The sequence below is a fragment of the Ranitomeya variabilis genome, chromosome 2 (genome assembly GCF_051348905.1).
Source record: "Ranitomeya variabilis isolate aRanVar5 chromosome 2, aRanVar5.hap1, whole genome shotgun sequence".
NCBI lineage: Eukaryota > Metazoa > Chordata > Amphibia > Anura > Dendrobatidae > Ranitomeya > Ranitomeya variabilis.
The window spans coordinates 304,153,355-304,297,533 of NC_135233.1; the positions used below are offsets into that span (position 1 = coordinate 304,153,355).

Consider the following 144,179-nt stretch of genomic DNA (forward strand, 5'->3'; position numbering starts at 1 on the left):
ATTAGCGACGCATTGCCACATGACGCAACCGTCATGCGACGGTTGCGTCGTGTTGCGTCGGACCGTCGGCACAAAAAAAGTTGCATGTAACGTTTTTTGGTGCGTTGTGTCCAGCAACTCCGCCCCCTCCTCCCCGGAGCTCACAATGGGGCAGCGGATGCGTTGAAAAACTGCATCCGCTGCCTCCGTTGTGCGGCGCTTTCACAGTATGCGTCGGTACATCGCCACGTCGCATTGCGACGTGCGTCGTACGACGCTAGTGTGAAAGAGGCCTTAAGTGGAGCGCATCTCTAAATCAAGAGTCCACTGAAGTGGAGAAATTGCTGACGCTAAAGAATATTTCCATTTTGTGGGGGGGAAAAAAACAAACAAACACCCATCATAATGAGACGTTATCCAACATTGTAAGTATACTGTATAACACACCTTATGGTCTTCTATTCTTGCATGTTGCGTATTATGTGAATTAGCCAAAATTCTTTGGTGAGGTTTTGATGCGGAGTATTTTCACTATGCATTGCGATCCCTAATATACTGCAACCCCACCTCCCCCTAAAATCCTCTATAGTCAGAATCATGGCCCCACAGACTCCCTACATACAGTACAGCTCCCTCCATAGCACTTACCTCTTGCCATGCGGGTTGTCTTCCATCCAGTCCAGTTGCTTGAAGATCCTCTCCGGTGGGTACGGGCTGTGGCAGACGCCCTGCGAGACGTAATTCTGCAGACACAACCGTGTCTGCTATTCTGTGCCGCAGCCAGGACAGCACCAGGCATATTTAAAGACACAATGCCGGCTTAACCGATAGCTGCCCTTCTGCAACCTGGCCCAGGCTACTCCTGGGGCTGTGGGACGCAAAATATTGAGTTTGGACGCACGTATTTGAGGCCCCTGGTCTACAGGAAGACCAAACGTTCCACGTTTTTCATAATTAACAAAGAAATGCTAACGAGCAGGTATAGCTCACGTAGCCACGTATACTAGCTGTCCCAAGCCCACACCAGGTAAGCCAGAATGGCAAATGAAAATGCTATATTTCACTGCATTTTTGTAATACAATTTAAAAAAAAAAAAATCCTAATAGATCAGTGATTGCGGAACATCATTGTTCCTGTGCTTTCAAGCACCAGTACATTCAGTCTTGTGAGATCATGGAAATGTAAAATCATATGGATACGTCAGTCATGTTTGCGGTGTATAAAATGGTAAAAATATGCTTGGAAACACGGCGGTCACATTATTCCCACTAGGGTGCTCCTATGGGAAAATAGAACAAATCAGAATTACCGTATTTTTCGGATTATAAGACGCACCGGACCATAAGACGCACCCCAAATTTGGGGTTTAAATTGCAGAAAAAAATATATTTTTTACAAGATGGGGATCCGTCTTATTGTCCGAATTTACAGTATCTTACCTGTTGGCTGGCGGTGGCAGAGCAGGGTCACAGGAGGCATAGTGTTGGCAGAGGTGCGGTGATGCGGTGGGCGATATGGCGTGCACCTGAGCAGGGTCCCTTCCTGTTTAGGTGGGCAACACCATGGTCTGGTGTCCATGGGGGGTTGTAGCAGTGCTGTGGCGGCAGCAGAGGTGTGGGGATGATGAGGCGCAGTGAGCGATATGGTGTGAGCAGGGTCCCTTCCAAAAGGTGAGGTGACGCAGCGGCCCGGTATCCAAGGTAAGCAGCAGAGCCAGGTGAATCATGGCTTTATCGGTGGCGGCGGCCATCTACCTGAAGCCGAGTTTGCAGATTTAGATCTCCACTTCAGGAAAATGGCCGCCGCGATCTCCATCTGCGCACGCGCGGCCTCAGGAAGATGGCCGCCGCCACCGATAAAGCCATGATTCACCCAGCTCTGCTGCTTACCTTGGATACTGGGCTGCTGCGTCACCTCACCTGTGGAAGGGACCCCGCTCACGCCATACCGCTCACTGCGCCTCATCATCCCCGCACCTCTGCCGCCGCCACACCACTGCCGGTAAGCCTGCATTCCAACTATAAGTTGCACCCCCCATTTTCCTCACATTTTTTGGGGGGAAAAAGTGCGTCTAAGGCTAAGTTCACACTGCGTTAGTGCAGTACGTTCAACATATCCGTTAAACGGACTGCACTAACGCAAGTGCCGGCGCTTGCACAGCGCTAGCGCAGATGGAGCTCCTGCTAGCTCCATCTGCGCTAGCAGTGACGGACCCGGAAACGCTGCTGCCCGCGTCTCGGGTCCGTCACTCAAATGACGGCACATCGCTAGCGATGCGTTCGCCATTGAAAGTAATGGCGGCGTTAACGGACTACGTTACACTGCGTTATGCCGCGGTGTAACGTAGTCCGTTAAACGGGTTCACACAACGCAGTGTGAACCTAGCCTTATAGTGCAAAAAATATGGTATGTCCTGCCACAGTCTTTCCTTGCATACAATAATTAGCCATCCTACTTTCAACTGAATAAAAAGAAGAGTGAGGGGTAAAAAAAGATAAATAAAAAATCTCATCCAGAGATCAAAAGTCAAGTGTCCGACCCAGGAGATTGATCTAGTCCTGATTCTTTCTGAATTTCACTGGTTCTCCTTCACAGGATCTCTCACCGACTCAATTCTGTATTCCTTTTCTATTGTACTGTTTTGACTTATGTCTTTATTTCTTCTTTTTGTCACTTTTGGAAAGCACTGTACCTTTTCTATTTTAAATCTAAAATTTAATAGGTTTGTTCATTGCTGTTGTAAACGTACCCACCACCCAGAAGTGGGAAAGTATAGGTGAGCTGTGTTACCCTGTGAGTGCCAGAAACATACCCAACACCCAGAAGAGGCAAAGTATAGGTGAGCTGCGTTACCCTGTGAGTGCCAGAAACATACCCAACACCCAGAAGAGGGAAAGTATAGATGAGCTGTGTTACCCTGTGAGTGCCAGAAACGTACCCACCACCCAGAAGAGGGAATGCATAGGTGAGCTGTGTTACCCTGTGAGTGCCAGAAACGTACCCACCACCCAGAAGAGGGAATGTATAGGTGAGCTGTGTTACCCTGTGAGTGCCAGAAACGTACCCACCACCCAGAAGAGGGAATGTATAGGTGAGCTGTGTTACCCTGTGAGTGCCAGAAGCGTACCCACCACCCAGAAAAGGGAAAGTATAGACGGGCTGCGTTACCCTGTGAGTGCCAGAAACGTACCAACCACCCAGAAGAGGGAGAGTATAGGTGAGCTGTTACCCTGTGAGTGCCAGAGTGCTAGCAGTGTACCAGCAGAAGACCTATCTGTTCGCTCCAGTGTTTGCTGGGTGATCCGGAGGTCACTTGACAATGTAAATATATGAGAGACACAACGAGGCCAGAACAAGGCTCCCACAGACTTATACCAAGAGCTTGTGACAGTTTCCTCTGACTTCTGGTCAGTCGGAAGTTGTGGTCACAAGATGGCGGCGTGGGACTGGATCGAGGCCAGAAAGAGCTGAATACTGAAGCTGGTAAGCATTTGACTAGGGGCAAAGACCTTACATTAGTGGCACCACTCCAGCGCAAAACTAAAATCCGCTGGAACGGTGCTTTAAACATTAGTTTACCAGACTAGAGAAAATAATCTAAAATTGCAAAAACACACCTTATGTTACAGGGATATTCCAATTCCAGTCACGCATGGCCGAGTTATGACTATGAGCATGGTGCCGGCCCCAGGAGGTGCAACTACAGAAAACCACCAAGCATGCTGCGCTATGCTTTGTCCATAACGCCCACAGATGCCTGGGACTGCATAAAAACCTGGGGGAGAGTGCGTAGATGTAAAGCATGTCAGCAACTACCCAATAAACGAGCAAAATGATGCTCATTCATTGGGTATTTTCATTCTTTATATGGAAACAAAAACAGGATTTTTGGTTGCTTACCGTAAAATCTGTTTCTCGGAGCCTTCACTGGGGAACACAGGAAACCATAACCATGGGTGTATGCTGCTGCTGCCACTAAGAGGCTGACACTATGCAGAAAAAAAGGTTAGCTCCTCCACAGTGTACATCCCACCAACATGAACTAGGACGTTCAGTTAATGAGAAAGCAGTAGGAGAAGCAACATGTAAAGGAGAGAGAATACACACAAAAACACAAACTCAAACTGTAACAAAATACAATAAACCGAGCTGTTCAACTTGGGAGGGTGCTGTGTCCCCCAATGAGGGCTCCGAGAAACAGATTTTACGGTAAGCAACCAAAAATCCTGTTTTCTCCATCGCTTTATTGGGGGACAAAGGAAACCTTGGGACGTCCCAATGCATTAGCCAAGGGGGGGAGTCAACTCCAATCAGTTCGGAGAACTCACCACCGTCGCCTGCAAGGTCTATCTACCTAAGCCAGCATCCGCCGAAGCCAGGCATAGACTCTGAAAAATTTTGTGAACATGTGGAGAACCACCGGGAGGCGACCACTGCCTGGGTAGAGCATGCCTTACACCCAGAAGAAGGAACTCTTGCTCTGACCTGGTAAACCTACAATTGCCGACTGGATACAGCGAGCATTCGCTGACCTGGAGGCCGGAGGGCCTCCATACGCTGAGCCCGTGATCCGAGAAGGGGGAGGGGCAGCCTTAGTTGGATAAACGCACGCCACCCTGGCCAGGTAGCCTGATGAAGGAGCGCTACAAAGGATGAGTCCGAGCCGGACGAAAGAAAGGGAATCAAGAATGATGGACAGAGCCAAGGAGAACCTTGGTGAGGTAAGGGAAGAGCACTGAACCTGTGATCCACAGAATGTGCAAAACTGCTGCCACAGACTCTGTGAGACTCTGGGAATGGTTGAGAGCCCAAACGGCAAAGCTATAAAATTAAAATGGACCCGCCCCTCACAAAAAGGCAGGAATCTCCAATGCCCTGAAGAGATCAGGACCCGGATAAAGGCTTCCATGGGACAAAGGTAAACTCGTGCGGTTCACAGGAAGCAATTACTGAACAAAGATTTCATCCAGAAAAGACAAAAATGGACTCCTCTGTTCAGCCATCTTAGATCCCCGACGAGCCACATTGAGGAAAAACCACCGGGAGAACGACGAGGTTTAGCCTGAGGAAGGAGAGAGCTCGTCCCTCCGGTAAGCTCCTTAATAATTTGGTCCAACTTGGAGCCAAACAGACTGGAATCCTGGGAAGGAAGTTGGTGAGGGACTTCTTTGAGGATCAGTTTGCCTGCTACACCTTAAGCCAAATGGTCCTTCGAATAGTCGCGATATTGCTGGATGTCCAGTGAGGCGGATACCATGTACTTCCCTGCAAGAATAAAATGGTCCGTGAGGACGGCCAATTCCTCCGGTAGGCCTCCAGAAAGAATGTCCTGATGGAGCAGCTTAGCCCATGCATCTATAAACTTTGCTACCCAGGTGGAGACAAAGGCAGGGCACAATGTAGCGGCAGATGCTTCAAAGGTTGACCTTGCCAAGGACTCTATTAGTCCGCCGTTGGTATCCATGAGGGATGCTCCCTCTAGGAGAGGAAGGACCGTCTTGATGGAAAGTCTGGAAACCGGAGGGTCTATAGTCAGAGAGATGGTCCAGGAGAGAAGGGATATAAGACACCGAGACGCTACCCTCTTTGGAAGCGGCTGGACTAGGGATTCCGAGAAAATGACAAGGAAAGACTTGAGGGTAGGTTACTGTGAACCTGCTAGAGAGTAAAACGCTGAAGGCATACTGAAGGGGACCTCGGGTGGTACCCTGGATCTCAACACAGCCATGTAGACTAAATTCATCAACAAAACGGCTCAAAAAAGGAGAACCGTATGAAGAGACAACCTCTTGCCCATCTAAGCAGGTAGAACGTAGACTAATGGACGACCCCGCAGACTCGGATCAATCAGGAAGCTAAACTCAAGGGTACAGGGATGAGGATGGCTATAAGGGACTACGGAAAAAGTTGTCTAGATGGGCATTGGAAGGCATAATAGCATATAAGCAGCCAAAGGAGGAGAGTCCATGAAAAAAACCTGGAATATGTCAACTCCATGGAAAGTTGGCCCTAGGAAGGAGTACATAGACCCCAGAAGAAAACTTGACTGATGAAAGGAAAGGAAGATCCTTCCTTATAACGACATGGGCGACCTTATCCACCCTAAACCCTGGAAAGGTGAGAGGATTGTAGTGTGTGGATCTAGTTACCCAAGTATAAGACACCACACGACCAAAGAGAACAGTGAAAAAGCATACGAATCCTGCTGAAGGAAGGAACGTGTTATCACAAAACTCCTCATTGGATCCAGGCCTGGAGCAGCCTTCTATGCTGGTCGATGCTTGCGCAGAGTAAGATCCAATTCCTGTCCAAGGTGGGAGAACTTGTTCCTGCTACGGTCGGAAATAAAAACCCTCGGAGCTAATCGAGGAGTTATCCGGTGTCTGTAAGAAACAAGAGGTAAGTATTGAAAAAAAATAGAGAGCTCTGGCATTGAGATAGCTCCAAGGCCCCTAGAATACTGCAGTGAAAAGTCATGGGAGTCAAGGTATACATATGGGCTCTGCCTCCGTAAGACAGCCAGAATGTATAAACTGCAATTGGTAAATCATTTATGATGGGGTAGCGCACTGAACAGTGCAGATAGAATGAGGACAGCACTGTAAACTGACCTACCGGATAGTTAAGAGGTAGGCCCGAATAATCAGATTGTGTGGAAAAGCCCCTGGGGAGCCACACACAATTAGGGCCCAGTGCATGGCCGAAGAAAAAGCTGCGACCATCCAGTACCTAACACCAGCATGTCTGACCTACCTGAAAGCGGAATGGCCACTTATGCTGCCGCTGAGATCCACCCTGTGGTACGTGGTAGATTTTCTGTTTAGCTGTTAATAGACCACAGATGTTATTGACCATGAAACATGCAGCAGAAGGTGCGCCTCTGACTCACCTGAAAGCGGACTGTAACCGCTGCGGCCGTCAACCAGAAGTGATGAATACCGGGCACCTCTCTCTGAGTGGTGAATAGAAGGAAGCCTAGGCAGATGCTGCAAAAGACCCTGAAGCACGTGATAGAGAGCGCTTCTGACTCACCTGACTCTGGGACAGGAAAGCAGGACCAAGGCAGCAATCAACCTCAGGCACGTCTGAACCACTGGAAAGATGGCAGGTACCGACTATATGTGTCTGGTAGATGAAGCATCTAAAACCTGAATAGCAGATAGAGTACTGCTGCAATCGAACGCGAGGAACGTGAAGGAGAGTGTGTCTGACTCACCTGAATACAGTACCGAACACCAGTACCACTGCAGCAGTCAATCTAAGACACGTCTGATCCACTGAAAATACGACAGCTTCAAAATACTCTACTGTGCCTGGTAGGTGGTGCATGTGAAACCTGGATGGCGGATACAGCACTGCTGCGATCGTCTCTTAGTATCCTGCGACTGAATCAGCATGGAGAGAAGCCTGGAGAAGGGTATCGGAGAGAGCAGATTCTGTGTTGTGGTCTAAGTCTGGATACCTGACGGCTAGGGTTGAGCGAAACGGATCGGTCAATTTCATAAGTCGCCGACTTTCGGCAAAGTCGGGTTTCGTGAAACCCGAGCCGATCCCAGTGTGGGATCGGCCATGCGGTCGGCGATCTTCGCGCCAAAGTCGCGTTTCTTATGACGCTTTAACCGCCATTTTTTCAGCCAATGAACGAGTGTGGGCAGCGTGATGACATAGGTCTCGTCTTGCTTTCTGCGGCGTCACAGGGGGTGGGGGTATAAACGCCATCTTACCGTTTTGGATGTAGCGATTTACACAGTCCGAGGAATGTAGCAATTTACAGAGAGAGAGAGAAAAAAAAATCCCCATTGACTTGCATTGGGTTTCGTGTTTCGGTCGGCCCCCCGACTTTTCACAATAATCAGCCAACTTCACACGATCCGACTTTTGAGAAAGTCGGGTTTCACGAAACCCGACTCGAAAGTAAAAGTCGCTCAACCCTACTGACGGCATTAGGCAGAATAACAGTATCGTGTGTAGTAAGCCACACCACGAAGTCTGTCCTAACCCGTCATCTCTCCTGAAGGTAGAACAGTAGGCCTGGAATCAGAGGGAGACTAAACTCTACTCTCTGTTATGCACCTGGGTTCAGAGCCTTGGGCCTGCTATTTGTGGTCTGCTTCTTTGTCCACTGAGCCACAGCAGACCTTGCTGGAGAATACAGACTTGAGGGTACGTGTCCATGGTCAGGATGGCCGGCGGTGTCGCCGCAGCGGCAAAGCCGCTCGGCGCTAAGCCCCGCCCCCTTTCTGGGACGCGATGATCCCGGATGTGTACAGTACACATCCGGGATCATCGCACCCCTCGCCATAGGGCCCTGTGATATTACCTGCGGCGACGCAGCATCGCCGCAGGTAGCACGGACATGCTGCGATCTGAAAAGACGCGCAGCATGTCCGGAGTCGCAGGCCCGCCGCGTGCGGGTTTCCACGAATAGTGGACACGGGATTTCAAAAAATCATCATCTGGACGCTGCGTGTTTGACGCTGCAGCATCAAACACGCAGCGTTTACTTACCGTGGACACTCACCCTTAGGGTATGTGTCCATGGTCAGGTGTACGGACATGCTGCGATCTGAAAAGACGCGCAGCATGTCCGGAGTCGCAGGGAAGACTGATGCGGGTTTCCACGCATAGTGGAGACGGGATTTCCTAAAATCCCCTCCACTATGCTGGAACATCTGGACGCTGCGTGTTTGACGCTGCAGCTCTGCGCAGCGTCAAACACGCAGCGTTTACTGACCGTGGAAACTCACCCTTACCCAGCTGGAGGTTGGTCCCAACACTACAGTAATGAAGGGGATGGAGCAGCTCCCCTCTCTGCTTAGCGCAGAGTAATGCTAATAACAGGAGAGGGGCTGCAGGGGGAGCGCCTGTGAGAAGGAGATATAGAAGTGTATGATGTGCCAGAGCGCTAGAATCTTTATGTTTAGAGTAATGGCCGAGCCTTGCTCTGCTGAAATCAAGGCACAGATCTGTAATGCTGTGTGTCCATGTTCAGGATGGCCGGCGGTATCGCCGGAGCGGCGAAGCCGCTCGGCGCTAAGCCCCGCCCCCTTCTGGGACGCGATGATGCCGGATGTGTTAACTGTACACATCCGGGATCATCGCCCCCCTCCCATAGGGCCCTGTGTTATGCCTTGCGGGGACGCTGCGTCCCCGCAAGGTGTACGGACATGCTGTGATCTGAAAAGACGCGCAGCATGTCCGGAGTCGCAGGCCCGCCGCGTGCGGGTTTCCACGCATAGTGGACACGGGATTTCAAAAAATCCCCTCCACTATGCTGGAACATCTGGACGCTGCGTGTTTGACGCTGCAGCTCTGCGCAGCGTCAAACAAGCAGCGTTTACTGACCGTGGACACACACCCTAAGGGTATGTTTCCACGTTCAGGAAACGCTGCGTTTTTGACGCTGCGTTTTTCTGCTGCGTCAAAAACGCAGCGTCCAGATGTTACAGCATAGTGGATGGGATTTTATGAAATCCAGACTCCACCATGCGTTTAAAAACGCATGCGTTTTTGCCGCGAAAACGCATGCGTTGTGCGTTTTTTCAAAACGCTGCATGTTGCTACTATGAGCAAAACACGCAGGTACACCACAGGTGACCTGCCAGTGACCTCAGGTGCAGTTTTGGTCAGGATTTTACTTGCATAAATTCCTGACCAAATCCTGATGCAATCCTGAACGTGGAGACTTACCCTAAGGGTATGTGTCCACGTTCAGGATTGCTTCAGGCTTTGGTCAGGATTTTAGGCAGGTAAAATCCTGACCAAAACTACACCTGAGGTCACTGGCAGGTCACCTGCGGTGTGCCTGTGTGTTTTGCTCATTGTAGCAACATGCTGCGGAAAAACGCAGCGTCAAAAACGCAGCGTTTCCTGAACGTGGTAACATACCTTAATAGGAGAAAACACAACAGCAGTGTGAAATCTCTGATTACACCAGTCACAGTACTGCTCTAGAGCATTTATTACACCAGTCACTGCACTGCTCTAGAGTAGATAGTACACCAGTCACTGCACTGCTCTAAAGCATTTATTACACCAGTCACTGCACTGCTCTAGAGCAGATATTACACCAGTCACTGCACTGCTCTAGAGTAGATAGTACACCAGTCACTGCACTGCTCTAGAGCATTTATTACACCAGGCACTGCCCTGCTCTAGAGCATTTATTACACCAGTCACTGCACTGCTCTAGAGTAGATATTACACCAGTCACTGCACTGCTCTAGAGCATTTATTACACCAGTCACTGCACTGCTCTAGAGCATTTATTACACCAGTCACTGCACTGCTCTATAGCATTTATTACACCAGTCACTGCACTGCTCTAGAGCATTTATTAACAGTCACTGCGCTGCTCAAGTAGATATTACACCAGTCACTGCACTAGAGCAGATATTACACCAGTCACTGCACTGCTCTAGAGCATTTATTACAATTGTCACTGCACTGCTCTAGAGCATTTATTACACCAGTCACTGCACTGCTCTAGAGCAGATATTACACCAGTCACTGCACTGCTCTAGAGCAGATATTACACCAGTCACTGCACTGCTCTAGAGCAGATATTACACCAGTCACTGCACTGCTCTAGAGCAGATATTACACCAATCACAGCACATTTATTACACCAGTCACTGCAGTAATCTAGAGCATTTATTACACCAGTCACTGCACTGCTCTAGAGTAGATATTACACCAGTCACTGCACTGCTCTAGAGCATTTATTACACCAGTCACTGCACTGCTCTAAAGCATTTATTACACCAGTCACTGCACCGCTCTAGAGTAGATAGTACACCAGTCACTGCACTGCTCTAGAGCATTTATTACCAATCACTGCACTGCTCTAGAGCATTTATTACACCAGTCACTGCCCTGCTCTAGAGCATTTATTACACCAGTCACTGCACTGCTCTAGAGTAGATATTACACCAGTCACTGCACTGCTCTAGAGAATTTATTACACCAGTCACTACACTGCTCTAGAGGAGATAATACACCAGTCACTGCACTGCTCTAGAGCATTTATTGCCAATCACTGCACTGCTCTAGAGCAATTATTACACCAGTCACTGCCCTGCTCTAGAGCATTTATTACACCAGTCACTGCACTGCTCTAGAGTAGATAGTACACCAGTCACTGCACTGCTCTAGAGCATTTATTACACCAGTCACTGCCCTGCTCTAGAGCATTTATTACACCAGTCACTGCACTGCTCTAGAGTAGATATTACACCAGTCACTGCACTGCTCTAGAGCATTTCTTACCAGTCACTGCGCTGCTCTAGAGTAGATATTACACCAGTCACTGCACTGCTCTAGAGCAGATATTACACCTGTCACTGCACTGCTCTAGAGCATTTATTACACCAGTCACTGCACTGCTCTAGATCAGATATTACTCCAGTCACTGCACTGCTCTAGAGCAGATATTACACCAGTCACTGCACTGCTCTAGAGCAGATATTACACCAGTCACAGCACATTTATTACACCAGTCACTGCAGTGCTCTAGAGCATATATTACACCAGTCACTGCACTGCTCTAGAGCATCTATTACACCAGTCACTGCACTGCTCTAGAGCATTTATTACACCAGTCACTGCACTGCTCTAGAGCATTTATTACCAGTCACTGCGCTGCTCTAGAGCATTTATTACACCAGTCACTGCACTGCTCTAGAGCATTTATTACACCAGTCACTGCACTGCTCTAGAGTAGATAGTACACCAGTCACTGCACTGCTCTAGAGCATTTATTACCAGTCACTGCGCTGCTCTAGAGCATTTATTACACCAGTCACTGCACTACTCTAGAGTAGATATTACACCAGTCACTGCCCTGCTCTAGAGCATTTATTACACCAGTCACTGCACTGCTCTAAAGCATTTATTACACCAGTCACTGCACTGCTCTAGAGTAGATAGTACACCAGTCACTGCACTAGAGCAGATATTACACCAGTCACTGCACTGCTTTAGAGCATTTATTACACCAGTCACTGCACTGCTCTAGAGCATTTACTACACCAGTCACTGCACTGCTCTAGAGCATTTATTATACCAGTCACTGCACTGCTCTAGAGCAGATATTACACCAGTCACTGCACTGCTCTAGAGCATTTATTACACCAGTCACTGTACTGCTCTAGAGCAGATATTACACCAGTCACATCACATTTATTACACCAGTCACTGCACTGCTCTAGAGCATTTATTACACCAGTCACTACACTGCTCTAGAGTAGATATTACACCAGTCACTGCACTGCTCTAGAGCATTTATTACACCAGTCACTGCACTGCTCTAAAGCATTTATTACACCAGTCACTGCACTACTCTAGAGCATTTATTACACCAGTCACTGCACTGCTCTAGAGTAGATAGTACACCAGTCACTGCACTAGAGCAGATATTACACCAGTCACTGCACTGCTCTAGAGCATTTATTACATCTGTCACTGCACTGCTCTAGAGCATTTATTACACCAGTCACTGCACTGCTCTAGAGCATTTATTACACCTGTCACTGCACTGCTCTAGAGCATTTATTACACCAGTTACTGCACTACTCTAAAGCATTTATTACACCAGTCACTGCACTGCTCTAGAGCATTTATTACCCCAGTCACTGCACTGCTCTAGAGTATATATTACACCAGTCACTGCACTGCTCTAGAGCATTTATTACACCAGTCACAGCACTGCTCTAAAGCATTTATTACACCAGTCACTGCACTGCTCTAGAGCATTTATTACACCAGTCACTACACTGCTCTAGAGTAGACAGTACACCAGTCACTGCACTGCTCTAGAGCATTTATTACCAGTCACTGCGCTGCTCTAGAGTAGATACTACACCAGTCACTGCACTAGAGCAGATATTACACCAGTCACTGCACTGTCTAGAGCATTTATTACACCAGTCACTGCACTGCTCTAGAGCATATATTACACTCACTGCACTGCTCTAGAGCAGATATTACACCAGTCACTGCACTGCTCTAGAGCAGATATTACACCAGTCACAGCACATTTATTACACCAGTCACTGCAGTACTCTAGAGCATTTATTACACCAGTCACTGCACTGCTCTAGAGCATTTTTTACACCAGTCACTGCACTGCTCTAAAGCATTTATTACACCAGTCACTGCACTGCTCTAGAGCATTTATTACACCAGTCACTGCACTGCTCTAGAGTAGATAGTACACCAGTCACTGCACTGCTCTAGAGCATTTATTACCAGTCACTGCACTGCTCTAGAGCATTTATTACACCAGTCACTGCACTGCTCTAGAGCAGATATTACACCAGTCACTGCACTGCTCTAGAGCATTTATTACACCAGTCACTGCCCTGCTCTAGAGCATTTATTACACCAGTCACTGCACTACTCTAGAGTAGATATTACACCAGTCACTGCACTGCTCTAGAGCATTTATTACACCAGTCACTACACTGCTCTAAAGCATTTATTACACCAGTCAATGCACTGCTCTAGAGCATTTATTACACCAGTCACTGCACTGCTCTAGAGTAGATAGTACACCAGTCACTGCACTGCTCTAGAGCATTTATTACCAGTCACTGCGATGCTCTAGAGTAGATATTACACCAGTCACTGCACTAGAGCAGATATTACACCAGTCACTGCACTGCTCTAGAGCATTTATTACACCTGTCACTGCACTGCTCTAGAGCATTTATTACACCAGTCACTGCACTGCTCTAGAGCAGATATTACTCCAGTCACTACACTGCTCTAGAGCAGATATTACACCAGTCACTGCACTGCTCTAGAGCAGATATTACACCAGTCACAGCACATTTATTACACCAGTCACTGCAGTGCTCTAGAGCATTTATTACACCAGTCACTGCACTGCTCTAGAGTAGATATTACACCAGTCACTGCACTGCTCTAGAGCAGATATTACACCAGTCACTGCACTGCTCTAGAGCATTTATTACACCAGTCACTGCACTGCTCTAGAGTAGATAGTACACCAGTCACTGCACTGCTCTAGAGCATTTATTACCAGTCACTGCGCTACTCTAGAGCATTTATTACACCAGTCACTGCACTGCTCTAGAGCATTTATTACACCAGTCACTGCACTGCTCTAGAGTAGATAGTACACCAGTCACTGCACTGCTCTAGAGCATTTATTACCAGTCACTGCGCTGCTCTAGAGCATTTATTACACCAGTCACTGCACTACTCTAGAGTAGATATTACACCAGTCACTGCACTGCTCTAGAGCATTTATTACACCAGTCACTGCACTGCTCTAGAGCATCTATTACACCAGTCACTGCACTGCTCTAGAGCATTTATTACACCAGTCACTGCACTGCTCTAGAGCATTTATTACCAGTCACTGCGCTGCTCTAGAGCATTTATTACACCAGTCACTGCACTGCTCTAGAGCATTTATTACACCAGTCACTGCACTACTCTAGAGTAGATATTACACCAGGCACTGCCCTGCTCTAGAGCATTTATTACACCAGTCACTGCACTGCTCTAAAGCATTTATTACACCAGTCACTGCACTGCTCTAGAGTAGATAGTACACCAGTCACTGCACTAGAGCAGATATTACACCAGTCACTGCACTGCTTTAGAGCATTTATTACACCAGTCACTGCACTGCTCTAGAGCATTTACTACACCAGTCACTGCACTGCTCTAGAGCATTTATTACACCAGTCACTGCACTGCTCTAGAGCAGATATTACACCAGTCACTGCACTGCTCTAGAGCATTTATTACACCAGTCACTGTACTGCTCTAGAGCAGATATTACACCAGTCACATCACATTTATTACACCAGTCACTGCACTGCTCTAGAGCATTTATTACACCAGTCACTACACTGCTCTAGAGTAGATATTACACCAGTCACTGCACTGCTCTAGAGCATTTATTACACCAGTCACTGCACTGCTCTAAAGCATTTATTACACCAGTCACTGCACTACTCTAGAGCATTTATTACACCAGTCACTGCACTGCTCTAGAGTAGATAGTACACCAGTCACTGCACTAGAGCAGATATTACACCAGTCACTGCACTGCTCTAGAGCATTTATTACATCTGTCACTGCACTGCTCTAGAGCATTTATTACACCAGTCACTGCACTGCTCTAGAGCATTTATTACACCTGTCACTGCACTGCTCTAGAGCATTTATTACACCAGTTACTGCACTACTCTAAAGCATTTATTACACCAGTCACTGCACTGCTCTAGAGCATTTATTACACCAGTCACTGCACTGCTCTAGAGTATATATTACACCAGTCACTGCACTGCTCTAGAGCATTTATTACACCAGTCACAGCACTGCTCTAAAGCATTTATTACACCAGTCACTGCACTGCTCTAGAGCATTTATTACACCAGTCACTACACTGCTCTAGAGTAGACAGTACACCAGTCACTGCACTGCTCTAGAGCATTTACCAGTCACTGCGCTGCTCTAGAGTAGATACTACACCAGTCACTGCACTAGAGCAGATATTACACCAGTCACTGCACTGTCTAGAGCATTTATTACACCAGTCACTGCACTGCTCTAGAGCATATATTACACCAGTCACTGCACTGCTCTAGAGCAGATATTACACCAGTCACTGCACTGCTCTAGAGCAGATATTACACCAGTCACAGCACATTTATTACACCAGTCACTGCAGTACTCTAGAGCATTTATTACACCAGTCACTGCACTGCTCTAGAGCATTTTTTACACCAGTCACTGCACTGCTCTAAAGCATTTATTACACCAGTCACTGCACTGCTCTAGAGCATTTATTACACCAGTCACTGCACTGCTCTAGAGTAGATAGTACACCAGTCACTGCACTGCTCTAGAGAATTTATTACCAGTCACTGCACTGCTCTAGAGCATTTATTACACCAGTCACTGCACTGCTCTAGAGCAGATATTACACCAGTCACTGCACTGCTCTAGAGCATTTATTACACCAGTCACTGCCCTGCTCTAGAGCATTTATTACACCAGTCACTGCACTACTCTAGAGTAGATATTACACCAGTCACTGCACTGCTCTAGAGCATTTATTACACCAGTCACTACACTGCTTTAAAGCATTTATTACACCAGTCAATGCACTGCTCTAGAGCATTTATTACACCAGTCACTGCACTGCTCTAGAGTAGATAGTACACCAGTCACTGCACTGCTCTAGAGCATTTATTACCAGTCACTGCGATGCTCTAGAGTAGATATTACACCAGTCACTGCACTAGAGCAGATATTACACCAGTCACTGCACTGCTCTAGAGCATTTATTACACCTGTCACTGCACTGCTCTAGAGCATTTATTACACCAGTCACTGCACTGCTCTAGAGCAGATATTACTCCAGTCACTGCACTGCTCTAGAGCAGATATTACACCAGTCACTGCACTGCTCTAGAGCAGATATTACACCAGTCACAGCACATTTATTACACCAGTCACTGCAGTGCTCTAGAGCATTTATTACACCAGTCACTGCACTGCTCTAGAGTAGATATTACACCAGTCACTGCACTGCTCTAGAGCAGATATTACACCAGTCACTGCACTGCTCTAGAGCATTTATTACACCAGTCACTGCACTGCTCTAGAGTAGATAGTACACCAGTCACTGCACTGCTCTAGAGCATTTATTACCAGTCACTGCGCTACTCTAGAGCATTTATTACACCAGTCACTGCACTGCTCTAGAGCATTTATTACACCAGTCACTGCACTGCTCTAGAGTAGATAGTACACCAGTCACTGCACTGCTCTAGAGCATTTATTACCAGTCACTGCGCTGCTCTAGAGCATTTATTACACCAGTCACTGCACTACTCTAGAGTAGATATTACACCAGTCACTGCACTGCTCTAGAGCATTTATTACACCAGTCACTGCACTGCTCTAGAGCAGATATTACACCAGTCACTGCACTGCTCTAGAGCATTTATTACACCAGTCACTGCACTGCTCTAGAGCAGATATTACACCAGTCACAGCACATTTATTACACCAGTCACTGCACTGCTCTAGAGCATTTATTACACCAGTCACTACACTGCTCTAGAGTAGATATTACACCAGTCACTGCACTGCTCTAGAGCATTTATTACACCAGTCACTGCACTGCTCTAAAGCATTTATTACACCAGTCACTGCACTGCTCTAGAGCATTTATTACACCAGTCACTGCACTGCTCTAGAGTAGGTAGTACACCAGTCACTGTACTAGAGCAGATATTACACCAGTCACTGCACTGCTCTAGAGCATTTATTACACCTGTCACTGCACTGCTCTAGAGCATTTATTACACCAGTCACTGCACTGCTCTAGAGCATTTATTACACCTGTCACTGCACTGCTCTAGAGCATTTATTACACCAGTTACTGCACTGCACTAGAGCAGATATTACACCAGTCACTGCACTGCTCTAGAGCATTTATTACACCAGTCACTGCACTGCTCTAGAGCATTTATTACACCTGTCACTGCACTGCTCTAGAGCATTTATTACACCTGTCACTGCACTGCTCTAGAGCATTGATTACACCAGTCACTGCACTGCTCTAGAGCAGATATTACTCCAGTCACTGCACTGCTCTAGAGCAGATATTACACCAGTCACTGCACTGCTCTAGAGCAGATATTACACCAGTCACAGCACATTTATTACACCAGTCACTGCAGTGCTCTAGAGCATGTATTACACCAATCACTGCACTGCTCTAGAGTAGATATTACACCAGTCACTGCACTGCTCTAGAGCAGATATTACACCAGTCACTGCACTGCTCTAGAGCATTTATTACACCAGTCACTGCACTGCTCTAGAGTAGATAGTACACCAGTCACTGCACTGCTCTAGAGCATTTTTTACCAGTCACTGCGCTGCTCTAGAGCATTTATTACACCAGTCACTGCACTGCTCTAGAGTAGATATTACACCAGTCACTGCACTGCTCTAGAGTAGATAGTACACCAGTCACTGCACTGCTCTAGAGCATTTATTACCAGTCACTGCGCTGCTCTAGAGCATTTATTACACCAGTCACTGCACTTCTCTAGAGTAGATATTACACCAGTCACTGCCCTGCTCTAGAGCATTTATTACCAGTCACTGCACTGCTCTAAAGCATTTATTACACCAGTCACTGCACTGCTCTAGAGCATTTATTACACCAGTCACTGCACTGCTCTAGAGTAGATAGTACACCAGTCACTGCACTAGAGCAGATATTACACCAGTCACTGCACTGCTCTAGAGCATTTATTACACCAGTCACTGCACTGCTCTAGAGCATTTATGACACCAGTCACTGCTCTGCTCTAGAGCATTTATTACACCTGTCACTGCACTGCTCTAGAGCATTTAGTACACCAGTCACTGCACTGCTCTAGAGTAGATATTACACCAGTCACTGCACTGCTCTAGAGCAGATATTACACCAGTCACTGCACTGCTCTAGAGCATTTATTACACCAGTCACTGCACTGCTCTAGAGTAGATAGTACACCAGTCACTGCACTGCTCTAGAGCATTTATTACCAGTCACTGCGCTGCTATAGAGCATTTATTACACCAGTCACTGCACTGCTCTAGAGCATTTATTACACCAGTCACTGCACTGCTCTAGAGTAGATAGTACACCAGTCACTGCACTGCTCTAGAGCATTTATTACCAGTCACTGCGCTGCTCTAGAGCATTTATTACACCAGTCACTGCACTACTCTAGAGTAGATATTACACCAGTCGCTGCCCTGCTCTAGAGCATTTATTACCAGTCACTGCACTGCTCTAAAGCATTTATTACACCAGTCACTGCACTGCTCTAGAGCATATATTACACCAGTCACTGCACTGCTCTAGAGTAGATAGTACACCAGTCACTGCACTAGAGCAGATATTACACCAGTCACTGCACTGCTCTAGAGCATTTATTACACCAGTCACTGCACTGCTCTAGAGCAGATATTACACCAGTCACTGCACTGCTCTAGAGCATTTATTACACCAGTCACTGCACTGCTCTAGAGCAGATATTACACCAGTCACAGCACATTTATTACACCAGTCACTGCATTGCTCTAGAGCATTTATTACACCAGTCACTACACTGCTCTAGAGTAGATATTACACCAGTCACTGCACTGCTCTAGAGCATTTATTACACCAGTCACTGCACTGCTCTAAAGCATTTATTACACCAGTCACTGCACTGCTCTAGAGCATTTATTACACCAGTCACTGCACTGCTCTAGAGTAGATATTACACCAGTCACTGCCCTGCTCTAGAGCATTTATTACACCAGTCACTGCACTGCTCTAAAGCATTTATTACACCAGTCACTGCACTGCTCTAGAGCATTTATTACACCAGTCACTGCACTGCTCTAGGGTAGGTAGTACACCAGTCACTGTACTAGAGCAGATATTACACCAGTCACTGCACTGCTTTAGAGCATTTATTACACCTGTCACTGCACTGCTCTAGAGCATTTATTACACCAGTCACTGCACTGCTCTAGAGCATTTATTACACCTGTCACTGCACTGCTCTAGAGCATTTATTACACCAGTTACTGCACTGCACTAGAGCAGATATTACACCAGTCACTGCACTGCTCTAGAGCATTTATTACACCAGTCACTGCACTGCTCTAGAGCATTTATTACACCTGTCACTGCACTGCTCTAGAGCATTTATTACACCAGTTACTGCACTGCACTAGAGCAGATATTACACCAGTCACTGCACTGCTCTAGAGCATTTATTACACCAGTCACTGCACTGCACTAGAGCAGATATTACACCAGTCACTACACTGCTCTAGAGAATTTATTACACCAGTCACTGCACTGCTCTAGAGTAGATATTACACCAGTCACTGCACTGCTCTAGAGTAGATAGTACACCAGTCACTGCACTGCTCTAGAGCATTTATTACCAGTCACTGCGCTGCTCTAGAGCATTTATTACACCAGTCACTGCACTGCTCTAGAGCATTTATTACACCAGTCACTGCACTGCTCTAGAGTAGATAGTACACCAGTCACTGCACTGCTCTAGAGCATTTATTACCAGTCACTGCGCTGCTCTAGAGCATTTATTACACCAGTCACTGCACTGCTCTAGAGTAGATAGTACACCAGTCACTGCACTACTCTAGAGCATTTATTACCAGTCACTGCGCTGCTCTAGAGCAGATATTACACCAGTCACTGCACTGCTCTAGAGCATTTATTACACCAGTCACTGCACTGCTCTAGAGTAGATAGTACACCAGTCACTGCACTGCTCTAGAGCATTTATTACCAGTCACTGCGCTGCTCTAGAGCATTTATTACACCAGTCACTGCACTGCTCTAGAGTAGATATTACACCAGTCACTGCCCTGCTCTAGAGCATTTATTACCAGTCACTGCACTGCTCTAAAGCATTTATTACACCAGTCACTGCACTGCTCTAGAGCATTTATTACACCAGTCACTGCACTGCTCTAGAGTAGATAGTACACCAGTCACTGCACTAGAGCAGATATTACACCAGTCACTGCACTGCTCTAGAGCATTTATTACACCAGTCACTGCACTGCTCTAGAGCATTTAGTACACCAGTCACTGCACTGCTCTAGAGCATTTATTACACCTGTCACTGCACTGCTCTAGAGCATTTATTACACCAGTCACTGCACTGCTCTAGAGCAGATATTACACCAGTCACTGCACTGCTCTAGAGCATTTATTACACCAGTCACTGCACTGCTCTAGAGCAGATATTACACCAGTCACAGCACATTTATTACACCAGTCACTGCACTGCTCTAGAGCATTTATTACACCAGTCACTACACTGCTCTAGAGTAGATATTACACCAGTCAGTGCACTGCTCTAGAGCATTTATTACACCAGTCACTGCACTGCTCTAAAGCATTTATTACACCAGTCACTGCACTGCTCTAGAGCATTTATTACACCAGTCACTGCACTGCTCTAGAGTAGATATTACACCAGTCACTGCCCTGCTCTAGAGCATTTATTACACCAGTCACTGCACTGCTCTAAAGCATTTATTACACCAGTCACTGCACTGCTCTAGAGCATTTATTACACCAGTCACTGCACTGCTCTAGAGCATTTATTACACCAGTTACTGCACTGCACTAGAGCAGATATTACACCAGTCACTGCACTGCTCTAGAGCATTTATTACACCAGTCACTGCACTGCACTAGAGCAGATATTACACCAGTCACTGCACTGCTCTAGAGCATTTATTACACCTGTCACTGCACTGCTCTAGAGCATTTATTACACCAGTCACTTCACTGCTCTAGAGCAGATATTACACCAGTCACTGCACTGCTCTAGAGCAGATATTACACCAGTCACTGCACTGCTCTAGAACATTTATTACACCAGTCACTGCCCTGCTCTAGAGCAGATATTACACCAGTCACTGCACTGCTCTAGAGCATTTATTACACCAGTCACTGCACTGCTCTAGAGCATTTATTACACCAGTCACTGCACTGCTCTAGAGCATTTATTACACCAGTCACTACACTGCTCTAGAGCATTTATTACACCAGTCACTGCACTGCTCTAGAGCATTTATTACACCAGTCACTACACTGCTCTAGAGCATTTATTACACCAGTCACTGCACTGCTCTAGAGTAGATATTACACCAGTCACTGCACTGCTCTAGAGCATTTATTACACCAGTCACTGCACTGCTCTAGAGTAGATATTACACCTGTCACTGCACTGCTCTAGAGCATTTATTACACCAGTCACTGCACTGCTCTAGAGCAGATATTACACCAGTCACTGCACTGCACTAGAGCAGATATTACACCAGTCACTGCACTGCTCTAGAGCAGATATTACACCAGTCACTGCACTGCTCTAGAGCATTTATTACACCAGTCACTGCACTGCTCTAGAGTAGATATTACACCAGTCACTGCACTGCTCTAGAGCATTTATTACACCAGTCACTGCACTGCTCTAGAGTAGATATTACACCTGTCACTGCACTGCTCTAGAGCATTTATTACACCAGTCACTGCACTGCTCTAGAGCAGATATTACACCAGTCACTGCACTGCACTAGAGCAGATATTACACCAGTCACTGCACTGCTCTAGAGCAGATATTACACCAGTCACTGCACTGCTCTAGAGCATTTATTACACCAGCACTGTTGGGAATGATGGTTTCTCTCACCAATCATTGAGCATAGTGCTGTCCCTCTGAGCTTTATTTCGCTGTGCCTGGGTTGTGCACTGGCGGGTGCCAGAGGGTTAGGGAAAGGAGAAGATACAGAGGTAATTCTGCAGTGCAGCTACTCGCAGTAGTCATCCTGTTTTCAGCTTCTAGGCTGTAGGACTGCTGGGAAGAGGAAGGTCCCACAGGAAAGGCACTATTCTGTCTCAAGAGGCGGAAAATAGCGGCCGTGAGAGGATACCCTGGTTCCGGAGGTTTCTAGCAGACCCAATAACTGATGCCAGCAGGTTAGGGGACAGAGAGAATGTAGATGGGAGTGTCAGTCTGCAAGGCAGGGCTACTCACAGCCAGATGCCTGTCCCGTAGGCTGCTCCCAGCTGTGCGATGAAGAGGAGATGCAGGTCCCACAGGAACAAGGGCACCCTCCGGATCCACACAAGCAATGCGGTAAAAAGGGGGCTCCGCAGAGAAAAAAAAAAAAACAACTTGCGCTGCAGCAGGGTGAGCGAACGCTGGGAGAAAAGCCCGCTCTCTGGGGCCGAGCTAACCGCTGGGTTGGAGCAATCGCTGGAGGAAGGGAGTAGACGGGCGGGAAGAAGCCCACTCGAAATGCAGGGAAAGGAGGCAGAGCCACCAGCAATACTAGGCCCGAAGAGAAGCCGTGGCCTAGATTAGAGCCGGTGGCTGCCAGGCCAAGGGGGGCAGCGCGGAGGTCCAAGAAAGGGTGCGGCAAAGGGGGTCCTGCACCCCCAATCTGAAGGGGACCCCAAGAGAAACTAGGCTCAGATGCAGAGAGCGCTGCAGAGGCCCTAAAGGAGCGCAAATAGAAGGTAGCCCAGCGTACCCAATCTAATATCAGCCATCCCAGATCATCCTCTTAATCCCCAGTGATATTCTTTCTGTCCTCCTCATTATCCTCTGGCAGGGACCTGGGGGAGAGAGGGGGAAAAAAAAAAGTACCTCTTCTCCAGAAAACGTCAGACGTCCGAGAGAGCTGTCTTGCAGGACGTCCTCACCTCCACAAACAGACAGGCTCTGGTGGGAGACGGGGGCCAGCACTGGATCACCTAAACACGCTTCTGTGTTAGGAGTTTGGGACCTGCCGACTAGACGTATGAGGATACAGGATGGTAGTATACGCCGTACTCAGTCTATGTATGGGACTACAGTTGTGACTAAATCACACTGTGTCCCTCGGAGTAACAGGAAAAAATCCATCTGAAAAGAAAACGACGCACACTGAGGTAGATATGGGTCTAATGAAAGACTCGTGTCCACCTCCTACTGACACTAAGCTAAACTGAATATCCTAGTTCCTGTCGTGGGGTGTACACGGTGGAGGAGGAGCTAACCTTTTTTCCTGCATAGTGTCAGCCTACTAGTGGCAGCAGCAGCATACACCCATGGTTTCCTGTGTCCCCCAATGAAGCAATAGAGAAAAAAACAAAAAAACGGTAATTAGACCTACCGGTAATTGTATTTCCAGGAATCCATCCATTCCTGACAGCACCATTGGAGGACGTCCTTCTTACCCTCAGTGGGACAGGAGCAACAAGCGGTTAAAAGGACCCTACCCACTCCACCCACCAGTGATTTTCTAAGTACCACATCTGGATGGATGCAAAAAAAGAGAGTTTATTAACAGTCATATAACAATGTTACATCACATTAGTCAATAGTACAAACTTGCAGTGGGAGGGAACTAGTAATGCTGTCAGGATGGATTCCTGGAAATACAATTACCGGTAGGTCTAATTACCGTTTTCCAGTTCACCACCTGACAGCACCATTGGAGAAATACCAAAGGATGTTAAACTAGGGTGGGACTACTGCATGTAATACTTTTCTACCAAAAGATAACTGATCTGATGAGACATCTAATTTATAGTGTCTAGCAAAGGTAGAAAGACTGGTCCAAGTCGCCGCCCTACAAATCTGCTCTGCTGAGGCTACCCCCTTCTCTGCCCATGATGTAGCAATAGCTCGAGTTGAATGGGCTCTAAGAATATCCGGGGGATCTTTCCCTTGGTCTGTATACGCTAGGTTTATCATGGTTTTGATCCATCTAGCAATGGTTGATTTTGCTGCCTTACAACCTCTATTTGGACCCCCGTACTGTATGAACAAGTTAGTGTCCCCTCTCCAACCTTCTGTCACCCCCAAGTATTTTAGAACAGTCTCCCTAACGTCAAGGTTATGGTAGACCCCTTCCTTTGTGTTTCTAGGGTGTTGGCAGAATGAGGGAAGGATTATCTCCTGATTTATATTTGTTGAGGACACTACCTTGGGGAGGAAGGCTGGGTTAAAGGTACCGTCACACTCAGCGACGCTGCAGCGATATAGACAACGAGCCGATCGCTGCAGCGTCGCTGTTTAGGTCGCTGTAGAGACGTCAAACACAGCAGCTCCAGAACGATGCAGGAGCGATCCAGTGACGTAACGGTGACTCATCGTTCTCACAGGTCGTTAGCTCCATGTAAAACATTGCTGACATCGTTGCTTTTGCTGTCAAACACGACGATACACGCCAACCTGATGACCAAATAAAGTTCTGGACTTCTAGCTCCGACCAGCGATATCACAGCGGGATCCAGATCGCTGCTGCGTGTCAAACACAACGAGATCGCTATCCAGGACGCTGCAACGTCACGGATCGTTGTCGTTCTCGTTGTAAAGTTGCTGAGTGTGTAGGTATCTTAAGTCTTAAGGTACCGTCACATTAAGCGACGCTGCAGCGATAGCGACAGCGATGCCGATCGCTGCAGCGTCGCTGTTTGGTCGCTGGAGAGCTGTCACACAGACCGCTCTCCAGCGACCAACGAAGCCGAGGTCCCCGGGTAACCAGGGTAAGCATCGGGTTGCTAAGCGCAAGAGCCGCGCTTAGTAACCCGATGTTTACCCTGGTTACCAGCGTAAAAGTTAAAAAAACAAACAGCACATACTCACCAGCGCGTCCCCCAGCCTCTGCTTCCTGACACTGACTGAGCTCCGGCCCTAACAGCACAGCGGTGACGTCACCGCTGTGCTTTCACTTTCAGTTTAGGGCCGGCGCTCAGTCAGTGTCAGGAAGCAGAGGCTGGGGGACGCGCTGGTGAGTATGTGCTGTTTGTTTTTTTAACTTTTACGCTGGTAACCAGGGTAAACATCGGGTTACTAAGCGCGGCCCTGCGCTTAGTAACCCGATGTTTACCCTGGTTACCAGTGTAAAATATCGCTGGTATCCTTGCTTTTGCTGTCAAACACGGCGATACACGGCGACCTAGCGACCAAATAAAGTGCAGACCTTCTAGCAGCGACCAGCAATTTCACAGCGGGATCCAGATCGCTGCTGCGTGTCAAATACAGCGATATCGCTATCCAGGTCGCTGCAACGTCACGGATCGCTGGCGATATCGCCTAGTGTGACGGTACCTTTAAGACTATCCTGTCGTCAAAGATCTGAAGATATGGGTCCTGAGTGGAAAGAGCCTGCATCTCCCCCAATCTTTTAGCTGACGTGATGGCAATCAGGAAGGCAGTTTTAAAGGAGAGATTGGCTATGCCCATATCTTCTGACAAGTATGGGGTTTTACACAGGGCATTAAGGACCAGGTTTAGGTCCCAAGGAGGAGTTGATTTTCTCACAAGTGGTCTCATTCTCTGCGTGGCCCTGGAAAATCTTGCTATCCAAGGATGGGAGGCTAGTGACGTATCAAAAAAGACACTAAGCGCTGCAATCTGTACTTTTAAAGTACTAGGCCCGAAGTCGAGGAGTCTGGGAATGTCAGGTTTTGAAGTATCCACAGGAACCTCTCCAAGAAAGGAACAATACCGCTTCCAGATTTTGTTATAAATCGCTGAAGTCACCGGCTTTCTGCTTGCCTGGAGTGTGGTAATGACCTCTTCTGACAGGCCTCTGGATCTTAGGGTTCGCCGTTCAGGATCCAAGCAGATAGGTATAGAGAGTCTGGGTCTTTGTGGAACACTGGCCCCTGTAGTAGAAGGTCCCGCCTGTTCGGTAGGAAGATTGGTCTCTCTGCTGACATTCTGGATAGCAGAGAGAACCAGCTCCTTATTGGCCAAAAAGGAATCACCAGGATTACGGTTGCTCTCTCGTCTCGTATCTTCCTGAGTGTCTTCGGTATCAGAGGAAGAGGCGGAAATGCATACAGGAGACCTTCTCCCCATTACTGAGACAAGGTGTCTACTCCTGTGGCTCCATCTAGAGGATTGAGAGAGAAAAATGCTCTGGTCTTTGCATTCGACCTGGTGGCAAAAAGATCCACCTGAGGTGTTCTCCACTTTTGGCACAGACTGCTGAATATTTCTGGGTTCAGTCATACCTCCCAACTTTTGAAGATGGGCAACGCGCGCCGCGGCAAATTTTAGGCCACGCCTCTGATCACACCCATTCATAATTAGCCACACCCATATCCACGTCCCAACCACACCCATTTAGCACTGCTGATCACACTGTTTCATATACAATAATTATAAACAAAAAAATATGGCCACACAGTGCTCCATACTCTATAATGGCCACACATGATGCTCCATACTGTATAATGGCCACACATGATGCTCCATACTGTATAATGACCGCACATGATGCTCCATACTGTATACTGGCTGCACATGATGCTCCATACTGTATAATGACCGCACATGATGCTCCATACTGTATATTGGCTGCACATGATGCTCCATACTGTATACTGGCTGCACATGATGCTCCATACTGTATAATGACCGCACATGATGCTCCATAACGTATAATGACCGCACATGATGCTCCATACCGTATAATGACCGCACATGATGCTCCATACTGTATACTAGCTGCACAGGATGCTCCATACTGTATAATGACCACACATGATGCTCCATACTGTATATTGGCTGCACATGATGCTCCATACTGTATACTGGCTGCACATGATGCTCCATACTGTATAATGACCGCACATGATGCTCCATACCGTATAATGACCGCACATGATGCTCCATACCGTATAATGACCGCACATGATGCTCCATACCGTATAATGACCGCACATGATGCTCCATACCGTATAATGACCGCACATGATGCTCCATACCGTATAATGACCGCACATGATGCTCCATACCGTATAATGACCGCACATGATGCTCCATACTGTATACTAGCTGCACATGATGCTCCATACCGTATAATGACCGCACATGATGCTCCGTACTGTATAATGGCCACACATGACGCTTCATACTGTAAAATGGCCACATATGATGCTCCATACTGTAAAATGACCACACATGATGCTCCATACTGTATATTGGCTGCACATGATGCTCCATACTGTATACTGGCTGCACATGATGCTTCATACTGTATAATGACCGCACATGATGCTCCATACCGTATAATGACCGCACATGATGCTCCATACCGTATAATGACCACACATGATGCTCCATACTGTATAGTAGCTGCACATGATGCTCCATACCGTATAATTACTGCACATGATGCTCCATACCGTATAATGACCGCACATGATGCTCCATACTGTATAATGGCCCCACATGATGCTCCATACTGTATAATGGCCCCACATGATGCTCCATACTGTATAATGACCACACAGTGCTCCATACTGTATAATGACCGCACATGATGCTCCATACTGTATATTGGCCACACATGATACTTCGTACCATATAATGGCCACACATAGCTACTCCTACACACGCGGCTGTGCTCCGTACACTTTGCACATGGCTCCGCTCCGTACACACGCGCTCCGCTCCATACACCTCGTACACACGCGGCTCCGCTCGATACACCTCATACACAGGCGGCCCTGCTCCATACACCTCGTACACACGCGGCTCCGCTCCATACACCTCGTACACACACAGCTCCGCTCCATACACCTCGTACACACACGGCTCTGCTACATCCACACTGTACACCTCCTGACCCCATACAAGGCATTACTTACCTCCTGCAGGACCATGTGGCAAGGTGGCAGCAACCAGCACAGCCAAGTCCTGCAATCCACGGAGGTCCCGATCTGCCGATCATGTGACCCCTGACTCCTCCCCTCCTGTGACCTCATCACAGGTCCTGTGCGCAGACAGCAGCCAGCCATACAGAATGGTAAGGGCCCGGGGCATGGCTTAACTTAACTATTCAAGGGGGCGTGTCGGTCCTGCTGTCTGCGCCACGAGATTAGAGCGTCCAGTGCGGGAGTGCGGGGCAAAGGCTGAAAACCGGGACAATCCCGCACAATGAGGGACGGTTGGGAGCTATGGTTCAGTTCCCATTCTCCGGGATGTACAGGTGTTCTGCTCAAGAAGTCTGCTACTTGATTCTTGGCGCCTTCCAGGTGAACTGCCGAGATGGATTTTACAGATTTCTCCGCCCATCTGAAAATTTGGTCTGCTAGGTGTTGCAGTGGTGGATGTTTCGGACCTCCTTGGTGTCTTAGAAATGCCACTGCTGTGACATTGTCGGACAGTATTCCTAGGTGTCTGTCCCTGATCTGTGACTGGGCCTGGTATAACACCTTCCAGATCGCATACAGCTCCCTGAAGTTTGACGACCTTGCAGCAATCTGAGGAGTCCATTCTCCCTGGTAGTATGTCTTTTCTATATGTCCGCCCCATCCGAATTGACTGGTGTCTGTGGTAATTGTAACACAGGGCTCGAGGATCCATGGAACTCCCTCTTTTAGGTTCTTCGGTGTGGTCCACCAGGGTAGGGATTTCTTTACTGACGGAGAAACAATCATCTTCCTGTCCAGGGAGCCCTGTTTCCTGTTCCAAGATTTCAAAACCCCTCTCTGCAATCCCCGCGAGTGGAATTGGCTCCATTTCACACAGGGTATGCATGCCGTCAAAGCCCAGAATCCTCATTGCCTCTCTTATGGAGGGGGTACTCCTTCTGAATTGGTGTATGTGCCTGATCAAGGCCTCCTGTTTGTCTTCTGGTAAAAAGGATGTTCTGACGTTGGAGTCTAATATGACCCCCAAAAATTTCATTCTGGAATTTGGGACCAGGCATGATTTCTTCCAATTCACAATCCACCCCAAGTCATTTAGAATGGAAAGTGTGAAGCTGCAGTCTATCTCGAGAAGTTTCTCTGATCTCGCCATTATCAGGAAGTCGTCCAGATATGGCACTATGGCAACATTCTGGTTCCTTAGATAGGCTACAACTTCCGACATTAGTTTGGTGAATATTCTGGGCGCCGAAGAAAGCCCAAAGGGGAGACATCTGAACTGGAAGTGATACATTATTCCTTTGTTCGTTAGGGCGAATCTCAGAAACTTTTGGTAGGAAGTGTGTATTGGGACATGGTAGTATGCATTGCTTAGATCTAAGGTGCACATCATCATGTCTTTGTCTATGAGAGGCGTTGTGGACTTTAGAGATTCCATCCTGAATCTTTTGTACCGAACCCACCTATTTAGGGGTTTTAAATTTATGATCGTTCGGGAGTCTCCCGAAGGTTTTTTTTTATTGAAAACAAGTGAGAGTAATGGCCCTTGCCTCTTTCTGAGATGGATACTGGGATGATTGTGTCTAACGCTATCAACTCCTGGATGTTTGTCCACATAGAGGAGTCTGAGAGCGGACAGGGTCGGGTTACAACAAATCTTTCTGGGGGACTGTTGGAGAACTCTAGCTTGTACCCCTGAGCAGTTACCTGCAGAATCCAAGGATTTTGGGATATTTTCTGCCAACCCCATAGAAATTTTTGTAACCGACCACCCACCTTGATGTCATTTATTCAGCTTTCCTGCACCTGCACTTGGGAAGATGGAGTCTCTACCCTTTCCACCCTTGGGATGAGACCACCTCCCAGTCTTCCCTTTCCCCCTGTAGTCTGACTTCTGACCAGGTCGGGATCTACGAAAGGGCTGGAATTTTTTAGTATTCTCCTCAGGGAACCCTTTCTTTTTATCTGAGGCTTTTTCTAAAATATCATCTAGAATAGGCCCAAATACTTTATTCCCTGAGAATGGGATTCCACACAATTTATTTTTTGATTGGATATCCCCTGACCAAGTCTTTAGCCAGATAGCTCTTCTGGCTGCGTTGGACAAGGACTCACTTCTGGCGGCGAAGCGCACGGATTCTGCTGAAGAGTCTGCCATAAAGCCTGTTGCGAGTTTAAGTAACGGTAGAGATTTGAGAATAACATCTCTGGAAGTCTTAGCTTTGAGATGTTCCTCCAAATCATCTATCCATAGATGCATTGACCGGGCTACCGATGTTGCAGCTATATTGGCCCGTATTATTGCTGCCGAGGATTTCCAAGTTCTCCTGAGCAGTCCATCTGCTTGCGATCCATTGGATCCTTTAAAGCGGAGGAATCCTCAAACGGAATTGAGGTTTTCTTCGCCACCTTTGCTAATGGAACATCAATCTTGGGAACTTCATCCCACACTTTAATGTTCTCCGCTTCCTGCCATTCTTCTAGAATCATGGAACGGATGTGGTTGTTGACTGGAAAAACCTTTGTGACTTGGGCATGTAACCCGCCAAACATTTCATCCTGGATCGAGGTCTCCTCCGGCGTGTCTTGTAACTGCATGGTGTTACGCACTGCATGAAGAAGCTCATATGTATCTGCCGCAGAGAAGAGATATCTCTTCCCTTTGCCCAATGATCCGTCTCTTTCTCCCTGGTCTGAATCTTCTGAAATCACTCCTTCGGAAGAGGGACTAGACTCTCTTGGCCTTTTCCGTGATGTTTGCGGTTCCGACTGACTTGTCTGGGGAAGATTCAAGCTTGAGATGGATGCCTGAACCTCCTGACGAATCATTGTGCTCTTACTGGTTAATAATGCAGTCTGTTCATCACCCACAATCTTAGATGTGCACGACTTGCATAGTGGCTTCCGCCAATTTTCCGGAAATTTAGCAGCACATATCGGGCATTTACTTTTCCCTGATTTTTCCCTTTCGGGTGCGGGGATGGGAGGCTCTGCCTAGGATAGATAGAGATACATAGATATACTCCGTAGGTAGGGAAGTAGGGGGAGGGGTGAGCATTGCGGTCGGTGTTGTGAATTCTGCTCTTGGGCTCCCTCCGGTGGTTGTTGGTGGTAGTGCAGTTGTCTCTGGGTTGTAATCCAGGGCAGGTGTTTCTGCTGATTGCAGCTCTACTGGGTATTTAGGTGTGCAGGATCCATGAGTCCCTGCCAGTTGTCCATTCTTCTTGGAGGGATTGCATCTCTGTCTGGCTCCTCATGCCCTGCTGTCAATTCAGCTAAGATAAGTGTCTGTTTTTTTGTCTCTGTAGCACACATGCAGTGTGCTTTACAATTCAGTGCAATTCATTGTGTTTTTGTCCAGCTTAGACTTTGTTTGGATTTTTCAGTCATGCTGGATTCTCTGGAGATGCAGATATACATTCTATGTCTTTAGTTAGATGTAGAATACTTGTATTTTCTGCTGTGGATATGTTTAGGGTTTTAATACTGACCGCTTAGAATTCTGTCCTATCCTTTTCTATTTAGCTAGAAGTGCCTCTTTTGCTAGATCCTGTTTTCTGCCTGCGTGTGTCTTTCCTCTTATACTCACGGTCAATATTTGTGGGGGGCTGCCTATCATTTGGGGTTCTGCTCTGAGGCAAGATAGAATTCCCATTTCCATCTATAGGGGTATTTAGTCCTCCGGCTGTGTTGAGGTGTCTAGGACGTATTAGGTACACCCCACGGCTACTTCTAGTTGCGGTGTCAGTTTAGGGTTTGCGGTCAGTACAGGTACCACTTACTCCAGAGAAAGTCTCATGCTACTCCAGGGTCACCGGATCATAACAGTACAACTGGCCAACAATGAGTTAAATGCATCTCAGAAGAAGGGAAGAAAGGTGTTGAGCCATTTTTTTCTGTAGCCTGTTTTGTCTTTCCTTCCCTCTTTTCCTCTGGGTGACTGAGGAGTTTTGTGCTAGCATGGATGTTCAGGGATTAGCTTCTTGTGTAGACCAGCTTGCTGCTAGGGTACAGGGTATTTCTGATTATATTGTTCAGACTCCGGTTTTGGAGCCTAGGATTCCTACTCCTGATTTGTTTTTTGGGGACAGGTCCAAATTTTTGAGTTTTAAAAACAACTGTAAACTGTTTTTTGCTCTGAAACCTCGTTCCTCTGGTGATCCCATTCAGCAGGTTAAAATTGTCATCTCCCTGCTGCGTGGCGATCCTCGGGATTGGGCATTTTCCCTGGAATCTGGGAATCCGGCCTTGCTTAATGTAGACGCCTTTTTTCAGGCTCTAGGGTTATTATATGATGAACCAAATTCTGTGGATCATGTGGAGAAGACCTTGTTGGCCCTGTTTCAGGGTCAAGAAGCAGCAGAATTGTATTGTCAGAAATTTAGAAAATGGTCTGTGCTGACTAAATGGAATGAGGATGCTTTGGCGGCAATTTTCAGAAAGGGTCTTTCTGAATCTGTTAAAGATGTTATGGTGGGGTTTCCCACGCCTGTTGGTCTGAGTGATTCTATGTCTCTGGCCATTCAGATTGATCGGCGCTTGCGGGAGCGCAGAACTATGCGCACTGTGGCGTTGTCCTCAGAGCAGATACCTGAGCCTATGCAGTGTGATAGGATTCTGTCTAGAGCGGAACAACAAGGATTCAGAAGTCAGAATAGGTTGTGTTTTTACTGTGGCGATGCTTCTCATTTCAGTCTGCCCTAAGTGTACAAAGAGAATCGCTAGTTCAGTTACCATCAGTACTGTACAACCTAAATTTCTGTTATCTGTTACCTTGATCTGCTCATTGTCGTCATTTTCTGTCATGGCGTTTGTGGATTTAGGCGCAGCTTTGAACTTAATGGACTTTGAATTTGCCAGGCGTTGTGGTTTTCCCTTGCAGTCTTTGCAGACCCCTATTCCTTTAAGGGGCATTGATGCTACACCTTTGGCTAAAAATAAACCCCAGTTTTGGACACAGGTGACCATGTGCATGGCGCCAGCCCATCAGGAAGATTGTCGTTTTCTGGTGTTGCATAATTTGCATGATGCTATTGTGCTGGGTTTTCCATGGTTGCAGGTACATAATCCGGTGTTGGATTGGAAATCTATGTCTGTGACTAGTTGGGGTTGTCAGGGGGTTCATAATGACGTTCCTTTGATGTCAATCTCCTCTTCCTCCTCTTCTGAAATTCCAGAGTTTTTGTCTGATTTTCAGGATGTATTCGATGAGCCCAAGTCCACTTCCCTTCCACCGCATAGGGACTGTGATTGTGCTATTGACCTGATTCCAGGCTGTAAGTTTCCTAAGGGCCGACTTTTCAACCTGTCTGTGCCTGAACATACCGCCATGCGGAGTTATGTTAAGGAGTCTTTGGAGAAAGGGCATATTCGGCCATCTTCTTCACCGTTGGGAGCGGGATTTTTTTTTGTTGTTAAGAAGGATGGCTCCTTGAGACCCTGTATTGATTATCGCCTCTTGAATAAGATCACGGTCAAGTATCAATACCCTTTGCCTTTGCTTTCCGATTTGTTTGCTAGGATTAAGGGGGCTAGTTGGTTTACTAAGATTGACCTTCGAGGGGCATATAATCTTGTTCGTATTAAGCAGGGTGATGGAAAACTGCGTTTAATACGCCCGAAGGCCATTTTGAATACCTTGTGATGCCATTCGGGCTCTCTAATGCTCCATCTGTTTTTCAATCCTTCATGCATGATATCTTCCGGAATTATCTTGATAAATTCATGATTGTATATTTGGATAACATTTTGATTTTTTCCGATGATTGGGAGTCTCATGTGAAACAGGTCAGGATGGTATTTCAGATCCTTCGTGATAATGCTTTGTTTGTGAAAGGGTCTAAGTGTCTCTTTGGAGTGCAGAAGGTTTCTTTTTTGGGCTTCATTTTTTCTCCCTCATCTAGAGATGGATCCGGTTAAGGTTCAGGCCATTCATGATTGGATTCAGCCCACATCCGTGAAGAGCCTTCAGAAATTTTTGGGCTTTCCTAATTTTTATCGCCGTTTCATTGCTAACTTCTCCAGTGTGGTTAAACCCCTGACCGATTTGACGAAGAAAGGCGCTGATGTGACGAATTGGTCCTCTGCGGCTGTCTCTGCCTTTCAGGAGCTTAAACGCCAATTTACTTCTGCCCCGGTGTTGCGTCAGCCGGATGTTTCTCTTCCATTTCAGGTTGAGGTTGACGCTTCTGAGATTGGGGCAGGGGCCGTTTTGTCTCAGAGGAATTCTGATGGTTCCTTGATGAAACCATGTGCCTTCTTTTCCCGTAAGTTTTCGCCTGCTGAACGCAATTATGATGTCGGCAATCGGGAGTTGTTGGCTATGAAGTGGGCGTTTGAGGAATGGCGACATTGGCTTGAGGGAGCCAAGCACCGTATTGTGGTCTTGACCGATCATAAAAATCTGATTTACCTCGAGTCTGCCAAACGGCTGAATCCTAGACAGGCTCGATGGTCCCTGTTTTTCTCCCGTTTTGATTTCGTGGTCTCGTATCTTCCGGGTTCTAAGAATATTAAGGCTGATGCCCTCTCTAGGAGTTTTTTGCCTGATTCTCCTGAGGTCCTTGAACCGGTCGGCATTCTGAAGGAAGGGGTGGTCCTTTCTGCCATTTCCCCTGATTTACGATGGGTTCTTCAGGAATTTCAGGCTGACAAACCTGACCGCTGTCCAGTGGGGAAACTGTTTGTTCCTGATAGATGGACTAGTAGAGTGATTTCTGAGGTTCATTGTTCTGTGTTGGCTGGCCATCCTGGTATTTTTGGTACCAGAGATTTGGTTGGTAGGTCCTTTTAGTGGCCTTCTTTGTCGCGTGATGTGCGTTCTTTTGTGCAGTCCTGTGGGACTTGTGCGCGGGCCAAGCCTTGTTGTTCCCGTGCTAGTGGGTTGCTTTTGCCTTTGCCGGTCCCTGAGAGGCCCTGGACGCATATTTCTATGGATTTTATTTCAGATCTTCCAGTTTCCCAGAGGATGTCGGTTATCTGGGTGGTTTGTGACCGGTTCTCTAAGATGGTTCATTTGGTGCCTTTGCCTAAATTGCCTTCCTCTTCTGATTTGGTTCCGTTGTTTTTTCAGCATGTGGTTCGTTTGCATGGTATTCCGGAGAATATTGTGTCCGACAGAGGTTCCCAGTTTGTTTCTAGGTTTTGGCGGGCCTTTTGTGCTAGGCTGGGCATTGATTTGTCTTTTTCTTCCGCATTTCATCCTCAGACAAATGGCCAGACCGAGCGAACTAATCAGACTTTGGAAACTTATTTGAGATGCTTTGTGTCTGCTGATCAGGATGATTGGGTGGCTTTTTTGCCATTGGCCGAGTTTGCCCTTAATAATCGGGCTAGTTCGGCTACCTTGGTTTCGCCCTTCTTTTGTAATATTGGTTTTCATCCTCGTTTTTCTTCAGGGCAGGTTGAGCCTTCTGATTGTCCTGGTGTGGATTCTGTGGTTGACAGGTTGCAGCAGATTTGGGCTCATGTGGTGGACAATTTGGTGTTGTCTCAGGAGGAGGCTCAGCGTTTTGCTAACAGTCGTCGGTGTGTTGCTTCCCAGCTTCGGGTTGGGGATTTGGTCTGGTTGTCTTCCCGTCATGTTCCTATGAAGGTTTCTTCCCCTAAGTTTAAGCCTCGGTTTATTGGTCCTTATAGGATTTCTGAAATTATCAATCCGGTGTCTTTTCGTTTGGCCCTTCCGGCCTCTTTTGCCATCCATAATGTTTTCCATAGATCTTTATTGCGGAAATATGTGGTGCCCGTTGTTCCCTCTGTTGATCCTCCTGCCCCTGTGTTGGTTGATGGGGAGTTGGAGTATGTGGTTGAGAAGATTTTGGATTCTCGTTTTTCGAGGCGGAAGCTTCAGTACCTTGTCAAATGGAAGGGTTATGGCCAGGAGGATAATTCTTGGGTTTTTGCCTCTGATGTCCATGCTGCTGATTTGGTCCGTGCCTTTCATCTGGCTCGTCCTGATCGGCCTGGGGGCTCTGGTGAGGGTTCGGTGACCCCTCTTCAAGGGGGGGGGTACTGTTGTGAATTCTGCTCTTGGGCTCCCTCCGGTGGTTGTTGGTGGTAGTGCAGTTGTCTCTGGGTTGTAATCCAGGGCAGGTGTGTCTGCTGATTGCAGCTCTACTGGGTATTTAGGTGTGCAGGATCCATGAGTCCCTGCCAGTTGTCCATTGTTCTTGGAGGGATTGCATCTCTGTCTGGCTCCTCATGCCCTGCTGTCAATTCAGCTAAGATAAGTGTCTGTTTTTTTTGTCTCTGTAGCACACATGCAGTGTGCTTTACAATTCAGTGCAATTCATTGTGTTTTTGTCCAGCTTAGACTTTGTTTGGACTTTTCAGTCATGCTGGATTCTCTGGAGATGCAGATATACATTCTATGTCTTTAGTTAGATGTAGAATACTTGTATTTTCAGCTGTGGATATTTTTAGGGTTTTAATACTGACCGCTTAGAATTCTGTCCTATCCTTTTCTATTTAGCTAGAAGTGCCTCTTTTGCTAAATCCTGTTTTCTGCCTGCGTGTGTCTTTCCTCTTATACTCACGGTCAATATTTGTGGGGGGCTGCCTATCCTTTGGGGTTCTGCTCTGAGGCAAGATAGAATTCCCATTTCCATCTATAGGGGTATTTAGTCCTCTGGCTGTGTCGAGGTGTCTAGGACGTGTTAGGTACACCCCACGGCTACTTCTAGTTGGGGTGTCAGTTTAGGGTTTGCGGTCAGTACAGGTACCACTTACTCCAGAGAAAGTCTCATGCTACTCCAGGGTCACCGGATCATAACAGGTCTGGCTTAGTACAGCCCACTCACGTGCCCCTGAAGTTGGCCAGTCCCCTCAGGTCTGGCTGTTTCCTCCATAGTGAGGACAATTCTAGCCGTATAGCCGAGTGCTCCGTCAGGATGGCCGGTGGCATAAAGACCCCCTTACGACGTTTATATAGGATTTACCTGGTTGATCTTGCCCTCCTTACTGCCGCTGCGGTTGACCGTGCTGTAATGCCTCACCCGAGGCCGGCGCTGCTGCCGGCGCCATGCTCCCACGCTGGCCGCGACCGGAACTGACGCGGCCGGAAGTGACGCGGCCACTGGATCCGGAAGTGGCTGCTTGGAAGCGGTCCCTGGAGAAAGCTGCGGCCGCATGCTGGAACCGGCCGCTTGCTGGGAGCGGCCGCCGCACTCACCCCCCGGCAGAACAGGCACCCGGACCAAGAGCCCCCTGAGCGGAGGAGACGGACCCGACCCCAGGAGCAGCGCTGCACTGGGGAGGCTGAGGGACCCCCCATAGCAGGTATCAGCGGCAGATGTCTTGCGGCAGGGAAGGGAAAGGCTGGGCCCCCCGATCCCCACCATCTGCACAGCACCGTCGGAGGAAAAGCTTGCCATTCCTATCCGCAGTGGGACAGGAAAAACACTGGTGGGTGGAGTGGGGAGGGTCCTTTTAACCGCTTGTTGTTCCTGTCCCACTGAGGGTAAGAAGGATGTCCTCCAATGGTGCGGTCAGGTGGTGAACTGAAAAAAAAAAAAAAAATGTTCTCGGCAGCACATTACGTGGTGTAAACTGGAGTTGTGCTGCCGATAACAATAGAGTATGGGGACAGATTGATCTATTAGTGATCGTTCCGTCCCCATCATTCTTGGTCAGTCAGTAAACCAGCAATGATTGACTTAAATACAGTTCATTGTTGCTTATTTTGCAGTTTGAAGTCAGCTCATGTAGATGCATCAAAAATGTTTGTGTGATGGTGCAAAATGTTAGTATTTGGGGCACCCACTCTTAATTTTTGACCAAGGCTACTTTGTTTAAAGTCCACTATGGTGTCCATGAGATGGAAATTCCACTAACCCATGCTGTTATACCCCTAACCTTACAATTACAATACTAAAAATTAAAACACCGTGGAATTATGGAAATCACAGGATTGAGGGACAAAATCTCAATTTATTGAGGATCAAGTGTGAGTGCAATTTATTGAAATCTCCGCGCTTGCATGCTTTGGCTGCCATCAATGAGGTTATTAATGGTTGCCTGAGGAATGTTCTGCCATGCTGAATGCACTTGGGTACAGAATTCATCAAGATCTTCTGCTGGCAGCTCCCTCTGCAATTGCCGTCCAATGGCATCCTAGATGAGGACGATAGGAGACAAAGCAGACCATAGTAACACTTTTAGACCATGCAGGCAACATATAGCCCAATATTGTTGTGTGGGAAAAAACAACTCATAGGACTCTCTGGAGAAATGGCCGTACCACCACCAAATTAATGCAACCTGGAATGGAGACTGGAGTCCATCTACCATACATCACACCACCCCACACCATAATCCCAGGAGAAGGACTCGTGTGACATTCCCTTGTGAAAGTCTCTCCATGGCATTGCCCATGAGGTTTTGTCAGACAGTGAAGTGATCAGCGATGAACAAACGATTTCGCGCATGTGTTGAGGCTGCCTAACAGCCACAAATCATGCAGCCGCAGGGACTCTAACATAATATACGAGCACCCCCAAATTCTCGGATAACACCTGAGCAGGATCGGATAAGACGTTATCCGAGAACTTTCACTCATCACCAGTAGTGATCCATTCTGTCCAGCAAGTGAAATTTGATGTGCCATACCAAGTCTAAAACATCCAACAGTGTCTTGAACGTAATGATAGCTGGATATTGTTCAGGATACGATGTGGCCAATGCCATGGAGAAAGGCGTTTACATGGGTAAGTGAAAGTGTCCAAGGAGCAATTTTTTCATGACAACAAGCCCTGGCCAAACATGTTGCTCGAGCTGCTATGAGAAGCCTGCGTGGCCTAAATGCACTACCATGGCCTGCAGCATCTCAAGGCTTGTCTCCCATTGAGCACATCGTAAACACCATTGGTTGGCATCTGCAAAAGGATCTGCCAGCAGAGGATCTTGATTTGCCCAACTGCGCCCAGTGTGGCAGAACTTTCCTCATACTCATTAATAACCGCATTGCTAGCAAACAAAGTTGTATAAAGGCAGGGATTTCTGAACACAGAGCTCCATACTCAATATATTGAGACCTATAAATGATTGAAAATTTTCATTCTATCGATCCTGTGATTTCAATAATTCCACAACTTTGTTTTCTTGTTGTTTCAAGTTCAAATGTTGAGTGTATATTGATATTTCAGATATATAAGCATCTATTCCATCATAGAAATGACCGCTAGCCAGGATGAAAGGTATAGATCTTTTATTTTGAGCAGATTGTACGGGGGGAGCCAATGTAGTTTACGTAAACAGTGAATACATTTAACATGTGATTAATAGCACGGACCCCACACACGACATCTACAGGGAAATATATATACATCTAGGAGCAAAGTAATGTACACCGCACACGAGGGGCCTAGCACACACTGCAACATGTTCGGTCCAGACAAGACGGAAATTGGGGAGAGTGTGTGCACCCTTTCACTACTGACAGACTGCAATGCACCAAGGCTGTCAAGTGAAGATCTTGATAACTGTTTGGGCAAGAACTGTAGGATTTAAGGGTAAAAGTGCTTGCGGTGCCAACTTTTATTCCCAAGGACATGACCCCAACCGCTCTCACTCAAGATGGTTTCCAATTCCATTTTACTCAATGGTTACACGTTACTCAGCGCATCCACACCAGGGAGGACTTTACCTACAAGAAGCAGAACAGAAAACCAGTCAGCTCGCACCTTTACCAACAGGGAATATACAGCATTACATGCCACAAATTAGATATTAGTGAAACTCAAAAAAATAAATAAATTAAAAAAAAAAAAAAAACACTTTTAGGCAGATTGACCTGAATATGATTCGGTCCAAATAAAATCTGCTCCAAATTTTATTTATTTTTTTAAATCCTCTGAGGTCTCTCCAGACCCCAAAGCTTCATAAATATTTAGGAAAGGAGTATGATCTTCAGGAGCAAACGATGCCTCGATACACCCCACGAGATCTGACCAGCGTCGTAGGATCCAGACTGAAGACCGTTTCAAAGACAGTGGAAGACGTAGTTGGTGGTGGCAGCGAGTGACAAGCAAGTTTAATCTACTGACAACTTTCAAGCCCTTTTCAGCCTGATAAAGAAACCAGCTGGATGGCGGCCACTTTGCAAAATCTGTGTACATCCAATCTTGGAAGATCTGGTTTCATGAGAATTAGATTCTTTAAGAATCAGTTTGCTGATCTCTAGTGCCAATGCAATACCTGGCGAGGCCGAGCCCACTGCAGAGGGTACAGCTCATCACTTATTCACTGGCAAATGATATTCTTATCCCCTCATAGGAGCATAGCAAGAACACATTCACATGGGGACACTGCTCACTGCCTTACCTTCCAGCAGCTCCAGACTGGCGCCTCCTCCAGTGCTCACGTGGCTCACTTTGTCTTCAGTGTCCCATTTTGCACAACAGGTTGCTGTGTCTCCTCCACCTGTGGGCAGAGGAAAAACATTAAGTACCAGAAGGTGGAGAAGGCGGCAGGGGCTGCACGGCCATATCACGACACAGCCGTCACTATGTGCCGCGGGTACATCACAAGTGAATGGGGAGGCGACATGCTAGGGCTTTGTGTAGCCCCAGCGTAAATTCATTAGGAACTGCCTTTATGTAGTAGAAAGGTATGCTACATCTAGTGCACCCCAGAAACATAAGAAAATAAAAGAAAATGTGTGTGTACAATAAATGTTATACATTATCCTGACTAAAAATGTGTTATATTGTAGGTAATGTAAAATTATATATTTTATTTTTAATTAACACACAGCCACCGACTTCCGAACAGAAATGCCTGGCCAGTTGAAGACAGTTAGCATTGTTTATTCAGTCTTAGTGCTGTCTCCCATCATCCCTGCCTTGCACTTGTCAGGTTAACGGAGGTGAAGATTAAAAAGAAATATGGTGTTTTCCCTTGTCCTTTAGTGGTCCTGTCAGGTTGACTGAAGAAACACAAGTTCAAGATGCCTGCCAGGACTCTGGTCTGACATGAAGTCTGTCTCCAGCAAACTTAACTTACTGCATGTCCTCGGACATCTAAAACTATTTCCACACTGAAATAGGTGGTGGCAGCCATCTTAAAAATATGGACAAAATGTACTAAAGCATAATTTGATGCTAAATAAAAACGGTATTTAGGAAACTGAAATATTTAAATGTATGTTATTACATTTCTCACAGAACCCCTTTAAGAGTTTCTCAAGATTTACAATTAGCGATTGTTAATCCTTCGGAAAGGGGATTGATATTAGATTGGTGGGCGTCCGTCTCTTGGCACTCCCACCGGATAGCTGGTTGTCCCACTATGTCCTGCGTACTCCTTACCTTGCGCAAGGACAAACCATCACTATTGTAGCTTTCAATAAAAAAACCATTATAATAAAAATAAAATAAATTTATAGGGAAAGCCTATAACAGCCATCTCACCGATGATGGTTATACAGCCCTTTCCTGTAACTTCCACCACTTTATCCATAACGGCTTTAGTTCCTTTAGCAAACTTGTCCCACTCGAACACACCGACGGGGCCGTTCCACACAATCTGCTTGGCTCTTCCCACAGCTTCCACAAACTGCTTCATACTTTCTGGACCACAGTCAAGACCCTGTAAACCGAGAGAATTTACAAAATCTGCACTACATGACAGTCACCAAAAATGATTAGGACCCCCTCTGTAAACAGTGCACTAATATTTGGGGTTATTGTAGAACTAGTGCTAAACATCTGTAACGTATCACCAATAGTCTGCTGGGGGCCATAATATACCTCCTGCTGTATACAGAGGCAAGCACTCTTCTTCAGACTCCATACATTTCATAGTGTGCACTTTATGGCAATGTTCTCCCATAGACTTATTGCTTCTGGAGAGGGAAACTCAGAGGCACCGTCTCATTACATGGATCCTGCGCAAAGCCAAGTGTCAGGTCTGTGCAGATGCTATTGCTGCATACTGGTCCCAGATCACAAGCTCGTTTTACAAAGTTTCCCATATGCAAGAGCAGGGTTTACAATAGGGACTATGGCATGTAAGGAATGGGACAACGGGAGATCTCTCCCTCTATCAGGACATTGGCTCCCCGCAGCGTGAACGCAGGATGCCAATGGCTGCTCTGGCAATTAGAGGCCCAACAATGGCCTGCCATAGATCACACCCCGCTAGGCCAGCCAGAGGCACAAGCCATTAGACTTTTTTTTGGCCTTCTTAGTTAGCACCTAATGCAACATCACATACATGACTGCGGGGTAACAGCATGGAGAGGGCTCAGAAGCTGATCTCTCTCTGCACGCAGCAGATACACGGCATCTTACATAGCCATCATGTGTCTAACAGCCAGAGCCGAGCTGCAGTCAATCACCAACAATGGCATTTAAATGAAGAGTGTATAGCTGTGTCTGCTTACTGTCTTCCATCAGCGCCCTATGATTCGATCGATGGGCTACCATGGCAGCCATGGGCCTGCTGAAGGTCCTGCTAACTAACAAAAACCCTTTCTAATATAAACCCTTTCTAATATATAACTTTTATGAAGTTTGTCATAAAACAACCTAAATACCCACTCAGTGAAGGTGAAAACGGTGTGTAAAAAAAGAAAAAAAAAAAGTACTATAAAGGGCTAATAACCACCCTAGGAAGTCTTGGAAGATCTTACCTGATCGATCTCCTAGGGTTATATATACTGCCAGTATACGGTTTTCTGGTTAAGACAGATCTCTGCTTAAAAAATGTCATGCAGACTGTAGCCCCTACAAACACCTAGCCTCTAAAATTATAGCCCTGGGTGCGGACTAGAGAGTTACTTCTAGATACTATACACACATCCTAGTGGTAGCTTTAGATAGTGCTCCAAACACCACATTCTCACTCAGTCGAAGTGCAGCAATGAGTGATACAACCCTACACGTGCACCTGTCCGAACCCCTACCTAGGTGCGGAGGCTGGCACCCTAAGATAACGAGAAACAGAACCCCGCTCGTTCGTCAGCTATCCCTCCGCTCCCTATCCGACCCTGTAAGACGTATAGTCAGAAAAAGAGGGGGCCAGATGGCCTGTATCTGATAAAAGTACAGGATATGCTACTATATTGTTAAAAAAAAAAAATTAAAAAAAATATAATACATCAGATAGACCTGCATGTCCCATATCAAATACTACTGTACGTAAAGCGTATTATTGCTCATCTTTGTAGTATATCAAAGGCGACCAGAGGCCAAAGTCACATGAGCTCTCAAATCACCTCTCCTCAGTGCTAATAAGCACCATGCAGAAGTATCAGCAGATAAAACATAGTATATACAGTAAGCAAAAAGAGTCCCATACTATACAAGTGCTGATAAAAGTGCTGATGTACAGGATAGTTAGCTCTCACATAAGTCAGTAATAGATACTCCTCAAAGGAAAAAACTTTCTATGGCCACACAAGGATACCACAATATCAATTCCACATTATATGCCAACAGATAATATCCCCAAGACTGAATCAGTCCTTATGGCGTTTTTTACTTATCTGTCCGCTTATGGTACATCATCCAAGCGATTACAGGTCATGATGAATTCAACTCATATACTTGTAAGCTCTCGACACGTTTCCCCCTTCTTTTTAAAACAGGTTCATCAGGAGACTGATATATGATAACATGGCAGTGGAGAGTTATCCATAAAATGAGGCGCTTTTTTTTTTTCTTTTTTTTTTTTTTTTTTTACACACCGTTATCACATTCACTGAGTGGGTATTTAGGTTGTTTTATGACAAACTTAGTAAAAGTTATATTTTAGAAAAGGTTTTTGTTATTTAGCAGTTGTTTTGACCCCTGTAACACATCATATACATGTAAGCCTGCTGAAGGTCCCACCCGTCGAGTTTCTCTGAAGCCCATCTATATGCGGAGCTTCAAAGAAGACAGAGGTTTACACTATATACTACAATACTGAGGCCACCTAAGGAGCCTAATAGGAGATTATAACACTTTTTTATTATATATTATTTTTATTAAAAGGGTAAATTAGGCAGGGTCCTTCAGTCACATGTAGAACTCACCATCCATCCTGCTGGGATTCCAGTGGAGACGCTGGCCTGCCCGGTGTTGGCATTCTCATCAAACTTGTCAGCAGTGGTGAAGTCCACAGGTAGGGTGATCCGGACACCATTCTTCTCAGCTTTTGCCATTAAGTCTTTCACAATTTTTGACCCTTCTTCATCATATAATGATGTACCAATCTAATTGTTAAAAAAAAAAAAAAAGTGTAGATTAATGGAAAGAAGCAGGAATCCCAAATGCAAAGACCTAGATGGCTGATGGTATTTGCACTGACTGACTACTTTTGCCACTTGTAACAAGGGTAAACACATTTTTTTCCCTTGACTCAGGGTGCTTTCACACTGCGTTCTGGCACTTGTTGGCTGGTCCCTTCGGGGCTTACGTCCAAATCTACCTGCAAAATGGGATTCGGGTGTGTGGGCCAATGATGCCATAGACTATAATGGTGTTGACATGCACTCTGTCGTGCATCATTTTCAGGTGTGTACAACTACTGGAAACGGACACCCCGATGCAGACTACTATGTCTGAGTGTCCACTTCCAGTAAGTGTACACACCCGAAAATAATGAACAACAAAGCGCACGTTCACTCGGTCAGCACCATTATAGTCTATGGTCACGTCGGTGCATACGCCCAAATCCCATTTTGTGGGAGGTTCAGAAATAAGCCCCAATGGAACCATCGTACAAGTGCCAGAATACAGTGTGAAAGCACTAACCACGCTAGTTTTAGTTTTGCCTGACCCTCTGGAGGTAACAAGTGATATTTAAAGAGGTTTTCCAGGCTTGGGGCTCAAGTCTGCAGTTACTCTGAGAACAGAAACATGAATCCATACAGTGAACGCTATCAGGATTCTCCAATGCAAATAGTGAGCAGTCACGTGACCATAAGGATGCAGCTTGCATACATGTGGTCACATGCAGACTAGATGGCTCAGCATCACGAAACAAGCGAATCTAGCAAGGCTGGACACGTCTAGTCGGAATGTGGCTGGAAGTATGCAAATCCGTCCTGGCATAGCATGAACAAAAAAGGAAACGTGTCCCATAATAAGTGAAGCAGCAGAGATTGGAGCAGTTACTCAGTTTAGAATAAAATAATGTGCAGCACAGCGCACCCATACACCCTGTGACAGCCATTGCTTTTTGCAGCCTTTAATTATGACTTGGGAATAAAAAAATTAATTAAAAAAAAAAGTTGCAGTTGACAACAGCTAGAAAAGTGAAAAGGTCAGAGAAAGAGGGAGAGGGGTGTCCCACAAAATGTACCTCCATGTTGTTTAATACTTTCAAGAAGGTGAACGCCATGCCTCCACCGATGATCATTTCATTCACTTTATCCAGCATGTTATTGATGAGCTGGATCTTGTCCTTGACCTTGGCCCTGAGAAGGGAAGAAGAATATATAGAGATATAAATCAGCGGTCACACCTAGAGATATATACGTCCTCCCGGGCTGTCCTAAATCTGACCTTCACAATGGGCACAATAAAAGTCAATGACAGGAATGGCAGACGCGGTACTGAATAAGGTGCGCGTCTCTGACTGGGGAGCACACAGAGAAAGCAGCAGTGAAAAGGTTGTCAGTGCCAGCTCCCCCCCTGGCATCACTCCCCCCTTAGTGATGCACTAATTAGGAGACCCCCAGCCGGCCAGTGGTCACTAGAGGGGAGGGGTCCTACGGCCACTCCTACAGGGGTTAAATCCAGGGGTCCGGCCGGGAACTTCCTCTTTTCTTCTCGGCGGACACCTGGAAGCTTTTGTCTGCATCCCTGCAGTAATGTCGGATCCCCTGGTTGAGGCCCTGCTGAAGAGAGCGGCACAGGAAGGTGAGCACTGGCTTCAGGCCATTTTTACCGGCGTCAGGGCTCAGCTTCCTGTCCCCTCTCCTACCCCCGTGCTCACACTCCTCTCACCTGGTCCGGCTAGGTCCGTCTCCCCTGCGCCCCCAGGTCCCTGGGTGTCCGGCCCTCCTCCGCCGCTGACCGGCGCACCAGCTGCGGGTCGCTCTGCGCTGCGTGCCAGGGGTCCGGAGGATGGAGCTGCCCGGATGCCCACGCCGGAGCCCCTCTGTGCATCGCAGCTGTCCGAGGCCCTCCCAGCTGCGGGCATGCAGGCGTCTTCCCGAAGGCGGCGGGGTAGGGCTGGGCGACGCACCCGCCGTAAAAATGTTTGCGGTCCCCCTTCGGAGGGGCTAGAGGGTCGCGCCAGTCCGCGCACGGCGCCGCCACTTTCCCCTTCTGCAGCCCCGGCAGCAGGCGGTGTGTCGGCGAGCAGCGCCGGGCGGCTAGAGGCATCCACCCATTCCCCGGCCGCTCCAGGGACGCTGCGGTCGGTGCAGGGGGAAAGGCGGTCCGCCCGCTTACCCCGCGCCCTAGAGCGGCTCCAGGTCGGGGAGGGGGTGGCCTCGCCGCCTCGCAGCTGTAAGCGTCTTCCGGCTCCTTCGGGCACCGCTCGGAGCTCTGGGAAGGCTCCGCCCAGCCACTTCCTGTCCCCGCCCAGCCACTTCCTGTCACCGCATATCAGCGCTGAACACAGCGCTGGCCAGTCCTCCATTACCTTCCCTGCGGGCACAGATACGCCGCCCGCAGGGGGTACCTTGGAGGCTGGCATTAACCCCACACGGTCCCCAGAGTGCGCTGATCGGTCGAACTCGACCGATCAGCGCGCTGATTTCTCACCTGGCCTGACCTCCAGCCTACCCCTGGCAGACGCAGCACTGATGCCTGCACGGGGGTATCAGGGGTCAGGCCGGAGAGGTGACAGTGCTGCTGAAGAGCGCTTTGTTCGGTCCCATAGGACCGAGCAAGGTGCTCAACAGTCGCACAGCGGGAATCACTGCGAAATAAACGCACCCAGCACGGACACATTCACACCTCCCCCCACTGCCCAAATTCCTAATAAAAATTATCCGTTAACCGCCGCCCCGTCAAATCCTAGCAATGGGAGTGAACACAGTTACCTCCTTACGCCCCCCCTTCTAAGTAGCACTACGGGACCGTATACTGCCATTAATCCCCCTCGTAATAATGTTAGAATCTCCCCCATTACACCGCTAAGTAACGGCGGACGAAGGCGTAGACGCCAAACGTCCTCCCAATCCTCCTCTGATAACTCCCGTCGCCATTCGCGCTACCCCTCTAAACGCCCCTCCCGTCACCGTCGCAGACGCAGCTCCCATAGGAGCCGCCGCAGATCCCGGGCCTCAGGGTGGCTGTCATCAGCAACATCCGAGGGGTCTGATGTATCGCTGAGCCCGGATAGGAGTCATCGCGCACGTGGCAAATCCTCTAAATTACGGGCACCCTCTAGGGCTTTCAGCCAGGGAGAACAACCCCCCACGGCTTCCAGCCACAACAACAACCACACAGTCGCTGAAAATAGAGCCATTAATCCGCAACTACGTGGTTGTAATCAGGCTCCAACGCACGATACTCAGAGCATCGGCCAGCACATCGGCCAGTCCCTCGCTGTAGCGGGAGCCAGAGTTTCCCCGTCCTGCGACATCACCCCGTCAACATCTGCAGGGGTTCCTCCAGGATCGGAGTACACTCGTCCAGAGTCACACAGCGGTGAGTGTTCCAAGGGTGGAAAAGAAATGTTAAGCTACGGGGTTAATTTAAAAGAAATGGAGCTAACCTCAGCGATAAAGGAGCTAATCCTACAACTATCACATTCGAGCGGGAAAGTGGTGAACACCACAACACCACAGTCCGCTAATCTACACAGAGACACCACCTTCTGCGGGATCAGCCCACTAGGCGCCCATATAGATCAGGAAACTAGACAGAAAATCTGGAGCAACGAGTATATTGACATATGGTCGCTGTTATCAGCGGACCAACAAACGGTGGATAAAGCTAACAAGAGGGGTTATGATAGGAGTAGATTGAAAATCGCATTAACCATGAATAATTGGCTCCAGGCCTTCGCAGTATTGGGCTGTATTATGGGCCAGAAACATCCGGAACGCTGCTCCGAATTGTTTATATATCAGGACATGATATATAGTTCATACAAGTCGCATGGCGGTTCGGCCTGGCGGCGGTATGACGAGGAGTTCCGCAGGCGTCTGGCCCTACAGCCCGATCTAGGCTGGGGAGTTAAAGCAACAGATGTGTGGCTGTGACTGATGCTGTCCCAAAAGCAGCCCCCCTTTTCAGCCACAACCACTAATTACTCTGCAGCTGCAGGTCAGAACTGAGTGGTCGTGCGAAAACCCGGGGCCTGCTGGTTATTCAATGAGGGAAACTGCCGTTTCCATGCGTTATGCAAATTCAGACATGATTGCTCCGCTTGCGGGCGGGGGGGGGGGGGACGGACGACACACCCAGCATCAAGGTGCACTCGTCAGCCATACAAAGCAGCTACAAGGCAGAACCCCAGTGAGCGTAACCGTGATGGCCCACTGGCTAAAGCTCTACCCCAATAAGAAAGCGGCTCAGCAGCTGCGGGCGGGATTCTCCGACGGGTTTTTTTATTCCCTTTAGGCTAACAAGAACGCCAACCCTATCCGATAACCTAAAATCGGCTTGCGAATTTCCCCAAATTCTTAGACAAAAAATTGAAAAGGAGGTACAATTGGGTAGAATAGCAGGCCCCTTTAAGTCGCTCCCCTTCAAAAACATCAAAATATCACCGTTAGGTATTATTCCAAAAAAGGAACCTGGTAAATACCGCCTAATCCATCATTTATCTCACCCAAAGGGCGATTCGGTTAACGACGCAATTTCCCCAGAAGAAGCTTCTGTCTCAAACGCGTCTTTCGATAAGGCGGTAGAATTAGTCCAGGCAGCCGGACCCGGCGCCCTGCTAGCCAAATCTGACATTGAATTGGCATTCCGTTTACTACCCGTGCACCCCGAATGTTTCCACCTTCTGGGCTGCAAGGTGGACCAACACTATTACTTCGATATGTGCCTCCCGATGGGATGTTCCATCTCATGTCACTATTTCGAGCTATTCAGCACCTTCCTAGATTGGGTAGTTCGGTACGAGACGGGCAGTAAATCCCTAATTCACTACCTCGACGATTTCCTGTTCGTCGGCCCCAGAAATACTAAACTCTGCTCCGATCTACTAGAAAAATTCAAAGCTATCTCGCACAAATTCGGCGTGCCATTGTCACCGGAGAAAACGAAGGGACCATGTAATGTGTTGCCCTTTTTGGGCATCGAAATAGATACCAATTCGATGGTTCTCCGCTTACCAAAGGATAAAATACAAAAAACCCAGCAAATGTTGCAAGGCTTCCGCAAAGTTAACAAGGTAACCCTACAGCAAATGCAGGCATTATTGGGCCTACTGACGTTCGCCTGCCGGGTAATGCCGGTCGGCAGAGCATTCTCGCGCAGACTATCTTTGGCAACAAAAGGGGCTTCTCAGCCCGGCCATAGAATTAGGCTCACTCGGTCGATAAAAGCGGATCTGCTAGTATGGCAGACGTTCCTGCAATCGTACAACGGTCACACGTGCGTCATGGCTAGAGAGATCACAAGCAAGGAATTAGGGCTGACAATAGGGTGGAACAAAACAGAGGGTTTTGCAGCAATTTATAAAAACCAATGGTGCAAATCTGATTGGCCAGAGCAATGGATGACAACAAAGTGGGGGCAAGATCCAGCCCTATGGGAATTGTTTGCGGTAGTAGCAGCGCTGGAGTTATGGGCTGATCAGTTGAGAAACATGAACATTCGTTTCCAAGCAAAAAATTAGAAAACAGCAAAGAGTTTAAATCACGTCTTCTTCATCCCTGCCCATACTCGCTCTCTTGCAACGGCTAGCACTGATATGCCTTGAAAACAATATTTGGTGTAGAGCCACCGTGGTGGCGGAAGTAGATGATAATATCATTAACCCACTGTTATTTTCCAATTGGCAGGCTTTCAGAATCCAGCAGCCCAACGCGCAACCCCGGGGTATTCTGTGTCCACTGTCCCTGTGGGACACAGTGGCCAATCATTGATGCCCTTAATCCGGGCCTCCGTTTCGCCAGCTACCTGGCAGGTGTATGGTAAGGCTTGAGAGGAGTGGTGCTCACTAATTCAGGGTAGGCCAGTCGACGAAAGCGACGGAGTGCGAAGCGCGGTGACAACTGATTTCCTATTACGGATGAGGGAAGGCGGGGCGTCGGGTACCTCGGCACAACGGAAATTATCGGGGCTAGCATTTTTCTTTCAATTATTGGGATGGGTAGACGTAACTAAGTCCTTCTGCATAAGACAAGCCATAAAAGGTTGGAAAAGGCTTCAGCCAAGCCAAGAATGTTGCCGCCCCATTTCTCTGAGACTATTGCAGGACCTGATTGCGATATCCCCGTCAGTCTGCTCATCGCAATATGAGGCGGCCCTCATATCGGCAGCTTTTGCGACCGTCTTTTTCGGAGCACAGCGTATCAGCGAATTGCTACCGCGGTCAAAAAACGCGTCGGAAGGAGGCCTAATTAATGAGGACATAGTTATATGCAGCGACGCCCTGCGCATCAGGGTTAGAAAATCCAAATGCGATCCCATCGGTAGGGGCACATGGGTCCTGGTTAACTCTACAGAGGACCCAGCTTGCCCGCTAAAAATTGTTAAAAGATACGCCGTAATAAGACACGCAGGTAGATTTTTCTTCACTCATCCAGACGGGTCCCCTCTGACCAAGTACCAATTCCAGGCAATGTTCAAGCTATACTTGGAAAAAAATGGCGCAAATCCAAAGGAGTACGGAACATATTCGTTCCGGAAGGGGCGGCCACAGAAGCAGCTAGGGCAGGAGTGTCAGAGGCCGAAGTGCAGAGAATGGGTCGCTGGAAGTCCGCATGCTTTGCCAGATACATAAGACCTGATTTGCTGAATTAACATGTGTTGTCTCTTACAGGGGTTGAAGTTTGGGTTGTAGGAGATTCCTACGTATACTGGGCCGAAGAGAGGGCCAAACTGCGGCCAGGAGGAACAAATCTTTACCTCTCGGGCATAAAAGTTAACTGGAGGGGTCTCAGAGGCCTCCAGTGGAAACAGGTGTTCAAGGAGATGGTTGGCATAGCAAGAATGGCGGAACACCCGGTGATAATGGTGGTACACGCGGGTGGCAATGACCTTGGCAAACAAAAGGTGGCCGAATTGTACAAATGGGTGACAACGGATATGGAACGGTTCAGCTGTCTATTCAGGAACATAATACTGGTGTGGTCGGATATAACACCACGGGCCGTTTGGCGAGGCGCAAGAGATAAAAAAGCCATAGAGCGGACAAGGGTGAAATTCAATGCTCGGATTGGAAAATATGTGAGAGGAAGAGGCGGTGTCGTGATTCGTCACCACCCGCTACAAGGGGATAACACGCCACAATTAAGACCGGACGGAGTTCACCTAACGGACATTGGCCTCGATATTTTTTTGTCGGATTTACAGGATGGGGTTGAACAGGCCCTAACATTGATGGGTGGGGTCGGAGTCCCGCGTAGGTAATACACGGGATCCTCCGTGGCGGAAGAAGCGGAGGAGGGCAAAGGTCGTAACCGCTCGTTGGGCCAATTCCCCTGTCGATCACGGACAGGAGCTCGGCGCGAGCCGCCCGTTACGATATGTAATTGCCTTTCTCTGCTTATTTAATTAATAAACTGTGACCGACCTGTTCAACCCACCTAGGACTGTGTGTGTTTCATTACAGGATTGATGGGAGGGGGGGAAGGCACTGGTTACGACACCCAGGTCTCCACAGTCTAATCCTACCGAAATCTCTTGGCTCATTCTTGAGCATTTACGGTACTTCTCCCCAAGGAGAATATGTAATTGTTGGTGAACAAATACAGGTGATGTAAGGGGAGAGCGAGAACAGAGAGCGGCTGAAGAGGGGAGTATTTCTGCAGGGAGAAGAGACTTCCTGTTTCTACAGGGAGCAGAATTAGTCCAGTAGAAAGGCAAAATGAGGAATTGCAAGTACACAGTGCCATGTCATACAATGACTGCAATATATTAACCCTGCTGTTCTGTTCGGGTCATAGTGACCCGAACAGACTTTTTGCAGCCCTGTAGATTTTTTTCTGTAAGTCTCTAAAACTTGAGACTCCTTGACTTTTCCTCATTTGGGGGGACCTACATATGAGTATATATATATTTTTTTTTTTTCGTTTACTTTTTGCTACACGAAAAAAGTTACACTAGTTCTGTTCGGGTCATAGTGACCCGGCATCGTTTTTTACAGCTGTGAGGCCATATTTTCAGTGAAATAAAGGACTTATAACCTCAGTTGGGTCTATTTATTGCATCTACTATTGTATATCAATTGATTTTTTTCCTAAATTATTTCAATGGGGTCGTACGTGCGCTCTACGGGGGGTATGCATTGAGATCTGCGCACCATAAAAATGGCTTTATATTGATTATTTTTGGTGCGCAGTCTATTCTAAAATGTAGAGTGCATCCGGAGAGATCACTAGGTGTGCACTACACGTGTATATTTTGCGCAGAACGGACTGCTCAGAACGCGCTGTCTAAGACGGTTTTTGTTTGTAAATCTGAGCTGTAAAGTCTTGCAAATAATTTTTTTGGCTAAGTAAGTCTGTCTTCCTGGCTTATCTGCTTGTTTTCAGAAGTTTTCAAAATGTTTGATTTGATTGTTTTGATTTTTTTTTTTTTTTACAAAAGTGTATTTTTCTATTTTCGTTTTGCTCATTGATCTGTTTTTTCAGAATAAAAACAAAAAAAAAAGATTTCTGTTTCATTTTTCTTTTTTTTACTACCAAACATGTTCACAAACAGTCTAGTAAGCAAAAAGTTATAAAACAAAATGAGTTAGAGTGTCTAAAATCAAGGTTTAATAAGCCGGGTCATAGTGACCCGAACAGAACTAGTGTATAGTAAATGCGAACAGAACAGCAGGGTTAAGAGGATAAATAAGTTGAAGGGAGGAGGCGTGCTGCTTTAACATGGGAGGCTGCAACCAGTCAGACATTGAAAAATAACAATTTCAAATAGAGTAGAGCTATCATTGTAATACAATTACAGTTTATGCCTTACAATATACAAGATGGTCTTACAGAATAATTCTGCATTCTACTTATAAAAGTTGGGAGGCCTTTAAGATAAATGCAATACTAAATTATCATGTTCATTGGTATCAAAGTGGCTGAGCTACAGCCTGCAAGATGGATTAATCAGTAAGGCTACAATCACATGACTGCATTTTTTATATTTTTGGGTCATACTACTGTCAAAAAAAACAAACACACAACTTCACACGAACGTCACTTGGACAATCAATGTCATTCAATTGGGGGGTTCAGGCGACTTCTTTCATCACCATTATAGTCTTCCATATTTCGGATGGGACTCACCTGTGCAAGTCTAAGGCTACTCAAAAAGAAGGAAAAAAAAAAATTCAAATCCAGATCCAATTGCAGGTAAAAATTGTGATGTTTCTGTTAATCCATTAAAAAGATACATATTGCAAAAATAAAGGAGGAGACCTCTGTGAAACCTACGCGTTTTGAACGCCAAATGTTCTTAATCCAGGCATGATAAATCCAGGATTAAGAAGGTTTGGCGTTTGAAATGCATAGGTTTCACAGAGGTCTCCTCCTTTATATATTTTAGCAATGTGTATCTTTTTAATGAACAACATCACGATTTTACCTGCAATTGGATCTGAAAACTCGTTTTTTTCCCATTTTTGAAGAAAAAAAAAAAAAGGGGGGGTCCAGAGAATGACAGAATAAATCCTTCATACGTTTAGATGAGCAGTGTGTAAGTTTTATTGTCCTTAGATTGAAGCAAGATCAGATTTCTGAAGGCCTCGCAGTTTGTGGAGCAGATTTCTCAGATGTAGTAAGACATGAAACCTTGTAACACATTTAGTCCTATGTTGAGTATAAAAGTTTGTCAGAAGCTTGTATTCACAGACCCTTCTGTCTCTGATTTGAAGTTGCTTTTCCACATGAAAACCTTATATATGTCTTGTCAGGTGTACAGTCTGTCCCAATTCTCCGACAGACACCCTGTGCACAGAACTCTGTATACCACAACGTTGGACGTAGAACACGTGAATGTCCCAGGAATCTCATCCTGCTGTGCATGGGAGAGAAACTGTGCCCTGCCTGTGGTCCTTCTAAGAGTACAGGTTTTACCGGGATAGTGTCAACACTTGTCGGGTGTCCCGTGATCAGGGGCTCCTTTCCTGTCCCCAATGCTAGGGGCGCCCTAGCTCAGTCTGTTCAGTGTATTACTGATGATGGTGAAGAGGCCGGGGCCATGTACCTTGCGCCTTATCAGCCCTCAGTCTGTACCCTTTCCTCACCCAGGGAAGAAAGGAGAAGTGTACCGTAGTACACCAACCAGACTAACAAGGTAATATGAACAGGGCTAACAGAAGATACCAAACATACAAATATACACTCACATAACAGAGGTATGCACTGGGGAGAGGAGGATGGGGTTAAAGCAAAGTAAAAGAAAGGGAATTATCACACATTCAAAACCTAGTAACAGTCACAGATAAATCCACCAAACTCCTTCTCCATTAATAACCACCACCAACCTCCAGCCATGCAGCATAAGTTAGCTCTGACAATGAGTGCTAGCCAGGGCCCAGTTTATATAGGAGAGGGGGGTGACTACTAACAGTTCACAGCCGAGAGCCTAAACACTCCAGGAGCTCTCAACAGAGCAGATTAACCCCTGCACTGCAATAAAAAAAAATTTACACCGTTTAATAGGACTAAGAAGTGATTCTAATCAGTGCAGGAGTAGGAGAACTCAGACCCTGCAGTCTTCCGCATCCTCTGTCACGGTAAACCTGTGACAAATAGGTTCCTTTAAGTGCAGCAGATGGCACCAAGCTTCTAATTATAATCTTTAAGCTTCAGCATTGTTAAACCTAGAGGGTCTTCGAATATTGCGGTCAGTCTTGTGTAGGATATGGTGAGGTTTTAACATCTATAATCAATGTACCTGACTTGAGGATCCTGGTGGCTCTAATGATGGGATCATCAATAGGTGAGATGGTAGCCTGGATGTAAAAATGTCCTTGTAAAATGGGTCAGGCGTTCATCCCTGCCTGTTGTGCTAGAACAGATGGGATTATGTTGGATGGCCTGCCTGTAGAAAATGAACGAATTTTGTGTTTGGGGTGGAAGCAGACCCATCTGAAGTATCTAGGACAACTTGTAGTTGTGCGATACAGGGACATTCATTAAACAGTTTAATTTTTATGGTGGTGTACAGAAAGTGGATTTCTGAATATGAGTGATCCAGTTTATGGTGGGATGAAACACACTGAATATTCCATGGATTTCTATTGCTTCTTTTTTTAGAGTTACTCCAGATTACTCAGAAGTGATCAATGAATCTGAAGTGGGCCAAGGGTTTGGTGGAACAGGATGCTAGAGAGTCACTTTCCACTTTTACCATGAAAAGCTTAGTGTACTAGGGTGCTACCCATATTGGTTCCAGTTCATTGTAGCTCCATTTTCATAAAAATAAATAAATAAATAAATTGTGAACCAGGATAAATGTAGTGATTTGTTGCTCAGAAGGAATCACATTGGCTTCAACATGGATTTGGCAGGCAGCCAGTCCATCTTCACGTGGGATGTTAGAATATAGCGGTTCCACATCCATGGTGGGTAGTATGGCACCTTACAGAGGGCACCTGTGGTTCAATAGGCCCGTGGTGTCCAGCAGATCGATTGCAGTTTTGCTTACCAGCAGCTTAAGGGCTTTCTACCCATTGTGAGATTTATTTCAGAGAGTCTCCCTACTCCTGGCATATGTATTTTGGGAAGCAGGTTAAATATTCTGATTCTAGGATACTCCGCTGTTAAATCTAGACGTTTTGTAGACTCTGCACAGTTCCCTCTAATACTACGGAGAACCAGCAATGACGGCAGCAAGCAGAGCAGACAGCTCTCCGGCAGCTTAGTCTGCACTCGTCCCACTGCTTACTCAGCGGTTTCCAACAAAGACCTGCAGCAAAGGGCAAAGTCTATGGTTCCTCCTCAATGGTTCAGCACAATAGAAGCATCCGGAACATGAATGTCAGTGATCTAACCTGTGCACTATCACTATAGGGGATGTGTTAAGAATACCAGGATGTTTTTTTGTTGTTGTTTTTTTAAAGGGAACCTGTCACCCCCAAAATCGAAGATGAGCTAAACCCACTGGCATCAGGGGCTTATCTACAGCATTCTGGAATGCTGTAGATAAGCCCCCGATGTATCCTGAAAGATGAGAAAAAGAGGTTAGATTATTCTCACCCATGGGCGGTCCGGTCCGATGGGCATCGCGGTCCGGTCCGGGGCCTCCTATCTTCTTACGATGACGTCCTCTTCAAGCTGCGGCTCCGGTGCAGGCGTACTTTGTCTACCCTGTTGAGGGCAGAGCAAAGTACTGCAGTGTCGGGCCTCTCTGACCTTTCCCGGCGCCTGCGCACTGCAGTACTTTGCTCTGCCCTCAACAGGACAGACAAAGTACACCTGCGCCGGAGCCACAGTGTGAAGACAAGAAGAGGACGTCATGGAATGAAGATAGGAGGCGCCGGACCGGACCGCGACACCCATCGGACCGAACCGCCCCTGGGTGAGAATAATCGAACCTCTTTCTCATCTTTCAGGATACATCGGGGGCTTAGCTCATCTTTGATTTTGGAGGTGACAAGTTCCCTTTTAACACAACGTTATTCACTTAGTACAGAAAGGTTTGCTGTGGGTCAGGAGTACAACTAACAGACTTGGTCATTACACACATAAACCTCAATTATTGTACCAAAGTGTCTATAGTGAAAAGAACAAGTAGTATAAAATGCTGCGTTCCAGACACTAAGGATTTGTCCAGGATTGACACAACAGCTGCAGTTTGATCACATTTAAACAAGTCTCCCATAGCTCCTGCGTGGCCAATTTGGGGGTCCCTACCGGTCTTACTTTGCTGCAGCGATGGTGTGCCATGCACGGTTGTGATCCCTGAAGCCAGGGAGCCGCCTGACATGTGCAATATGGCCAGAAGGCCAATGAATGGTTTCAGCTGTCACAAGTATGTACAGGATGTCATCACTGCAGGCCAAGTAATCACTGGTGGTGACCACCAGAGCTGGAGAAGACATTACCAGGTATATAAAAGAGCACAATATTGTTAATTAATGCTTACCCTCCAAGGATGGCAAGGAATGGTCTTTCTGGGTTCTCCAAAGCCTTGGCAAAATAGTCAAGTTCTTTCTTCATTAGGAACCCAGCAGCTCTCTGGGGCAGATTAACTCCAACCATAGAGCTAAGAGGGGTAGAAACATCATGTTAGTAGGCAGATTGCTGCAGGCAGTGTTGCCACACACTGTGCCCGCCATACACTAGCACACCAGGATTACCTATACTATAGTGTCATGTGCAGGACCCAATTTTGATCATACACTTTAAAGAGTTAATAGTTTATAACATTTACTTGTTATGAGATCAGTTGGTGTCTGACCACTCGGGCTCTGATTACTAGAAGTAGGGGACACAGAACAAGGATAAAAATAGGACATGTGGAGCAGATGAGCCTGCTTATGGCGGCCTGGACCAGTACCCAAGTATCAATGACCAACAGGAAAATTTCAGAACTCCTTTAAATGCAATTCATGCAGTATGAAGCCATAATTCGAACCTGGACCCTTCGGTCCCAAACTTATGGTACCCCAATTAAATAGTTTGTGACCAGATAATTTAACTGACAGCATTCTCTTCCGACTCACTCCACCCAAAGAATATACATTTTTTTTCCCTCTAATTTAAAAGCTCCATGATGTTGGCTCAGCGCCTGTGTTCTCTATGAGAAGAGAGGCCAGACTCTTCGGATTGTGGCTTTTCTACTGGAAGAATAATAGGACGGGCCATCGGAAAGCCAACATGTCGGATCCTTCTCACTCGATATCACTGGTCAGGGGAGTGTCAGGAGGCCCCCATACACAGACTTTTGGTCGATCTCATAGGTATCGGCAAGGTCCGCTGACTTTATGGAAGCCTTTAGATTATATCATAGGCTGAAATGGTAAATATTCGAAAAACCTGAAGAAAGCCATGAAGTTTCTCACCGCAGAGAAGGTTTTCAATTGAAATAGAAAGGGTAATATTTGGAATATTGCATCTGCCAACGAGAGCATCCAACCCATCTACAAATTGGTAAATTGAGAACTTACGCCTCCACAACCCAGACCACATTGCTCGCAGAAGTGTTATGTAAGGAAAACTTCAAAAATCCCGCAGGAGGAAAAAAAGAAAAAAAGAAAAAAAAAAAAAACACTGCACAGATCACTTGGAAAGAAAAACATTGGACCAAATAATACTGTCCCAAATGCTTTGTAGTTACAGGAGATGATCTGTGATCTCCAGGTTTGCAAGATGAAAGGCTGCTTACATTATTATCAAACAAAAGAGCATCGTGGGCGGCAAATTCCCCGAGATCAGACACATACGCACTTTGTTGTCTTGAAGCGTCAGTATGTATTCCCTACCGCCTCTCCTGCCACTAGGCAGGTTCTCAGGAGATTGCTACAGACCCAGAGGAAGGAATCAATTTACGGAGATTTTTTTCTGCAGCTGAAAACTGCACATCACCAGCACTCATATACCTGGAATCTGTCATTACCTGTGGGCTCTGTGTGCAGTCCCAAAAGCATCATTGACGTAGACATCTCCAAGCTTGGACAGAGATGCCCTGAAAGCTTCCACTTTTGCAGGATCTGCCTTAGTCTGAAAGCAAGAATGGAAGTGACTGTTCTAGTAAATGCCCAAATAAAAACTGAAAAAAATAAATAAATAATAGGTCTTTGGTCAGTGGCCATAAGTAGTGAAGAATATTCATGCCAAATTTAAGTTTTAAATTTTAACACAGATTTACAGGTTGTATTGGTGTATATTCAAACATTGAAGATTATTTATCCTCGAGAATCCAGAGCAGAAGTTTGGGCTTCTTCTGTGGGTCTAAACAGGAGATAGAGTCATTAACCCCTTTACCCCCCCCCCCCCCCACAAGAGTGGTTTGCACGTTAATGACCAGGCCAATTTTTACAATTCTGACCACTATCCCTTTAGGAGGTTTTAACTCTGAAACGCTTCAACGGATCCCAGTGGTTCTGACATTGTTTTCTCATGACATATTGTACTTCATGATAATGGTAAAATTTCTTTGATATTACCTGTGTTTATTTGTGGAAAAAAAACAACGGAAATTTGGCGAAAATTTCGCAATTTTCCAACTTTGATTCTTTATGCCCTTAAATCAGTTATGTCACACAAAGTACTTACTAAGTAACATTTCCCACATGTCTACTTTACATCAGCACAATTTTGAAACCACATTTTTTTTTTGTTAAGGAGTTATAAGGGTTAAAAGTTGACCAGCAATTTCTCATTTTTACAACACCATTTTTTTTTTTTCTTAGGGCCCACATCTCATTTGAAGTCACTTTGAGAGATCTATATGATAGTAAATACCCAAGTGTGACACCATTCTAAAACCTGCACATCTCAAGGAGCTCAAAACCACATTCAAGAAGTTTATTAACCCTTCAGGTATTTCACAGGAATTTTTGGAATGTTTAAATAAAAATGAACATTTAACTTTTTTTTCACAAAAAATTTACTTTAGCTCCAATTTATTTTATTTTACCAAGGGTAACCGGAGAAATTGGACCCCAAAAATTGTTGTCCAATTTGTCCTGAGTATGCTGATACCCCATATGTTGGGGTAAACCCCTGTTTTGGCGCACGGGAGAGCTCGGAAGGGAAGGAGCACTGTTTTACTTTTTCAACGCAGAATTGTTTGGAATTGAGATCGGACGCCATGTCGCGTTTGGAGAGCCCCTGATGTGCCTAAACAGTGGAAACTCCCCAATTCTACCTGAAACCCAAACACACCCCTAACCCTAATCCTAACCATAACCCCAACCACACCCCTAACCTGAACATGCCCCTAACCCTAATCCCAACCACACCCCTAACCCTGACACACCCCTAACCCTAATCCCAACCGTAAATGTAATCCTAACCCTAGCCCCAACCCCAACTGTAGCCCCAACCAGTTAGGGGGTTGATTTACTTTTATAGCGGGTTTTTTAGCAGATTATTATGATTGGCAGCTGTCACACAGTAAAAGACGCTTTTTATTGCAAACAATAGTTTTTGCGTCTCCACATTTTGAGAGCTAGAATTTTTCCATATTTTGGTCCACAGAGTCATGCGAGGTCTTGTTTTTTGCGGGACAACTTGACGTTTTTATTGGTACCATTTTTGGACACGTGACATTTTTTGATCGCTTTTTATTCTGATTTTTGTGAGGCAGAATGAACAAAAAACAGCTATTCATGAATCTCTTTTGGGGGGGAAGGGGGGGGCGTTTATACCATTCCACGTTTGATAAAGTGGTTTTATTCTTTGGGTCAGTACGATTACAGCGATACCTCATTTATATCATTTTTTTATGATTTGGTGCTTTTATACGATAAAATCCATTTTATATAAAAAATTATTTTTGCATCGCTTTATTCTGAGGACTATAACTTTTTATTTTTTTTCTGATGATGCTTTGTGGCAGCTCGTTTTTTTGCGGGACAAGATGACGTTTTCAGCTGTACTATGGTTACTTATATCCGTCTTTTTTATCGCGTGTTATTCCACTTTTTGTTTGGCGGTATGATAAAGCGTTTTTTGCCTTTTTTATTTTTTTACATTTTTATTATTTGTTGTGTGTCCTTTTTTGCATACGGAAGGTGAACTATTTTGTATATAATCTTGTATGCAGTATCTGATATGATGCATATAACAGTGTAAAACTTACTTTTTGGTAACATTTTCTAACATTTTGAACATTATTACATTTTGTGGTATATCTTTAAGGGGCTTTTCTCCGTGGGTGTCTCACCGTTTTTCTCTTGTACTTGTGGTACCTGCTTTGTTTTTAATGGTTATATGTATTTCAATAAAGATATTTTTTTATTATAATTTGGCCTTGTGTGAAGGTTTGTTGTTGCTTTTCATATGGTTTTTCTTCACGGCCTTATAGGGGATATAATTAGGTGTTACTTAAACAAAATGTAGAATTTTACTTTACAAGCTGCTAGTTAGACTGGATGCATTACATTAGTCCTATTGCTCCTCAGATGTAATAGAATATTAGCTAATCAGAAAATAAGACCATCTGGGTCTCCACGTATCGTGCTCTACCAGTTCACATACTGGTTCTCCCATTTCAGCCAGTAAAGGTCACAGGAGTATAGGTCAGCATTCATCCAGCCGTACAGTAGGGGGAAATACTCAAGGACAGTATGTTACACCGGGTCAGCCGTCTTAAAAATAGAAAATGTCTAAGAGACTCTTTACGTGACCTTCAGTAAAATGTCATGAGGTCGTGAGCCCGGCAGATAGGATCAGGTTTAATCATCTCCGCACCCCACATTCAGTATAGAGAGCAGACTAATGCCTGCGGCTGTTCTCGCAGGTTGGTGCAGAACGATCGGCTAGAAGCAGTCTACAGTTTCTCACCTTGTTCCCTGCAGCGTCTTTGCCCTTTCCCTCTTCCTCAACATGGAACCTCAAGTTTTCCAGAAGAAGCACAGTCCCAGGGGCCGGATCAGCACACGCAGCCTCCACTTCTGCTCCCACACAGTCTTTCAGGAACACCACATCTCTGTACAATGAATGTATGATACAACAAGTAATAAACTAGAGGATTCTGCTGAAAAGTATCGGAATGGATTGGAGCTTGAGGATGTGCAGCTCAGCTTAATCCACTCTCATTGGGACCAGTGATAGCTGAGCACTGCTATATGGTGGCTTTGGGCATGTAACACCGCGATGGCACCGCTGTGCTGGTAAATCACAAGTGATAGCGACAACAGTAGCCAAAAGACGTGCGGGATGTCAAAAGCATTCACCATCATTAGCGCTGCCAAAATTGCCAGGTAGCCCTAGTCCAAATGTGCACCCGGACTGATGCGAAAATAATGGCCAAACCTGCTACTATATGTAAAATACAATCACCTAGATCTAGAGTCCGTGATCGCTTTTGATAGTAAGGTCACTTGTACATATATGGAGGAGTGAAAATAGGCAGAAAACAAAAAAAAAGGCGCTTTATTAAAGGACTGAGTGCTGGAAAATACATGGAACAAGCCATTACCTCTTCATAAGAGACTTCAGTTCCACAGCTACTGGTGCCAGGGAGTACTTGTCAGGCATGGGGACGCCATCCGGCCGGCCAAGGTGGCTCATGAGGACGACGGATTTAGCACCATGGTCCAAGCAGTGCTGGATACTGGGGACAGCGGCCTTAATCCTGGAGATCAGGGACACACAGCAGTTTAGAAAGCCAGAAAAATGTCCAACATCAGCTACTACAATACTTAAATCAACAATGAAGGATTTCCAATTAGGCAGAAATGGTAATAAACAAGACGGACACGAAAGTATTCTGTGCCGAACAGATCGCCCAGAGCCAGAGGAGGTCAGTTATGGCAGGTCTGCAGAATAAGGAATAGGTCCGTTCAAAGAAAGTCTTCATGTTCTTAGTCATGATATAGGGAGAGACCGCCATTATGCCGGCTACAAGTGCATTCCGGAGATTCAGGAGAACACAAGTGGAGGGGGGCTTTATCTCTTATAGAATTAAAGGAAGTCTGGAGAAACATGGGCTTGTACTTTATAACGTTTCCACTGAACGCACAAGGAAGAAAGAAGGTCTGAGCTGCTGGAGCATCACTTACCTTTGGTTGTTAGTAATCTGGTTATTTTTCATTGGAACATTGAAGTCAACCCTAGAGGAAGAAAATGAAAAATAAATTAATAGCACAGACCAGGTACAGTATATATACTTTACAACCATGTGCATCCTATTTTACATCAGTCTTAAAAGGCACCTGACAGCCATATACGCTACAGGGGGAACTGGACTGACGCATTTCAAACACATTTGCTGCAGCTCTCACAGCTCTGCTGCATTACTGCCCGGTCTGCTGGTGAGATGGACGCTGAGAGGAACCTGCAGAGGTGTCAGGTACAATCACACACAGCTCTGATGCAGCTTAAGGCCGGACAGCCCCTTAAAAATACGTTATGGAAACAGATTAGTCCTGAACAGCTCATTTATTTATAAGAAAACTGTGGATGTCTCTGGAAAAAGACATTGTATGGCAGATATCAAAGTATCATTTTTATCCATCTTCCTATGACCTGCAGCCCCATGTAGACGGCTTAGGAGGGGTGATCCTACTGACAGATTCCTAAAGGGCCACTGTCACCCCCCTCCAGCCATTATAAACTAAAAGAGCCACCTTGTGCAGCAGTAATGCTGCAGTCTAACAAGGTGGCTCTTTTAGTTTTTGATTCCGTTATTCCCTCAATAAAGCGTTTTAAAATTTGCCCTAACTACCTGTCTGCAGACCTGGAGGCGGTCCGAAGCCTCCTCTGTGAATCTCCCAACTGCCGTCACTCTTCTCTTCAGGGGCGATGGTCGCCGCCCCCTTCGCGCTGTTTCTTCTTAAATCCGGCGCCTGCGCTGTGCGTGCCTGCCTGGGGCAGGCGCAGTCTTCATTGTCCATCATAGGTCAGATGCCGGGTGCCTGACTGCGCCTGTGCGGGCAGTGCGGCCACCCTGTTGCTGAATCCCCGCCCCGCACTGTGTTATTCATTATGCACAGTGCGGGGCTGGGGTTCCTGGGCATGAGAAACTGCGCTGTTCAGATGCTCCCCCTGCTCCCCCGCCTTCCAGCGTTGTTATTTGCGGCTGCTTCATTCCAAACGCTGGCAAGGAAACCTGTATATTACGGCAACGCTGGAAGACAGGGGACCGTCTGAACAGCGCAGTGCGCATGCCCAGGAACCCCAGCCCCGCACTGTGCATAATGAATAACAGTGCGGGGCGGGGATTCAGCAACAGGGTGGCCGCACTGCCCGCACAGGCGCAGTCAGGCACCCTGCATCTGACCTATGACGGACAATGAAGACTGCGCCTGTCCCAGGCAGGCACGCACAGCGCAGGCGCTGGATTTAAGAAGAAACAGCGCGAAGGGGGCGGCGACCACATCCCCAGAAGAGATGAGTGACGGCCGTTGGGAGATTCACAGAGGAGGCTTCGGACCGCCTCCAGGTCTACAGACAGGTAGTTAGAGCAAATTTTAAACCGCTTTATTGAGGGAATAACGGAATCAAAAACTAAAAGAGCCACCTTGTTAGACTGCAGCATTACTGCTGCACAAGGTGGCTCTTTTAGTTTATAATGGCTGGAGGGGGGTGACAGTGGCCCTTTAAATCCACCCTCTTCCCACATTCTGTGAACGTCAAGAGAAAGATCCATAAAACACAAACCCCCTCAACATGTATAAATTCTGGCTTAGGGTAGGGTGTTATACTTGCCCAGGCTTGTGAAAGATTAAAGAGTTAATTACCGTACAACAAACTGCGCACTGACTCAGCTCCTAGAACGGAAGTTGGCCCTTTTTGACAAAGTTACAGCAAGAAACAAAAAAAAAAAAAGGGGGGGGGGGGGGTTCGATTACTAGGTTACCTTGGAACAAAACCCATCCTGTGCCTTTTGCATACAGAATAAGCCACTACAACACCGGTAACCAGGCGCGTGTCGAGCACCCGGGGCACGCTCCTTCCAGGTGACTGATCCTTACTACTTACATTGGCCATTTGCCCAAGACGAGCCCGAACAGACAGATGCCCTGCAGAAACAGAGTCTGTCACATACAGTGTTGCCTGCGGTCAATAGTTTAGGGACAGCAGGAAGAAGTTTGGTTTTGTTTTGGTTTTTTAAACTTGTCCTGTATAGAAAAGAAAAACTCCTTTCTGAGTGGGGGGGCGGATAAGGGAGGGGGTGGAGAAGCCCCACTGATAACAGTTACCAGGATAACAAAATCCCCAGGCTTCTCCTGCCCATTAACCAGTAGAGCAGTGTTTCTCAACTCCAGCCCTCAAGACCCCACAGCAGGTCATGTTTTCGGGATTTCCTTAGTATTGCATAGGCGATGGAATTAATGCTTGAGCAGGTGATGAAATCATCACCTATGTAATACTAAGGAAATCCTGAAAACGTGACCTGTTGGTGGCTCTTGAGGACTGGAGTTGAGAAACACTGCAGTAAAGTATGAGTAGGTCATGGATGATGTGTGGTGCTCTTTTTTACCACATATACGAGGACATTAACCTGTAACAGCAAGTTCGATCCAGAACATGGATGTCTTTATTTTATTTTTTATTTTTTTTTACCGGGGTGCAAAAAGAAAGGACATATGAAAAGGGAAATAGATTGGAACAGGTCTGTGATCTATCTGCAAAAATAACAGCTAGCACACCTACCGAAAAAAAAAATTGTATATATGATGAAGCCTAATGTTTTCTTTATTGAAGAGACACATCAAGGAAAATGCCAGGTAGCAAAGTCCTACAAGATCCCAGGTAATCTGCCCTCATTGTTCAGCACAAGATTTGATGGCGGCGGTGCAAATCAACCAAAAAACGTGGGTGATTTTTTTTTCTAAATACGCTTGTGTAAACCTACCATTAAGATAATAGAGGATGTTTTGGAAGAATGTTTCCCCCGAGGCCTTATTCACATGTCAATACATTATTATTAGTACTTGTAAGACAGAACCAAGAGTGGACACGAAAAAGAAAACCAATAATTGAAAGATTCATAGTAGTGATGAGCGCGTGCTCAGTTAGGGTGTTATCTGAGTATGCTTGTGTCCTAATCTAGTATCTAGCGTGCTTGAAAACAAAATGCTTGAGTCCCCGCCACTGCATGTTTGGTGGCCGTTCAACAGCCGCAACACATGCAGGGATTATCTGTTGGACAATTCTTGCATGGGTTGTGGCTGCTGAATGGCCACGAGACGAGACATGCTGCCGCAGGGACTTGAACATATTTTTCGAGCATGCCAAAAATACTAGATTAGGACACGAGCATGCTCGCTTAGCACCAATTCCAACCAGTCATGTGCTTTGGCTTATAAATACTGATTGATAATAAGGGCTCATTCACACATCAGCTATTCACGTAACAGTATTATCCATGTTTTTCACAGATGGCACTAACACCTATGACAGCCTATGGGGCTGTTCACATGTCCATGATTATCTGTGCAAAAATCACACACATAAGAATCATTGATCTGTGTGTCAGATCAAACACGGGAATTAAAGTCTATTGGTCCTTTAAAAAATATATTTATTTATTTTGGACAGCACTCAGATGCCGTATGTTTTTCACAGGCTGAAAGAAGGTGGAGAAACTTTCTCATCATTGAAGCACAAAGAAAAAAAAAGGGGGGGGTTCCTGTTTTAGGTGCAGCATTCCATGGGTTAACCAGGCCTCAGATGCCCCTCCTGTCGCCTGCACTGCGCTATTTTAGTCTTCGCAGCCAGTTCTCGTGCCCTTCTTGATGCTACTATACATCTGTGGGGTCGGGTTCACCTGTTTGACTATGGGAATAAAGATGATGCCTTCACTCATCATCAGTCCCTGGTATTTACCATTTGAATATAAATTCTATGGGATCCAACTGAGGACCCCACTATTACACCCTAGAGACTGATAATGGTCTCATAGGAAAGCAACTGGGAGGCCAGAACCCAACCCAGGCCCAGTTCCTGAATATCCAACTGACGCACGGAAACTAAGCAGTTAGTGATGCTGGCAGAAACCTCACAGATATTTGTCTGAAGCAGAACCTAATTGGGGCCTTCACACAGATTATTGATTTCCCCGCTGGCTTTCTACACGGATGCAGCAATGCCGGTAACAATGAGGTCCCAGGAGATGGTTTCACGTCTCCAACAACCTTCATTTTGCCCTTCACAGGATGATGACTCACAAGGACGGCAGAGAACAATGATGCTGCCTTCCTCCATGTGTGATGGGCCACACTAAGACACCACTATGGACGGCCAGCATCAGCCCTGAGCAGGACCACAAACCTCCATCATACGGAGCAGGAGGTACCTGAAGAGCAGGGCGGACGTCCCGAGCCTGGAAGATGTACTGGAGTTCTACCACGCCAACGTAATAATTCACATTATCTATTTCCTTCTTTGGGTACAAGTAACTGGACAAAAGGATTTTGAAACCCCAAATGATGACAGACGACAAAAGTGGTAGAGTGGAAATCATTGGTGGGGTCATACACCCAAGTGACCCCCCGACACGGATGCCCTCACCTCTTCCATAGCTCTTTGGACTATTTGCACTTTGAACATTGGCAGGACTAATCCACCCATGGGTCCAAGCATGGACTGGATGCAGGTCTCCTGACCCAAACTTGGCAGCCTCATATATGGCCATGATGCTGTTGAATTCTTGCCAGGAAGATCCACAGCTGGACTGTGCACCACAGCACATGCCCGGACCGCGAACCGCAGGTCAAACAATCTATACATACTCAAATTTAACTGAAACCACAAAGTAACATAGCAGGCCTACCCATGCCACGCAGGCCTACACACACCAGATCCACCCACGCCAGGCAGCAGGCACACCTACCCACACCAGATCTACCCACGCCAGGCAGCGGGCACACCTACCCACACCAGATCTACCCGCGCCAGGCAGCGGGCCTACCCACAGCAGATCTACCCACGCCAGGCAGCGGGCCTACCCACAGCAGATCTACCCACGCCAGGCAGCGGGCCTACCCACAGCAGATCTACCCACGGCAGGCAGCAGGCACACCTACCCACAGCAGATCTACCCACGGCAGGCAGCAGGCACACCTACCCACACCAGATCCACCCACGCCAGGCAGCAGGCCTACCCACAGCAGATCTACCCACGGCAGGCAGCAGGCACACCTACCCACACCAGATCCACCCACGCCAGGCAGCAGGCACGCAGCAGGCACACCTACCCACACCAGATCCACCCACGCCAGGCAGCAGGCACACCTACCCACACCAGATCTACCCACGCCAGGCAGTGGGCACACCTACCCACACCAGATCTACCCACGCCAGGCAGCGGGCCTACCCACAGCAGATCTACCCACGCCAGGCAGCGGGCCTACCCACAGCAGATCTACCCACGGCAGGCAGCAGGCACACCTACCCACACCAGATCCACCCACGCCAGGCAGCAGGCACACCTACCCACACCAGATCTACCCACGCCAGGCAGCGGGCCTACCCACAGCAGATCTACCCACGCCAGGCAGCTGGCCTACCCACAGCAGATCTACCCACGCCAGGCAGCGGGCCTACCCACAGCAGATCTACCCACGCCAGGCAGCGGGCCTACCCACAGCAGATCTACCCACAGCAGGCAGCAGGCACACCTACCCAAACCAGATCCACCCATGCCAGGCAGCAGGCCTACCCACAGCAGATCTACCCACGGCAGGCAGCAGGCACACCTACCCACACCAGATCCACCCACGCCAGGCAGCAGGCACGCAGCAGGCACACCTACCCACACCAGATCCACCCACGCCAGGCAGCAGGCACACCTACCCACACCAGGCAGCGGGCACACCTACCCACACCAGATCTACCCACGCCAGGCAGCAGGCACACCTACCCACAGCAGATCGGCCTACCCACAGCAGATCTACCCACGCAGGCAGCAGGCACACCTACCCACACCAGATCTACCCACGCCAGGCAGCGGGCACACCTACCAACACCAGATCTACCCACGCCAGGCAGCGGGCACACCTACTAACACCAGATCTACCCACGCCAGGCAGCGGGCACATCTACCCACACCAGATCTACCCATGCCTGGCAGCAGGCAGACAGCAGGCCTACCTACACCAGGCAGCGGGTACACCTACCCACATCGGGCACACCTACTCACACCAGATCTACCTATGCCGGGCAGCGGGCACACGATTTGCTGGTTAGTTGGTCCTAATACGGCTGCCTGTTTTCTGCTTATTAAGCAGCAGAAATAACTGCAGATGTGAACAGAACCTATAGCAGATGACAGACACACTGTGGAGCAGCCAGGCCTGATTGTGAAAGCACAATGAATCATGAGGACGTGCTGAGCACATGTGGGGGCTGCACACCCTGTCCCCTCCTCTACTGCCAACATGTACCAAGTGCTGCCCCAGAAGGGGCGCAGGGTTCCCCCCCAGGCCAGAAACCTCCACAATGAGGCACTTATGGCCAGGTCCTTACAATAAGTAGACAGATGTAAGTCTCCTCCGGGCGCAGGTGTGGGCGCCGGGGCCTCATATCAGGGATGGATGTCACACCCACAGCAGCAGTGCCGGTATCCCTCAGCCATCGCACCGCCACAGGCCGCACCGCCAGCTCACCTCATCACCACCCGCTTGCCCTTCACATCCACCTTATCCAGGGTGAGCTTGGTAGACAGAGACATGGCTGTAGCAGGACCGGTCAGCTAGCAAATGGCACCGGGGAGAGCTCAGAGCAGGTCACCTTAGCACAGCGCAGGCTCCGCCCCTGTTAATATCTCATTGGTTCACAATGGAGGCCGGACAGACTCAGCGCTGCCCCATTGGACGAGATGCTTGTCAGCTATCACAGTGGACGCGCCCCCTGTGCGCCGCTACAGGGGCGGGGCCAGAGGAGAGTGACAGCTGGGAGGAGTCAGTGCGGAGGGAGCTGGCGCCATGAGCGCATCTGGTCTGTCACGTCGGATTACATAACCGCACAGAAGACGCTAGAAGTGAGAGCTGCAGCCATGGCTTCATGTCTGAAGCGGAAAGAAAATGTCAGATGCACTGTGTACACATGTTGCCAAGAATTGTTTGCCATAAAGGCTTGGTTCACACACGTCTGAGTGGACACAGCTTTGGGATCAGATTTTTCTCTCTTCTGATTGGTAGCAAAATCTTATCCCCGATCTCATGTGAAAAATGTAGGTTTTCATCCAGTTTCAATTCAGTCTGATTATTTTGTCATTATAAGGCTGCCGTCACAAATATCAGTATTTGCTCAGTATTTTACCTCAGTATTTGTAAGCCAAAACCCGGAGTGGGTGATAAATGCAGAAGTGGTGCATATGTTTCTATTATACTTTACCTCTAATTGTTCCACTCCTGGTTTTGGCTTACAAATACTGATGTAAAATACTGACCAAATACTGCTAGGGTACGTGTCCACAATCAGGATGGCCGGCGGTTTCGTCGGAGCGGCAAACCTGCTCTGCTCTAAGCCCCGCCCCCTTCTGTGACGCAATGTTGCCGGATGTGTTCATTGCACATATCCGGCATCATCGCACCCCACACATAGCGCCCTGTGTTATTCCTTACGGCGGCGCAGCGTCGCCGCAAGGAACACGGACATGCTGCGATCTTAAAAGACGAGCAGCATGTCCGGAGTCGCAGGGCCGACGGATGCGTGTTACCACGCATAGTGGAGACGGGATTTGATAAAATCCCCTCCACTATGCTGTAACATTTGGATGCTGCGTGTTTGACGCTGCGGCTCTGCACAGCATCAAACGCGCAGCGTTTCCTGCACGTGGACACATACCCCTAGTGTGACCGTAGCCTAAATGTGTAGATTGCGCTGCTCTGGGGCGGCTGAGTTATTCATCTATGGCCATTTATCTGCAGGATGTGTCAGCCATGGCCTGTCCATCCCGCTGTGCCTGCTGCAGAGCTCAGGGAACACTGGTGTAAGCAGAGTCTGATGGGCCCAGAGCAAAATTTGGGCCAGTGCCCCCCACTACATGTTGGTCACATGGATTAGACCTTGTGGCATCCTAAATCCTATACGGACATGTGTTGCATCCCCCATAATGTAATAATGCCCCCCACCCTGCACTGATGTCACCCATCCTGGGCCCCTTACTGGTATAATGTCCTTCATCTTGGGCCCCTTCTGGTGATGATTTTCCTCATCCTGGGTCCCTTCCTGCTATAATGTCCCCTCATCCAGAGCCCCTTCCTGTAATAATGTCCCCCATCCTGGTTTAATGAATCCATCCTGGCTCCTTACAGTAATATATGTCCCCCATACTCGACCCCTTCCTGTAATAAAATCTCCATCTTCTGTCGCTGTTCTCTAAGGGTATGGCTCCACGGTACGGTTTGCCGGCGGGATCGCCGCAGCGGCAAAGCCGCTCGGCGCTAAGCCCCGCCCCCTTTCTGGGACGCGATGGTGCCGGATGTGTACAGTACACATCCGGGATCATCGCACCCCTCGCCATAGGGCCCTGTGATATTACTTGCGGGGACGCTGCGTCCCCGCAAGGTGTACGGACATGCTGCGATCTGAAAAGACGCGCAGCATGTCCGTAGTCGCAGGCCCGCCGCGTGCGGGTTTCCACGCACAGTGGAGACGGGATTTCATAAAATCCCCTCCACTATGCTGGAACATCTGGACGCTGCTTGTTTGACGCTGCAGCGTCAAACAAGCAGCGTTTACTTACCGTGGAAACATACCCTAACACATTTTAAAAAATAAAATACAATTTTTCTCACCTTCCCTGACTCCCACGATGCAAAGCGTCCTCTTCTGTAGGCAGCGCAGAGGCCAGCCGCAGACTTTGGCTTGCATGCTAAGGGCAACGTGTGACGTCACTGCTCTGCACCATCTGTGATTGGCATGCCAACATCAGCTGCAGGCCTCTGATTGGCCAGCGGTGTGTATTGCGGTGCAGGGACCTGGAGGTCTCTGCGCCGTAATACATTTAAGCTGAATGTGTGTCCTCGGATACACATCAAGCTGAAATAGGCACCGACGTCGTTGGGGCCCCCATCTCACACGGGATCAATCGCGATCACACCCTCTGCGTCTGCAATGGTTACGCCCCCATCAGGGAACACACTGCTGCTCACCGTCCACCTTCTCCAGGCTCTTCACTATAGGCCAGAACTTCCGGCTGCATCAAAGCTTTAGAGGTCACTACATGCTGTCAGGTCATGGACCTTGTGACATCACGATGTGCGCTGTGACCTTTTGGCACTCAGTGACCTCTGAGGCCTGGCCATGGTCAGAAGACCTGGCCTGTAGTGAAGATGTCGAAGAAAAAAGGCATCTGACTGTGTAAAGGACCGGACGGCGGGAACAGAGGTGTCAGGAGAGGTAAGAGATGAGAAATTGGTAAATTAAAAACCCCTAAATACTCACCTTTCCTGCCACACTGCTGCCCAGTCGTCTTCTTTTCGAATTCAAGCAGCACATCCCTGGCCCCTTCACTATAGGCCACGGTTTCTGGACACGTCCATACCCAGATCACTTGGACTGTGTGTGAGTGGGGAAGCGGAGACAGCAGAAGGACACAGGGCAGCCTGGGAGGAGCAGAGGAAGTCCGCTCAGGACGCACAGTGCAGAGCCTGGAGTAACAGGACAGAGGAGCACGGAGGTAAATCACCCGCACTCACCACTCTCCATCCTCTGGCTCCAGTGAGCGCTTCTCTCCTCTGCTGTCCACCTTCTCCACATCTACAGCCTGTCCTCTCAACACAGGACCTATTATGCCAGAAGTGAACAGTACAGCTTCTGACATAACATGTCCTGTGATAGGGAGTAAGCGGAGCAGCTCAGTGGATAGCACTGGGCTATAATAAAATGGCGGCGAGCCACACCTACAGCTGTGAAATGTGCAACCCACAGAGGCGTGCCCAGCTCACTGCTAATGCGGCTGCCATGTTAGAGATAGGGTCAGCGGCCGTCTGTTATCTCCTATGACCATGGGGTGCCGTATTATGACACTCATAGTGTCGTGCTGCTACTGTGAAAACAAGATGTCAGCCCCCAGTGCCTTCTTTAAACTCATATAACACACAAAATGTTTCACATGCATTCAAAACTTGGTTATAACAGCAGGTTATGCTACATTGCATTGATTTATTAATGATCTACAAACATGGTACCTTCCCTTTAACTTCCTCTGGTAGGATCTCCACAGTAAGGGTACTGTCACACAGTGGCACTTTGGTCGTTACGACGGCACGATCTGTGACGTTGCAGCGTCGTATGATTATCGTTCCAGCGTCGTAGACTGCGGTCACACGTTGCAATACACGGTGCTGGAGCGATAATTTCATGACGTATTTGCGATGTAGAAGCCGTTGGTTACTGTGCGCACATCGTATACAACCTGTGTCACACGATGCAATCATGCCGCCACAGCGGGACACTTGACGACGAAAGAAAGTTCCACACGATCTGCTACGACGTACGATTCTCAGCGGGGATCCGGATCGCAGTAGCGTGTCAGACACTGCGATATCGTATGGATATCGCTGGAACGTCACGGATCGTGCCGTCGTAGCGACCAAAGTGCCACTGTGTGACAGCACCCTTAGTGTCATCCAGTTATCCAGACCTCTAGTGAGCCACAAGCCATATGCAGCCTAAAAATGATCTGGAGCGCTGCAACAAGTCAGTCGGCATGTCATTTTACTTCATTGTGCCACCTGTGCAAGAGAGTAGACTGCAAGGAAGAAGAGTTAGGCCGGCGTCACACTAGCGAGTTTTACGGACGTAAGAGCGCAGAAAATACGTCCGTAAAACTCGCCAAACAAACGGCACAATTATTCTCAATGGGGCTGCTCCTATCAGCCGTATATTACGGTTCAGTATTATACGGCTTTCTACGGCCGTACAAAATCGCAGCATGCTGCGTTTGTCAGCGTATTGCGCAAATAATACGCCAATGAAGGTCTATGGGGGCAAGAAAAATACGGATTACACACGGACCAGCAGTGTGACTTGCGAGAAATACGCAGCGGTGTTAGTGAAAAGTCGGTAATTAAATTGCCGGCTTTTCATTTCTCCTTCCCCAACACGACAGGATATGAGACATGGTTTACATACAGTAAACCATCTCATATCCCCTCTTTTTTGCATGTTCCATACTACTAATGTTAGTAGTGTGTATGTGCAAAATGTGGGCGCTGTAGCTGCTAAAATAAAGGATTAAATGACGGAAAAAATTGGCGTGGGCTCCCGCGCAATTTTCTCCGCCAGAATGGTAAAGCCAGTGACTGACGGCAGATATTAATAGCCTAGAGAGGGTCCATGGTTATTGCCCCCCCCGTGGCTAAAAACATCTGCCCCCAGCCACCCCAGAAAAGGCACATCTGGAAGATGCGCCTATTCTGGCACTTGGCCACTCTCTTCCCACTCCCGTGTAGCGGTGGGATATGGGGTAATGAAGGGTTAATGCCACCTTGCTATTGTAAGGTGACATTAAGCCAGATTAATAATGGAGAGGCGTCAATTATGACACCTATCCATTATTAATCCAATTGTCTGAAAGGGTTAAAAAACACACACACACACACACACACACGTTATTAAAAAGTATTTTAATGAAATAAACAAACAGGTTGTTTTAGTATTTTATTGCTCTCTCAATCCATCCGGAACACCCTCGCTTGGCAAAATAATAAACCAACAATATACATACCTTCAGATGGTCTGTCACGTCCCACGAGGTAATCCATCTGAAGGGGTTAACTAATATTACAGGCACGAGCTGCGCTAAAGCACTCGCTCGTGTCTGTAATCCCGGGGTGATGAAAGGAAAACTGGGAGATCTGTACTTACATTGAGTTTCGGTGAGGCGCCCTCTGGTGGATGTTCTCATGAACTGGAGCCTTGGAAAAGTTCCCACGCTCGAGTTCATATGAGTTCATCCACCAGAGGGCGCCTCACCGCAACTCAATGTAAGTACAGATCTCCCAGCTTTCCTTTCATCACCCGGGGATTACAGACACGAGCGAGTGCTTTAGTGCAGCTCCTGCCTGTAAATTGAGTTAACCCCTTCAGATGGATTACCTCGTGGGACGTGATAGACCATCTGAAGGTATGTATATTGTTGGTTTATTATTTTGCCAAGCGAGGGTGTTCCGGATGGATTGAGAGAGCAATAAAATACTAAAACAACCTGTTTGTTTATTTCATTAAAATACTTTTTAATAACGTGTGCGTGTGTTTTTTAACCCTTTCAGACAATTGGATTAATAATGGATAGGTGTCATAATTGACGCCTCTCCATTATTAATCTGGCTTAATGTCACCTTACAATAGCAAGGTGGCATTAACCCTTCATTACCCCATATCCCACCGCTACACGGGAGTGGGAAGAGAGTGGCCAAGTGCCAGAATAGGCGCATCTTCCAGATGTGCCTTTTCTGGGGTGGCTGGGGGCAGATGTTTTTAGCCACGGGGGGGGCCAATAACCATGGACCCTCTCCTGGCTATTAATATCTGCTGTCAGTCACTGGCTTTACCATTCTGGCGGAGAAAATTGCGCGGGAGCCCACGCCAATTTTTTCCGCCATTTAACCCTTTATTTTAGCAGCTACAGCGCCCAAATTTTGCACATACACACTACTAACATTAGTAGTGTGGAATATGCAAAAAAAAAAGGGGATATGAGATGGTTTACTGTATGTAAACCATGTCTCATATCATGTCGGGTTTGTGCAGGAGAAATGAAAAGCCGGCAATTGAATTACCGGCTGTTCACAGATATCGCGCTGAATGAAATCTAAATACAGAATATATATATATGTGTCTCAATGACATATATATATATATATATATATATATATATATACTGTATATATGTTTTAATGAACATTTGAGCACATAAATCCATTAGATGTCGGTTTTGCAAGCCTGCGAGAAAATATCGCAGTACGGATGCCATACGGATTACATACGGAGGATGCCATGCGCAAAATACGCTGACACACCCTGACTACGGATCAATATTTTGGGAACATTTCTCCGTATTACGGCCGTAAAAAACGGACCGTATTGTCTTACGCTGAGTGTGACGCCGGCCTAAGAGTTACCACAAGGGGATCATATCAGAGGAGAACTATTACAATGTGGGAAAATTGAACAGAGACAACCTCCACCTTATGGTCTAAAAGGGAAGTTCCAGGACCAATTGATGTTTTTGATAAAAGTACCTTGGGATTCGGATGGGTAGAGCACTGTGTGGGTTGTGTAGCCCAAATGTTCGTGTTACATTCTATAGAGATGAGATGTGGATGGAAGATGTCATCATGGGCCAAAGAGACTAAAAAGGGAACGTTAATGACAATGATTAGAGAGGTCGTCACCAATGAGTCACTAGATTTATCTGTGCGTTATAAACAATATATGGCCTACAGCGCTCAGGAGTATAACTGGCATCTTCCACTACGTGGTCATTATATGGGGGTAATACTAGTTATGTGGGACTGTGGGTAACATCTACCAAATTATGTGTACCCAGGTAACTATCGCCGTGTTATTTATAGTCTTACATAGGACTGCAGATGAAAGGGTAATGTAAACTTAAAGGGGTTGTCCGCTAAGGAACGCCCTCTTCTTAGCTGCTTAAAGGGAACCTGTCCCCCCCAGGCGTTTGAAACTAAAAGAGCCACCTTGTGCAGCAGTAAGGGTATGTGCATACGTCAGGATTTCTTGCAGAAATTTTCCTGACAAAATCCGGACATTTCTGCCAGAAATCTGCATGCGTTTTTTTGTGTGTTTTTTAAGCTTTTTTTAAGCGTTTTTGTGCGGTTTTTTTTGCGGAATTTTTGCGTTTTTTTCCAGACACTCCAATTTCATGGGAAATCCGCAAAAAAAATGAACATGTTGCTTCTTTTTCTGGAATGCGTTTTTTTTTTGCAGAAAAAAAACGCAACATTTGCACAAAAAATGCGGAATGCATTCTAAATGATAGGATGCATAATGTATGCGTTTTTTATGTGGTATTATAGCGTTTTTATTGGGGAAATCCACAAAAAAAACCCGCAAAAAATCCTGAAGAAATCCTGACGCGTGCACATACCCTAAAGCTGCATTCTGACAAGGTGGCTCTTTTAGAAATAATCCGTTTTGTAATTTGTCCTAAATTCCTTTTCTTCAGTCCTGGAGGCAGGCCTTTCCCCCCCTGCGGCAGACGCCACACAGCCGTCACTCATGTCTTCTTGGCGCCGGGCGCCGCCTCCTCAGCACGGTTTTGAAAGTAGCCAGTGCCTGCGCTCTTTTCCCCTGCCTGGTGCAGGCGCAGTGAGCGCTGCCAGTCTGTCCTCATATGCAGTCTAGCTGACTGTGCCTGTACGGCTGCCCTGCCTGTGTATCCCAGCCCCGCAGTGTGAATAAATAAGAAGACACAGGCGCAGTCAGCTAGACTGCATATGAGGACAGAGGACGGGCAGCGCTCACTGCGCCTGCACCAGGCAGGAGAAAAGAGCGCAGGCACCGGCTCACTTCAAAACAGCGCTGAGGAGGCGGCGCCAAGAAGATTTGAGTGACAGCTGTGTGGCGTCTGCAGCAGGGGGGGGAAGGCTGGCCTCCAGGACTGAAGAAAAGGAATTTAGGACAAATTACAAAACGGATTATTTCTCTAGTTACAGCACCAATAACTAAAAGAGCCACCTTGTCAGAATGCAGCATTAGTACTGCACAAGGTGGCTCTTTTAGTTTCAAACGCCTGGGGGGGGGGGGGGTGACAGGTTCCCTTTAAGTGCACCACATCCCATTAAGGCTGTGTGCACACGTTGCAGATTTTTCGAGTTTTTTTCGCTATAAAAACGCGAAAAAAACACATACATTATGCATCCCATCATTTAGAATGCATTCCGCAATTTTTGTGCACATGATGCGTTTTTTCCGCAGCATGTTCATTAATTTTGCGGATTTCCCACTATATTATTTCATTGGGAACCTCCGGAAAAATCCACAAAAAAAATGCACTAAAAACGCGAGAACAACGCAAGCGGATTTCTTGCAGAAAATGTCCTGTTTTGCTCAGGAAATTTCTGCAAGAAATCCTGAACGTGTGCACATAGCCTAACATAATATATACTTAACTCCCAGATCTGCCCCACTCCAATCTCGGCACGGCGCTTTCCAGCAGTAATGTCATGTGACCGCTGCAGCCAATCAGAAGTTGATGATTGGCTGCAGTCTTTATTTCTTCTATCTGACGGACCTTTGAGTGCCGCAACCGATCAGGGAGCATTGATCGGATGCAGCGGTCACTAGACATGAACTCGTGATTGCTGAGAGTTGCAGCACTGACATAATAGGAGCAATGTCCATTTGGGTGGTAGTGGACAAACCCTTCATTTTGGGGCAGTGCTGTTAATTTATGGCTGATATATGGCCATTATCTGCAGAAGGGGCATGGCTTTTCAATTTTCACCAAAAAAATATCTCCTTGAAGACAGTTCTCAAATGTTGCCAAGCACTCTCCTATAGCTCATGTAGAAAATACAAAGCCACTGACAAAAAGGGTGAAATAAACATGAGCATGGCGGACAGCAAGGTGCCAGTTCATGCCCCTCCTCCTTGGCACAGAGACTGCCATCCTCCAGCAAAACTCCCCTGTAAATCCGGGCGCCCCCCACAGAGACAGCCCCCAGAATGCTTTCCTCCAATAACGGTTCTGCTGTGAGGAGAACGCGTTTTGCATCAGACAGACACGTGTCGGCTTCCGTAGAAACCATTTCCGGTTCCTTGTAAACAACGTAGTGAGCAGGTTGGCGGCCGCTATGCCGCCCGTACACCGCTCCCGGAGCCACAGTCCGGTCTCTCCACGGAAACGGCGCCATAGCAGCAGTAGCAGCGACCGGTCCCCGGAAAAGAGGACGAAAAAGTCTAGATCCCGAGAACGGGTCAGCAATGGTCACCGCCGCAGCCGCTCCAGAGAGCGCGCTCCTTCCAGCCGGCCGTACCACGGCAAACAGTGGGGGGACTACTACGAGAAGGGGAAGGAGGAGATGATGAGGCAGAGGCAGGAGGCGTTCATCGCCCGGTAAGGAAAGGCCGCGGGGTGATGTGGGCGCCTGCGCTGTGGGAGTCTCCCCAGGCTGCACACAGGTCGCACGGTGCGGACAGCGCTCCAGCACACAGATCTCCACATACAGCGGCGGGGACATTCAGGGCCCCAGTCAGCGTTTGCAGGGTGGTGTCACTTTTCTTTATTTTGTCTTATGGGATTTGCTGATGTTTTTTGCCCCTAATTCCTGCACCTGCCTGATCTAATGCATCTCGGCATTGTGCTGCCAGAACAGCGGTAACCAGAAGAAACATGGATGTCACACGATGTCGGTTTATGGCACCAACGTGTCCTTCCAAGGGTCTCCAGGCCTGTGATGTTAATGATCTATCCTAGAAGCGGTGATCAGTGTGGGATCCAGCTATCAGTATCACTTATTAGCTCAGGCTGGATGTAAACCTCAAACCCAAAAGCGAAGTGCATCCTCTGCCGGATGTGTAACCATCGCGCACTGCAGCTCCATTTAATGTCTGCATCCGTCCGTCGCTAGAGCTAATAACGTTTGATCATGGGGTTGCTGGGAGTGAAACCTTCACTACCTCATCAATTGGTCATTGATATCACATACCTGGAGAACCTCCATGGATGGCACACCTCACAGACACTATCGTACATATAAATATGTCACTTCATTATAGACACATCCTAGTATATCAGACATCTGTGAGACGTGGACATTCTTGTGTTGTAAATTTCACATTACTGTATGTTTTGTGCAGGCGTCTAAATGAAAGAGAACGGATTGGAGAATTGGGAGCACCAGAAGTTTGGGGGTTTTCGCCAAAAGTTGCAGATCCAGAGTAAGTTATACCTGTGTTTCTTAAATGGAGTTTTTCTACTAATATGAGTAATAAAAAAGTTATGCTTCATTTCTCACATAACAACTGTATTGGATGCTACCTTTGGGATCATAACTAGTATGTACCACCCCCAGACTAGAGTCCCCTTTTCTCCTCACCAGCACGATGAGGCGTGTATAGCATAGGCTAAGCCCTCTCACCCATGTTGTGGGAAAGCTCCCTTAGGGTATGTGCACAAGTTAAGTATTTGCAGCTTAGTTGAAATCTGCTGCAAAAACGCTGAAACATTGACATGCTGCAGATGTAAATCTGCAAGGAAAAAAAGCAATGTGTGCATGAGACTTAAGGAATCTCCTTCTCTTTGCTGGTACTAGGAATTCCTTCAGGTTTTGTGACAAAACTATGCAAACAAAAACCTGCAACCAACGTATGCACAGACCCTTACAGTGACTTTCTCATTATTGATCTTCAGGAGGGCTCCTTTCTCTTGCCTTCTGGCTTCCTGCCTGCCGGGTGGGTTGCACTCATAATGATTGACAGTTCTGGCCACTGACATGGCTGCCCCAATGGTCCAGTCTGAGTGCTGCTACAGAGGAGCACAGGGGTACGGATGGTCACTGGATCCAGTAATCCGGCCATCTTCACAGTAGCGCTTTTCATGCTGTGCAGCAAATAGCATGTAAGAGAACGCTTCCTGGGAAACCTGCCACTTCTGATAGATTTCAGAGGTAGTTGTTAACCGTGGCAACAAGTAGTAAACTGTAGCATTAAAAATCCCTTTTTTATTGGGAGCTGAGAGAATTTTTAATAACAAGTTAATTGCAAAGTTGCCTTTTTTTTTTTTTTTTTTTTAATAAACACATTTCAATTAATAGGATGATGAAATCCCTGTAAAGGGATATTTCCGTCTTCAACAATATGGCATACCTACCACATTGTATCCATTCATGTTTGAATATTGTTCCCAAATAAGTGAATGGAGAGGTGAATCCGCACATATGAAGCATTTAGAACATATCCTTGTAGCTATTTCACAAATGTTGAAGATGGGTTGTCCCTGTTTAAAAGGGAAGTCCAGGCTTGGGACAAAAGTCTGCAGTCATTCTATGTGACTGCAGACTGCTCTATCGCATGCAGTGCGTACACGGTCACAATTCCAAAGTATTCTGCTGCAAGGGCGGTCAATGCAAGTATGCAGGTGTCTACATATGAAAAGGTGACCGCCTGTTCACAGCAGGGAATCGTGACAACATACATACCGCACACTGTCACGATTCAGCAGTCACGTGGTCTTTTGTACCAAGCCTGGACAACCTCTTTAAGCTATAAATATCAAAATTTCCAGATTCATCTTAGTGACTACCGTCAGTCACAAACAATACTATACACTCCCATGGGATACTCATATAAAAATCAGGAGACCAATTGGAACCTTGTTTTGAAAATTTTAAACACAAACTTTATTAACAACAATAACATATTAAAACAATAGGCAACCGTCACGTAGTGACAGTGCCATACACACATGAATTGCAAAAAGACACCAGACACGTAAGTCTACCACACTGAAGTGATGTCTAGTGAGGAAAAACACTCAATATATAATACAGGTGCAGGTAACACATATATATATGTTCAGGCAATATGCCCTAACAGTATTGATCCCATGAGAATTAACCCACGGGTGTAAAGTGCAAGTAACATATATATATATATGTTCAGGCAATGTTCCCTACCAGCATTAATCCCATGAGAAGTGACCCATGGGTGTGAAGTATCTCTGAGCAGGAGACTTAAGTCTGTACTAAGTACCCCATATCACATGCCTGAGCTATCAAAAAGTAAAAAAGAAAGATAGCATGCCTCACCAAGGTGTCGGTAGACCGTTGCACGTACCCCGACGCGCGTTTCGCCGCTGTTCGCCTTGCTTTATCAAGGGGAGTGTAGTTTTTGCCGCCTATAGAGCCTTTAAATACTTAAAAAACGAATCACCTGGCCGGTCACATGGTACTGGCAGCTGTGAACAAACGGCGCGTGCGCGCACCACTGTCCGGATCCACCCACCCCTGCCCGGACCTATCCAGCAACGGGGCCGGACGGGTACCAATTGGTCCCGTCCATACCAGATGCAGGAAGTCGCCGGAGGGAGGAGGGCGGAGCCGCGAAGACGGCGCGCACACGCGCACCACAGCCACAATGAAACAAGGTACGTCCCACAAAGAGGAGGGGAGAAGGGTCGGGGCCATAAGAGTAACGCGCGCACGCGCACCACGAAGATAATCACATGGAATCTGTCTCCGGCCCACATGTCAGTCAAAGGGGGGGCGGTACCAAAGAAAACGAGGTGTGCGCACGCGCGTAATCATCAAAGTCAGGCAAAGTCTATCACCACTCCGCAGATACATATAACCAGTGGTAAGTATGTCCGCTGATAAGAAAACGTTCTCCCACATGTGTAGTGACACTTCACAGCGCTGGGTATTCGTCATCTGCCCAGATTCCTGGTATAATCCACAATTTGATTCACAAAGTAATGGGACGTCTTCATATATGTATACAGCATAAGAGTGGGTATCACAGTTCTTCCAATCAGCCACGTATTTCCTCTCACAAAGCCGCTTGATAACATATATCTCCCACATATAAGAGAAAAAGGGGATGGACCACGTAGACCGGACAAGCGTACATAATAAACCTAAATACAAACATATAAGCATTAAAAACAACATATGTACAATAAAATACAGGGATAGGGAAACGAGAAAGAAAAAAGGGCAAGTAAAAAGAGAAGAAGGGAAAGGAAAATGCAAGCAGAACCACGCCATGCATATATGGCATTTACAGATAGACCCCAAAGTTAAGGGATTCATTCAGCCCAGCGGGTTTCATAGTCCCAAGTGTCACTATCCACTTTAATTCTCGTTGCGCTAGTAGTTTTTTTATATTACCACCCCTAATACCCATATGTATAACATCAATAGCTCTTACTTTGAAGTCTTTGGGATCACAATTATGCGCCAAATGGAAGTGTTTAGCGATAGTTTTGAGGGTTGATACATCTTCCACTGTTCTGGCTGCTGCAATATCCCTCACGTGTTCTCTGACACGTACCCTCAATTCGCGCGACGTAAGTCCCACGTATATGAGGGGGCAGCTACATGTCGCATAATAAATTACGTTCTTAGTACCACAGGAAATATATTCCCGAATGTGGTATGTTTTTTGATCCACCGAACTGAATGTAGATGTTTGATACATATTGGCACATGCCAAACAATGGCCACATTTAAAAAAAACCCTTTCTAGGTTGTCTTGCACCAAAGAAATTTGGGGTGGGTGCCACATAATGACTTTTAACAAGTAAATCGCTGAGATTGCTCGAGCGACGAGGAGTCATAAGAGGTCTATCAGTGAGGAAGGGTCTCAGGGAGGGCTCAGCACCAAGGATAGGCCAATACTTATTTAAGATATTACGCATATTGTCCCACTCGTGGTTATATACCGAAATAAAGCGTATATTCTCATCTTTTTTCTCAGTTTTTCTCTTTTGGTGCAGCAATGAATCCCGAGACACCGATTTGGCTCTATTGTACCCATTTTTGATAGATCTTTGGCTATAGCCACGTTGTTGGAATCTATTTTTCAAATCCGTGGCTTGCTTCTCAAATTTTTGATCCATTGAGCAGATCCACCTCACCCTTAGGAACTGTCCAACCGGGACGGCCCTAACTGTGGAATGGCTATGTGCAGTTGTTGCATGTATTAAGGAGTTAACTGATGTTTCTTTCCGAAAGACATCAGTCTGAATAGTGGAGGATGAGTCCACTCCCAGACTGATGTCTAAAAAATCCATTTGGACTGCATCATATCTATATGTCAATTTAATATTATAGATATTATCATTGAGCATAGCCATGAACTCATCCAGCTGCTGCACTGTCCCCCGCCAAAAAAATAAAACATCATCAATATAGCGTAACCAGCACAGCACATGGTCGGCGGCCCCCGCCCCTGATTCACCAAACACCAACCTCCCCCAGAAACCTAGAAAGAGGTTGGCGTACGCAGGGGCACAGGCCGCACCCATGGCTGCGCCACGCTTCTGATGATAAAACTGGTCTTTAAAAGTAAAAAAATTATGCGTGAGAACAAAGTGCAGCAGCTCAAGGATGAGTTCACACAGCGGGCCGTCCAGGTTGGAGGCCCCCAGGAAGAAGCGGACTGCCCGGATACCATCCTCGTGACTGATACAAGTATATAGCGTTTCCACATCTGCAGTCACCAGGATGGTCTCTTTATCAACAAGGAGGCCGTCAACCCTCGCAAGGACATCCGTCGTATCCCTAACATGGGAAGGTAATGTCTCTACAATAGGTTTTAAATAGAAATCGATAAATTTACAAATTGGATCGCAGAGTCCATCTATCCCTGATATGATCGGACGTCCTGGTGGGTTGACGGCATCCTTGTGTATTTTAGGAAGCAAATAGAGCGTCGGTGCCTTCGGGAACTGTACTGTAAGTCCATCAAGAACTTTTTTATTTATTACACCTGAGTCAAATGCTCTAATTAGAATTTTTTGGAGCTGTGCAGAGAAGGACACCACCGGATTATATCCCAATTTTGTATATACCTGACCATCACGTAATTGTCTGAACGCTTCACGTTCATATTTAATTATTGGCCAGACCACGATGTTCCCTCCCTTGTCAGCTGACTTAAATACCACATCATCCAAAGATTGTAGTTGTCTTATAGCTTCTCTTTGTTTATGGGTCAGATTGTCATACCGGCGGCGTGATGGTAACAATTTTAACTCATTTGATACCAATTTGGTGAATATTTCCACCGCCGGGCAGAGTGACAAGGGAGGGAACCTCGTGGACCTTGGGAAGATAGATTTGGGAAACCCACCTTCATCATTTGGAGTTTGCTCATCTAATAATTCCTCCAATATCCGTATGGTGTCCCTCTCAGCAACAGTCCAGCCCTCCAGGCCATTCTCACTTTTACTGTGTAGTTTCTTTAATACCAATTTGCAAGAAAAAAGATGGAGATCTTTTTATGCTGTAAAATAATGGAAACCATTAGTGGGAGAAAACGACAGGCCTTTACTTAATACATCAACTTGGGTGTCAGTCAATATATGATCAGACAAATTGATTACCTGTAGCCCTCCCTGAGAACCACTCCCCGACTGTTTACCCTCAGATCCTTTTTTCGCATTTTGTCTTGTATTCATTTTCCTATTATTGCCGCTGGTTGTGGGCTCCTCACTTTCAATTTCCAATCGATTTTTGGCTTTCGCTTGCTGTGTTTCCCCTCTCATTGATCTAATCGATGCAGAACGGGACCGCGACTGAGACTCATTTCTATAAAATGGGCATGACCTTTCACCTGGATTCCTCCATTTATACATTTTATTTTGATTTTATCATTGATGTCCCGTTGGAATTTTTTTAATTTAGTTGCTTGTATTTCTTCCGCCCACTTTTGTGTATCGTCCTCTTTGTGGGACGTACCTTGTTTCATTGTGGCTGTGGTGCGCGTGTGCGCGCCGTCTTCGCGGCTCCGCCCTCCTCCCTCCGGCGACTTCCTGCATCTGGTATGGACGGGACCAATTGGTACCCGTCCGGCCCCGTTGCTGGATAGGTCCGGGCGGGGGTGGGTGGATCCGGACGGTGGTGCGCGCACGCGCCATTTGTTCACAGCTGCTAGTACCATGTGACCGGCCAGGTGATTCGTTTTTTAAGTATTTAAAGGCTCTATAGGCGGCAAAAACTACACTCCCCTTGATAAAGCAAGGCGAACAGCGGCAAAACGCGCGTCGGGGTACGTGCAACGGTCTACCGACACCTTGGTGAGGCATGCTATCTTTCTTTTTTACTTTTTGATAGCTCAGGCATGTGATATGGGGTACTTAGTACAGACTTAGTCTCCTGCTCAGAGATACTTCACACCCATGGGTCACTTCTCATGGGATTAATGCTGCTAGGGCACATTGCCTGAACATATATATATGTGTTACTTGCACTTTACACCGGTGGGTTAATTCTCATGGGATCAATACTGTTAGGGCATATTGCCTGAACATATATATATATGTGTGTTACCTGCACCTGTATTATATATTGAGTGTTTTTCCTCACTAGACATCACTTCAGTGTGGTAGACTTACGTGTCTGGTGTCTTTTTGCAATTCATGTGTGTATGGCACTGTCAGGCTATGTGCACACGTCAGGATTTTGTCAGGCTTTTTCCTCAGGTTTTGTAGCCAAAACCAGGAGTGGAACAATTAGAGGAAAAGTATAATAGAAACATATGCACCACTTCTGCATTTATCACCCACTCCTGGTTTTGGCTACAAAACCTGAGGAAAAAGCCTGACAAAATCCTGACGTGTGCACATAGCCTCACTACGTGACGGTTGCCTATTGTTTTAATATGTTATTGTTGTTAATAAAGTTTGTGTTTAAAATTTTCAAAACAAGCTTCCAATTGGTCTCCTGATTTTTATAACCTCTTTAAGCTAGAAGTAATTATTCTAGACTGAAAAAAAACAGTTTTTCAGTACGTCTGTTCTGTATTTCCCTGCAGCTCCGATGAGCACACTCCTGTTGAAGAGGAGGAAAAGTCAAAAAAATTCAGTGTTACAGATAATTCTTCAGAAGGTGGGTGAGCCCTGAGCTTTTTCTATTTAATTATATAACATTAGAATTGTTTTCTCATTTGTGTAAAAACTTTGCAGGAGAAAAGAAGAAAAAAAAGAAAAAGAAACGAAAGAAAAAGTCCTCCAGCAAAAAGCATAGAAAACACTCAGAAGACAGTGATAGTGGCTCAGAAGAGTCAGGAAGCAGTGGTAATTATTGGTTTTCATTTAGTTCGGGGCCACATAGTGATGTAGCGCTAAGAAATATATATGAAACGCCAGAATTGCATATTTTTTATTTATTTTAAGGTACCGCACCTTTCTAAAAAATACAATAAAAAGCATGGTACAGATGTACATATAAATATAATTTCTCTATCGCCTCTCATTGGGGGACACAGGAACCATGGGTGTATGCTGCTGCCACTAGGAGGCTGACACTATGCACAAAAAAAGTTAGCTCCTCCTCTGCAGTATACACCCCACCGACTGGCATTATACTCTTCAGTTTAGCTTAGTGTCAGTAGGAGGTGGACACAGGTCTTTTATTAGACCCTTATCTACCTCAACGTGCGTCGTTTTCTTTCAGGTTCCGGAAGGGATATAGGGTGAACAGTCACACCTGTAGTCCCACAATGCGGACTATGAGTACGGCGTGTACTGCCACCCCGTATTCTCATAGATCCGACAGCAGGACCGAAAGACTCCTAGCACACAAGCGTGCTCAGTGGACGGTCCTAGCTCCGTCCCCCACCCACTCGCCCACCAGAGCCTGTTGGTTGGAGGAGACGAGGACGTCCATCACAGCTCTCTGGAAGTCTGATACCTTCCCTGGGTTTGAGGTTAGTAAGCACGGCATGGGATGTTTAGGTGAGTATTCAACTCTCCCCCTCCCTCAGAGGCCTCTAGATTATAGTCATGGGGGGGTTCCCTGGGGATTTCCTGTGCCTTAGGGAGGCCTCGGTCCTCAGAAATATGCCTCCCTATGCCCTTCCTAAGGGCAATATTAGGCGAGAGTCAGGCCCCTGTTGCGCAGACCCTTGCGGGCAGCCGTGCTGTTTTTTCTCCTGGCGGCTGCACTGTTCCAGGCGACCGCACTATTACAGGCAGCCGCACGGCCTTTCCCCCCTGCGGTCACCTTGCCAGCGGTCCCGGTGTTTCAGAGCGGCGTGGCGATCCCACAGCAGCCGCGCTGCTGTTACTGCCGCCGCTCCTTCTGCAGGGGTGCCGGTCACCCGTCCTGGCGCGGCGCCGCTTTGCCGGCAACCGCACCTCCTCCAGTACCGCGGCCTACTCCGGCGGTCACCGGCCTCTAATTTAGGCCCCGGCTTCTATCGGGGCCTACTTCCGGCCGTGACTCCGCTCACTTCCGGTTTCTCGGGCGGGCTTTTCTCCCGCCCGTCTTTCTCGGCGAGCTCCGCCCCGACGCCATCTTGGTGCTCCTGGCCAGGCGACTAACTCCGCCCACCACCTCCCAGGCAGAGAAATATTTTGGCGCGCATCGAACGTCTTGCTCCGCCCCTCCAAGAGCGCGAATCCCGGCATCTTCACCCCTTGCTTTCTCCTTAGCCCTGCAACTGGCCCCGGACAGGAGAGTGCCCCAGAGGTTTTTTTCCTATCTGCCTGCACCCCAGCCGGAAGAATCTTCGCCCCTGAAGAGCATCTTAAAGCTGTGCAGCCATCCATCTGGAAATCGCTTCACCTGCCGTGAGAAGCTCTGCACTGCAGACTGACACTCTCCTCTGCCCTCCTGTCCCCTAACCTTCTGGCATTCATTCAGGGACCCGTTCGCTATGTCTAATTCCAAGGGAGGTCGCTCTCGTCCTCCTACTTCTTCCTCTACTTCCTCTGCCTTAGTTAAACACTATGCGTGTTCATCTTGTAACTGTAAACTTCCCTCAGATCAGTCCTCTCCCCTCTGTCAGGTTTGCAGCAACCCCGTTATGCCCACCGCCCAGGACCCCTCTGCTGTTCCGCCAGAGAGCGAAGCCTCCATCCCAGCCTGGGCTGCCTCTCTGTCACAATCTGTAGCGGACCTAACACGGGTGTCTCAAACCCTCGTGTCCGTGCTTGATAGGTTGCCTCTGCAGACCCCCGCAGTAGCCAGCGGGTCGCAGGAGGCTCCGTCTGAGCCTTCCGTTATAGGCCGCAAAAGGTCCAGACAGGAACGCCAGTTTGAGTCCTCTTCCCGTTCCATCTCGCCTCATGGCCCCTCTCAGTGGTCGGCCTCCCCCCGGTCCTCCTCCCCTGAGTCATGCGAGGCATTCTCAGATGCGCCTTCGGAGGATATTTCGGAGCTGGATTCAAACCAAATCTCTAGTATGAGGGATATGGTCCAGAACCTCATTGGAGCGATAAATCAGACCTGTGGCATCAAAGATTCCGCTACGGAACTCGCAGACCAGGCGGTTTCGTTTAGACGGTCTAAACCACCTTCCAAGGTTTTTGCTCCTCACCCTGAATTCGAGGAAATCATGACCAGAGAAAGAGAGAATCCGACCAGACGCTTTCAGAGAGGAAAGCGCCTTGGCGTTTTATATCCCTTTTCTCCGGAGCTCACCGCTAATTGGACTGCTTCTCCCTTGGTGGACCCTCCAGTGTCAAGATTGTCCACCAACACTGTCCTTCCGCTATCTGGCGGGGCATCTCTGAAGGATTCCAATGACAGAGTCATAGAATCCTTCACGAAGTCAGCTTTCGAAGCGGCTGCATCTTCTCTATGCCTGTCCTTCCACTTAGGTTTCAAAATCCATATCCAAATGGGCCAAACAGCTTCGACGGGGCTCCACCCGGACGACTGGCGGAGCTTGCCAACCAGATCTCTCATGCGGGTGAATACCTGGTCTCCGCTTCCCTGGATGCCGCGTCTTGTGCTGCTCAGGCTTCCAGCAATGCTGTTGCCATCCTTCGGACCGTTTGGCTCAAGGCCTGGCAGGCGGATTTGTCCTCCAAAAAGTCCCTTACCAGTCTACCTTTTCAGGGTTCACGTCTCTTTGGTTCCAAGCTGGACCAAATCATTAAAGATGGCACCGGGGGGGGGCACAAGTTCTCTTCTTCCCCAGTCTAAACCTCGTCTAGGCGGCAATTCAGTTTTTTTCGGCCCTTTCGTCGTTTCGCGGCGTCAGATTCCTTTTCCCAACAGCAGAGGCCACAGGCACGTCAAGAGAAGAAGGTATCCTTTAGACCCACTCCTTCCTGGCGCCCTCGCTACCCCAAAGGTAGATCCTCCAGGTCTAGGTCTGGAAGGTCCACCTCAGCATGACCCACAACAAGACCCCAGCCCACTTCCCAGGCTGGGTGTCCGTCTCCTCTTCTTCAGAGACGTCTGGATCTCCTCAGTAGAGGACGCATGGGTCAGGGAAGTTGTATCCTCGGGAAACAAAATAGAGTTCATTTCACGACCCCGGAATCATTTCTTCGAATCCCAACCTCCAAGAGACCCCGCTCTAGTTCCGGGTTTCTTCGCAGCCATCGCTTCTCTCCTCAAATCCGGGGTAATCGTTCCCGTCCCAAAAAAAGAACGGTTCACAGGTTTCTATTCAATTTTTTTGTGGTACCGAAAAAAGACGGCAAGGTTCTTCCCATTCTAGATCTCAAATTGCTGAACAAGAGAGTTCGTCTGAGACACTTCAGGATGGAATCCCTTTGTTCAGTAATTGCTTCCATGGAGGCCCAGGAATTTCTGTGCTCCATAGACATCTGGGACGCCTACCTCCATGTCCCGATTTTTCTGGGACATCACAAATTCCTGCGTTTTGCAGTGCATCAGCAGCATTTTTAGTTTGTCGCCCTGCCGTTCGGTCTTGCATCCGCTCCCAGGGTTTTCACGAAAATCATGGCAGCGCTGATAGCCATCTTGAGGGTCAGGGGCCTGGTACTTTTTCCGTACCTCGACGACATCCTCATCAAGGCTCCGTCCTTCCCTCAGGCTCAAGAAAGTCTGTCCATCGTCCTCGACACTCTAGCCCGTTTCGGGTGGCTTGTCAACAGGAAGAATTCCTGTCTTGTCCCTTCTCAGTGCCTCGTTTTTCTGGGCATGCTCTTCGACACTCGTCAGACCAAAGTCTTCCTTCCCGAAGACAAGAGATCCATCCTTCGTCGGGAGGTTCGCCTGCTTCAGGGTCCTCGGCCTCCCTCCTTCCGATCGGCCATGAAGGTGCTGGGGAGGATGGTGGCAACATTGGAAGCGATTCCCTTCACCCAATTTCACTCCCGGCCTCTTCAGCAGGCCATCCTTTCACAATGGGACAGGTCTGTCTTCTCCCTGCATCGTCTGATTCGGCTTTCCCCCGGGTCAAAAGGTCCCTCAACTGGTGGCTGATGTCACCTCTCATCTCCCAGGGCAGGTCCTTCCTTCCAGTTCACTGGCAGGTGGTGACGACAGACGCCAGCCTTCTCGGCTGGGGTGCGGTGTTTCGTCACCTGACTGTTTAGGGTCGTTGGTCGGCGCAGGAGTCTTCTTTCCCGATCAATGTCCTCGAGATTCGGGCCATTTTTCTATCCCTTCGTCACTGGGAAAGGATTCTTAGGGGTCTTCCAATCCGAATCCAGACAGACAATGCCATGGTGGTGGCAATATGTCAACCATCAGGGGGGGGACTCGGATCTCCTTGGCCGAGATATCCAAGATCCTCCTCTGGGCAGAGGCAACGGTTCCGGTGATATCCGCAGTGCATATCTCCGGCGTGGACAAATGGGCCGCCAACTTCCTCAGCCGCGAGGGCCTCGCGGCAGGGGAATGGTCCTTGCATCAGGAGGTCTTCCATCAGATTTGTCTTCGATGAGGGACCCCTGATGTGGACCTCACGGCGTCCCGAATCAACAGGAAGGTTCCTCGGTTCGTCTCCAGGTCTCGCGACCCTCTCGCAGTGGGCGTCGACCCTCTGGCCATTCCTTGGTCGCAGTTCGTGCTCCGCTATCTGTTTCCACCTCTGCCCTTGCTTCCCAAGCTGTTGAAAAAGATCAAGGCGGAAGGGGTGCCGGTCATTCTGATCTCCCCGGATTGGCCCAGGAAATCTTGGTTTGCAGAGATCGTCAATCTTCTCGCGGACGCCCCCTGGCGCCTTCCAGACAGACCCGATCTGCTGTCTCAGGGTCCGATCTGCCACCCGAATTCTCAGTCGCTCAGTTTAACGGCGTGGCTGTTGAGACCGCAGTTCTAAGAGCGTCCGGCCTTTCAGATCGGGTGATTCTCACTATGATCCAGGCTAGGAAGTCTTCGTCTTCCAGGATCTACTATCGGACCTGGAAGGCTTACTTCCGTTGGTGCGAGTCCAACTCCGTTTCACCTATGTCCTTTTCCCTGCCTTCCATCTTGGCCTTCCTTCAGGCAGGACTGGATTCGGGCCTTGCTCTTAGTTCCCTAAAGGGCCTGGTTTCTTCGCTCTCCGTCCTTTTTCAGAGGACGCTCTCTTCTCGGCCACAGGTTAAGACCTTCCTTCAAGGAGTAGCCCATGCTGTCCCTCCTTACAGGGCTCCTGTGGATTCATGGGATTTGAACCTTGTGCTGGAGGTTCTGAGGGGTTCCCCCTTTGAGCCTCTCAGGGAGGTTTCTCTGTCAGTTCTATCTTGGAAGGTGGCCTTCCTTGTGGCCATTACTTCTATCCGCCACGTTTCCGAGTTGGCGGCCCTTTCTTGCCGACCTCCTTTCTTGGTTATCCACCAGGACAAGGTGGTCCTCAGGCCTCCGCCTTCCTTCCTTCCTAAGGTGGTTTCCACCTCAACGAGGACATCTTTCTACCTTCCTTTTGTCCTGCTCCGACTCATCCTCTGGAGCGATCGTTGAACAAGCTGGACCTCGTCAGGGCAGTGAGGATCTACCTGGCAAGAACAGCCGCTTTCTGGAAGACGGATTCTCTTTTCGTCATTCCTGATGGCACGCGTAGAGGCCTGCCGGCTTCCAAGGTGACTATCGCTCGCTGGATCAGAACGGCAATTTTGGAGGCTTACCGGATCAAGAACAGAGTGCCACCTCCTGGGATAAAGGCTCACTCTACCCGGGCAGTCGGCGCTTCCTGGGCGGTGCACCACAGGGCTTCCGCCCTGCAGCTTTGCAAAGTGGCAACCTGGTCTTCCATCCACACGTTCGCCAAATTTTACAAGGTCCATACCTACTCTTCGGCGGACGCCAGCCTAGGCAGGAGTATCTTGCAGGTGGCAGTGGTGAGTCCTCTGACCTGATGGAAGTCTGTTTTTCCCACCCCAGGGACTGCTTTGGGACGTCCCATGGTTCCTGTGTCCCCCCCAATGAGGCGATAGAGAAAACAGGATTTTTGGTTGCTTACCGTAAAATCTGTTTCTCGGAGCCTCCAATGGGGGACACAGCACCCTCCCATGTTATTCAGTTTCTGATGTTCTGTATTCTACGACTGTTCTCATGTTTACAGTTCTCATGTTTGTGGTTATGTTATTTCAACCTTATTGTTTTTCTCTTACTGCTTTCCCACTAACTGAAGTTCATAATGCCAGTCGGTGGGGTGTACACTGCAGAGGATAAGCGAACTTTTTTAGTGCATAGTGTCAGCCTCCTAGTGGCAGCAGCATACACCCATGGTTCCTGTGTCCCCCAATGAAGGCTCCAAGAAACAGATTTTACGGTAAGCATCCAAAAATCCTGTTTTTGACACCTAGTGAGAAATCTGTTTAGATGTCTTCCTTTATATATAAATGTGAGAAACTTTAAGATCAGGAACTTTAACCCCTCTGTGACCTTAGACGTACTATCCCGTCGAGGTGACCTGGGCCTATCTGACCCTCGACGGGATAGTACGTCATAGCCGATCGGCCACGCTCACGGGGGGAGCGCGGCCGATCGCGGCCGGGTGTCAGCTGACTATCGCAGCTGACATCCGGCACTATGTGCCAGGAGCGGTCACGGACCGCCCCCGGCACATTAACCCCCGGCACACCGCGATCAAACATGATCGCGGTGTGCCGGCGGTATAGGGAAGCATCGCGCAGGGAGGGGGCTCCCTACGGGCTTCCCTGAGACCCCCGGAGCAACGCGATGTGATCGCGTTGCTCCGAGGGTCTCCTACCTCCCTCCTCGCCGCAGGTCCCGGATCCAAGATGGCCGCGGCATCCGGGTCCTGCAGGGAGGGAGGTGGCTTACCGAGTGCCTGCTCAGAGCAGGCGCTTGGTAAGCCTGCAGCCCTGCACAGCAGATCGTCGATCTGACAGAGTGCTGTGCACACTGTCAGATCAATGATCTGTAATGTCCCCCCCTGGGACAAAGTAAAAAAGTTAAAAAAAAATTCCCCACATGTGTGTAAAAAAAAAAAAAATATCCTAAATAAAGAAAAAAAATATATATATTATTCCCATAAATACATTTCTTTAGCTAAATAAAATAAAAAAAAACAATAAAAGTACACATATTTAGTATCGCCGCGTCCGTAACGACCCAACCTATAAAACTGCCCCACTAGTTAACCCCTTCAGTAAACACCGTAAGGAAAGAAAAAAAAAAAAACGAGGCAAAAAACGCTTTATTATCATACCGCCAAACAAAAAGTGGAATAACACGCGATCAAAAAGACTGATATAAATAACCATGGTACCGCTGAAAACGTCATCTTGTCCCGCAAAAAACGAGCCGCCATACAGCATCATCAGCAAAAAAATAAAAAAGTTATAGTCCTGAGAATAAAGCGATACCAAAATAATTATTTTTTCTATAAAATAGTTTTTATCGTATAAAAGCGCCAAAACATAAAAAAATGATATAAATGAGGTATCGCTGTAATCGTACTGACCCGACGAATAAAACTGCTTTATCAATTTTACCAAACGCGGAACGATATAAATGCCTCCCCCAAAAGAAATTCATGAATAGCTGGTTTTTGATCACTCTACCTCACAAAAATCGGAATAAAAAGTGATCAAAAAATGTCACGTGTCCGAAAATGTAACCAATAAAAACGTCAACTCGTCCCGCAAAAAACAAGATCTCACATGACTCTGTGGACTCAAATATGGAAAAATTTCAGCTCTCAAAATGTGGTAACGCAAAAATATTTTTTGCAATGAAAAGCGTCTTTCAGTGTGTGACGGCTGCCAATCATAAAAAATCCGCTAAATAAACCGCTATAAAAGTAAATCAAACCCCCCTTCATCACCCCCTTAGTTAGGGAAAAATAAAAAAATTAAAAAATGTATTTATTTCCATTTTGCCGTTAGGGTTAGGGTTAGGGCTAGAGTTAGGACTAGAGTTAGGACTAGAGTTAGGACTAGAGTTAGGACTAGAGTTAGGGCTAGGGTTAGGGTTAGGGCTAGGGTTAGGGCTAGGGTTAGGGCTAGGGTTGGGGCTAGGGCTAGGGTTAGGGCTAGGGTTAGGGCTAGTGTTAGGGCTAGTGATAGGGCTAGGGTTATTGCTAGGGTTAGGGCTAGGGTTGGGGCTAGGGTTAGGACTAGGGTTAGGGCTAGTGTTACGGCTAGTGTTAGGGCTAGTGATAGGGCTAGGGTTATTGCTAGGGTTAGGGCTAGGGTTGGGGCTAGGGTTAGGGCTAGGGTTAGGGCTAGTGTTACGGCTAGTGTTACGGCTAGGGTTACGGCTAGGGTTATTGCTAGGGCTAGGGTTAGGGCTAGGGTTGGGGCTACAGTTAGGGTTGGGGCTAAAGATAGGGTTAGGGTTTGGGTTACATTTATGGTTGGGAATAGGGTTGGTGTGTCTGGGTTAGAGGAGTGGTTAGGGTTACTGTTGGGATTAGGGTAAGGGGTGTGTTTGGATTAGGGTTTCAGTTATAATTGGGGGGTTTCCACTGTTTAGGCACATCAGGGGCTCTCCAAACGGGACATGTCATCCGATCTGAATTCCAGCCAATTCTGCGTTGAAAAAGGAAAACAGTGCTCCTTCCCTTCAGAGCTCTCCCGTGTGCCCAAACAGGGGTTTACCCCAACATATGGGGTATCAGCGTACTCAGGACAAATTGGACATCATCTTTTGGGGTCCAATTTCTCCTGCTACCCTTGGGAAAATACAAAACTGGGGGCCAAAAAATAAGTTTTGTGGGAAAAAAAAGATTTTTTATTTTCACGGCTCTGCGTTGTAAACTGTAGTGAAACACTTGGGGGTTCAAAGTTCTCACAACACATCTAGATAAGCTCCTTGGGGGTATAGTTTCCAATATGGGGTCACTTGTGGGGGGTTTGTACTGTTTGGGTACATCAGGGGCTCTGCAAATGCAACGTGACGCCTGCAGACCAATCCATTTAAGTCTGCATTCCAAATGGCGCTCCTTCCCTTCCGAGCTCTGTCATGCGCCCAAACAGTGGTTCCCCCCCACATATGGGGTATCAGCGTACTCAGGACAAATTGGACAACAACTTTTGGGGTCCAATTTATCCTGATACCCTTGTGAAAATACAAAACTGGGGGCTAAAAAATCATTTTTGTGAACAAAAAAAGAATTTTTATTTTCACGGCTCTGCGTTATAAACTGTAGTGAAACACTTGGGGGTTCAAAGCTCTCAAAACACATCTAGTTAAGTTCCTTAGGGGGTCTACTTTCCAAAATGGTGTCACTTGTGGGGTTTTTTAATGTTTAGGCACATCAGGGGCTCTCCAAACGCAACATGGCATCCCATCTTAATTCCAGTCAATTTTGCATTGAAAAGTAAAATAGCGCTCCTTCCCTTCCGAGCTCTGCTATGCGCCCAAACAGTGGTTTACCCCCACATATGGGGTATCGTCGTACTCAGGACAAATTGCACAACAACTTTTGTGGTCTAATTTCTTCTCTTACCCTTGGGGAAATAAAAAAATGGGGGCGAAAAGATCATTTTTGTGAAAAAATATGATTTTTTATTTTTACGGCTCTGCATTATAAACTTCTGTGAAGCACTTGTTGGGTCAAAGTGCTCACCACACATCTAGATAAGTTCCTTAAGGGGTCTACTTTCCAAAATGGTGTCACTTGTGGGGGGTTTCAATGTTTAGGCACATCAGGGGCTCTCCAAACGCAACATGGCGTCCCATCTCAATTCCAGTCAATTTTGCATTGAAAAGTCAAATGGCGCTCCTTCCCTTCCGAGCTCTGCCCTGCGCCCAAACAATGGTTTACACCCACATATGGGGTATCAGCGTACTCAGGACAAATTGCACAACAATTTTTGGTGTCCAATTTCTTCTCTTACCCTTGGGAAAATAAAAAATTGGGGGCGAAAAGATCATTTTTGTGAAAAAATATGATTTTTTATTTTTACGGCTCTGCATTATAAACTTCTGTGAAGCACTTGTTGGGTCAGACTGCTCACCACACATCTAGATAAGATCCTTAGGGGGTCTACTTTCCAAAATGGTGTCACTTGTGGGGGGTTTCAATGTTTAGGCACATCAGGGGCTCTCCAAATGCAACATGGCGTCCCATCTCAATTCCGGTCAATTTTGCATTGAAAAGTCAAATGGCGCTCCTTTCCTTCCGAGCTCTGCCATGCGCCCAAACAGTGGTTTACCCCCACATATGGGGTATCAGCGTACTCAGGACAAATTGTACAACAAATTTGGGGGTCTATTTTCTCCTGTTACCCTTGGTAAAATAAAACAAATTGGAGCTGAAATAATTTTTTTGTGAAAAAAAGTTAAATGTTCATTTTTATTTAAACATTCCAAAAATTTCTGTGAAACACCTGAAGGGTTAATAAACTTCTTGAAAGTGGTTTTGAGTACCTTGAGGGGTGCAGTTTTTAGAATGGTGTCACACTTGGGTATTTTCTATCATATAGACCCCTCAAAATGACTTCAAATGAGATGTGGTCCCTAAAAAAAAATGGTGTTGTAAAAATGAGAAATTGCTGGTCAACTTTTAACCCTTATAACTCCGTCACAAAAAAAAATTTTGGTTCCAAAATTCTGCTGATGTAAAGTAGACATGTGGGAAATGTTACTTATTAAGTATTTTGCGTGACATATGTCTGTGATTTAAGGGCATAAAAATTCAAAGTTGGAAAATTGCGAAATTTTCAAAATTTTCGCCAAATATTCGTTTTTTTTCACAAATAAACGCAAATTATATCGAATAAATTTTATCACTATCATGAAGTACAATATGTCACGAGAAAACAATGTCAGAATCGCCAAGATCCGTTGAAGCGTTCCAGAGTTATAACCTCATAAAGGGACAGTGGTCAGAATTGTAAAAATTGGCCTGGTCATTAACGTGCAAACCACCCTTGGGGGTGAAGGGGTTAAAAACCTTAACCTTTTCCCATTTGGTGGTGACTTTTTAATCAAAATTTTAAAAAAAATTCAGACATATTTTCCAAGAGTTGTCATTTTTATTGGTACAGGTTCGGGATAGATAAATGTTGAACTTTTAAAGGGTTGTTCTCATGATTTTATCTTCAGGAATGAATCTCTCCCCATCCTCCCGGCTCCCTAATTGCTGAGGCTGGTATACTCCTGATGATTGACAGGTAGGACCAGTGGCAATGCTGTGCAGCTGGTCTGAACGGTGCGCTCTCTGATTCTGAAAGCAGAAGCAGCTTTGTCTCTGCAGCATTGAAGGAGCTAGCCAGTTACGGCCATCCTGCCAGCTTCAGAGCCACAGTTACAAGCTCTAAAGCAATAAATGCTGTGCTCCTTGCCAAGGATCCGGCCACCTCTGATATGCCGCGGTGGTAACCGATATCCCAGGCAACTAGCTGTACACATTAGAATTAAAAATCGCCTCCTTTCTTGGGAGCAGAGCGGAATTTTAACAAGGGGTAAATTGCGGAGTTGCTTGTTTTTACAAGAATTTTGCACTTTTACCCATTTTATGAGGAGAAAACACTTTTCAATGTTCGTTTTTTTTTTTATATTTTGGAACAGTTTTATATAAAAAAAAAAAATAAAATTTCTCAGAGTATGCATATGGTCTTTTCAGAGAGGAAGAGGACTAGAGCTCTAGTGCCATCTATTGGAATTATATAGCTTCTTAAAATAGGTGGCACTAGAGTTCTAGTCGTCTTCCTCTCTGAAGAGACAATTTGCATATTTAATTTCCGGAGGAGCACTGCATGGCTTATAAGTCTCCTCATACTAACGTACCAGACTTGACTTGTTACTCTCCACAAGGAAACCTTACACCTCTCATCTAGGAGTACAAAGACTGCAGGTCTTGGGAGACATTAATTGAATAACCCAGTGGAACGCCATCCCAGTGCAGGGGCAGGAGGACCAATGTGGTGTCAGCACTCTGAAGACCCCGACCTCTATCTAACCACTTTGATACCTTAATACCATAATTTCCTTTGGGAGCAATAAAGTGTATTGTATCATATCGTAATTGCTGTTGAGCTATCATATAAGAGGTTAAACTGCCAAAAATACAGTGGATGTTCAGAAGAGGTTAATATTGATAACTTAAATTAAGAAAGATAAAAAGTTTTGCTCATAAGACCCAGCCATTGTGCAGGTTTTTTTTTTTATTTAAACAGTTTCAAGCAGTAGCTGTATATAATTTTTTTCCCTTTGTAGATGAAGATGAAAAAAAGAAATCAAAGAAAAAGAAGAAGAAAAACAAGAAGTAAGTTTAAAAATTAATGTAATTTTCATGAATGAGACGTGACAAATAGCAATTAGCTGAAAAGGACATCAAAGTCACAACACATCACTGGAAAAAGGCCATACTTGGCTAAAATACCAGTTCACTGAAGGATGCATCCGAACCCCATAGGTATATGATGGAGATGCTAAAATTAAAATAGCACATGGTGTTTTGCTTAATCTATAAGGTTTTCTCACAGTTAGGACTCTGGATCTGAGAAAGGGGTTTACTTGACTTTCTTGAATCATCCTTTCTTTAACTCAAAATGCTAATGTGTGCACATGTTTTGTTTTTTTTTCTGTCAAAAATGTAATGTTTTTACTTGCATCAATATTTTTCTAGAAAGAAATCTAAGAAAAAAAGAAGCAAAAAAAACAGAAAGGAATCCAGCGATTCAAGCAGCGAAGATTCAGATGATGACCAGATACAGGAAGATGCCTGGGTGGAGAGAACAAGTAGGTGTACTAGATCACATATTGCTCCCTAACATCTTGTAAAGTTGGGTCAGGAGGGGAAAAAAATAAAATAAAAAACTTCATTTGCTGCCACACCACTAAAAATATGCAGTCAAAAGTCATATGTACTGGTATCAATAGAAAAAACAGCTAACCACACACCGCCATTAACAAAAAAAATAGAAATGTTATGGATCTCAAAAAATCACGGCACAAACCAAATTTTAACTTTTTGCATGTTTGGTATCTCCTCAATCATACTGACCTGGAAAATCATATTGCCAGGTAATTGTCCACATGCTGAACGCTATAAAAAGAAAAATGTAGAATTGCATTTTTTTCTCGGTTTCACACCACCATTGAATTTTTTTTTTCCCTATCACCCATAACGGAATATTTTTAGTAAGAGAGGGGATCTGCCATTCAAGGACAGGAAACCTACAGAACAAAAAGGGCGGTGCCTCTCCACCATTTCAGTTTGGTTTCCTGTCCTTGGGGAAGGAATCTATTCCTTAGGGTACTGTCACACTCTGCAACTTTCCAACGATCACGACCAGCGATACGACCTGGCCGTGATCGTTGGAAAGTCGTTGTGTGGTCGCTGGGGAGCTGTCACACAGACCGCTCTCCAGCGACCAACGATGCCGAAGGCCCCGGGTAAACATCGGGTTACTAAGCGCAGGGCCGCGCTTAGTAACCCGATGTTTACCCTGGTTACCATCGTAAAAGTAAAAAAAAAAAAAAAACGTACATACATTCCGGTGTCCGTCAGGTCCCTTGCAGTCTGCTTTCCGCTCTGACTGAGTGCCACCGTAAAGTGAAAGCAGATCACAGCGGTGACGTCACCGCTGTGCTCTGCTCTTACATTCCGGCCGGCAGTCAGTCAGAGCGGGAAGCAGACGGCAAGGGACTTGACGGACACCGTAATGTGAGTATGTACGTTTTTTGTTTTTTTTACTTTTACGATGGTAACCAGGGTAAACATCGGCTTACTAAGCGCGGCCCTGCGCTTAGTAACCCGATGTTTACCCTGGTTACAAGCGAACGCATCGCTGGATCGGTGTCACACACACCGATCCAACGATGACAGCGGGAGATCCAGCGACGAAAGAAAGTTCCAAACGATCTGCTACGACGTACGATTCTCAGCAGGGTCCCTGATCGCTGCTGCGTGTCAGACACAGCGATATCGTATGGATATCGCTGGAACGTCACGGATCGTACCGTCGTAGCGACAAAAGTGCCACTGTGTGATAGTACCCTTAGATTTGTCCAGGGACAGAAGATAGAAGAGGTTTATTCCTAGACCTGGGCTCATCTGTTTCCTAGCAGGGCAGCGTCTCTGCTGCGGCCGGGGACCTGGAAGCGTTGCTGTGGACCCAAGGGTGTCTCGTCTGTTGGACGGGTGTCGGCACCATTAATTTATGGTTGCCTGGCAGCAACACGCCCCGGTCTTCGTAGCCGCATGGCGCAATCCAGAATGTCATACTCTGATGACAAGCACTAGTGACATCTGACTAGGAGAATGCGCAGGGTGGCTGGGACTGGCGTGCATACTGGGAGGGGGTCTGGAGGAGGCATCCATGAGCTGTAGCTTTTTTACCACTATCATGAAGTACAATATGTTAAGAGAAAACAATGTCAGAATCACCGGGATCCGGTGAAGCGTTCCAGAGTTATAACCTCATAAAGGGACAGTGGTCAGAATTGTAAAAATTGGCCCGGCCATTAACGTGCAAACCACCCTTGGGGGCTAAGGGGTTAAAGAGATGAGAGAAGAGTGTGTCCCAAGGTGGCACCAATGTAGAGAAGGACTAATAACTGTGCCAAGTTCCATTGCTCTCAGTCCACAGGAATTGGGTCAGGGGAAATCTTTAATGAACACCTCTCGTAACTATTAAGTGGTGTCCTCTCATTCTCTGTAAAGAAATGGAGGTTGTGGAGAGACGCTGCCTTTTTATTCTATAGGTTTCCTGTCCTTGAAGGGCAGATCCCCTCTTTCAGGTGGTGCTGTCATGGGCTCAGGAAATTCACCTTTCCCTCATTTTCCAGTTAATTTCATGGTAAAATGAATGTCGTTGTCGATAATTGCAGCTCTTCCCGCTATGTCAGCAAAAAAACTAAAAAAAAAAAGTTATGACACTTGAAATGTGAGAAAATAACTGAAATGCTAAAATGGAAAACCGACTGGTTGGTAAGGGGTTAATATGTATTGTTTCTCCTTGCCTCATTGGGGAACACAGGACCATGGGTGTTATGCTGCTGCCACTAGGAGGACACTAAGCAAATACATAAAAAAGTTAACTCCTCCTCCGCAGTATACACCCTCTGCTGGCTCTCTCGTGAACCAGTTTCTTGCTTAGTGTCTTAGGAGGCACTAGGGTCTGATTTCAGACCCTGACTTCCTTATCTTATTTTTTACCAAGTTTTGCCGTTTTTTTCCACGGATTGGACGGGCGTTGGGGCCTTTCAAGGTCCCGATCTCCCAAAATCAACAACAGGCGGGAAAGCGGAGTGTCTCCTCCCCGTACCCCCTCCTGCAACGTCAATCGGGGCGACTGATTCCTTTAATGGGTCCGCTCTCCCCACACCAACAACGGATGGGAACATGAGGTGTCGCCCTCACGTACCCCCTTCCAGAGCCAGGACTTCAGCCGGCCTGCCCCCCCAATGAGATGAAGGAGAAGCTCCCTCGTGGCTTTTGTGTGGCCCCACTGCACCACCACTGTGAGAAAGAGGGATTGGTGTCAGAAATTGTGCCCTCTCCACCTCCGTATCAAAGGGATGGTGGATTGCGGATGGACGGCGCGATTGATATTCGCCGTCTATGGCCCAGAGCTCCTGCCTCGGATCGCAGTGAGTACGGCCATCCAGTGGGAGGGAGGATTGTTTACCTCCCTCCCCGGGGCCCTGTGTTTATGCCCGGGCCCCCGGGGAGATCGGCACCCAGCCCACAGGCTGCACCACGGCCCTTTACTACCGCCGTGGCCGTTACCTCCCCCCCCCCCAGCGTGTGTGTGTGCCTGCGGCGCGATCCTCTCAGCCAGCGGCAGCTGCGGTGTTCTTGCTGCCACGGCCGTTACCACTGGCCGCGGCTGTTACCTCTGACCTCGGCCACCCCCATCGCCTCTGCCCCGGCCTTACCGCCGAGTGCGGCTGTTACCGTCGTCCGCGGCTTCTAATTGAGTCCCCGACTTCTGGCCGTGCTAGGCCCAACAACGCCCACAGTCCCGGCCAGCTCCGCTCCCTTCTCGGCACTCCGCCCCCCTCTCCAGCACTTCTGGTCGGGCCTGTAAAGAGTGGGCGGAGACTCGCCCTGCATCTTCCTCTCCGCCCACCTCTTCTGGCGCTTCTCATACCTCACAAGAAGCGCCAAATCTCCCATTGGACCTTGCTTCCGGGCGCGTCCTAGACAGGATACTTGTGGGGGACACCATTACCGCTGCAGGATAAGTGCACAGGCACTTCTCTGGGGGCAAGCAGGACCTGGGTAAGACAGCCACACACACACCGCTGCAGGTGCACGCTGCTTAACCCCCTCCGCTGCAGGCATTCACCTCTGCTGCAGGCATTCATCCTCAACATCCCTGCAAGCTTTCATCAGCTTTTTGCAGTATATCTCAATCAAAGGCTAATAAAAATGCGGATAAGACTCACACGGTGATCTATGCCTCATGCAACGTTTCCCTACCGTGGAAACATCCTAAACCTCTCTGCACGCACTGTGAGGCTTCAGGCTCTCTGGAGAACACAGCGGTGCCAGCCCTCCTGAATGTTACAAAATTGCCGTGTGCACTACTGGAAGGGGTGGTGCTAAGGTTAGGTTCCCACACCTTTTAAACCATAATCAAAAAGAACCTAGCACTCAACTTGATGCCTTAAAGTGAGATTTATTGTAGTGGTACACAGTAAACGTTTCGGTCCTACACCTGGACCTTCGTCAGTAACTACATGTGGAACATAACAAAAAGTGGAAAATATAACAGAAATCATAAAAAAGTAAAAAAACCTTTTACACAAAAAGAGGTATATACATAAATGCTGAGGAGAAAATTATAGCATCCATATCAAACAATTGGTCAAACGTATCATAGAAATATATGCTGAAGAGAGATCCCAAGTATCTAGGCTAAAACGTTCCACTTATATAAAGAGATGAGGATCCCCCCATGTGGTAAAACAGTGAGAAGAGGTACATACCGTACTGCAGAGTAGAAGGGGACACAAAAGGTCAGACGACACACAGAAGCGGCGTCTGCAGATGTATAAGCACAGTTCCGAGGGGAAATAGTGAGAGATGTAAAACGGTCCGTGGGTATGAGAAAAAGAAAAGGCTAGTAAATGGACCATACCTTATAGCTTATAGCTGAACCACACAGGAGCGATGCTGTGGGTGTAATAATATAGAGAGACAGAGGAGGGGTAAGATTACCTCCTCTAAGTGTGCAGGAAAGGGTGAACAGCGCGCTGGAGTGGGAATTACCTGTGGAGACTGTGGCTGGTTGTGGCGGGAGCAGACGCGGATTCCACCGCTGGTCTGCCCATATGGAGTGGAATCGCCGTTACATGGGGGTAGGGCGGGACTAAAGGTGCCTGTGAGCCAATAGGCGGCGATACCTAGAACCGGAAGTGACATCGCTCAGTGTTAGCCGCTTAGTGCAGCCGCTTGTGGAGCTGACGATCGTGGTGGGCGGAAGTGACGTCCGGTTGTCAGGGAAGCTAGGCGAAACACAGTCTCGGGTGACTAGAGATGGCGGTGCAGCAGTGCTGTAGTAAAGTTCATAAAGTCCTGCAGTACAGAAATGTTATGGTGGAACATGGAGGAGCGTACACGTGTGAAGTGTTTTTGATATCACTGGATATATGAGTCTGGAGTTGAAGTGCCCAAAGTAGAATATTTCAGTAGTAGGTGAACAGAATCCTTAGTGGTGGTGGTCCTAGATTCTATCCTTGTGCCATAAAACACGGTAGACATTGGTGAGCAGTGGGTTGGTCCGATGTGACAAGCAGAAATGAAATAGGTTTCAATACAAGCGATTCTAATGGCAAAAAAGGGAAAACAGAATTAGTAAACAGTAACTATACATTGCAATAGAGTATACACCAAACAATGGCTGGAGTCCTTATTAGTCTGTAGATAAAACCGTATTATGGAACAATCAGCAGGCGGCCTTCTACAAAAAAGAGGCTAAATCGTAGTCTCTATTGAGTCCCAACGGCTGAAGTGTCTCTAAGGTATGGATCCAGTATGCTTCCCGTCTTTTAAGACGGGCAATCCGGTCCCCACCCCTCCTAAATGGGGGAACATGCTCTATGACCTGGATCCATACCTTAGAGACACTTCAGCCGTTGGGACTCAATAGAGACTACGATTTAGCCTCTTTTTTGTAGAAGGCCGCCTGCTGATTGTTCCATAATACGGTTTTATCTACAGACTAATAAGGACTCCAGCCATTGTTTGGTGTATACTCTATTGCAATGTATAGTTACTGTTTACTAATTCTGTTTTCCCTTTTTTGCCATTAGAATCGCTTGTATTGAAACCTATTTCATTTCTGCTTGTCACATCGGACCAACCCACTGCTCACCAATGTCTACCGTGTTTTATGGCACAAGGATAGAATCTAGGACCACCACCACTAAGGATTCTGTTCACCTACTACTGAAATATTCTACTTTGGGCACTTCAACTCCAGACTCATATATCCAGTGATATCAAAAACACTTCACACGTGTACGCTCCTCCATGTTCCACCATAACATTTCTGTACTGCAGGACTTTATGAACTTTACTACAGCACTGCTGCACCGCCATCTCTAGTCACCCGAGACTGTGTTTCGCCTAGCTTCCCTGACAACCGGACGTCACTTCCGCCCACCACGATCGTCAGCTCCACAAGCGGCTGCACTAAGCGGCTAACACTGAGCGATGTCACTTCCGGTTCTAGGTATCGCCGCCTATTGGCTCACAGGCACCTTTAGTCCCGCCCTACCCCCATGTAACGGCGATTCCACTCCATATGGGCAGACCAGCGGTGGAATCCGCGTCTGCTCCCGCCACAACCAGCCACAGTCTCCACAGGTAATTCCCACTCCAGCGCGCTGTTCACCCTTTCCTGCACACTTAGAGGAGGTAATCTTACCCCTCCTCTGTCTCTCTATATTATTACACCCACAGCATCGCTCCTGTGTGGTTCAGCTATAAGCTATAAGGTATGGTCCATTTACTAGCCTTTTCTTTTTCTCATACCCACGGACCGTTTTACATCTCTCACTATTTCCCCTCGGAACTGTGCTTATACATCTGCAGACGCCGCTTCTGTGTGTCGTCTGACCTTTTGTGTCCCCTTCTACTCTGCAGTACGGTATGTACCTCTTCTCACTGTTTTACCACATGGGGGGATCCTCATCTCTTTATATAAGTGGAACGTTTTAGCCTAGATACTTGGGATCTCTCTTCAGCATATATTTCTATGATACGTTTGACCAATTGTTTGATATGGATGCTATAATTTTCTCCTCAGCATTTATGTATATACCTCTTTTTGTGTAAAAGGTTTTTTTACTTTTTTATGATTTCTGTTATATTTTCCACTTTTTGTTATGTTCCACATGTAGTTACTGACGAAGGTCCAGGTGTAGGACCGAAACGTTTACTGTGTACCACTACAATAAATCTCACTTTAAGGCATCAAGTTGAGTGCTAGGTTCTTTTTGATTATAGCCCTCCTGAATGGGCTTCCTCTGTGACAGTCCATGGCTTCTCTCTTCAAGGCCTCAGAATCCTTTTGCGATTCCTCTTCAAGCCGGGGCATCTCTTTACCCCTTGTAGAGGGTCCCTCAGCCGCACATGACTCGTTGTCAGGTTGGGGCCGGACGGCTACGCAGGGTACACATTCCTCTAGAAAACGTGCCCGTGACACCTCCCCACGGAACTCCGATGCCTCTTCATCCCCCTCACCAGGGGCTTACAGTGAACACGACTCAGAATACGAGTCCGATATGGCCCCAGACCCGGACTCCCCTGAGTTCCAGGAGTCCATTAATTCCCTCATCGAAGCGGTTAATCACGTTCTGAAGCTAGACGAAGAACCTGGTACTAACTAGGATCACCCAGTGTCCTTTAAATGAACAAAACGGCCTCACAAGTTTTTTGCAAATCATCCTGAGTTCACGGACATTAAGAGGCATAGAAATCGCCCAGATAAGCGCTTCACGGGCCTAAAGCCCCTAGAAGCAAGGTACCCTTTTGCACCTACTCTTAGGTAGGAATGGACTGAGTCCTCTCCAGTAGATCCACCCATATCGAGACTCGCTTCAAAGACTCTTCTATCTTTGGCGGACGGATCTTCTATTAAAAATCCCACGGAACGTCAGATTGACAACCTGGCCAGGTCGGTCTTCGAGGCCGCCGGAGCTACTCTATTCCCTTCTTTTGCCACCCTTCTTGGGTAGCTAGAGCTATGGTAGCCTGGGCCGAGGCCATAGTGAAATCCGATAGAGACAATAGCTTGCCTCCCGATGTGTCCAATCTTGCCTATCAGATTTCTCGAGCAGGAGATTATGTAGTTCATGCCTCCCTAGATGCAGCTAATTGTGCCGCACTTGCGGCCGCTAACGCCGTGACCATCAGGAGAGCATTGTGGCTCCGTGAATGGTGGGCAGGCTCCGCTTCAAAAAATCCTTGACTTCCCTGCCGTACCAGCACAGGCGCCTGTTCGGAGAAAAACTCGATCAGATAATCTCAGACGCTACCGGTGGAAAAAGCAAATTCCTTTCTCAGCGTAGGCCCGTTCGCCCCTTTCGGAACCAGTCCCAGGTTCGCTTCCGACCCTTTCGCGGTACCACAGGCTGGTCATCCTCAGCCACCCCAGCTAGCTCGTCTCGTCCCCCATGCAGAGGCAGGGGGTCGCAACCTTTTTTCAGACCTTCTAATTCCTGGAGAAACAGATCTCCCTGATCCAGGCCCAAAAGTGCCCCTTCCCGAAAATTCTCTTCTCAATGACTTCTGGCCGTGTCCGGTGGACACAGGAAGAATAGGCGGCCGTCTACTTTTGTTTTGCCAAGTATGGTTATTGGTCGTTCACGACCAGTGGGTCAGAGATCTCGTGTCTTCCGGATACAGGATCGACTTCATTTCCCCCCCTCCGACGCGCTTCTCTCGGTCTCGTCTTCCAAAGTCCAAGGCGCACGCAATCCCCTTTTACCAGGCCTTACAAGCCCTCCGCAACAGCGCAGTCATCGTTCCGGTTCTGCCCACAGAACGGTTCAAAGGCTTCTACTCGAACCTGTTCGTGGTCCCCAAGAAGCACTGAACCATTTGTCCCATTTTGGACCTGGAGCTGTTGAACAGATTCCTCTCAGTGCGCCATGTCAGGATGGAATCCCTAGGCTCTGTTGTCGCTTCTTTGGAAAAAGGGGAATACCTGGCGTCAATCGACATCAAAGACGCATATCTTCACATTCCAATCTTCAAAAGTCATCAAAGATTCCTGCGCTTTGCGGTCGGAGACTATGATTTTCAATTCACTGCTCTGCCCTTCGGGCTCGCCACCGCCCCAAGGGTATTCACAAGTCATGGCAGCCGTCATGTCTGTTCAACATTCCCAGGGCGTGGTGATTCTTCCATATCTGGACGATCTTCTCGTCAAAGGTCTGTCTTTTCGGGTCTGCGAAGAGAGCGTCACTGTCACCATTGACACTCTGTCTCGTCTAGGTTGGCTGGTGAACTTGGAGAAATCGTCTCCAGTTCCGTCCCAGCGAGTCCCCTTTTTGGGGATGATCTTGGACACTTCCCTAGGGTTGGTAATTCTCCCTCCGGAAAAGATTTCCTCTCTAATCCGGGGAGCCCAATTGCTAACTCTGGGCCGCTCTCACTCCCTGCGGTTTGCCATGTAGGTTCTCGGGAAAATGGTGGCCTCTATCGAGGCAGTGCCCTTTGCCAAATTTCACTTGCTGCCCCTGCAGCAGGCTCTGATCTCAGCATGGGACAAGAATCCAGCCTCCCTGGCTCGCCGCTTTCGCCTGGCACCCAGAATCAGGCGATCTCTCAGGTGGTGGACTGCAACGTCGTCCTTGGAGCCAGGAAGGTCCTTCCTCCCTGTTCACTGGCTGGTATTGACCACTGACGCCAGTCTCTCTTTCTCTCTCTCTCTCTTTCTCTTTCTCTTTCTTTCTCTCTCTTTCTCTTTCTCTCTCTTTCTCTCTCTTTTCTCCCTCCCAGGACATCCCCGTCCTTCTTACCTAAAGTCGTCTCGACTTTTTATCTGAATGAAGAAATTGTCCTGCCCTCGTTCTGTCCGGCTCCAGTCCATCGTACTGAGCAAGCCCTTCACACTCTGGACTTGGTGAGGGCTCTCCGAAAGTACATTTCCAGAACGGTGTCATTTCGCGAAGCTGATGCCCTTTTTGTGCTTCCGGATGGTCACAGAAAGGTTTTGCCTCCTCGAAGGCCATTCGTTCATCGATCCAAGAAGCTTACCGTATCAAAGGCCAGCCTATCCCCGCGGGGATTAAGGCACACTCCACTCGGTCAGTGGGGGCCTCTAGGGCCATTCGGCACCAGGCATCCGCACAGCAAGTGTGCAAGACTGCGACTTGGTCCAGTCTTCACACGTTCGCTAAACATTACAACATTCATGTTCAAGCCTCCTCAGATGCAGCCGTCGGCAGACAGATTCTGCAATCGTCAGTTTCGCATCTGTAGGCTTCATTTAATCACTTACTTCTTTAAGTATTGGGTGCGTGAGGTTTCACCTATGACGTTTTCCCACACAGGGACTGCTTTAGGACGTCCCATGGTCCTGTGTTCCCCAATGAAGCGAAGGAGCAACAGGGATTTTTGTGTACTCACCGTAAAATCCTTTTCTCCGAGCCAATCATTGGGGGACACAGCACCCACCTTTTTAGCCCGTTGGCTTGTAGTCTTTGTTGGTTTTGGCATATTGCAATTCTGTTTGTGAGCTCCTACTGCTTTGGCACCGAACTGGTTCACGAGAGAGCCAGCAGAGGGTGTATACTGCGGAGGAGGAGTTAACTTTTTTGTGTATTTGCTTAGTGTCCTCCTAGTGGCAGCCGCATAACACCCATCGTCCTGTGTCCTCCAATGATTGGCTCGGAGAAAAGGATTTTATGGTGAGTACACAAAAATCCCTGTTTTTTTATGATTCTTGATTTTTTTTTTTGTATTATTATTTCAAAGGGGATAAATAAAACAAATACTTTTATTTTCCTATGAAAATTACTCCAATGGAAGAGTGGGAAAAATACAGAAACGTCTCATTAGCACTCCGTACCAATCAGAAAGGATGTGTGCCGTCTGAAGTAAAAAGGGGAGATATTGTTTTTGGCTAAATGGGTGAGAAAAACATGTAGACAGAGGCAGATGTGGTATGAATACTGCAGATGTTGAGCTTTTATTTTTAGATGTGTCTCTCACTATTTGCTTTTATCAAACCTTAAAGGGAATCTGTCAGCAGGTTGGTTTTGCTATGTAATCTGACAGCAGCATGATGTAGTGACAGAGACCCTGATTCCACCGATGTATCATTTTACTTACTGGTGTAGCGGTTGTGATAGAATCACAGTTTTCTCTGTTGTAGATCTAGCAGTGCTCCACCACACACCACTGATTAATAATAATAATCTTTATTTTTATATAGCGCTAACATATTCCGTAGCGCTTTACAGTTTTGCACACATTATCATCGCTGTCCCCTATGGGGCTCACAGTCTAAATTCCCTATCAGCATGTCTTTGGAATGTGGGAGGAAATTGGAGAACCTGGAGGAAACCCACACAAACACGGGGATTGGCAGCTTTCTATGTACAATGTTTATTGTCAGTTGATAATCAGTTGTGGTTGGACTAGGAGACATGAGACACCTAATCCTGCAGTGATAATCTCTTGCTTATAAAACTCAAAAAAACTGCTGACCAATTTCCCTTTAGACCACCAACATAATTTTTGTATCCTTTTTTTTACAAACATTTTTACACTTTGATTCCTACTTTCATGTGTCAGCTGTTTCATTTCAGAAAGTAAATGGTTATGGAGTTATAATATGATTTTATCAAAGCTCCAGTGATGTAAAAAAACACTACTTTATTCATTAGAAAGTATAACCTCTAATTGACAGAAAGTAAATGTGTAGTTTTATGTTTGTCCGAAGTGTGAAAAATTCCAGTGAAAGGGTTAATAGGCCTGGGATTTCAATCAGGTATTTGAATAGTATTAGATATGTGAACTTGTTAAAGGGAACCTGTCACCTCCAAAATGGAAGTTAAGCTAAGCCCACCGGCATCAGGGGCTTATCTACAGCATTCTGTAATGCTGTAGATAAGCCCCCGATGTACCCTGAAAGATGAGAAAAAGAGGTTAGATTATACTCACCCAGGGGCGGTCCCGGTCCGATGGCTGTTGCGGTCCGGGACCTCCCATCTTCTTACGATGACGTCCTCTTCTTGTCTTCATGCTGTGGCTCCGGCGCAGGCGTACTTTGTCCTGTTGAGGGCAGAGCAAAGTACTGCAGTGCGCAGGCGCCGGGAAAGGTCAGAGAGGCCCAGCACCTGCACACTGCAGTACTTTGCTCTACCCTCAACAGGACAAAGTACGCCTGCGCGTGAGCCACGGCAGGAAGACAAGAAGAGGACGTCATCGTAAGAAGACGGGAGGACCCAGACCGGACCGCGACGCCCATCGGACCTGAACAGAACCGGGACCTCCCCTGGGTGAGTATAATCTAACCTCTTTTTCTTAAGGCCCCGTCTCACATAGCGAGATCGCTAGCGAGATCGCTGCTGAGTCACAAGTTTTGTGACGCAACAGCGACCTCCATAGCGATCTCGCTATGTGTGACACGTACCAGCGATCAGGCCCCTGCTGCGAGATCGCTGGTCGTGTCAGAATGGCCTGGACCTTTTTTTGGTCGTTGAGGCCCCGCTGACATCGCTGAATCGGTGTGTGTGACACCGATCCAGCGATGTCTTCACTGGTAACCAGGGTAAACATCGGGTTACTAAGCGCAGGGCCGCGCTTAGTAACCCGATGTTTACCCTGGTTACCAAAAAAAACAAACAGTACATACTCGCCTTTCGGTGTCCCTTGCCGTCTGCTTCCTGCTCTCACTGACTCCCGGCCGTACAGTGAGAAGTGAGAGCGCAGCAGTGACGTCACCGCTGCGCTCTGCTCTCACAGTACGGCGGCTCAGTCAGAGCAGGAAGCAGACGGCAAGGGACCTGGACACCGAAAGGCGAGTATGTAGTGTTTGTTTTTTTTGGTAACCAGGGTAAACATCGGGTTACTAAGCGCGGCCCTGCGCTTAGTAACCCGATGTTTACCCTGGTTACCCGGGTGCTGCAGGGGGACTTCGGCATCGTTGAAGACAGTTTCAACGATGCCGAAGTCGTTCCCCTGATCGTTGGTCGCTGGGGAGAGCGGTCTGTGTGACAGCTCCCCAGCGACCACACAGCGACTTACCAACGATCACGGCCAGGTCATATCGCTGGTCGTGATCGTTGGTAAATCGCTTAGTGAGACGGGGCCTTTACCTTGCAGGTTACATCTGGGGCTTATCTACAGCATTACAGAATGCTATAGATAAGCCCCTGATGATGGTGGGCTTGGCTCATCTTCCATTTTGGGGGTGACAGGTTCCCTTTAATAAATGTATATGGTTTATGTTGCTTATTGGCAGATGCAAGGCAACTTTTGTTTTTAAGTATCATATAAGGCAGATGTTAAAATATTTATTTGAATATATTTATTTTTCTACAGAGGTTAACATTGATGATGTGGATTTTGTTGGGCCCGAAGCTCCAATAACACACTTATCTCAAGATGATAAACCATTAAAGTAAGTCTACACTTTCTTTATTAAAGGTTTATTTCCACAATGGCAGTATTTTTTGTAAAGTATTTGCATCATCATTATTATTATTATACAATAGTATCCCAAAATAAAGTTGTGGGGTTTTTTCCCCTTGTACCTTTTGTGTCATGTTCACCTCCTACTTTCACTGTGAATCCAGTTTCAGATAGGTGAATGGGAGGTCCAATTCTTCCTGCTAAAACTACATTTCCTAGCATTACACTGCTCTTCTTCAGTGCTGCAGGCCCCTCTCTCTGCTCTTGTGTGCTTTCTGATAGAGATGGATCTCAGTGTGGCTAACTTTTATTTATATGGATGAGGGCACCATTAATAGTTGAGAACGTAAATTGATGCGGTCAGCAGCACTCCTCCATCCCTGGGATTCAATGTCTAAAAAAACAAGGAATCCCACTTGGTATCAGGTCCACAGTCAAAAAGCAGTAGATAGCGTCCAAACTGGTGGTACTAGAAAAAAAGACGTGTTTTATTATGTCAATTACATCACAGCTATGTTTTGACCTGTCATATGTCTTTATCACGTTGTTCATGTAACTGTGACCCACTATTTGATTTTCGGCAGCACGGTGGCTCTGTGGTTAGCACTGCAGCCTTGCAGTGCTGAGATCCTGGGTTCAAATCCCACCAAGGACAACATCTGCAAGGGGTTTGTATGTTCTCCCTGTGTTTGCGTGGGTTTCCTCCCACACTCCGAAGACATACTGATAGGGGAGCAACTTTCACACGGCGCCGTACATGCACTGCACATGCGCCAGATACGGACACGCCACCGGCCTGTGATCACCACATGTGTATCTACACTTTTACTGGCCAGCTCGCTATATGTGTGTGTGTGTGTGTGTGTGTGTGTGTGTATATATATATATATATATATATATATATATATGTGTATATATATATATATATATATATATATATATATATATATATATATATATATATATATATATATATATATATATATATATACTTCTACCCCCCTCTCCAACACACGCCTACTGATGAAGTGACCATACAAAACGTGCGTTGGGGCGGTGGGAGTGACTCCACTATACTCTGTTTTCCTGTGTAAGTCAGCGGAACTTTGCACTATATGCACTTTCCTCTGCTTCTGATTACCGGAAGTTTAAATCTATACTTAACTATATGGACATTTCCTAGGATTTAATTAGGGTAAAATGTGACTTGGTCTCCTGTGACTAATATATGGCATTGCAGCCTCTGATATTATATTTGCATATTCTATATGGTTATTTTAAATTATTTACCAAATAAAAGAAAAAAGATTTTTACTGTACTTATACTTGCTGCTATCAGTGGGATCTTTAGCATTGCTGAAGTGGGCACCAACCCAGTTGTCACATGTATTATTGCAAAGGGTCATTGGCTGCAAATAGAACTACTGGAAGACAGATCCTGTGGTAATGGAGGATTCAGCGAGCCATAGCGGGGGTCACATTAGAGTGTATTTCTTTAAATCAGTGCAGATTTAAAATAGGTTGAATTTGGCACGTGTGGTTAATTCTGTATGTACAGAAAACGAAGGCCACATTATGATTTTTGGAATAACCCTCTAAGGGTATGTGCCCACAACGTCTTTCTGTCGGGTTCCACTCCAGAACCCACCTGTAAAAGCGCTATCTAAACACTCAGAAGATTGAACATATGCATTTCCAAGTAGAAACCACTTGCTCTTTATATGATCAGTCTTTTGATTGTCTTTAACCACTTAAGGTTTTCAATAACGCCCAGCAGCTAAAGGAAATGATCTGACAAATGCTCAGTCGTTTTCCGCTATGAAGACAGTCCATACTTCTGAAGAGTCTTCCTCCTGAAACATCTGGTGGGTTCCCCCCATGAAAAAGACGCTGTGTGCACATATTCTTAGTTAAAGATTGAATGACTTTTTTTGTTATGGTTTTTGCATGAAAGTATATTAAAAATAATGTTCCATATTTCTACTTCCCATATCTAAATATTTGTTTTGCACCCACTTTCTGGAACTGTCTGACGCCCTGCAGCATTATAACAAGGTGGTCCAAGGGTTGAGGAGATTCTGTCCATATAGAAGTCTGTGTGCCGCTACATTTGCTAATGTCAACAGATCTTTTCATTCTACATATACAAAAAAAAACTATTAACGGGAATGGTCATACTTTATCTTTTCTGTTGTATTCCTTTTTAAACAGTTATGGTCACGCTTTGCTACCCGGTGAGGGTGCAGCCATGGCAGAATATGTGAAGGCCGGTAAGCGTATACCCAGGAGAGGTGAAATTGGCCTGACAAGTGATGAAATTGCTTCTTTTGAGGTGTCTGGCTATGTAATGAGTGGCAGCAGGTATGTATCTATATTCATGCTCTAAAGCTTGGGAGACACTGTAGTATTGATGATCTCATTGCAACATTACAGGAAACAGGGATATGTAGTTTGAAGCAAACTAATATGTTTTGATTTTATGGCACATGCTGGCCCCTTTCCAATTCTATGTGCCATGAAGTATAGCGATATATCAGGGTGTGATCAAACTGCTGCTAGGATGCTATAGGGCTTGTGGATATTCTCATTTTGATATTTTTAGTTTATACAGTAAATCAACAAATTAAAATACTATATGAAAAACAATATGCTATGTCCGATGGGATCCAGGGCATGCACAGATGAACCTGAGGCAGGTACACTTGGCTTCAAAGTGTAGCGCCACCCATTGTTGCCTTTTGTTTTTAAGAGGAATATACTGTGATGTGACTTATCCTTTTATCCAGGGACGTGCGTCAAAACAGCTAATGATACCCAAGACACAAAGTGGTATAAAAGCTTTGAAAAGTCACAAATTATTTGAGCAACACAAAGTTGTTTAGAAGTTTTGCAACTTTGGGGGGTTTCACACCAGTTTGATCAGTTTCACCAAAATGAGCAAAGCTGAGAATGGGGCCGGGCATCACATGGAAGAGAAGCGACTTCAGTCACCAAATGGGTAGCATTTATGGTGTGGTGCACAAAGACGTACCCCACTCAGAAGAGGAGCCAAATTCTTTAAGTGGCGTGTGCCTCTTGTACTCCATCAAGACTGGAGTAGTGCGAGCGTGCGCTATGCCAGTCTTGATAAAACTGCCCCTATGTAGGTATAGATCGCCACTGTCACAGACTTCTGTTTTCTATAGATGGAACACCTGTATGACAGGTCAGAGTTTGCCATATTGGATACTTGCTGTATTGGAGAAATTTATATGATAGGAAACACTTCAAAAATATTTTGTCTCCACTTATATGAATGCACACATTTTCAAAATATACTGATGTATATTTCTGTGTGTTTTCAAAATGCCTTTATATAAAGAGGACCTTTCACTGGATGTTTTAACTTAAATGGAGTACCTCCTCCAAGTTTGTGCTGCTCCACTGATTCTAGAACAGTTTTTCTTTTTCTTCTGTGATCCTCTGTTCCAAAGTTATGGTCCCCATGTAATAATGAGGCAAATTTCCCTTTCATCCAACGGGGCGTACATCACAGTGCTCGGGGGCATTTGCTTTTTTTCTTCTGATGCCGGCCAATCAAAACACTGCTGCGCCCGCCGAGAGGATACGAGTCATACACCCATTTGGTTGAAGGGAGAATTTACTTCTTTATTACTGGGGGCATAACCTTGAACAAAGGGGAAGAGAAGAATCGGTGGAGTACCATCAATTAGAGCAGATACTGTCACGACTCAGCTGTCGGGTGACCCGGGACCACTAGCGGGCGTTCTAGCTCGCCCTATTCCCCAGGATACTTCTGAAGGTGCAGATGCTGGGGCCGCCACCCTTGCCTTATCTCCAGAGTTAGGCCGGAGACACACTGGTGCGAGATACGGCCGAGTCTCGCTGGTTAAAAGCAAGCTGTGGCACCGGCACTCCGGAGCGGAGCGTGCAGCTGCATAGCAATACATGGAGCCGCACGCTCCGCTCCGGAGTGCCGGTGCCACAGCTTGCTTTTAACCACCGAGACTCGGCCGTATCTCGCACCAGTGTCTCTCCGGCCTTAGCCCTTCGTCTGTACTCTTCCCGTACCCAGAGAAGAGGGGCGCTACTGTGCACCGCAGTACTCCAACCTGACAAACAAAGGTACACAAACAAGGGGGTAACTGAAAATACCAGGCATACAAATATTCACTCACATATAACAGAGGAATGCATCGGGGAGAGAAGGATGGGGAAAAACCAAAGTAAGAGGAGGGAAGGGAATTACCAGACTTACAAACCAGGCAACAGTCACAGATAACATCTCCTCCTAAGCCATGCCAGGACCCAGATTATATAGGAGTGGCTAACCAAGCTCAGCTGAGAGCTGCTACTCCCAGAGTTTCCAACATGGCAGATTAACCCCTGTTCTCCCAAAATAAATAAACACAATTAAAAAGAAGGAAAAGTGCTTCTTCTCAGCTCAGAAGTAGGAGCAGTCGGACACTGCGGTCTTCTGGCTCCTCTGTTACAGTAACCCCGTGACAGATACTCAGTTTAAGTTAAAAAATAATCCGGTGAAAGGTCCCTTTTAAGAAAATCTTGTAACGCTTTGATTTGTTCTGAACTGACATGTCATTGTTTTTGTTTTTAAGACATCGCCGTATGGAGGCTGTCCGTCTGCGTAAGGAGAACCAGATTTACAGTGCCGATGAGAAGAGGGCCCTGGCTTCCTTCAACCAAGAAGAGAGACGCAAGAGAGAAAACAAGATCTTGTCAAGTTTCAGGGAGATGGTTTACAGAAAAACCAAGGGGAAGGAGGACAAATAAGACAACTTTTACAGTATTTTGTTGTACTTGGGGTCTATTTCTGAGCTTATCAAGAAAACCCAGAGGATATTTTGTTTTTTGGGGGTGTTTTTTTTTTTTGTTTTTTTTTTTTCAAATAAGAACTTCTTAAATTCCTTGTAAATACCTAGAGTCACACACGGCACAATAATTACAATCTTCTGTCTTCTAAGAAGCTTTTTGTTCAGATTTAGTATGGGAAACCACGGTCTGTTATGTTTTTAAATAACTTATTAAAAAACTGAAATATTTTGTGATCCTATATTTGGGTTTAATTTTATGTTTATTGATTATTTTTGATTTCTGAAAGATTTCATAAGTTGAGTAGGATCGCAGCTCACTCACACTCTCTATATATAGTTTTTGATGTCTTATTACGAACATGTTCCCTGGAGGCAGCTATCTTGGAGACACACTCTTTCTTTCTGTCGGTACACTAACATGTGCATGTTTTATGGCTGCACGAATACCTGGGAAGCAAATGAAGGAGAAGAATGATTGAACTGGTCCAGTCTCCAGGGACTTCCCCTAGAGAACATGAGGGCTGAATACAGTCCTGTCCATCAGCCTTCTCTATTGGACCCAGCTTGAGGTGCTTTTCTGTTGGAGGCTGATGGACAAGTCTGGTCGCATGTTCCTCCACCAGAGGCCATTTAATGGACTGGAAAGCTGTGAAGACGCACGCACTAATAAGTGATGCAAGAGAGCCTTTAATACTTACACATAATACTTATACACTAGTAAGTGCCACAATATTATGTCCCAACACTTGTTTAATAAATCCGATAGACAAAATGTATTTCTTAATAACTGGTTTTAAAGTTGTCTCTGTACACACTACACCTCAGATATACGTTGGAGACATCCCTGTGGAGTATACCTCTAATGTAAAGCTCTAATATATGACTCTTTATCCATACAGCTTGTCTAGCTTTTACTTTATTTATTTTGTAATATATAAATGAATATATTTTTTGTTTCAAAAAATTGTAAAAAAAAAAAAAAGTTTGTCTCCATTTTCTGAAATCCACATTTTATAACTTATTTTTCCATTGTTGTAGTTTTTATTATTATTACATAGAACGTTTCGCTCACTCTTTGCAATTTTAGGGAGGTGCGATCGCTGCTGTAAGAGGCAGGTGTCAGCTGTATATCACAGCCAGCACCCATCCTATATGCAGAGCGTTGGCTCCTAACTTTCCCTCATACAACTGTAATCATGTCACACATCAGGAGGGGATTAAAAAAAAAGAAATACCGTAAATAAAAAACTTTTTCTTAGCATTTATGACAAACTAGATGGTGGCCCGATTCTAACGCATCAGGTATTCTAGAATATGTATGCATATAGCAGCCACATAGTATATAGCACAGGCCACGTAGTATATAGGAGCCATGTAGTATATAGCAGACAAATAGTACGTGGCCTTTGCTATATAGTATGTGGCTGCTATATCTATATATATGAGGCATCGTGATTACTTGCTAATCCCGCCCCCTGCACAGTAGCTCCGCCCCCACCCCATTACCACCCATAATCCCGCCCCCCACCCCATTACCACACAATCCCACCCCACCACATTACCACATAATCCCACCCCCCACCACATTACCACACACAATCTCGCCCCCCACCACATCACCACACACAATCCCGCCCCCCCATTACCACACAATCTCGCCCCCCACCACATCACCACACACAATCCCGCCCGCCCACCCCATTACCACACACAATCCCGCCCCCCCACCCCATTACCACACATAATCCCGCCACCCCATTACCACACACAATCCCGCCCCCCCACCACATTACCACACACAATCCCGCCCCACCACATTACCACATAATCCCACCACAATACCACACACAATCTCGCCCCCCACCACATCACCACAATCCCGCCCCCCCACCCCATTACCACACACTCCCGCCCCCCCGCCACAATGTCACACACAATCCCGCCCCCAACACATTACCACACATAATCCCGCCCCCACCACATTACCACACATAATCCCGCCCCCCACCACATTACCACACATAATCCCGCCCCCCACCCCATTACCACACACAATCCCGCCCCCACCACATTACCACACACAATCCCGCCCCCCACCCCATTACCACACACAATCCCGCCCCCCACCACATTTCCACACACAATCCGCACATTTCCACACACAATCCCGCCCCCCACCACAATACCACACACAATCCTGCCCCCACCACATTACCACACACAATCCCGCCCCCCACCACATTACCACACACAATCCCGCCCCCCCACATTACCATACGAGGCTCTGTCCCCACACATTACCAAGCAGCGTTAATTAGATAGCAATGAGTGTGCCGAGCGTTAGCTGGCTGGAAACAGCTAGTACGTACATACATACATATTGTAGAATACCCGATGCGTTAACAGAGGCCACGCAATATATAACACAGCCCAAACAGTATATAACACAGCCCACGTACTATATAACACAGGCCACGCAGTATGTATGGAGCGGGCGCTGGGCACTGACTGCAGGGGAGTAGGGAGGGACTAATCGGACTGTGGCCGTCACTGATTGGTCGCGGCAGCCATGACAGGCAGCTGGCGAGACCAATAGGCGACGCGGGATTTCCGTGACGGAAGTTGCCGACAGAAAGACGGAAGTACCCCTTAGACAATTATATATATATATATATATATATATAGATGTGTTTAATATAATCTGATTAAAGCAGAACTTATATAAAATGTTCATAAAACTATTTATTTTACCTGTGTTCCTCTTTATCATCCGTACTTTTTAAGTGATGTTCCAAATAGCCGCCATACCACAGAATATATTGCAGAACAGCTTCAATCTCACCCTGCCAATATGTTATACTTTAATAAATAATGATGGGACACAACAGAAGGCATAAATACTGCTAGAGAAAGTGTGTATTTTACGCACATTTCATATATGTATTGCAAAGGGTAAAATATGCTCCGACATCCACAGCATAAATTGACACGTAGCGGATTTCAAAGCCAAACGGCAGGTGAATCACTACATTGTAACTTTTCATAAGCGTAAGAATGAAATTTAGTGTAGCTAGTTTTCATTCACAATGCTGGTAATTCAGAATATTGAACGTTTTCTTAAAGAGAATCTGCAGCTGAAAATTCTTTGCTTTTATGCAACGTTAAAACATGCTAAGGCAACGTTTCCATGATGAGGAGTTTGTGAGATTTTGAGGTTGCAAATTTTTTTGCAGCATTTATTCATCTATTATGTAAATTAGGTTACTTTTATTTTTTACATTGTTTTATTTTAGTCCTTTTTTTTTTCCATGCGTTTTTATAGCTTTTTTTTTTTTAAAACCGCTGTTTGTTTTAAATAAAGCTGATTTTGTTTTCGATACTCTCCTGGTATTTGGCTTTGACACAACTTTATTGATACTGTGCAGCTTACATGTGTATTTATTGAATTTCCATAGCATATGGGTAATTTACCTGCTGATTTTCCTCATCTATTGCAAGTCTATGGGGAAACTCTGCACAGAAAACTCGTGTACCCCCAATAGAAAATGACATGTGACAGATTTGAAAAAAGTACCACTGATCAGTTTACGCAGTGTTAAAAAGATATGTATATATATATATATATATATATATACATAAGCATGATCTTTCTATAAATCCTATCCACTTTTCTGGAACTGTAGAACACTTGATTTTTTCTTTTTGTGCAATGGAAATACGCATTTTCAAAAACTCATCGTGGGAACTTAATTTTACTGTTTCAAGCGAGTCCACACAAGGAACTTAAAATCCATCAGCCGGCATAGACAACATTATCACGGTAACTGCCTGACACATTGTTCCGCAGCTCCATCCTCTCTTCAAATATGTTTTCTACAAGTCGTATACTTTGGCATGAATGTCTTTAATAGGAACGATGCAATATTAAAATGTAATGCTGCTCATCATAATCAACTTGCTTTCAATTATGTCCTTCAGCCATTTTTCTCTGAATCTTGTCTGCCCAGGCCTGTAGAAAGTACAAAAGTAAAAAAAAATAATAATAATTAAAATGTTCAATCAGATTGGCACTGAGTAATAAATTAGACATCTGGAGGTTGGCCTAAAAGGCATTGACACTACAAGATGATTGAGAACAGTTGTGGTTAAAAAAAATGCTCATTTCATGATTATCTTGCTGTGTAAACAGGTTGCCGATCACTCAATGAACGAGCAAAACAACTCGCAATGCCGACAACTATAGCAACCTACGCGCACTGAGCGATCTCCGACAGATCCTGCTGGCGATTCTCCAGCTTCCCGTGACATCACGTCGACAGCATCTTTTTTTCTTCCTCTCTGCTCTGTCATTGGGAAGTCACTGCCTATGTCATGCTGATTGACAGCAGGTTCCCAGCTGCCTAACTGCAGGGAGCCGGCTGTCAATCCGCATGATGCCCGCAGTGACTTCCCGGTAACGGAGCAGGCAGGAAGAAGTATAGCTGCTCTGCTGACGTGAGGTCCAACGAAGCAGAAGAGTCACCGTCTGAGACGGTCATTGTGCAGTATAGGCAGATAGTTAGCAACTACCAAAGTCCCAGATAACTATTCAGTATTTGAGGGTGATGTCCCCACACAGTCCGACAACTGAACAATCAGTACTAACAATGCCAGACTTGGTTGGGACACACCACTTTCACTAGAGGGAATAGGATGAGCATTCGTTTTGAGAAGGAATAACAGAGTAACGGCGTAGTGCAGTTATAAGAGAAATGCTCCAGACTGGTTAGGTCATGGAGGGAAGAAGTATTGGACAAAAAACACAAGTGAGTAGAGGAGCCAGAAAGGAAGACTTTTTCATTTTCTACATTACCTGTGAACGAGTCTGTTGGATTCAAAGACAAAGAAAACTTCAACCGGTAAAGTCTGAAAAGTAAAACAAATTCAGATATTCACGGAAGAAAAGTCTCCAGCCACCTGAGAAAGATACTTAAGCTTTGCCTATTCTGTTTCCTAAACCATAGCTGGGTGCTGCCGAAATTCAAGATTTTCCTAAATCTTCAAGTATGTACTTGTATGAACTCGGAAAGTTAGTGTCTTCTAACCCCATAACTGTTTTCATAGTCACTGGCTATATATAGTGTTAATAGCGTTCTGAACCTGCCAGGCGCCAGCATTTAGAGCCCTGCTTACGGGAGAAATTAATTTTATTCCTCCCCCCGGCAGTATTCAGCATTCAGTCATGGGGACGGCGCCGGCGCGGGTTCAGTCACTGCTTTGTGTATAGAGAGCAGCGGCTGTAACTGCGTCCCCGGCCGTGACTGAAAGCCCTAATGCTGAGCTGCTGTCAGTCAGTGCAGGGAGCGCGGTTACAGCCTCTCTATCCAGAGCGATGATTGAACCAGCGCCAACGGTGATGATGCGTTACAAAGACAACCGTGGGGGCTTACTGAAGACCCCTGCCGTTATCCTCATGGTCCTCCTCTGAAGCTCGGACATAGGCTAAGCTCCATAGAAGACAGAGATTATTACTATATATCAGTATATATTACAAGCGATCAAAGGTTCAAGTCTGTTAAAAGCACTACAAAATAATGTAAAAAAAGTTGTTTTTTTTAATGTACAAAATATTCACCTAGCAAAAAAAACAAGCCTTCACTCAGCCTTCTTAACAGAAAGATAAAAATACAGGTTTCAGAAAATGGTGACACAAACCCCCCTAATTTTTATTTACAATATTCTGAATTCTTTTTTTATCACATAAATTAAAAAAAAAAAATGCATGTTTAGTATCGTCATAATTGGACCAACCTGATTAATTATGTTTCAAGGTCATTTTTACCGCACAATGAATGAATTTTTTTCATCATTTCATCCCACTTGAAATTCTTTTCATGTTTAGTATATTATACGGTATAATGATTTTATTTTTTTTTGCTGATGTGCAGAATAAATATACTTTCATGTATAAGTTTTAACAGGTCTAATTCAAACTTAAAAGTTTATGGGACTCAGTTTACAGCCTATGAGAAAAAAGAAATACACGGGAATGTGATTTTCCAAGACTCTCCAAAGAAAATTTGGAGCGTTGGTTTATTTATAGGCTTTATGAATACAGGTGTACTTGCAGAGTTAAGCTCTGGGCTGAGTCTAGGGCATGAATGCTGCACTGTATGAATAGCGCCTTGCAGATGGTGCTGTAATTCACACTTTTCAATCAGTGTCGTCCCCTTGATTTGCTGCGACCTGTATAAAATCCTTAGGCTTATGCCTTTCCCTCTGGATGCCTCCATTTCTGTAGCTCACCATATACTAATGTAAATGTTCTTTTGACATTTTCCAGCTTTTACTATAACTACATGTGGATCAGCAGTAAAATCATACTTACTGAAGGTTTAATCTTGGAGATTTTTATGGTAAAGTAGACGCAGGCCGTCGCCCTGGGAATTGGCTTCCTACAGGTGGGGATACTCCATCTCATCCTATAATGGAAGAGTGTATTGAACTCTGTCTCTTCTTCTCTCAGGAAATCTGTACAGTACAGCCAGCTCTCATGGAATTCCCATGTCTGTCCACAACAAATAAGATTATTTTGTTGACTATTTTTGCATGTAAAATAAAAATTGTAACTGTTAAATAAGGGTTTTGTATGAAATATATAAGTTATTATCACCTATTAATAGGATAGGATAGGGGATAACCTATTAATTGCTGGTGCACTTACTATTGGGACTCCCACCTATCTCCAGGATGGGGATCTCCAAACCCAAATCTGAATGGCGCTGATGTCAAGCATACACACTCCGATCATTCTCTATGGGACCACTGGAGATGGGCGAGTATTGGGCTCAGAACTTTCCCATACAGAATGAATGGAGCGGAGTTGTGCACAATAGGCCTCCGCTCGGATCTACGAATTTAGTTGGTATTTCTTTGGTTTATGTTATACTATACAATGGATGGGGTAAATGTGAGCACAGCCCTTACTGAAAGGGTAAAGGCCCACATATATAATAGATAAAAGTCAGCCTAATGAGCATGTGGACCTTAAAGGGGTTGTATAATATTTGGATAACCCCTTCTCAATTACTATATTTCTCCCTTGTAAAATAGTAACACTTATACTCACCTGTGGTTCTGGTGCTGTTCCAGCGGTATCGGCACTGGCTCTCCCAGGACTCACATGACATTGTTATGTCACGCGATCCCTGCTACCAATCAGCACTGGCATCACTCTCCTCATTTTCAGACAAATCACATACATCCAGAGGAAGTAACCGCTGTTGCTGCTCTCTCACTTCCTCCAAATGTCATGGTAGAGCCAGCACCAACACCGCTGGAACAGCATCGTCACCGGAGGTGAGTATAGGTGCTATAATTTTATAAGGGGGAAACATAGAGATTCGGAAAAGTTGTGCAACTAGTGGACTAGTTTGGTTTTGATGTAGTCAAAACATTACCAAAAACCAACTTGCGATTGACATAACCCAACATGCTTTCACAGAATGTTTTCTGATTGGGGGCTATTTAGCAGGGTCATGACCACCCATGTTCCACATTGATTAAATGAACTCATAAAATGTTGGTCACACTATCACAAACTGCACTGTGAGAGCAAGATGTGTAATGTAAAAAGCCCAGAAGTTTTAGCCTGCACAGAAATGTGACAGCACCAGGGTCACACAGCTATAAGGAGTTGTAAGGGGTTATGGCAAGCACTGCTGAACCATCTTATTCCAGTGTGGAGGAGGTCAAAGGTTCCAACTCAGACTCCAGCTCCAGAGCTCTGGTGGGGGTAAGAATGTCACCCATGCCTGCCTCTGTGTTATACACTATAGTTTATAAAGTTCCATCAAGTTTGCAAAATAAAAAATAGCCACGACTTAAATAAACCTTCCATACATCATGCTTAAAGGAACACTCCAATCAAAATTGTTGTCCTCTTAATATACTGCAATCATCATCATTTCCATTAGGTCTATGACATCACATGATTTAAAACTGCCTTTCTAGGCTTTATGTAGAAACAGGAGGTCAACTTTCCCTATATGAGTCATCAATGCAAAAGTGCCTGGCAGGGGGAGGATGGAGCAGCTGGGCCAAGAGTTGAAGAGGGGAATGATAAATGCGGGGACAAGAGACTTCCTATTTCTACAAAGAACAGAGAAAAGAGAAGAATTAGCTGGGTAGAAAGGCAAAATGAGCAATTGTAAGTCCACAGTGCTATATAATATGATGATTGCAATATATTAAGAGCATAACAACTTTGATGGGAGGAGGAGTGCTTCTGTAATATGTGCTTCAGTCTTACTGTGACGTATTCTTCTATTTGTTTCTTTCCCAGCTCCACAGTGAAGTCCTGACAGGAGATCCATGGTATGTTCTTCACTTTATGCTCCTGCTCTAGAACAAGACATTATGTATATATATTACTGTACTGAGCTGCAGATGCCTTTCCTGCAGGTGCAATAAGCGGGTTCATTGTACCTGTAACTGACTCCTCTCCTTGCGCAGTATGTAGGCTTCTCAGGCTCTCCTGGGCATTTCTCATGGCAGCTTCCACCAGCTCACAAGCTTTTGCTTTGAGTGCTGCAATGTACTTTTCCTCAGAATCCATTTTACACTGATATATAAAAAAGGACATCTGTATATTTATTTTATGAAATCTCCTTTTCTCATGTATCCTAGGGCCTCTACTTTTTTCCATCTATAGCCTTGGCCTAGGAGAACTCATAAAGTCCCATGGCTTCCAGTACCACCTATATGCGGACGACACTCAGATCTACCTCTCTGGCTCAGATGTCGCCTCTCTGCTGTCCAGAATCCCGGAGTGTCTATCAGCCATATCCTCTTTCTTGAACTCTCACTTCCTGAAACTCAATGTAGACAAAACCGAACTCATCATCTTTCCCCCATCTCGCGTATCCCCCCTACCTGAACTATCTACTATAGAAAACGGCATCACGCTCTCTCCCGCACCTGAAATCCGCTGCCTCGGGGTAACTCTCGATTCTGCCCTGTCCTTCAAACCGCACGTCTAAACCCTTGCCACCTCCTGTCGCCTCCAACTCAAAAATATTGCCAGAATCCGTCCCTTCCTCAGCCCGCAATCTACTAAAACTCTTGTGCATGCCCTCATCATCTCCCGCCTCGATAACTGTAACACCCTCCTCTGTGACCTCCCCGCTAACTCCCTTGCAGCACTCCAGTCTGTCCTCAACTCTGCTGCTCGGCTAATCCACCTCTCTCCTCGCTACTCCCCTGCTTCACCCCTCTGCAAATCCCTCCACTGGCTCCCAATTCCGCAACGAATCCGGTTCAAACTACTAACACTGACCTACAAAGCCATCCACAACCTGTCCCCTCCCTATATCTCTGAACTAATCTGCCAATATCTTCCCTCACGTAATCTCCGATCCTCCCAAGACCTCCTACTCTCGTCCACATTTATTCGTTCCTCACACAACCGCCTCCAAGATTTCTCCCGAATATCCCCCATCCTCTGGAATTCCACGCCTCAACACGTCCGACTATCCACCACCCTTGGATCCTTCAGACGGAACCTGAAAACCCATCTCTTCAGGAAAGCCTACAGCCTGCAATAACCATTCTGCCGCCTCACCAACCGCCCGAGCTGCCGCCATGTCACTGACCACCCGAGCCGCCGCCATGTCACCGACCACCCGAGCTGCCGCCACGTCACCGACCACCCGAGCTGCTGCCACGACCACCCGAGCTGCTGCCACGACCACCCAAGCTGCCGCCTCACCACCACCAGTGCTGCAGCACACCAACCTCCTGTCTCTTCCCCACTATCCTGAAGAATGTAAGTCCGCAAGGACAGGGTCCTCTCCCCTCTGTACCAGTCTGTCACTGTAAATTTCTTTACTGTTAACGATATCTATAACTCTGTATGTAACCCCTTTTCACATGTACAGCACCATGGAATTAATGGTGCTATATAAATAAATAATAATGATAATAATAATATTCCTTTCATTACTTGGTTATCATGCATTACTGCTGTTTCCCCTTATTATTTATCTTAGTGGGACCAACAGCTCTCATTGCACAGATACAAGTGTTTATTTTTTTTGTACAGATTCCACAACACATTACAGACATCATCACTGTCCCCATTGGGGCTCACAATCTAATTTTCCTATCAGTATGTCTTCAAAGTGTGGGAGGAAACCAGAGAACCTGGAGGAAACCCACGCAAACACGGGGAGAACATACAAACTCCTTGCAAATGTTGTCCTTGGTGGGAATTCAATGCTACCCACCGAGCCACTATACAGTGCTAGCCACTGAACCACCATGCTACTCAACAATGTATTGATACTTATTTTCAAGGGGGGGAAATATGCAAAGTAACTCGTGACCCAAACCAGAGACCCATTTGTTAGTTATAAAACATTAACTTATTTCTAATAGTTTGTGCATTGTAGGTAGCAGGGTGGAGATGGAAAATAGGGTGGCACAGTGAGAGAATCCCTTCCCCTAGTGCTGGCTGGAAAAAGGCATTCCTTCAGTTTCAGGATATTAGACTAAAGTAATAGAAATGTGAGAAATTTTCCAAAGTAATAATATAAGTTTATCATCATAATAATAAAACAATTTTGTGAGTTATTTTATCATTGTACACTTAGCCATGATTTCAGGTAACATCTGTCTCATCCACAGTTCTTCCCATTCCTGCCCAATTTGGTGTTACACTTCTACATGGGCAGCAACACCGGCTGTGCTACCAAACATCATAGTATGCCGCCGTTACATCGCAGCATAGTGCGGGTGAATGGGGTCACATTGCAACCAGCAACGTAAATGTGACAAGCAAGAAAAAATACGACTTTTTGCTACTTGTTTGTGGCAGGACCTTGTGTGTGGCAATGCAATTCCATTCACCTGCGTTACACTGCGATGTAACAGAGGATTACAGCAATTTTTTGACCTCATGACCTGCGTCTTGAATGAAGCCTAACACTAGGGTCACAAGACCGTATTTTTTTCTCATCCAAGAAAATTTGTCTGATTATGCTAATCACTGTTTGGTCAGAGTGTGATCCAATTTTCTCAGATGATGAGAAGATGAATAACAAAATATTTCTCCATCTCCATTCTGTGAGTTCGTAAAAATCGGACTGCACTGCGCTGTCATCTGAGTGCAGTCAGATTTTTTTCCACAAACTCATTGACTTGCATGGCTGAGTGCGATCTGACTTATTGGTGCAAATCGTGCATGCTGCAATTTTTCTCCTCGGACTGAGTCTGTTCGAGGAAAAAAATCGGACATGTGCACAGCCCCATAGAATAACATTAGTCTGAGTGCGATCTGATGTTTTCTTGGATCGCATTCGGGCGGAAAATACGGGCGTCTGCACAAGCCCTTATGGTGAAAACCCTTTTTTTATGCAATATATCAGCTAAACTACTTCCATACCACCCTCCTTACTAAGTACATGGCGCCAACAGCACTAGGGTCTTTAGAACTCAGTCTAGTGATAATATGATTATATTCCGGACTGCACAGACCTCTGTCATTTAGGATTACTTTTCAGATTCAGATGTAGCAGAGCTGAATTCGTCATCTTTGTGATTGTGAATGATCTGTTATAAAACCACGGATGACACATTGGCATATCACAAAGAGGGGTGTAATGTGATGACATCAGCTCTGCTACATGGTGTTACTCAGGGAGCATACAAGAACTTGGAGGGGCTCCAATGTGACACTGGAGCAGAACCTGCAATAAAAGAAATACCTACCTGCTTAGCCTCTTGCCTGCTGTGAGCCGTGTGGCATATGGCACAGCTTGTGCTGAGCACAGAGAAGTGTTTGAACACAGATGTAGCTATGGAGATGTGTGCAGAAACCAATGGCAGGCGGACTGCAGTCTCCAATGCCTGGAGCGGTCACTCACAGGGTTTGGTCTGCTGCATGCTGACATCACACAGCGTCCTCCTCCAGAAGGCAGCACACATACATCTAGCACCTTTCTTCTCTATCATTCCTGGCAATACTGATACTTGGTGCTATGCCCAGTGCAGGGGTTGGGTACAAATGCAAAGAGCCCCCTCTGTATGAGGCATGTCAGTGCCATTCCACACAAGCAGGGCAAAATAATAGTGTTGTAGTGCTGCGGCTTTAGGGTATGTGTCCACGTTCAGGATTGCATCAGGATTTGGTCAGGATTTTTCATCAGTATTTGTAAGCCAAAACCAGGAGTGGGTGATAAATACAGAAGTGGAGCATATGTTTCTATTATACTTTTCCTCTAATTGTTCCACTCCTGGTTTTGGCTTACAAATACTGATGGAATATCCTGACCAAATCCTGATGCAATCCTGAACGTGGACACATACCCTTACACCTCATCACAAAGTAGTAATACGTCCTAAGAAAACTGTGTGACTCGGGCAACTAACCTGTGAGGTCCCTAGATGGCCGAATTGCTGCATTTTATTTTAGCTTTCCCTTTATTTGGTCTGGAGGGAATGCGGCATTATCATAAGTTATAACAGCCCTCAATGGGTGATGTCACAGAGGAGCGGGCTGCATGACCTACAGTGACGTAGGGAGGACCCCAGGATCTGACAGGTCTTTATTCCCAGCTGTTATCTTATAGACTAGAGAAGGAAATGGCTCTGCACTCCGGAATTATTTCTAATATTCCTAAAAGGGTTATTATCTGATGAATATACTTGATTTCTACATAATAAATTATATATTTATATTACAGAAATATTTTACTATCAAATATATTACTGGGTGGTTTGCATATAATGGGTTCAGGGGCTGCAGTCGAACTCGGGCCCTAGAGCCTCAGAGGGCCAAAAGGTCTCTTTAGCCAATATGAGAGGGCCAATATGGTCAGGCCACTTTCATACGTTCAGTATTTAGTGAGTTTTTTTACCTCAGTATTTGTAAGACAAAACCAGGAGTGGGTGATAAATACAGAAGTTGTGACGTATATCTATTTTATGCTTCATCTGATTGTTCCACTCCTGGTTTTGGCAGTACAAATACTGAGGTGCTAGTGTTTCAAGAAGGAAAAAATCGCAATAGGGTCTTATCCCACAGATTAAGAGTAATATATTTAAAAAAAACTGCTCACCTGCTGATGAGAAACATACGCTTAAATTGTCGGCTGCTGCAGATCCACGGGACGGTAACCGGCCATATAATGGAAACAATATAATTTCAAGACTTAATGAGGTAGTAATGGTGGTTTATTCAACGCGTTTCAGGGTCTCAGTGACCCCTTCTTCAGGAATGCCACGCAAGAAATAAAGAGACAGTACACTTAGGGTATGTGTCCACGTTCAGGATTGCATCAGGATTTGGTCAGGATTTTACATCAGTATTTGTAAGCCTATTGATGCAATCCTGAACGTGGACACATACCCTTAGGGTATGTGTCCACGTTCAGGAAACGCTGCGTTTTTGACGCAGCGCTGAGCTGCAGCGTCAAAAACGCAGCGTCCAGATGTTACAGCATAGTGGAGGGGATTTAATGAAATCCCGTCTCCACTGTGCAGTAAAAAACGCATACGTTTTTCCCGCAAAAACGCACATGCGGTGCGTTTTTCAAGAACGCAGCATGTTGCTACTATGAGCAAAATACGCAGGAACACCGCAGGTGGCCTGCCAGTGACCTCAGGTGCATTTTTGGTCAGGATTTTACCTGCATAAAATCCTGACCAAAGCCTGAAGCAAACCTGAATGTGGACACATACCCTTACATTCCTTAAATACATGGGAGATTTAAAAAAATCGGCGCCAAGTATACATGTGACACCTGGTAGCAAAGTTCAAAAATAACAGACAATACATATAAGTTTAACTGCATTAAATTTGACAAGTTGATGAATATCTTATTTCTTATTACACATCTCTTAAAGGCAAATAAACAGAAAAATAAAGATTAAAAAAGAAAAAAGAGTTGCCTGATGGAAAAAGGGGAAGAAGATTTGGCGATAACTTGGCAAGAAAGGGATTCACACACCATATCTGAATACGTTGTTTTCGTGCCATCAAGACAGTCAATTCAATTTGCATGAAAATGAGCACTACCATCTAAATTATACACATATAAAGTAAAAATTCTTTATTAATATTTCTTAATAACCAATTTACTAAAGAAGTTTAACAAAAGGTTTTTTTGCCCCATAGTGGTTTACAAATATTTCATTTTTTCTTTTTCATATTATTGAAAATCGAAAAAAGATTGTTAATATCTTTCAAATCATTGCTAAGAAAAAGGATATAAATATTTATAATTTAGAAAGTTCCAGTTTCACTAAAATCATGAAAAATAAAATATATTTGCGGTAAAAACATATATTTGCGGTAAAAAAATATATTCTCAACAAGGGCATGAGAAGAATCAGAGAAGATCTATTAGTTTCTGTCTGCAGCTCTGGTAAAGTGGGATCGAACACAGCCACAGCGAAGCCAGACCGATGCCGGCATAATTTCAGGTCAGTATGAAGCGGAATCCTGACCCCAATAAATGAGTCATTCACTACTTTGTTTATACAGGGTGGAGCTCGGTAATTTGCTTTTTTGCACTGCATGCTGTGGCGGCACTGTCGGTCGAAGAGAGGGGAGAGTGGGTGTGGCTTACAGTGGCTGATGGGAGATTTGTATTCCTCCGCCTTTCAGTTGCCATCATGCAGTGGACACGTGAGGAGAGGTCATTTTGTGTTGAAGCGTATTTTTCAAATGCCCACTCGATCATTGCAGTGCAGCGTGCTTTTCGTTTACAATTCGCTGTTCCTCCACGCGGACGTGTTCCTGGACGGCAATCAATTGTAAATTGGGTGAATGCATTGAGAACAGCAGGGAATGTGTCATGTGTACGAAGGGGACCTGAGAGAAGGATTACAACACCACAAAACATCGAGAGAGTTAGAGCAGCAGTACTGCAATCTCCGAAACGCTCTGCTCGGAAGCAATCATTTGCTCTTGGCATTTCAAGACGTTCTCTCCACCGGATTCTTCATGATGAACTGAATTTTCACCCATATAAAATGTGCGTGGTCCAACAATTGTCAGCACGGGACTATTTGACACCGCGGACCTCTTGTGAAGACATGTTAGCAACGATATCCCGTGACGCAATTGTGTTTTTTTCTGATGAGGCACATTTTCACCTCAGTGGGTGTGTAAACAAACAAAATATGCGTTACTGGAGTGAAACAAACCCCAGAGAAGTTCACGAGAGACCTCTGCATTCGGACCGCGTCACTGTGTGGTGCGCCATATCACGAGTAGGCATCATTGGTCTTTACTTTTTTCAGGAAAACGGTCGTGCCATAACTGTGAACTCCGAACGGTACTTGTCTATGATACAGGACTATTTTCAGCCGGCTCTTGAGGCAATGGAACTAGAGGATACATGGTTCCAACAGGATGGTGCCACTGCACACACAGCGAGGGTTACCATGAATTGTTTGAGGCAAATGTTTCCTGGACGGCTTATCTCTTTGAGGGGAGATGTGAACTGGCCAGCACGCTCACCAGATTTAACCCCATGCGATTTTTTCCTTTGGGGTTACCTGAAGTCTAAGGTGTATATCAACCGTCCCAACACCTTGGAAGACCTAAGGAACAATATTGAAGCTGAAATTGGCAGAATACCAGTGGACATGCTGGTTAGAGTTCATGAAAACTTCAGAAAACGTATGCAGCAGTGTGTGGATAGCAAAGGTCGACATTTGCCAGATACACTATTTAAAACCATGTAATTTAAAAATTCCATTACTGTTCAGTATAATTAAAATATAAATTAAATTTTTCTAATGATCATAATTTTTTTATTTCATTCCCAAATCAGCAAATTACCGCGCTCCACCCTGTACTTTCCACAGGACAGACTGTCATGTTCTCAATGGCAAGAGAACATAGCATATATAGGAACTAGCTCTTGGAAGATGGAAACTGAACTGACCATGAACTAAACCTACCGCACAACTAGCAGTGGCCGGGTAGCATTCCTGCGTTTTATCCCTAGATGCCCAGCGCCAGCCGGAGGACTAAATAATGCTAGCAGAGGAAAATATTAGTCCTAGCTCACCTCTAGAGAAATACCCCGAAAGGAGACAGAGGCCCCCCACATGTATTGGCGGTGAATTAAGATGAAATAACAAACGCAGCATGAAAATAGGTTTAGCAAATTTGAGGTCCACTTACTAGATAGCAGAAGACAGAAAGGACACTTTCATGGTCAGCTGAAAACCCTATCAAAACACCATCCAGAAATTACTTTAAGACTCTGGCATTAACTCATAATACCAGAGTGGCAATTCCTGATCACAAGAGCTTTCCAGACACAGGAACGAAACACCAGCTGTGAACTGGAACAAAAATGCAAAAACAAACATGGACAAAAGTCCAACTTATCTAGTAGTTGTCTAGGAGCAGGAACATGCACAGAGAGGCTTCTGATAACATTGTTGACCGGCAAGCAACTAACAGAGAAGCAAGGTTATATAGCGACTCCCACATCTTGATGGGAACAGGTGAACAGAGAAGATGAAGACACAAGTTCAATTCCACCAGTGGCCACCGGGGGAGCCCAGAATCCAAATTCACAACAGTACCCCCCCCTCAAGGAGGGGGCACCGAACCCTCACCAGAACTACCAGGGTGATCAGGATGGGCCCTATGAAAGGCACGAACCAGATCGGAGGCATGAACATCAGAGGCAGTCACCCAAGAATTATCCTCCTGGCCGTATCCCTTCCACTTGACCAGATACTGGAGTCTCCGTCTGGAAACACGGGAGTCTAAGATTTTCTCCACAACGTACTCCAACTCACCCTCAACCAACACCGGAGCAGGAGGCTCAACGGAAGGCACAACCGGTACCTCATACCTGCGCAATAATGACCGATGAAAAACGTTATGAATAGAAAAGGATGCAGGGAGGTCCAAACGGAAGGAAACAGGGTTAAGAATCTCCAATATCTTGTACGGGCCGATGAACCGAGGCTTAAACTTAGGAGAAGAGACCCTCATAGGGACAAAACGAGAAGACAACCACACCAAATCCCCAACACCAAGCCGAGGACCAACACGACGGCGGCGGTTGGCAAAAAGCTGAGTCTTCTCCTGGGACAACTTCAAATTGTCCACCACCTGCCCCCAAATCTGATGCAATCTCTCCACCACAGCATCTACTCCAGGACAATCCGAAGATTCCACCTGACCGGAGGAAAATCGAGGATGAAACCCCGAATTACAGAAAAACGGGGACACCAAGGTGGCAGAGCTGGCCCGATTATTGAGGGCGAACTCTGCCAATGGCAAAAAAGCAACCCAATCATCCTGGTCAGCAGACACAAAACACCTCAGATAAGTCTCCAGGGTCTGATTAGTCCGCTCGGTCTGGCCATTAGTCTGAGGATGGAAAGCAGACGAAAAAGATAAATCTATGCCCATCCTAGCACAGAATGCTCGCCAAAATCTAGACACAAATTGGGTTCCTCTGTCAGAAACGATATTCTCAGGAATACCATGCAAACGAACAACATTTTGAAAAAACAGAGGAACCAACTCGGAAGAAGAAGGCAACTTGGGCAGGGGAACCAAATGGACCATCTTAGAAAAACGGTCACACACCACCCAGATGACAGACATCTTCTGAGAAACAGGCAGATCCGAAATAAAATCCATCGAGATGTGCGTCCAAGGCCTCTTAGGAATAGGCAAGGGCAACAATAATCCACTAGCCCGAGAACAACAAGGCTTGGCCCGAGCACAAACGTCACAAGACTGCACAAAGCCTCGCACATCTCGTGACAGGGAAGGCCACCAGAAGGACCTTGCCACCAAATCCCTGGTACCAAAAATTCCAGGATGACCTGCCAACGCAGAAGAATGAACCTCAGAGATGACTTTACTGGTCCAATCATCAGGAACAAACAGTCTGGGGTGGGCAACGATCCGGTCTATCCGCCTGAAACTCCTGCAAGGCCCGCCGCAGGTCTGGAGAAACGGCTGACAATATCACTCCATCCTTAAGGATACCTGTGGGCTCAGAGTTACCAGGCGAGTCAGGCTCAAAACTCCTAGAAAGGGCATCCGCCTTAACATTCTTAGAACCCGGTAGGTATGACACCACAAAATTAAACCGGGAGAAAAACAATGACCAGCGCGCCTGTCTAGGATTCAGGCGCCTGGCGGTCTCAAGATAAATCAAATTTTTGTGGTCAGTCAATACCACCACCTGATGTCTGGCCCCCTCAAGCCAGTGGCGCCACTCCTCAAAAGCCCATTTCATGGCCAAAAGCTCCCGATTCCCAACATCATAATTCCGCTCAGCGGGCGAAAATTTACGGGAAAAGAAGGCACAAGGCCTCATCACGGAGCAGTCGGAACTTTTCTGCGACAACACTGCCCCAGCTCCGATCTCAGAAGCGTCGACCTCAACCTGAAAAGGAAGAGCAACATCAGGCTGACGCAACACAGGGGCAGAAGAAAAACGGCGCTTAAGCTCCCGAAAGGCCTCCACAGCATCAGGGGACCAATCAGCAACATCAGCACCCTTCTTAGTCAAATCAGTCAATGGCTTAACAACATCCGAAAAACCAGCAATAAATCGACGATAAAAGTTAGCAAAGCCCAAAAATTTTTGAAGACTCTTAAGAGAAGAGGGCTGCGTCCAATCACAAATAGCTTGAACCTTGACAGGATCCATTTCAATGGAAGAGGGAGAAAAAATATATCCCAAAAAGGAAATCCTCTGTACCCCAAAAACGCACTTAGAACCCTTCACACACAAAGAATTAGACCGCAAAACCTGAAAAACCCTCCTGACTTGCTGGACATGAGAGTCCCAGTCATCCGAAAAAATCAGAATATCATCCAGATACACAATCATAAATTTATCCAAATAATCGCGGAAAATGTCATGCATAAAGGACTGGAAGACTGAAGGGGCATTTGAAAGACCAAAAGGCATCACCAAATACTCAAAGTGGCCCTCGGGCGTATTAAATGCGGTTTTCCACTCATCCCCCTGCCTAATTCGCACCAAATTATACGCCCCACGGAGATCAATCTTAGAGAACCACTTGGCCCCCTTTATGCGAGCAAACAAATCAGTCAGCAACGGCAATGGGTATTGATATTTAACCGTGATTTTATTCAAAAGCCGATAATCAATACATGGTCTCAAAGAGCCGTCTTTTTTTGACACAAAGAAAAAACCGGCTCCTAAGGGAGATGACGATGGCCGAATATGTCCCTTTTCCAAGGACTCCCTTATATATTCTCGCATAGCAGCATGTTCAGGCACAGACAGATTAAATAAACGACCCTTTGGGTATTTACTACCTGGGATTAAATCTATGGCACAATCGCACTCTCGGTGCGGAGGTAGCGAACCAAGCTTGGGTTCTTCAAAGACATCACGAAATTCAGACAAGAATTCAGGAATCTCAGAGGGAATAGATGATGAAATGGAAACCAAAGGTACATCCCCATGAGTCCCCTCACATCCCCAGCTCAACACAGACATAGCTCTCCAGTCGAGGACTGGGTTGTGAGATTGCAGCCATGGCAATCCAAGCACCAACACATCATGTAGATTATACAGCACCAGAAAGCGAATAGTCTCCTGGTGATCCGGATTAATACGCATAGTTACTTGAGTCCAGTATTGTGGTTTATTACTAGCCAATGGGGTGGAGTCAATCCCCTTCAGAGGAATAGGAGTCTCCAAAGGCTCTAAATCATACCCACAGCGTTTGGCAAAGGACCAATCCATAAGACTCAAAGCGGCGCCAGAGTCGATATAGGCGTCCGTGGTAATGGATGACAAAGAGCAAATCAGGGTCACAGATAGAATGAACTTAGACTGTAAAGTGCCAATGGAAACAGACTTATCAAGCTTCTTAGTGCGCTTAGAGCATGCTGATATAACATGAGTAGAATCACCACAATAGAAACACAACCCATTTTTCCGTCTAAAATTCTGCCGCTCGCTTCTGGACAGAATTCTATCACACTGCATACTTTCTGGCGTCTTCTCAGTGGACACCGCCAAATGGTGCACTGGTTTGCGCTCCCGCAGACGCCTATCGATCTGAATAGCCATAGTCATGGACTCATTCAGACCCGTAGGCACAGGGAACCCCACCATAACATCCTTAATGGCATCAGAGAGACCCTCTCTGAAAGTCGCCGCCAGGGCGCACTCATTCCACTGAGTAAGCACAGACCATTTACGGAATCTTTGGCAGTAAATTTCAGCTTCATCTTGCCCCTGACATAGGGACATCAAGGTTTTTTCTGCCTGAAGCTCCAAATGAGGTTCCTCATAAATCAACCCCAAGGCCAGAAAAAACGCATCCACATTGAGCAACGCAGGATCCCCTGGTGTCAATGAGAAAGCCCACTCTTGAGGGTCGCCCCGGAGCAAGGAAATCACAATCCTGACCTGCTGTGCAGGATCTCCGGCAGAGCGAGACTTCAGGGACAAAAATAATTTGCAATTATTTCTAAAATTCTGAAAACCAGATCTATTCCCCGAGAAAAATTCCGGCAAAGGAACTCTCGGTTCAGATATAGGTGCATGAACAACAAAATCTTGCAAATTTTGTACCTTCGTGGCAAGATCATTCAAACCTGCAGTTACACTCTGAAGATCCATTATAAACAGGTGAACACAGAGCCATTCAAAGATTAGAAGGAGAGAAAGAAAAAAAAAAAAAAAAAAGGCTGCAGCATAGACAGACTGGCAAGTGGTCCAATTAAGAGCACACTCAAAACTAGAGGGGAAAAAAAAAAAATTCTCAGCAGACTTCTTATTTCTCTCCTTTCTCAGCCAAGGATTTTAACCCTTTAGTGGCCGGTCAAACTGTCATGTTCTCAATGGCAAGAGAACATAGCATATATAGGAACTAGCTCTTGGAAGATGGAAACTGAACTGACCATGAACTAAACCTACCGCACAACTAGCAGTGGCCGGGTAGCATTCCTGCGTTTTATCCCTAGATGCCCAGCGCCAGCCGGAGGACTAAATAATGCTAGCAGAGGAAAATATTAGTCCTAGCTCACCTCTAGAGAAATACCCCGAAAGGAGACAGAGGCCCCCCACATGTATTGGCGGTGAATTAAGATGAAATAACAAACGCAGCATGAAAATAGGTTTAGCAAATTTGAGGTCCACTTACTAGATAGCAGAAGACAGAAAGGACACTTTCATGGTCAGCTGAAAACCCTATCAAAACACCATCCAGAAATTACTTTAAGACTCTGGCATTAACTCATAATACCAGAGTGGCAATTCCTGATCACAAGAGCTTTCCAGACACAGGAACGAAACACCAGCTGTGAACTGGAACAAAAATGCAAAAACAAACATGGACAAAAGTCCAACTTATCTAGTAGTTGTCTAGGAGCAGGAACATGCACAGAGAGGCTTCTGATAACATTGTTGACCGGCAAGCAACTAACAGAGAAGCAAGGTTATATAGCGACTCCCACATCTTGATGGGAACAGGTGAACAGAGAAGATGAAGACACAAGTTCAATTCCACCAGTGGCCACCGGGGGAGCCCAGAATCCAAATTCACAACAACAGACCCATTAACTAGAAAAACTTCTGAAGATGTTTGAGATCTTGAGAGATTTATAGGCTTTTTTTCTGAGAGCGCTGTGTCTGAGTAAGGCCACGTGCACACGTTGCGGAAAGTGGTGCAGATTTTTCCGGACTGATTTTGGTAAATCCGCAGGTAAACCGCACTGCGGATTACCTTAAGAATTACCGTGGATTTACCGCGGATTTTGTGCGGATTCCACCTGCGGTTTTACACCTGCGGATTCTTATTATGGAGCAGGTTTCAATCGCTGCAGAATCCGCACAAAGAATTGACATGCTGCAGAATAAACAACGCTACGTTTCCGCACATTTTTTTCCGCAGCATGGGCACTGTGAATTTTGTTTTCCATAGGTTTACATGGTACTGTAAACTCAGGGGAAACTGCTGCGATTTTGCAGCGGCCAATCCGCTGCTGATCCGCAGCAAAATCCGCAACGTGTGCACATACCCTAAATGTCGACACGACCCAGCTCTAGCACAGGAGCCACGCTCCTCACCGCAAACCAATGCAGGGTACCAGTTCAACATAGAAAATAAAATAATAATAATATAATATAATAATAATGCATGTGTTGTGACTGACAAACAGCTGCTACAAATGCAGTTGCAGCGCCGAACAGCTGATCAGCCGGAATGATCCAGGTATCCGGGTTCCCTCTGCAGCTTATTCGGTAAGCGCTATAGGTTACCAAATAAGAAGAAATTCGGGAACCCAAACAAATTCGCTCAACTCTAATAATAACTAGTGATGAAGAAATATACTCGTTACTCGAGATTTCTCGAGCATGCTCGGGGGTCCTCCGAGTATTTTTTAGTGCTCGGAGATTTAGTTTTTAGCGCCGCAGCTGAATGATTTACATTTGTTAGCCAGCATAAGTTGGAGCGCCCCCAGACGCAGGACCGCGGGGTACTCGGTACCGGGCCTCTCGATCTCGGTCTTGGGGTTGTCACGGTGGCCTGACCCAGTCCGTGACCCTGCTAAGGGGTGTCCAATTAAAGGTGGTGGTGCGTAGTGCGATGAAATAACGAAGACACAGGGTTGCAGTCTCTTTACCTCTTTACTGTAGGCTTCAGGATCCGCAATCCGGAGCACTGCTAACAGGGCTGGCTGAGACTGGCCGGTCCGAAGGCACATCCAGAGTTCCCTTTGCAGGTGGAAATCAGTGCCTACCTTCTAGCGCCTGTGTGTTGTAGTACTTCCCTGCTGAGCCCCACGGGTGTTATGATCCTTAGTGGCTGAGGATCACAGAATGGACTAGCTAAGTTACTGAACATAGAACAAGCTCTAGGGAGGTGGTAACTGGACTGACCGCAACCTGATCCTAACCAACACATTAAAGGTAGCCGGTGAACGTGCCTAAATTCCTGGACGTCTCGACGCAGCCTGAGAAACTTGCTACCCCTATAGAGAAAGTAAGACCTCACTTGCCTCAGAGAAATGACCCCCAAAGATATAGGAAGCCCCCAACAAATAATAACGGTGAGGTAAGGGGAAAATACAAAACGTAGAAATGAAAACAGATTCAGCAAATGAGGCCCACTAATACTAGATAGCAGAAGACAGACAGGGAACTGTGCGGTCAGTAAAAAACCCTATACAAAATATCCACGCTGAGAATTCAAGAACCCCCACACCAACTAACGGTGTGAGGGGAGAAACTCAGCCCCCTAGAGCTACCAGCAAGCAAGGAAATCACATATTAGCAAGCTGGACAAGGACAAATAAATAACCAAGAAACATATTGAACACTGATGAGCAAAAAATAACCAAACAGAAACTTAGCTTCTCTTGGCGAGACTGATAACGAAGGGATTCAGGAGAGATCAAAATAGCATTGAATACATCGACAGCAGCAACCACTGAAAGTCCAGGTGAGCTAAATAGGAAACCAGCTAACAGATAACGAGACAGCTGAACCAGCCTCAGACCTGCAGAATGACACAAAGAGCCACCAGAGGGAGCCCAAAGACAGCACTCACACAGTACCACTTGTTACCACAAGAGGGAGCCTAAAAACAGAGTTCACAACAGAACCCCCCCTTGAGGAGGGGTCACCGAACCCTCATCAAAACCCCCAGGGCGATCAGGATGAGCCACATGGAAGGCATGAACCAAATCGGCCGCATGAACATCAGAGGTGACAACCCAGGAATTATCCTCCTGACCATAGCCCTTCCACTTAACCAAATACTGAAGCCTCCGTCTAGAAATACGAGAATCCAAGATCTTCTCCACCACGTACTCCAATTCGCCCTCAACCAGCACCGGGGCAGGGGGCTCAACAGAAGGAACCACAGGCACCACATACCTCCGCAACAAAGACCTATGGAACACTTTATGAATGGCAAACGACGCTGGGAGGTCCAAACGAAATGACACCGGGTTAAGGATTTCCAAAATCTTATAAGGACCTGTAGCGCCCCCACTGCCGCAGGGCCGAGGGGTACCCGGTAGCGGGCCTCTGAGTCTCTGCTCTGGGGTCGTCACGGTGGCTAGACCCGGTCCGTGACCCTGCTGAGGGGCGCACAATGAAAGATGGTGGTTTGGTGCTGATGTTATGGTGCGGTGTAGTGCCGGCCGCGGTCAATAACGAGGACACCAGGTTGCAGTCTCTTTACCTCTTTACTGAAGGCTTCAGGGTCCTCAATCCGGAATACGGTTAACCGGGCTGCGCAAGCCTGACCGGTCCGATGGCACCTCCAGAGTTCCCTTTGCAGGTGGAAATCTGTGCCTACCTTCTAGCGCTTGTGTGTTGTGGTCCTCCCCTGCTGTGCTTACGAGATAGTCCCCACAACTGTTGTGTCTGTTTCTCGTGTTCCCTCACAACTCGATTCTGATGTTCTTCCACGTCCCCCCAGATCTTATGGTTAGGACGCACCCGTATGACGGGGAGGCTCGGAGCTCTTCCGGGACTCTAGCGTCGCCCCACTCCTGTTGTTACCCCCCTGTGTCTTCCTAGGTCAATTGGGTGAGACAGCCCGCCTATAACTGACTGTCCTGCCATAGGTTTGAAGTTTGGCTTGGAGCTCTATACTTCCTCGGCGTTCCGGCCACCGGTTTTGCGCCTCAATAGGATGTTGCCTCGTCTTACAGCACGACTCCTACTGGTATTCTCCTTGTTGCGTTGATCTCGTTTCTCACTCATCACAATAAACCTCGCTTCTTGTCTGTTGTGAACTCTATTTTTAGGCTCCCTCTAGTGGTCACAAGCGGTACTGTGTAGTGTTGTCTTCTGCAGGTTGGCTGCATCAGCTGGTTCGTTATCCTTGGTTCGTTTCCTATTTAACTCACCTGGATACTCAGTTCCTTGCCTGCTATCAATGTATTCAGTGCTCTTCAGATTCCTTGTGATTACCTTGCTCCCAGCCTCTCCAAGACAAGCTAAGTTTTTGTCCGTTCATTTTTTGATTATCAGCATTCATCATGTTTCTTGTCCAGATTGCTAAGATGTGATCTCCTCGCTTGCTGGTTGCTCTAGGGGACTGAGTTTCTCCCCCCACACCGTTAGTTGGTGCGGGGGTTCTTGAAATCTCAGTGTGGATATTTTGTTAGGGTTTTATACTGACCGCACAGACCCCTTACTATTTTCTGCTATCTAGTATTAGTGGGCCTCATTTGCTGAATCTGTTTTCACCCCTGTGTATGTGCCTTCCTCTTACCTCACCGTTATTATTTGTTGGGGGCTTCTATATCTTTGGGGATTATTTCTCTGGAGGCAAGAGAGGTCTTTCTTTCTCTCTAAGGGTAGTTAGTTCCTCAGGCTGGCTCGAGACGTCTAGGATTTTTTAGGCACGTTCACCGGCTACTTCTAGTGTGTTTGGATAGGTTCAGATTTGCGGTTAGTCCAGTTTGCCACCTCCCTAGAGCTTGTCCTATGTTTGTTACTTAGCTGGAGTAATTCGTGATCCTCAACCACTAAGGATCATAACACTTGTCCTTTCTTGGGGTACTGCCGCTATATCGTGCAGGCGCGGTCCCGTAACGTTCTCTCTGGTTGCTAGGCTTCTGTCAGGATCCCACCCCTGATAGGGACCCCCCTGAGTCTTCCCCTACAACACCCTCTGCCACAAGGTGTTGCCTGGTTCCAACCCAGTCAGCTTTCTGATCTAACTTCCTGCCTAACCCCCAGTTTTACCAGATTGTGAGGAGTGGCCTAATACATAGTACCCTTAGCTCCCCCTGGAGGCCAGACTGTGAAATGTATTGGTGTCTGTTATACCTGGTCAGATGAACTCCTTCAGTGCCATCAGACGTACCATAGCCCCCCTTAGCGGCGGAGCATCAGTACTGCAATGACCAGGACTCTGGGGCGCTGCACTCCCCCCCGGTTAAATCCAGTACTCCTGGACTGGGAAGAAAACAACAATACATGTCAGCAAAAAGACATACAATTTTGAAAATGCAAGTACAAGTAAACTTTTTAACAGGACTTCCCTTTATGGGAGGTGAGGACACTTGAACGTTACAAACATGGTTAAATACTTTAAATAACATACTATAAATAACTTCTTTTACCCAACCGGGTATTCTACTAAGTGCAAATTTTTGAACAATAATTTAACTTTGCCTTTAAGGACGTACTCGCTGAATCCACTAAAGACCTTCTTATAAAACATTATAAGGCTAATTAACTTTTCTGCATTCTCCTTCTTTACATCTGCAGGACCGCCTGTCCTAACTGCTCCAGGCCTGCTGCCTCTCCTTTCTGTTACAGGACCGTCCCCTTTCCGCCCGGGCCTACTGCCTTTCCACTACTATACACAGTATAGAACATATCATCATCTTTCAGTTCAAGATTACTGAGCCATCTCTGTACGGCTCCTAGGAGGACTCACTGACTAACCCTGTACGGGTTCACTTTCTGTCCTCATTCTTCTATCAACATCATTAAACATTTCTTACAATCAACTAGTTAGCTACATTTAACTTTTTCTTTCAAGACATTATTGTCATTTAACCATCTTAAGGCAACACTGTTCATAAGTGCAATATGTGAACATCCCCTTTAAGAGAGGACCAAGTCTCTATGAGGTAGTGCAACTTCTCAAGCTGCAAGTCTGTTCGCAGTAAGGGCTCCGGTGCTGGTTCTGCGACCAGTGTCTTCGCAAAGAGTCCTTTCTTTATGTAAAACCAGTAGAGAGCACCCTTAAGAAGGCGCAAACTATTTACAGCATCAGTTTGTGAATCATTCACCGTCCATGATTCGGCAGTCTCTTAATATCTGGAGCAAAAGTGGGAAACAAACAAAAAGCAATAGGGATCCCGGGTCAACAAAGGGATCCCTTTAAGAATAACCCTAGACGGGTTTTAGCAGCAAAACAGTAGAAACAGTTAACTATTTACATGTGCAGAGTATTAGGATATTTACTTGAACCACTCAGGAGGCAGCACCGGCGGAGGCAGCCCCCTAGGATATTGCGCACCGCCTGGTACTGCGTAAGGGGAAGTGTTGTCCCATCTGGGGGTCTGCGTACCCACTGTCTTCAGTTCTGGAGCAG

General features: G+C 46.5%; 4 protein-coding genes across 6 annotated transcripts; 2 read left to right on the plus strand and 2 right to left on the minus strand.

The window, feature by feature from the left end:
• Nucleotides 1–39,409: 39,409 nt before the first annotated feature.
• LOC143805643 (phosphoglycerate kinase) lies at nt 39,410–69,661 on the minus strand. Its single transcript, XM_077285171.1, has 11 exons — nt 69,507–69,661; nt 62,955–63,005; nt 62,372–62,527; nt 61,735–61,879; nt 58,841–58,944; nt 57,368–57,487; nt 45,510–45,624; nt 44,239–44,418; nt 41,630–41,807; nt 40,542–40,640; nt 39,410–39,864 (listed from the first exon to the last, which is right to left on the minus strand). Exons 1-11 carry the CDS (start codon nt 69,569–69,571, stop codon nt 39,824–39,826), a joined length of 1,254 nt encoding a protein of 417 aa, XP_077141286.1. The 5' UTR covers nt 69,572–69,661; the 3' UTR covers nt 39,410–39,823.
• On the plus strand, nt 45,886–51,821 carry LOC143805642 (uncharacterized). The gene is made up of 3 exons (XM_077285170.1): nt 45,886–47,812; nt 50,122–50,253; nt 51,105–51,821. Exons 1-3 carry the CDS (start codon nt 46,021–46,023, stop codon nt 51,692–51,694), a joined length of 2,514 nt encoding a protein of 837 aa, XP_077141285.1. The 5' UTR covers nt 45,886–46,020; the 3' UTR covers nt 51,695–51,821.
• Nucleotides 69,662–78,583: 8,922 nt separating the features above from the next.
• On the plus strand, nt 78,584–117,325 carry NKAP (NFKB activating protein). The gene is made up of 9 exons (XM_077285172.1): nt 78,584–78,934; nt 79,678–79,758; nt 86,356–86,429; nt 86,507–86,617; nt 98,865–98,913; nt 99,277–99,389; nt 112,165–112,243; nt 114,466–114,615; nt 116,871–117,325. The coding sequence occupies exons 1-9, from the start codon at nt 78,672–78,674 to the stop codon at nt 117,043–117,045; spliced, it is 1,095 nt and encodes a 364-aa protein (XP_077141287.1). The 5' UTR covers nt 78,584–78,671; the 3' UTR covers nt 117,046–117,325.
• Nucleotides 117,326–120,973: 3,648 nt separating this feature from the next.
• On the minus strand, nt 120,974–129,620 carry AKAP14 (A-kinase anchoring protein 14). 3 transcript variants are annotated; one of them, XM_077292449.1, is made up of 6 exons: nt 129,495–129,620; nt 125,553–125,688; nt 125,377–125,468; nt 123,454–123,633; nt 121,939–121,991; nt 120,974–121,095 (listed from the first exon to the last, which is right to left on the minus strand). In XM_077292449.1, the coding sequence occupies exons 1-6, from the start codon at nt 129,525–129,527 to the stop codon at nt 121,011–121,013; spliced, it is 579 nt and encodes a 192-aa protein (XP_077148564.1). In that variant the 5' UTR covers nt 129,528–129,620; the 3' UTR covers nt 120,974–121,010. The 3 variants fall into 3 exon arrangements, with proteins under 3 accessions (XP_077148564.1, XP_077148563.1, XP_077148565.1); XM_077292448.1 differs by having other exon boundaries at nt 125,553–125,709; nt 129,495–129,551; XM_077292450.1 differs by lacking the exon at nt 129,495–129,620 and adding an exon at nt 128,835–128,984.
• Nucleotides 129,621–144,179: the final 14,559 nt, after the last annotated feature.

Excerpts from the sequence above, each read along its gene's own strand:
- NKAP (XM_077285172.1), top strand. The coding sequence starts at position 78,672 with ATGCCGCCCGTACACCGCTCCCGGAGCCACAGTCCGGTCTCTCCACGG. Across the intron at positions 99,390-112,164 it reads TGCCTGGGTGGAGAGAACAA|AGGTTAACATTGATGATGTG; the intron begins GTAGGTGTACTA and ends ATTTTTCTACAG. Across the intron at positions 112,244-114,465 it reads CAAGATGATAAACCATTAAA|TTATGGTCACGCTTTGCTAC; the intron begins GTAAGTCTACAC and ends CTTTTTAAACAG.
- LOC143805642 (XM_077285170.1), top strand. The coding sequence starts at position 46,021 with ATGTCGGATCCCCTGGTTGAGGCCCTGCTGAAGAGAGCGGCACAGGAA. Across the intron at positions 47,813-50,121 it reads TCGTCCAGAGTCACACAGCG|GCTTTCAGAATCCAGCAGCC; the intron begins GTGAGTGTTCCA and ends TCCAATTGGCAG. Across the intron at positions 50,254-51,104 it reads AGCTACCTGGCAGGTGTATG|GGGTTGAAGTTTGGGTTGTA; the intron begins GTAAGGCTTGAG and ends TGTCTCTTACAG.
- LOC143805643 (XM_077285171.1), bottom strand. The coding sequence starts at position 69,571 with ATGTCTCTGTCTACCAAGCTCACCCTGGATAAGGTGGATGTGAAGGGC. Across the intron at positions 45,625-57,367 it reads TTCCTTGCCATCCTTGGAGG|GGCCAAGGTCAAGGACAAGA; the intron begins GTAAGCATTAAT and ends TTCCCTTCTCAG. Across the intron at positions 41,808-44,238 it reads GAATCCCAGCAGGATGGATG|GGTCTTGACTGTGGTCCAGA; the intron begins GTGAGTTCTACA and ends CTCGGTTTACAG.
- AKAP14 (XM_077292448.1), bottom strand. The coding sequence starts at position 129,527 with ATGCAGCAATTCGGCCATCTAGGGACCTCACAG. Across the intron at positions 125,710-129,494 it reads GCCATCTAGGGACCTCACAG|ATGTCCTTTTTTATATATCA; the intron begins GTTAGTTGCCCG and ends ATAAATATACAG. Across the intron at positions 121,992-123,453 it reads TCTCCAAGATTAAACCTTCA|ACTTTACCGGTTGAAGTTTT; the intron begins GTAAGTATGATT and ends TTTACTTTTCAG.